At 46.3% G+C, this 115,378-nt stretch overlaps 8 protein-coding genes and 1 pseudogene across 11 annotated transcripts; 6 read left to right on the forward strand and 3 right to left on the reverse strand.

Annotated features, from left to right (window-relative positions):
- The first annotated feature begins 1,999 nt into the window (after positions 1–1,999).
- OTUD7B (OTU deubiquitinase 7B) lies at positions 2,000–57,680 on the forward strand. Of its 3 annotated transcripts, XM_045861663.1 has the most exons (13): positions 2,000–2,303; positions 31,231–31,350; positions 32,118–32,267; positions 36,211–36,399; positions 38,579–38,806; positions 40,908–41,009; positions 41,740–41,867; positions 46,380–46,492; positions 48,076–48,203; positions 48,507–48,656; positions 49,255–49,369; positions 50,346–50,430; positions 51,337–57,680. In XM_045861663.1, the coding sequence occupies exons 3-13, from the start codon at positions 32,183–32,185 to the stop codon at positions 52,543–52,545; spliced, it is 2,532 nt and encodes an 843-aa protein (XP_045717619.1). In that variant the 5' UTR covers positions 2,000–2,303; positions 31,231–31,350; positions 32,118–32,182; the 3' UTR covers positions 52,546–57,680. The 3 variants fall into 3 exon arrangements, with proteins under 3 accessions (XP_045717619.1, XP_045717618.1, XP_045717620.1); XM_045861662.1 differs by lacking the exon at positions 31,231–31,350; XM_045861664.1 differs by lacking the exons at positions 2,000–2,303; positions 31,231–31,350 and having other exon boundaries at positions 32,135–32,267; positions 38,713–38,806.
- LOC123804617 lies at positions 21,324–21,798 on the reverse strand (annotated as a pseudogene).
- A 1,030-nt stretch (positions 57,681–58,710) lies between the features above and the next one.
- On the forward strand, positions 58,711–66,634 carry MTMR11 (myotubularin related protein 11). The gene is made up of 17 exons (XM_045816771.1): positions 58,711–58,949; positions 59,294–59,384; positions 59,804–59,925; positions 60,580–60,640; positions 60,789–60,931; positions 61,389–61,467; positions 61,590–61,725; positions 61,972–62,059; positions 62,218–62,306; positions 62,390–62,514; positions 62,964–63,030; positions 63,254–63,324; positions 63,864–64,030; positions 64,317–64,490; positions 64,768–64,950; positions 65,371–65,664; positions 65,986–66,634. The coding sequence occupies exons 1-17, from the start codon at positions 58,884–58,886 to the stop codon at positions 66,121–66,123; spliced, it is 2,094 nt and encodes a 697-aa protein (XP_045672727.1). The 5' UTR covers positions 58,711–58,883; the 3' UTR covers positions 66,124–66,634.
- Positions 66,635–67,432: 798 nt separating this feature from the next.
- On the forward strand, positions 67,433–71,641 carry SF3B4 (splicing factor 3b subunit 4). The gene is made up of 6 exons (XM_045816748.1): positions 67,433–67,530; positions 67,977–68,105; positions 68,416–68,958; positions 69,277–69,483; positions 70,878–71,051; positions 71,230–71,641. Exons 1-6 carry the CDS (start codon positions 67,497–67,499, stop codon positions 71,415–71,417), a joined length of 1,275 nt encoding a protein of 424 aa, XP_045672704.1. The 5' UTR covers positions 67,433–67,496; the 3' UTR covers positions 71,418–71,641.
- Positions 71,642–81,150: 9,509 nt separating this feature from the next.
- On the forward strand, positions 81,151–96,401 carry SV2A (synaptic vesicle glycoprotein 2A). Of its 2 annotated transcripts, none has more exons than XM_045817312.1 (13): positions 81,151–81,166; positions 86,103–87,056; positions 88,311–88,491; positions 89,277–89,428; positions 89,537–89,670; positions 90,305–90,394; positions 90,644–90,754; positions 90,939–91,027; positions 91,662–91,826; positions 92,036–92,169; positions 92,981–93,187; positions 93,812–93,971; positions 94,587–96,401. In XM_045817312.1, exons 2-13 carry the CDS (start codon positions 86,435–86,437, stop codon positions 94,768–94,770), a joined length of 2,229 nt encoding a protein of 742 aa, XP_045673268.1. In that variant the 5' UTR covers positions 81,151–81,166; positions 86,103–86,434; the 3' UTR covers positions 94,771–96,401. The 2 variants fall into 2 exon arrangements, with proteins under 2 accessions (XP_045673268.1, XP_045673267.1); XM_045817311.1 differs by lacking the exon at positions 81,151–81,166 and adding an exon at positions 82,382–82,491.
- A 2,420-nt stretch (positions 96,402–98,821) lies between these two features.
- BOLA1 (bolA family member 1) lies at positions 98,822–99,947 on the reverse strand. Its single transcript, XM_045816906.1, has 2 exons — positions 99,854–99,947; positions 98,822–99,556 (listed from the first exon to the last, which is right to left on the reverse strand). The coding sequence occupies exon 2, from the start codon at positions 99,551–99,553 to the stop codon at positions 99,140–99,142; it is 414 nt and encodes a 137-aa protein (XP_045672862.1). The 5' UTR covers positions 99,554–99,556; positions 99,854–99,947; the 3' UTR covers positions 98,822–99,139.
- Positions 99,948–104,993: 5,046 nt separating this feature from the next.
- LOC123804506 (histone H2A type 2-B) lies at positions 104,994–105,524 on the forward strand. Its single transcript, XM_045816852.1, has one exon. It carries the CDS (start codon positions 104,994–104,996, stop codon positions 105,384–105,386), a length of 393 nt encoding a protein of 130 aa, XP_045672808.1. The 3' UTR covers positions 105,387–105,524.
- Positions 105,509–105,976, reverse strand: LOC123804507 (histone H2A type 2-C). Its single transcript, XM_045816853.1, has one exon. It carries the CDS (start codon positions 105,937–105,939, stop codon positions 105,550–105,552), a length of 390 nt encoding a protein of 129 aa, XP_045672809.1. The 5' UTR covers positions 105,940–105,976; the 3' UTR covers positions 105,509–105,549.
- Positions 105,977–106,254: 278 nt separating this feature from the next.
- Positions 106,255–106,793, forward strand: LOC123804731 (histone H2B type 2-E). The gene has a single exon (XM_045817157.1). It carries the CDS (start codon positions 106,270–106,272, stop codon positions 106,648–106,650), a length of 381 nt encoding a protein of 126 aa, XP_045673113.1. The 5' UTR covers positions 106,255–106,269; the 3' UTR covers positions 106,651–106,793.
- The last annotated feature ends 8,585 nt before the right edge of the window (positions 106,794–115,378 follow it).

Genomic DNA, 115,378 nt, shown 5'->3' on the forward strand with positions numbered 1-115,378 from the left:
ATAGTAACAACCTGAATGGCTGCATATCACTAGAGAAGAGGTCCCCAGTTTCTAGGCAGAAAAACTGACAGAGGAATAGGAAGGGAGTCTCTTAATGGATTAGGGACTGGCTGAGCTGGGACCAAAACCCAGGTGGCCTGGCTCCCAGCCTGGCTGACCACACTGCTACCCACACAGCCCGGGCTGACCCCAAACAAGCAGTCCATTGAGCAATTGCACAAACAACAATGAGTGATGGATGGTCAGAGCAGAAATAGGCACAAAGCAACTGCAACCCCATCACTTCCTGGCCCCTAAATTTCCAGGCAAGCCTGTAAAGTGTGGTCACTTAAATGAGTTTCACCAGCAAGTTGGCCCAGCTTTCAAATTTGGAAACTTTTTGTGGTCACTGCCAAAAGTAAAAGTCTGCCTTGTATCTAAGGGTAGAGAATGCCTTTGAACTCCATACGTGGTCCTGCAGTAATAAGCCTGCAGTAGTTAAGACTAGAAAGACATAGTTAACAGATGGGCATACACTGGGCCTGGGAGGGTCTTGGTGAAACAAGACAGCTTTAGCTTTTTGAGGCTCCTCATCTGTGGATCTGTCCTCCTAACGCAGACTTATTTAGCAAGGGGAGATGTGATTAATGGATTTCAGTTAGAATCAACTTAAGTGACCAAGTCTCATCATGCTCTCCTCCTCCAATTAGCCACTGAACTGTAACTAAAATTTGTAGTCCCTGCATGCTTGCAGCTCAGGCTTTGGTATGGCGCTAGGCCCAGGTCTAAATCTTCAACTCAAAACCCAGGGTATCCCCAAGAGGTATAGCTATCTAAGGAGTTTCCTATTTCAGGTGTCAATTGTCTAGTCTTGAGCTGGATAATTCTACATGTCTATTCTCAAAATGTTTACAAACTGATGACTTCAGAAAGTATGGGGGGTATATAAGTTGACTGTAATATTTGTTTTTAAATAGAACTAACAGGAACAATTTGGAAATAAACATTTTGAATGTGCAGACGAAGGGCCACAATGTCAGTAATCTGAATGAAGGATTTTCTTGGTCAGATGATAGCAGGAACTGGCCCCATTTTATGTTTGTCCTAACAGGTATTTATTAAATGGCACTTCTTACTTGAAACAATTCACATTCCCCAAATATTTATTCATTCAAAAAATATGGAAGGTCTGCTCTGTAAAATGCAAGCTTATGTTCTCATAGCCATAGCTCATTGTAACTCACATAGTACCTACGAGTTCTGCCTTATGTAATAGAGTTTTATGTATTTTACTTAAGTGTAAGATCCCTGATGCCTGAAACTATGTCTTGTTCGTTTTTGTGTCCTCAGTATTAATGAGCAGAATGCCTTGCACAAATGAGGGACTCAATATTGCTTGAATTGAATTATGTTGTAAAGCTGTTACAAGACATTATCAAAAACAGTTCTTACACACAGTCTAAGGCAGCTGTGTCAATAAGGCATCATCATTATGCAAATTAATAAGTACTGGGTGTTAACAGGGAAAGGTATGTTTACTTCATGAGTGAAGAAAAGAGAGCGCATAACTGGCTGAAGACTGTTCTGTACGAAGCATTGTTAGTTTTCCTCTGGTCAGTCTAGAATGATCTTGAGTCTTCTTATTCTAGACTCTAGAATTTCAGTCTTCTCATTCCAGAGTATTTCATGCCTCTCACCTTTCTAGAACTACCACCCCGCTTCTTTCGGTTTCTTCCCAAAGTGCTCTAGCCAACTGATTCTACCACAAAGTCTCAGAAGTTCACCCTGACCCCCTCCAGCTCTGGTTCAAGAACTCTCCACGCCAGGGGCTTTAGCAACACGGGCCAGGAAAACAGCAGGTCATGCGCGGGGCAAGCGCCAAACCCGCCGCAGCTAGGGAGAGCGGCGCTAAGGGCGGGGCTGCTACGGGGAGGGGCGGGGCTGCTACGGGGAGGGGCGGGGCGGGAGGAGGCCCGGGGGCGGCTTGGGTGTCACCACCAACCGGCTCCGGCCGGAAACGTGCGCTTGTTTCCGGCCGGACGGCCGAAAACCACCGATCCTGAACCAGCCACCGGAGTCAGAGCTGCGACCGGGTGTGGAGTAGGCAAAAAGCCACTGGGGGAGGCCAGTCCGGATCAGTCCCGTCTGGCTCCAGCTCCTGATCCTGTGCGGAGCAACAGCCGCGGTCGCAGGCTCCGCCACCGCCTCCGCCGTCGTCGGGGGAGGGGCCGGCCGGACCCCGGGGTCACAGCAGAGGAATGAGGAGAGGCGGCCGGGCCCCGCGCTCCGCCCCGGCCTAGGGCCTTGCCCCGGGAGCCGCGAGGGTAAAGGAGCCCCCCGTCCTGTCACCCTCCCCCGTCTGCTCCCGCCCCTCCAGTCTCCCAAACTCTGACCCTCTGATCTCCACTGTCCTCCTCCTATTTTCTGATTATATTTCACCCGGAGCCATCGTTTCTCGGCACCCTCTCCTTGCCCTGACTGTTCCTCGCTTCGTCCCAACCTTTCCCCTGTTACTTCTCTTTCACCTGCGTCCCGCGTTGCCTACCCCACTTCCCCCATTCCTGGCCTCCGAAGTGTGCTGGGCAGTTTGGACAGTCCCCCCCTCCCCATCACCTTGTCAGTTAGACTTTCGGGGAGGGATGGTGGAGTTTTAAGGTGTTTAGGAGTTCAGGCTACTACCCCACAGTAGGATAAAGTTCATTGTAAAGCCCCAGTATAAAAACCAAATGAAAAGACAACAAGCTTGTTCTGCCTAGCGATAGCCACACTGAGGTGTGCCCAGTAATGGAGGAAGGGAGCGGAAAAAGTGTGTTGAGAGTGTGTGCGGGAGAGAAGGAGTTTCTAGGGCGGGTTTATGAACTTAAGAGAAAAGCAAAGTTGCCATGAGCCGATGGAAACTTTAGAAGCTGATGATGAGTAAGCCGGGGGCTGCGTGATCTAACTCCTCTTCTCATAATTACTAGGTTAACGGTGTGGCTCCGGTCGGGATGGAATGGGATTTGTTTACTGGGTTGGCGTATTTTTAGCTCGTCGGCTCGCAAGGACCGGCGAGCGCTGTGCGTCTCTCCCTCCCTCCCTCTTTCTGTCTTTTCCACTTTCTCTCTCTCTCTCCTTCCCTCCTCCCCCTCCCTCTCTGTCTAGGTCGACAGTCGAACGTAGGTGGCTTCTCTGGGTACAAGACATACATGTTAAGTTGAAAGAAGCTGACTGGTGAAATTTTATGTAAGAGATTCTCTCCAGAGTCTTAAGGAGTTTTCATGAATGCAAAAGCAAGAATTAGCGGGACTTTGACTCTTATTTATTATGTGTTTATAAGTACGTATTTTAAATGCTTTTTAGAAAATCAGAAGCTGGTAATTTTTCATGCTGTATATTTGGGAGATCTTTGAGGAGGCTGGATCCCTTTGTCTTTCAGAACCTATTTCTAAAGTAGGAGAGGACAGAGTGGACCGCAGAAGTGGTGGTAAGGCTAGTCCAAAGCTGTAGTCAATCCTAAATCCTTTAAAAACAGTTTTCTATATTATATAACTTTAACATTTCCTTCCTAGTAAGCGAGATTGCATTCTCGATGGGGTGGGGAAGACTGCGGGGACGTAAGCCAGGTGGCTAGGGAGAATCAGACTTGTAATTAAACGTTTGCTTTGCATAATTTACAAATGAATACATTATAGGCAAACAATTATACTCTTTGTCCTCCGTTGTTTTTTGAGCAGTTCTTTTAAACTTTAGTAACCATCCTGCCGCACTTGTCTATATTTTGAAGGCCGAATCAAACTGTAAAATAAATGAAGTTGATGTTGCTCGTCTGGAGTCTGAATACCAGTCTGCTACAATTTTCTGTTATAATTTCCACTAGCTACCCCGGGTGCCTCAGAGCACCTCCCTGAGTAAGTGGCCAGTTACTATGTAGTTAGGGATTGCAAATGAATACAAATATTAGCTCATGCTAGGAATAATTGAGACAGTAAATAGGCTGAAAAGATATTCCAAAAACTGAAATAGGTTATTTAAGAAAAACCTTTTTTCCCATTTTGGGTCATCAGCACCTTTTTGCTGATAATTATCCATTAACATGAATAATTTAGAATTGAACAGATATCCACTTTGGACATTTCGTGTTCAAGCAGGAAGGAAAGATGGAAGGTAGATCTCAAAATATTACTCATTTTTTTGGTGGTGTTGCGTGATTTGACTTACCACTTTCATTTAATGCCACAGGCTCCCTTGCTGGGGCGTGGGGGCGGACAGTAAGCCTTTGCCGAAGGAAGGGCTGTCTGCTGACTTGTATAAGGCAGGCTGACCAGTAATGGATATTAATTGTTAGTTGGACTTGGTAGAGTTGTGTCACCTGTGACTTGGAAATTTTCCTGAACCTTTATTTCTTTAATCTTTTGGGACACCTACTGAAAAAATTTAATTTGGAGGGTAAAATCTAATTTTTAAAAACCACACACACCCTTCCAGAGTCTGCTGACAGTCAGTCATTCTTTCAGGTTGTGAGTTGGTTAGTGTCAATATCAGTGACACCTGGTAAATTCTATTTATAGCTGTACTGAACAACTTCCCCTACTTGAACTACATATATTATTCCATGGGGAGGGGGGTGAGGATTGAAGGGGTTGAATATACCGGTACCTAGGATTAAATATAGAGCAAACCAAAAAGCCCGCCACCATTCCCACTTCACTGAAGGCTTTGTGTGAGAATTCAGTTTGTGTCACCTAGCCAGTTATGATGGAACAACTCTATTTAGATATTGTTACTCTGGCTGATTGGAATCTTCTCAACAGCCCCTGATGAATTTAGACAGTTAGAATCTGTGTAACTGGAATGTACTGTAGATGTAGGGCAGTTTTATCATGAATGTCTGAACTCAGATGAGTTTTTAATATGATAGAAGAAAGGAGTTGCTGCTTTTTTTTTTTTTTAAGTAAGAAGTCCTTGCTGAATAATGATTAAATACTCCTGTGGTTAAAACAGACTCCAAGCCCCAGTGACAGGCTTTGGGAAGATCCAAGGGTATAAAGATAGGTGTTTTTGTCCTTGGGATGGGGTGGGGTTGGGGAAGGTGGCATATAGTAAATGGGAAGGCAGACTGTTATAAGCTTTACCATATAGGAAACATAGAAACAAAACCAAATTTAATGTGCTACAAGTGTAGTATGTAAAGTTTAGTAAACTCCAAGTAACAATGAGGTGAATTAGGGAATATTTGTGAATTGTAAAATTTGAAGTGGATTTGGGAGGCAATGTATTATAGAGTCATAAAGAGGCATGGGCTATCAATGGAGTTAGATGGAACTTCGTTCAGGTTTTGTTTAGGGTTTATACTATGAGACCTTGGGCAGTTTACTTCTTCATCCTTATCTATAAAATGTGTGCGAGCATTCAAGGAAATGTTAGGAATAAAAGAAAAGATCTTCCAGGCAGAAAGGATAGAATTTGCAGTGTGCACTACTGGCATGAATGACTGAGTTGTGTTTGTCGGGGGAATGAGTGAGAGTGATTGGAAGAATGTGGGCTGGTCAGGTCATGGGTAGAGCAAGCAAGAGGGTGGAGGGGACTCAGTAGCCTGACTCTGTTGTGTGTTGGGGGAAGAAGGGTCAATAGAGTCATTGTAGGCCCTTGAACAAAGGATGGATTTAATGAGAAGTATTGAGCCTTCTGGTCCAGGAACTCAGGGACAAGGAGTCAGGCAGGCACCGGTACATTGTGACTCTTCTTCTTTTCTGACTCTTCTTTTCTGGACCATCCTGGCTTAAAGGGATCAGCCAGAAGACAGAAGATTCCTGTATAAGTTTTTGTATTCACACACCTCACTCACTATGCTGAGCTCTGCTTGTGCCCGTCTCACATTGTACCGACCTGTGGGAAAGTCTCAAGACTATGTTTGGATTCTCCTCAAGAGCTTATGGTGTGGGCTGTATCATGTTTTAAGTCCATCTAACTTTCTCTGCTATTGTAGGGAGAACTAGTATAGATGATTCAGAACTTAATAAAGAAGTTTCTTGGCTTGAATGCATTATCATTATTTTTGAAGCCTCACCCAAGGGCATGCTTACTGATTTGAGAGGGGGGGAGAGAAACATTGATATGAGAAACAGCAGTCAGTTGCCTCTTGCACACGCCCCAGCTGGGGAGCAAACCTGCAGCCCAGGCATGTGCCCTGACCAGGAGTCAGACTTGCGTGTGTGACCTTCTGGTTTATAGGATGACGCTCTGACCAACTGAGCCACACTGGGCAGGGTGAAGTGCATTATTTTTAAAATCAGCTTTGTTTTCGTGTTTTGGGGATCATACTGATGTTGAAATGAATTTGCTTTTCTAAGCCTGTATTACCTGATGGTGAAGACAGTGTACTGATGGCTAAGAACAGTTGATCTTGGATTAAAAATTTTGCTTCAGAAATCCATAAAATGATTAATCCGTTTGTGGACAATAAAGACTAGACCATGCATGTTAATGAAGAACAATTTGTTTTCAAAGTCTGTGTGGGTCCAGTGTGGCCTCTCGGGCTGTCTGCCTTTTGCCCAAGCGCGATTGGTAGGTGATACATCTGTTGCAGACAGAATGAGTCTCCATTCACAGTATTTGGAGGAATATTATTGTGATCTGTTGCATTGTTGAAGGTTTTTTGTTTTTTTGTTTTTTTTAATTGAAGATTAAGGTGGCTTTTTGAAAAGATTTGGGCTTTGTAGAACCTCTTCCAGATGTCAGCTCCACTGAAAATCTGTCAGATTTTTTCTTTTGAAGAAAATATGGCTAATTAAAAAGGAAAGAAAGAAAGGCAGGCCAGCCCTGACTGGTGTGGCTCGGTTGGTGGGTGTCGTTCCACAGGGCAAGGGGTCGATTCCATCAGGGCATGTGCCTGGGTTTCAGGTTTGGTTGGGGACGTGGAAGGGAGGCAGTCAATAGATGTTTCTCTCTCACACTGATGTTACTCTCCCTTTCTTTTTCCCTCCCTTCCCTTCTCTCTAAAAAAATAAGCAAAATCATTAAAAAAAGGAATGAGGAGAAATAGCCCCATTTAAGAATAAACAAACAAAAAATCACATAGCTGTCCTATCCGTGGACTGGCTTTTCTCCATCCTGCTTGTCCCCGCCTGGCCCCCCAACCCTGTCATCGTCATCACCAAGCTATGTGCTTGTGATGTCATGAGCACAGGACTATTATTTACCTCCTGAGTCAGGAGGTTGAGTATCTCTGAGCTGGAAATCAGAGGTGGAAGTTCAGGAATCTTAATTTATACAGTGCAGTTCAGAATTCTTTTCAACTATTTCCTCAAAGAAATAGTTTTGGATAGGAGAAATTACTAAACTGTTATTTTTAGTGACCTGCTCTGAGTTTAATTCTATGCTAGGTGCTGTGGAGGATTGGGTAAAATGGTAATTTTGTGCCCTTGAAGAGTTTACAGGCCAGTTGGGAGTATGGAGAATAGGAAGGAAGGAATACCTATTGAGCCTTTATTATGCCACACAAATAACATTTTTAAATGTGGAAGTGTAATATTGATTGCATAGTACCAACCTCATTTTATAGGTATTTTGGGAGACAAGTACTCAGGTAGTTGTGAACGATGTCACAGAGGAATTATAACTGATTCCAGATCTTAAAAAATAAATTCAGTTGTATCAGGTACAAGGGATGAAGACAATAATACTAAAAAAAATTATTTCATCGTGGAGCTGAGAGGGATCAAGCAAAAGCCTGGAATAGGAATGGACTTGGGATGTTCTTGGGGCAGTGATGTGGTTGAGTAGCAGCGGATCCTAATGAAACAGGTGGGTAGATTGGTTTGGGGCTATGTTTAGAAGGGGTCTTAAAAGCTATGCTTATAAGTTTAGACTTAAAGTGATAGAAAGCTGTGGCCCACTGAGACTTTCTGTCTCACCATATTACTATGATGATAGTGGGGAGCAAGGGTGACTTGGTGGGAAGTGAAGTTGGCATCCGGGGTGCATGAGGCGATGCACAAGGCTTGTGTGGGGAGTGGAATAAGGAGAGGAAAGTGCAAAAGAGATCGTGAGGAAAGTTGAAATCATGAGAACGGGACCTGGAAGATGAGAGGGATCGATCAAGTATGACTGTGATATTTGAAGCCTGGGTTTCTGAAACACTGACTGAAATAAAGAAGTTAGGAAGGTTTCGTCATTTTGTAGGGGAATTGGGCGAGTTCAGTTGGAGATGTGTTGGATTTAAGGTGGCAATGACTGTCCAAGTGAAAGCTGTCCACGCCTTAGAGATATGCCAGAAGCTGACGTGGAGGTGGGGTTGCTACGTGGCAGGTGTGGCTTTGCAGTGCTTCAGCACTAGGCGTGGTGGCTGTGGCCAAGAATGAATAAGCTTTCTGAAGACTGGAGTTTAGGGAAAGGACAGAAGGCCACGGCCCGTGGTACTGATAGACACCAACTGTTCTCTCCTCAGGCCTTCCTTCTCCTTTCCTGTTTTCTGTTTCTCCCTGTTCCATCAACTGCCCCTTGAATGAGTGTCCTCTTGTAAGCACTGTCTTGGGCACTGAGGAAGCAGATGAGTCAGACAAACTCTCTACCTACAGGGAGCCTATGGGTCTAGTGGAAGCAGACAGATACATAAATGTCTAGATGGAATGAAGGCTTAAAGCTGCTGCACTGAAAGTGTATAGGGGGAACGTGGGGGCCTAAAGGTCACTCCTGCTTTGGGCGTGCAGAAGTTGAAAGGTGCCTCCCAGAGGAGATGACATTTGAGCCGAGTCTTGCAAGATGAGTTAGGGATATACCCTACAGATGGCAGGGAGAAGTGCATTACAGGCTGAGACAACAGCATGAACAAAAAAGCTTTAAGGAACCAAACAGCCAGACTTCTTCAGGTAACTTTTAAATAATTCTTACGGCTGGAGGGCAGGGTTGGAGGGCGGAGATGAGGCTGGGGAGGTAAGGACGGCGATCACCGACAGCTTTATGTTGTGTTTAAGTAAATGATGAACCGCATTGGGTGACAAAATAAATTTCAGGTACGGGAAAGATTATTTTGTTAGTGGCATCTAGGGTGGATTGGAGAGGAACAAAATGAAGGCTTTCAAAATAACTTTATTATGCTTAACAGTAACACGTTTGTGTTCCTGTTTACAGAATCATGGAATCAGAGAACTAGAGGCCTGTTCTGCTTTCTTAGTCCCCCTTGTTCGTTTTCGAATGGAATGCCTGAAATTTACTCAGGATCACAGACGTAGTTTAGTAATAGCTTGCTCTGGAATTCAGTCTTCACTGCCTGTGATGTGGTGGGTGACTAATAAATGTTAGGTCACCTCTCCCCCTCACAAGTCCCATTCTAGTGTTTGTTACACTCTGCGCAGCATTGTGCCAGAAGACAGGGAGTTCGGGCATTCCATTCCATTGGCCTTGTTACCAGTCCGGAGTGAACAGGGACTGAGGAAGAGCTGCCCTGAGGGTATCTGGGAAGTAGGGACTTCTGACCTCAGGCAGTGGGGGTGGGGGGGTGGTCATGCAGTAGTGTAAGGAGGATGTCAGGGTTAGGGGAATGTCAAGGTTCTTACCAGGTACTTGTTTTATTGAGTGTGCAGATGTATTTATATTTCTCCTGCTAAATTCCTTAAATGGTTTTCTTTTAAATTTAGTGTTAGGTTGTGCCAATGAAACTTTGGTACAAGATATAAATTGGGCAGTGACCAAAAAATACATTTACCTAAAAAACAGGATATATTATATTTGATTTTAAATCTTTCCTATATTTTTAATTTCATTGGATTTTTGTGAGGGAGGTTGTTGGGTTTAAAGTGCTAAACAAGTTTGTGTTTGTGTTTTCGTCATTTTTGCTGGAGAAGAGCCTAAGAACAGGATAGAGGACACTCCTGAGGTCCTTAGATTCCCCTGGGGAAAGTTGGGATGCAAGTGGGTATGGAAAGATGGGTACCTTCCGTTGATGAGTTTTTCTCAAAACTAACTGAGTTGTGCTTTCTTCACTCATTCCTCTGGGCACTGTCAACATCTTCAGGGAAGGGCCTTGATTTGGAAACTGTCCACTTTAGCAGAGCTGCCAAATTCTTAATTCTTTCTCAAGTGGGCAAGGGTACATTTTGTTTTTGTTTGTGAGTGTTTGGGGGAGGGGAGGAGAGATAGGCACAGAATAGCAGCTCACAGTGAGTCTTTGTCTGAATTCCTATGCAACTGGAAGTTTCCTTGGCCTCATTTTTAGGAGATGCCTCGGTTACACCAGCATTTATGTTATGTGGGAAGCGGGTCCTCACCCCCTCCTCAGATACCTGATTTAGGATGGCAGTAACAACTTCCTCCTTGTCCTCATTTGTCAGCCCCACCCCACGCGGCTCTAGGCGCCTCTCGCGCACTCTGACCTAGTCAAGTGCTCCCTTAAAGAAAGTTGAAGGGGACCGGCCTGCTCCTGACCAGGATTTTTGTTAGCAACTCCTCTTTTTCAGTCACCTGGCCCTTTCTTAATTTAAAAATTTTGGATAATGAGATATTTTAAGCACTATTTAGAAAAGCTCAGGGAAAAATCCCTAACACAATTTTGAGCCAACAACCCAAATTTAATGGACAGTAACATTTTGTCATAGTTATTTTAAATGTCTTGCTCACTTTAAATATAGTTAAAGCCTTATTCCACATCCTTTCCCCCCTCCTCTTTCTTGGGAAATGGCTACTGGCCTGGTTTGGTACGTATCATTCCATTTCATGTTATATATCCTTCTTTCTTTTCTATTTTTTTTTAACATACTATACACAGATAGCTTTGTTTTGCAATCTTACTTAAAGAGAATCATACGTATGTGTCCTTTTGCATCTTTTTCTCTCTCCATTGTTTTTCAGAAATCTTTAAGCCCATTTACTTCATGGCCCTCCCCACATGCCCTGCTAAAAACTCCTCCCAGCAGAGTCCCAGCTTACATTCTATCTTCTGTGAAAACTTACCTCAGTTTTTCTTTTTTTCTCTAACAGGTTGTGATCTTCTCTACTTCTGATTTCTCTTGTCATTTTATTGGTACTTGTCTGCTGATAGTTGTGTATGTGGTTGTATTTTAATTTACTTACACCCTTTGTATGCCTCTTCTGTAAGCCTTGGAAAGCAGATAGACGTTTTCTTTTGTCCTTGTACCTCTCTTGGACTTTGCCACAATAACTTGTACATAGTAGGTATTTAGCAACGAAATGGCTAATTAATGACTAAAAAAATAAAGACTAAATTCTTTGCTATTGTGAACTGTTAGTTTAATTATGAGCTTTATAGTGCCCCCCCCCATGAAAAATAAAGCTTAAAAAGAAATTTTCAGCCTGAACATTTTATAAAACTGCACGTAAATGGTGAGAGCAGTCAAGACTAACTTCCCGGAGGAGGTGAGAGCAAACGTTCCCTGAGAGATGGGGCGGAATCGATTGCTGACCTCATCCCAGTGCGGGAACTCCTGGGAATCGCTCCTGGGGGCCGTCAGGCAGTGTGCTTCCATGGCCAGACTCGTTTGCCAGCTCTCAAATTCTGCTGTTGTCATCAAGGTCCTGACACTTTCACTGGAGATGGGCTATTGGTGCTGAGAAAAAGCAGGCTGTCTGTTCACTGAATGAACACTGCCGAGAACCAGGAGTCCTTCAGCCCCCAAAGAAGAATGTCTGTGTGTGTGTGTGTGTGTATATATATATATATATATATATATATATATACATATTTGTGTATATATATACACTATATACATATTTTTAATGTACATATATTATACTTTTTTAATTAGCAAGACTAGGTTGTAACTCAGAAAACTATTTTCATGCTATTAATTCTGGAGTGTATAGTCCCAAAATAACATCATTTTGGTTTTACAGCAGCTCTTCATTCCACCCAAGAACAAATTAAATATTAAGTTGAACTGTATGAAATTGCAACTTTGTAGGTAAAAGCAGTCAAACGTTGGCAATTTTGTCAATATGTCAGGCCTTGATTTCCTCTTGGGGTTCTGAAGAACATCATGAACCTTTTTAAATGGATCATCCCAAGCCCATTTGTAATTCTAAAATGCATTTCTGAACTTTAATTTGCAACTGACTTTCTTTTATAGTTATGTATAGCTCAAAGTTTTGATAAAAACATTTCAGTATCTTTGGGAAGGTTTTGGGGTGATATGTGAGGGTTGTTGGCCAGGATAGGCTCTGGGAAATAAGCCCAAGATGCAAGCTTGCCATCAATAGCAACATAGAATTGATTGAATTGGCTTTAATAAGCTTACAGTTGCTTTGAGTAAATGGCTCTCCAACACCCCTTGCTGCTGCCCCGTGCCTCCTGTCTAGTCTTCTAAGGGAGATACGGTGGCAAAAGCCTCACAAGAGATAACTGCCGGTGGCCCTTGATTTTATTTGAGACTTAACAGGGAAGAGGGCCAGAGCCCCAGCTCCTGGCACCAGCTCTTACCTTGTAGTTCCCCAGGGGGTGGGGGTGGGGGTGGGGGGGGTGCAGAAGTCAGGGGAAGGAGCAAAGAGACTGAGTGGATAGCAGGAGTTAGCAAATACCATAGAACAGGATCAAAGAACAGGAAAGGAAAGAGGGATAGGTATGAACATTTAAAGAGGTTCTGTTTCCTCTCATTCTTTAAAACCTGGTTTAGAATTCTTTATGAACTTTGTACCTTGACTCTATCAAAGTTGTGTTAAGGCCGCATACTACTTGGAAAACGTAATAGATAGAATTCAGCTGTGAAAGTACAGCTTTGTGTTCTAAAATAGTTCTTTGAAAAGTCAGGATTGTTTAAAATGAGTTGGTCTTACTGGTGCCTTTTGAATCATTGATAACTGACATGAAAAGAAAGAGGAAAATTCCTTCGAGGTTTTTGTATCAGTAAGTTTTGTTATTTATGGGAAGATAATCCCGTATGAGGAATCGAGACAAGACAGTAGGAAAATACAATGCTGTTAACAGAAGTATTTTAGACAGCAGATTCTCATCTGTTTTAAAAATTTATCTGCTCTTCTGAGTTCCATTGTGAGCATTTGCTTTGGTCTTTGAGCTGGGAGCTCACCTTTCTGAGTGTTAAGACTATTCATTTTCTGAAATTTTCTGTCAGTACTAAGGACAAGGTTAAGGTTACATGATGTGAAGGATACCTGGGTCTCTGTTGTTTACTGACCAGAGACGGAGACTTCCATACCTCTCAGAATTCTGAAAATAAAATTTGAGATTTAGACTTAAGATACGCTGCATCCTGGTGGCTTTGAACACATAAAATAAATTCCTTGCTACTTGGCACAAGGCAACCTCTCATTTTAACATTAAATGACTTCTCTCTCACATTATCTCGGTAATATTTGGTGTAATATACAGGTTAATTACAGAAATTTAAGATTTTAAAAAATCACTTATGTAAACTTCCCTTGATGTTTGCTGCCTAGTCAAGACCATGAATTCCTTTTTACTGAGTACCTGCAGTGCACTGGAGTATAGACGAGATGCTGTAAGGAGATACTAAGGCGGTGTTACCAGTAAATGAACAGAATAGGAGAATTGGCGCCTTGGGAATTTATATTCTGGGTTAAATGGAACATAGTTACATATACATAAATATGAATATAGAAAACAAGAGATGTGAGAAATAAATACAAGCTGTTAGTAGTATATACACTACCATACAGCATTTTTAGAACTGAAAGGAAATTTACATGTTGTCATAATGGAAATTTACATATTGTCATAATTTTCTAGGTGAGGAAAATGAGGCCCATGATCTTTATTTATTTATTTATTTATTTATCCTCACCTGAGGACATGCTTACTGATTTCAGAGAGAGGAGAGGTGGCGGGGAGAGAGAGAGAAACAAATAAACATCAATGTGAGAAACATTGATCAGTTGCCTCTCACCTGGGACTAGGGACCAAGCCCTCAGCCTGGGTATGTACCCTGACCAGGAATGAACCTTCAACCTTTCAGTTTACAGGGTGATGCTCCAGCCAGTTGAGACACACCATCCAGGGCAGAGGCCCAGAAAACTTTAATGATTTTCCAAGGTAGTAATTATAATCAACATTTTATTGGATATCTGGCTTCTGAAAAGTTAGGCCTCAGATACAGAAAGAATTAAAGTTATAAAGAACTTAATAATTAGCTATGAAGACTTGAATATTTGCATAAAAAAATAAATAGGAGCCCTGGCCAGGTGGTGGTGGTTTAGAGCATTGTCCTATCTACCAAAAGTTTGCAGGTTCAACTCCCGGTCAGGGGACATACCTGGGTTGGGGTTTGATACCTAGTCTGGGCATGTACTGGAGACAACCAATTGATGTTTCTCTTGCTTCAGTGTTTTTCTCTCTCCCCCTTCTCTCTCTCTCTAAAAATCAATAAACATGACTTCTGGTGAGGATTAAAAAGGAAAAGAAATAGGAATACAAAGTCTTGGGTACTAAGTGTTAAATGAGGAGTACAGTTATATTGAATTACGTGGAAGTTTAGAGGGAGTAGGTGGGGGACAGTTTTACTTTAAGGGCAGCCTAGGCCTCAGAGAAGAGAGAAGACTGAGCAAGCATAGAGGGGAAGCATTCAAGGCAGGAGAGCAGCAAGCTGAGCCCACCGCGGTCTGGGGGCAGACTGAGTGGACAGCTGGTTGCGTAGTGTTTCACCTAGGAGAGCAATGAGGCGAGTGAACAGTCAAGTTGGAGGGGGCCTGAACTCTCAGGCAGAGAAGCTTGATTTATCCTTGCAGTGCAAAACCCACGAGCAGGGAATTTTATGTGTAAATTATACTTTAGGAAAATCAACTCAGCCATGTAGTATACAGTGGAGGAAGAGAGACCGGTTAGGGGCCACTGTAGTGGCCCTGGGGAGAGAGTTTCTCCCTGGGTGAGGGTGATGGAGAAACAGGAGGATTTGCGTGATCTGAAGAAAAACAAATAGAATTTGGTAGCTTTTTGTGGGAAAGGGATAGATAAGAACAGTACGTATGTTTTTAATCTGGGTTATAGCAATAGGGGGGCTGAGTTCAGTTGGTTTCTGAAACCTTTGACAAGCACTGAGTCTAGCCCCACATTTCCAGTTCATACTGAATACAGAGAGTTTAAACAACTGGTGTAAGTAGTAGAGCTTGGTGTAGAGCCCATTCCTCTGACTGTCGTTCTGTGTTCTTTCTACTGTGTCAAACTGCTCTGGAGGTGGGTTTCGTGGTTAAAAAGACAGCAGATGCCTGGGAAGTGAAATGGGAAGTTGAAGACCACATTATGATGAGGTTTAACCACAAACTGTTTCAGTTCTGCATAGGTTTTCCTCATATTTAGACACTAAATATGTGAAACTTCTGTCAGGCTCATAATGCAACAGTGACTCAGGTTTCTTAGAGCTATCTTCTCCTGAGATTCAGTTCTTCATAGTCAAGGAAAAAGATCCTTCAGGTTTTGGAGCATCTTCTCTGAACTGCGATTTAGAAGTTCGGGTAGTCCTTCCCCTTCTGTGTGGATGGGTTGCTGTAGTTACAAACTGTCCGTGAAGTAGCCTCAAAGGCCCCATCAGTCTATTTGGAGCAAAGGGAGGAGAAGCATTTGGGACCCAAATCTTGCCCATTTATTCACCCTGTCAGCAGTTAAGACCGATTTACTTACACAGGTCTTACTACATAAAAAGGCCAGTAAATACTGTGGATCAATACGGTATTTTTGCTAATGGGAAGTTTTTGGAGAATTGAATAGCCTTCTAAAAAGTTATTCATATTTGTTTTTTTTAATATATGGATGGGTATGTTTAAGAGGCAGCCCCTCCCTTCCCCTCCTCTCCCTTTTCATCCAGGCTTTTAGTCTGTCTGGTAACAGATATCTGAACTCAGAATAGCATTTTCTGGGTCAACTAATTTTATTATGGAGGTACTTGAAGGGTCTGGCACTGTTATTTAATTTCATCTGCCAAAATTAAATATTCCTGGGTTTTATGACTAGGTCCCTAGTAGTGCAGGTCATCCAACGCTTGGCTTCTCTGACTCTTGTCCCATCTTAGTCCTTGATGTGACTCATCTGCCTCACTTCTGACCTGGCTGGGGATTTCAGGGGAGAAAACTTTACTATTTAATAGTGAGACCCTGCCCTGAGTTATACTAAATGCTTTATATATTATCTCATGTAACACTTACAATAATTCTATAAGGTAGGTATTTGTAAACCCTTTTATAGGTTAATTCATCCAAAATATTTATTATTGTGTTAATGAAATACTTATTAATTCATCCAAACTAGTTAAGGACTGTTTAAGGTGCTGAGGATACCACAGTGAATATGAGATGAGGTTCCTGCTAAGGCACGGAGAAGTTGAACAGCCTGCCCAGGTTCACACAGCAAGAGGTGACAGAGCTACCGCTTAGACAGCTGGGTTCCCAAGGGGAACCTTAGACATCTGATGGGTTCCCAAGGGGACGTCTGCAACCAGGATCACGTTATGCTGCCATTTCCGAGTATCACAGGTTCTCTGTGACTATATAAATACATCGAGTGATGAAAATAGGTGGGACCCCCAGTATTTCTTTGTTAAAAAGCTTCTTGATGAAACCGAGGAAGAAATCTGCCTTGGTGCTGAGGAGCACACCTGCCTTGTCATGCTGTTCCTCTCTTCCCTCCCGTTCCCACCCCTCTTCACCCACTCATACCTGGGTATACACTGGACAGTGTGACCTGCTTTGGCACTTGAATGTGTTTGTGCTTTGAGGACTGGGAGAGTTTTGTTTTTTTTCTTGGCTTCCTGAATGTTCCTTGCCCACTTGCAAGTTCTTTCTTGTAGTACAATTGTGAGTAATGTATTGTTAACATTGTAATGTGGTCATGCCAGTTGGAAAATGCCCCCCCCCCGCGACTTCTCTCTGATGAACCTTGGGTCAAATTTGCCTTCTGCAATTCACTCAAATAGAGAAAGCTTTCTGTAGTCAGAGGATTGGGAAATGGCCTCAAGGTTGGGAAGACTGTGTCTTCTGCCCGGCTGAAACTCAGTTTTGTTAGCATTCTAGGCTTATTCTTTAACTAGTGTCATCCAAGGAGAGTACTTGTTTTAGATTAATGCCATTATCACAGTGTGCTATCTGGGGTGAATGGTGTTTATTCCGGAGTAAGGAGCTTAAAAATAGACACAAGGATTTTGTGAGTGTGTGAGCCTTATTTATTACCTAGTAGAAAGCATTGAAAAAATGCTTCATTTCGTGAGATGTAAGGAGCTGAGTTCTAGCAGGAACTGAGTTCTCAGGATTAATTAGGTGGGATCAGGGTTGCAAATGTTGGAACTATTTAGTGTTGGGGATCCAGTCAGTTTACTTTTGGCAATTTCGGAGTATCTGGGCATGGCTCATGAGGTTAAGGAGAGGATTTATGTGGCTGTGTCTAAACTGGTGCTTGGTACTTTTTATTGGTGCACAATGTTAGTTAAATCTTAAAAAGCTACTTGAATGCTAAGTGTTGTCAGTTTGTCTTTCTTGGGCAGCTTCCTCATTGTTAAGTATTCCTTCTTCAAAAGAATATTTATTGAGCCTTAAACTGTGGATAAAGCATTTGGGAAAGGGGTTGGGGTAACAAAGTTTTATAGCATCAGATTCTTGCTGAGACTTTGGTCTTAACAGTTACAAATTGAATCATTTAGGCCTAAGCACTTAAAGCCACATTTAAGGGGAAATTTTTTATTTTGCATTGCTACAGTCAGTCCTCTGCTTTTTATAGAAATAACTGGACCTTTGGTAGGATTGACAGTGTTTGCATTTTGGTTCCAGTTAAACTGAGTTTAATTTTTGGTATTTGAGATAGTTGCCTATGATGTTTCTTATCCCTTTTCCTTTTTTTTTTTTTTTTTTGGGGTGAATGGCGTAATGTATTTAAAAGTATTCGTGAATTGCAAAGCTTGCATTAGCTACCACCACCACTATCAGTAATAATATTAAAACTATTAATGGGATAGGACTCATAAGGATTGGTTTCCTGGATTAATTTCAAGAAGAGCAACTTGGAGGAAAATGGGATGTTTGCCAAATGACTTGCGCACTAATTGATGTCTTTTGTACTTTCTGTGGAAGGGAGGAGGACAAGCAGAGACCTTCACCCTGAAAACTGGGCCTGGTGCCATGTCACTGGAAGGGCTGCCTGTACTGCTTCGACGCACTGTATGGTGACAAAGTGTAACAGGATTTGTCAGATGTTTAACCTTAGAGGCTTATAGTGCATTCTCCTGGTAGTCTCTGTCTGTATAGGAAACAACTTATCCTAGTTTGTTGGTGAATTCAACCACATTCCTATAATATGAATCTTGCAATAAATAACAAAAAGAAAGTATCAGTCCAGGCCAGTGTCTGCCTGGCCTCCCTAGGCAGTAAGATTAAGGAGACAATGTCTTTGACCCCAGTATTTGGGGTCATCATCAAAATCATTGGGGTCATCATGAAAATCATTTTTGATGATGGTGTTATCATCAAAGGCCTCAACAGTCAACTTCTGGTAATGGGCATTCTTGGAGAAGAACATAGGATTTTAATAATTCAAAAGAGCAAATTGTTCAGTAAATTTTGAAAGGGCTTTTTACTTTTTAAAATTTCCTTTTTTTCCCCTCTGTCTCTGGTACCTGGCACTCAGTAGGTCTTTGTTGAATTAAGGAAGTGAGCTGATACCTATCTTGGGGTTTTCTCTGGCACCAACCCATTGGATGAACTTACAGAAAGCCGGGATGATAACTTATTGGTTGATAACTTATTGATTGGTAACCCTTCACTTAGCAGACTGCCTGGTGCACAGTAGGTCCTTAATGAGGGCTTATTGGATGATTGGGTCAGGAAGTTAAGGTTTTCCGGAGGATAAAATGGCAGTGACCTGGGTGCCACTGTGCTGATGGTGGCCCTTCCGAAAAGGAAGAAGAAACGTAGCTCCCCTACCAGTAAACGTGAATAAGCGTGAATGTGCGGAAAGTGACTGCTTTGGCGCTTCCAGGCATTTTACCCTTTTGGGTCAGGAGAATTTGTTAAAAGTTTGTGTTTCATTTCTTTCTTAGTTTTCATGTTATGTTTTATCTTGTTCAAATTTAGTTATTGCTGTGTTTTCTTAATAAGCATATGACAAGAATATTCGTTTCAAACTATCAGTGGAAAAGAAAAAATCTATCTCTATATCAAACATAATTTTATATTACCCTCTTGCTGCAGCGCTTCAAGTTACAGTGCTAGAGCAGTATGTTAAAATCCATTTTGTATCTTTACAGCTGATGAGCAAACCAAAAATGATTTGATTTTTAGTATGCCTTCATGATTTGCTTTATAGATGATTTTCCTTTCTTCATATGGTTTGGTTAAGTGAGTAAATTTCCTAAATAGTCATCTTTTTCTTAGAAGTAAGAGATTTAGCTGGGCAGCAGGAGGAAGGGAAGTTTTCACAGATAGACCCGCAAAGTGGGTCACGCAGAGAATTGAGAGTTACCGGAGTGTGTGGAGCCGAGTCCAGATTGCCAGAATGGGAGTCAGCAGACTGTGCCCTCTACACAGTTGTATCGCTGGTGAGCTCTGTGGCTGCGGGCAGGTCGCTTAGTCCTACCCACCTGGTTCTGTGTTGTCATCTGTAACTTGAGGGTGTGAGGTTGAAATGATCTCTTTTGTCCTAATTCCAAAATCTATAATTCGGAAGTGCTAACCAAGGAAAACAGAGTGACCTCACAGCCAGGCTTATTCCACATAAAACCCAAATGTGAAGTGTAAACTATGTAAATAATGGAAGTGAATGGTCTGTATTCCCAGGCAGAATGGAGGAGGTGCCAGATCTGCTATGTACTTGTAACTAATTTTATGTGCATAAATATAGGAGGCTTGGTTGCCTTGAAAAGAAACGTTATTACCACAAAAGGCAAACCTATACAAATAAATGAAAGGGACCCAAATGATACTCAGGACAGAGTACTAACTGGGTTAGAGTTTCTGCTTCTTAATGCCAGCCTGGAGGGAGAAATATACGTGTGTCGGGGTGGGGTTGGTAGGGTGTGGGGAGGATGGTGGTGGCTGGTAGACAGTGTGGATGAACATGGATGGTATTTTTAAAAGCAAAATATTAAAGAATTCTTTAGCCTGTAGAGTTTGCATGACTAGACTGATTTGATTTTGCTTCACATCCCTGGAGAACTGATAGGAACCCTGTGTTCAGATTTAGAGGACTTGGGGCCAGGCTCCTTGTTTTCTGGTATTATTTAAGCTTTGTAAGCTTCTCTCTGTGTATAGGTTTTCTATCAGAAAAAAAGAGGATTAAAAATCTCAGAGTACTTAATTTTGAAAATTTTTATTAAATGAAGACACTTTCTCAAGTGCTTTAAAAACAAAAATTTACAGCAGAAAAACTGTTTACAGCAGAAACTATTCTCTTGGTGGACAGCTGTACAAATATATTTGTTCATGTAGACCTTGATTATACTTTTCTATGCAGTGAATGATGACATCTGAAACCAGGAAATAACTCACTTCCCTGTTTTAGGTATAGACTAGCTCTCAATTATCTACACATATAGACTAGTGTAAATAATATAGAACCACAGATATTTGTTAAACATCTACTATGTGCCAAGCAGTTTGTTAGGCCTGTTCAAAACTCTTTGAAGTGTGAAAAAAGGTACCGACCTCAAGGACCTTAATTCATTCTATCTAGAATGTATCTTCTCCAGCCTGGTAAGCTTTTCCATATTCTAAAGACCCAGTTTGAGAAACGTCCCTAACCCATCCAACTACACTGGTTGCTCCTTATACCTGTTTCTCCCCCATTGGACACTAATAACATGTTTTCAGAATTCTCTCTCCAGACCGGAGTGCCTTGAATGTAGAAGTGTGGCTTTTGTCTTTGCTTGTATCCTCAGGCCCTAGGGCAGCGTCTGGTGCATGGTGGATGCAGTTTGGTACATTTCGAATGAAGGACTGGTAGTCAGATTGGAGAGATAAGATGTATGAGAAAGGCCAACTTAATATCACAAGGCACTTGATGATACCAGCAAGTACCAGTGAGTGTTTTACATATTGGCCGTAGGAGTTCCAATGAGGTTTAGATATGGCCAGGAAAGATGTAACTTGCAGATGGAGAATAAAAATAATAATAGTGATAATAAGTATCTTTTTTTGAACTGAATTATATAATTTTATAAAAGGCAAGTTTTAAAAAATTGAGGCTTTAAAACATTATTAGTTTTGTGCTGAAGGAAGTTAATTTACTGGAAGAGATTTACAAAGTGAATTTATTTCCTATGGATAAGTAATTACAAATAGTACAGTAATTGGATTTTTTTCTTTTTCCTTATTTCCCAGTCAGTGAAAGGGAAACTTTATTGAGGTCCCAAGGCCATTGGGTTCAGGCAGGAGGCTGCCCTGTGGGTTGAGGAGGTGGTGGAGAGGCCTCATTTAACCTTGTCCTTGGGGCGCAGGTTGTTGGTGTGGCCTTACTTCCTGCTGCATTTGACAGCACAGGGATGCAGGCAGGCGTGACACTTAGGACAAATCATCGTGTCACAGTTATACTCCTGGGCAAGCTGGCGGAGGGAGGGCTTGATGATGCCACTCTGCAGACGAAGCACCAAGTGCAGGGTGGACTCTTTCTGAATATTGCAGTCTGAGAGTGCATCCATCCTTCAGCTGTTTGCCCGCAAAAATCTGATGCTGCTGGTCAGGCAGGATGCCTTCCCTGCCTTGGACTTCAGCTTCACTGGCCTCGACCTCGAGGGGGGTGGTCTGGCCTGTCAGAGTCTCACAGACACCCGTGTCTCTGCCTCCACAGCCTCCTTGAAGAGAAAGAGTGAGTTGGGGTGCTTTTCTTTCTGCCACTTCCTCCCCTTGAGTGGAAGTCCTATAACTGATGGTGAAATACGCTGTCATTAGGAATCGAAAAGAGGAGAGAAGGTTGATATCTACTGACTGTTTGAGGGTTGATTCTAGAGAAACAGTGTGTTTCGCTATTGGATTAGCCTCTGTTGATTTGTAGTATTTATTTTTTTTTCTTGTGTCAAAAGTTCAGTAATCAGAATCCTGAAGGGCTCCAGTAGAACTTTTGTTTTTATAGACTATTCTTTTAAAGGTTGCATTTATTGAGAACCAAACTTTGGCCTATTCCTGGCCCTATCTGAATGGAAAAACAAAGAATTCATTGTGTATGACAAACAGACATACTGGTCTGGATCTAAAAAAATAAACATTAACATGATTGCTGTTTTTATTTAAGTCACTGTTGTTGTGCCAATATTCTAATAACAGACTTTCTCTGCGAGACTCTGCCCTTATTTTTCCAAAGGTCAGCTTCCATTGTATAAGCCTTCCAAATTATTAAATTTCCCAAATAACTTACAATCTAAGGAGCCTTTTATCAGTAGCACTGAAAAAACAGATGCTAGTTCATAAGGAGTTCTCTGGGAACGTCTCCATGATCTTTATATTGGCATTTGGCTGTTAAAGGGACTTGTCGTTTAGAGATTTGTTTTGCTATCTGTAGACCTGATTTAAAAAAACAAACAAAAGCTAGAAACCCTTGGAAAAAGACGTTAAATCCTGTTCTGACACATACACGTAACAGTGATAGAAATGAAGCCGTGGGGCCAGCTCTTGAGTCCCCAGCACATTGTTTGGGGAGTGGTAAATTACATGATTGGGTTGGATTTTTTTCTCTTAAGTTTGATTTAGGGGGAGAAAGTGGAAGACACGCCCTGAGTATACACTGTAGTGGAGGTAGGAAACGTCTCAGTGTCGTCATGGTGAGTAGGAGGAGATGTGAACATTTCTTTGGGACAGTCCAAAAAATAGACACCACGTATGGGATTAAGAGAATATTATAAAATCTTTGAATCTGGAATGAGTAGAGTAGTGAGGGGTAAAGGTGGGGAAGAAGGACTGGGAGATTAAGACATTAGGATTTCAGTAAAAAGATGTTGAAGTTGCTGTTCCTGGAGATTTGGGAATTAATGAGCTATTTAGCTGTGTCTGTACATCCAGGAGAGGACAGACATTTTTCTCTTGCTGTTATTTTGGGGGCCTTCTGGCAGAAGGTACAACTAGGAGAGCCCCTTTGCAACATTTTTCATGAAGGCTCAAATTGTCGAGAGACACCAGAATGTGAATGATGGAGACTGGGTGCTGTGTGTTTGTGCTGAGACTGTGCCTTGGAAACAGTTGTAGGACTAGAGGGTTTGTTTGAGGGAACAAACAGTTGAGGAATAGAGGGAGCTTTTGGGGGAAAGATGGAGGGGGCTGCGTTGGGTACCGGTGGACTGAAGCAGCGTGTGTGGGAAAGAGTGAGGTAGAAAGAAGGCAACTGACACTTTTTGAGGACTTACTGTGTGCCGTGCACTGTCACAGAGGCTTTATGTATTTAAGTCATTTAAATCCTAACAGGAAGCCTGAAATGCGGATATTTTCCCCATTTTATACATGAAGATATGGAAGCACAAAGCAGCTATGTTACTTATCCATGATTGCTCAGCCTTTGGTAGTGGACTGGAGATTTGAACCTAGATTATTCTAAACCCAGAGCCAAACCTCCTCTTCGGCGTGAGCTGAGAGGGGCTGAAGCAGTGAGAGTGGGTTTCCACATGGGTGGACTGCCCTGCTTTCTCAGGCCACCTCCCTGGACTATGTGTGGTGTGGTGCAAGAGTCTGTTCTCGGGAGTTGGGCTGGGTTCGTGAAAGTCCTCGTCCTACCGCTTTTCACCTCTGTGACCTTGGGTAGGTTGCCTAGCCTTGGTGAGCCCTCGTGTCTTCATCTGTAATGTGGGGCTAACAGGACAAACAAACCTCTTAGAGTTGCTTGGAAGTTTAAATAAAATAATGCCTAAAGCTTTAACACATACTACTTTTCATTTCTTTCATTTAGACTCGTGTTATTATCCCTGTATTGTAACATTTAGTGATACATAGGTCTCTTTAAGTATGGAATTTAGTCGGATTTTCTTTATTCTAAAAAGATTGTATTTTGTTTCTTTCACTTGGAAGAACCCATATTAACGAAAAACAATCTGCCAAGACAGTCTTTTGTCTCTCCCTCCCACCTAATCAAGAATTGTGTGAAATTTCTAAGAGTTTTTGTCCCTCGTCTTTCTCCCTGTCTGGATTCCTCTGGACTGACATCATAGACATGGAGGAGTCTCTGACCTTTGAAAATTCTTCACAGTCTTGAATGATGTGGTTTTCCAGTGAGTTTCAGGAGGAGTTGGAGAGGACTCAGACACAGCTTAAGGCATCAGTGGAACCAGGAGAGTGGGCATAGTGGGAGAATGCGGACGCCTTGGGGGATGTTGTACATAAGAGGTTGTGAGGTCAGTAGTTTCTCAGGCTCTGTTAACATAGCTCTGGTATTTACAGTTGGTATTCAATTTGGGGTCACTTTTCTCTGTTACTTCATAGTTGGGTACTGGAGCATGCAGACTTATTTTAATATTAGTCTGAGTTAAACAATATTTAGGAAGAGAAATCGATTGCAAATAAGGTCATGTAACAATCTTAAGCAAATGTCTGTGAGATGAGCCACTGTTTTAGACTCACTTGCTTACAATGTTGATTATCCAGTTATCAGCAGATACCGTGGGTGTGTCTGTGTGTAGTGGGGTACTAGTACAACTCCAGTTCAGCTCATCTGAACGGAAACTGAGTACCTGGTATGTACTTGGATGCTAGGGATACAGGATGAACAAAGACAAGATTCCCGCCCTCACATTGCTCATGCTATAGTGGGAAGACGAACCTGTAAATAAACACAAATACTGTGCAGTGTGGTAAATAATATGATGGAGGCAGAGTACAAGGTGTAGCACCAATGAGGAGGTGGGCAGTTTAACTTGGGAGGCCAGAGAAGGTTCTGCAAATGAGGTAGTACTCAAGTTAGTTTTAAAGAAGAGGTAAGAATTCATGTGCAAGACCAGGATGCCATTCCAGGCAGAGGGAACAGCATGTGCTAAGGAACTGAAATTTGAAGCACATCGTGTACTTGGGAACTAGAGTACAAGAAGGGGAATGATGAGAAGTAAACAAGGTGGAGAGTTAGGTAGAGCCATCTGATCGTGAAGGACCTTATTTATCGTGTATAGGAATTGGGATCTTAAACTGGAGTCAGTGGGGATCCATTGAAGAATTTGGAGCAGTGGGATATTTGCATTTTAGATGGATCAGTCTGCACAAGCTACCACTGTGAATAACAACTGGACAGAGGGAGAAATAGCTAATGGAAACTATTTCTTGGGAGTCAGATTATGAAAACCTGAGAGAACATAAAAGATGTAGCAAGTGGAAGGTGCCAGATGGATTTGAGAAATTTTAAAGGTAAAATGGTAAAACTTGCTACAAGACTGTTTGTGAGCGAACGTAAGACAAGAGAGCAGGTCAGGTGCCTCCCAGCCTTGTGATTTGGGTGAGTGGTGATGGTACCATTTGCTAGAAGAGGCAGTGCCGGAGAGAAGTGGTGTGAAAGGGTGGGGGACAGAGATGAGAGGGAGCTCCTGTTTTTATACGCTGATGGTGAAGTGCGTGTGGGATTCCCACGTGAGCTGTAGAGAGTTTGGGGCTTTACTCCAAATACAGTTAGAGTCCTCAGCGTGCAGGTGCTCGGGGGCATGTGTGAAGCTTCTCACGGGGGTGATGTGAAGTGAGAAGATGGAAGGCCTGAGGTTAGAACTGTGGGTGCACTCACTGCCTTTGGTGACAGCGCACAGGAAGAGGAGCCACAAACGTGGCCAAGATGCAGAGCCAGAGAGGCAGGAAGAGTGGTCAGTAGGTATCAAATGGTACAGAGAGATCACTTCAGATAAGCAGTGCAGAGGACCGTGACGACCTTATCTAGGTCAGTACCATTCTCTCTAAAATAATTTTTAAAATTTATTTTTCTGTTACAGTTGACATACAATATTGTATTAGTTTTAGGGGCACAACATAGTGATGAGACACATATATACCTTATGAATTAGTCACCCCGATAAGTGTAGTACCCATCTGGCATCATATAGTTATACAATATCATCAACTATTCATGCTGTACTTCACATCCTTGTGACTGTTTTTTATGACTCACATTTTGTACTTAATTCTTCCACATTTTTCACCCATCTTCTAACCCCCTGCCTATCTGGTGACCATCATCAACTTGCTCTCTGTATCTTTGTTTGTATATTTTGGTTTTTAGATTCATATATAAGTGAATTTATATGGTATTTATCTTTCTCTGACTTAGTTCACTTAGCTTGATATCCTGTAGGCCCACCCATCCATGTTGTGACACATGGCAAGATTTCATTCTTTTTTGTGGCCCAGTAGTATTCCATTATGTATATGTACTACATTTTCTTTATCCATTCATCTATTGATGGGCAGATAGGTTGCTTCCATATCCTGTCTATTGTAAATAATGCTGCAGTGACATAGGGTGCATATATCTTTTTGAATTAGTGTTTTGGATTTCTTTGGATAAATATTCAAGAGTGGAATTGCTGGGTCATATGGTAGTCCTATTTTTAATTTTTTGAGGAATCTTCATTCTCTTTCACTAGAAGGCTATTTTGGTAGGTTGAGGACTGAATACACGGTGAGAAAATAGCATCAGTGAATATTTTGGTGAGTTCTGCAGGGAAGAGGAGCCAGCCAGCAGGTAGGGGCAGGGGAAGAAACCCGAAGGAACTTTCTTGCTTTGTTTTGTAATTTTTTTCTGTGAAGTTGGAGGCAGGGTCATCCGACAGGAGTAAGAGAAATGACAAGTAAGAGGCTCGAGGACAACGGTGAAGGTAGGGGGTAGTACTACAGGTTTGGTTGAGGCACCAAAGTCAACAGAGAGCAGTGCCTCACTGGCGGGAATGAGACTCGGTACCATCTGTCTGTAGTTGTGTTTCTCTGCAAGGTTATGTGATCTTGTTCTGCTCAATAGCCCCATTCAGTAGCAGAGAAGTTGAATGTGGGATCTGTCTTTATTGGGCAGATGAAACAGTAGGATAAGGACTAGGTTCTTACAGGAAAATATGTGATCAATCATTGGATTCACATTCAGTTAGGCAAGAAAGGACACAGTGGAATCTATTCATTTTTCTCCGTCTTCACTGCTATTATACCCAGGCCAGCTTACCATCATCTCTTTTGTAATAATATTCCAGTCACTTCTCCCTAAATCCTCTTGCGCTCCCTCCGTACTATTTTTCTCACTGCAAGTTTGATGATTTTGTAATAATTCAAGTCTAATTACGTCCTGTTTCTGCTAATAATCCTTCAGTGGCTTCTTAATACTTTTAGGATAAAATCTTTTAAAAAATGTTTTAGTTTATTGATTTTTAGAGAGAGGGGGCAGGAGAGAGAGAGAGGGAAAGAGACAAAGAATTGTTGGTTTGTTGTTCTATTTGTTTATGCACTCCCTGGTTCCGTGTGCCTGGGGATCAGGTCTCCACCTTCAACAGGGCCTGCTGGGCCCTTTCTCCCTCCTCACCTTGCACCATTCTTACCTCTCCGTTCCTTCCTGCCTCAGGTGTGCACGTTTCTTCTGCTCAGGGCATTCTTTCTTTTTCAATTTGTTTCTCCAGTTTCTATTCATGTTTAAATTCTTGATGTAGTATCACTTCCTTGAGAAAGCTTTTCTTGCCTCCCTATAGGAGATATCACCTCTCCTCACCATTTCTTTAGTAAATTACAATTGTGAAATTTTCTGGTTCTCTTTTTCCATACTGGAAGCTTTGTGAGGATGGAGGTTGTTCATCATCCACTGTTGTGTTCCTAATCCTGACCATAAATGCCTAGCACCTAGTGGGCGCTCCATAAATTCTTTGTCGAATTAACGAATAAAATGGCTAAGGACTTGGATGGCCTGAGATGAGGAAGCCTTGAGGTGAGAGAGCAGGTTCAGTAGTGGAGAGGAAAGGCTGGAAGGGGACGAGGTTGTAGCCAGAGTAAGATATTGAGAGTTGAAGATTTAGAGGTGGAGCGGTTTCAGGAGATGGCAGGATCCAGGACCGAGTTGTTGGAGTAGAGATGGAAGTCTTTGCATTTGATGAGATTATGAAGCTCTAAGGCAGAAACGTTGGATGGATTGTTTAGGTGGGTGTTGAAATTGCTGAGAAAAATGGTAGGATTTGAAATGAGGGGAATACAAGGTGGGTGCCTAGGTCTATAATAAATATGAGAGAGAGGCACAGCCCTTTCCTGTTGGTGAATGAATTAAATGGGTAAGAAAGTCAGTGTGGTTCTGGGAATCACACTGATTCTCTAGTAAAGCCCTCGTCCCTTGGGAGGCAGTGTGGTGGAGCATGTGTGCAGACTTCCAGCAACCCGCCTGACTCTTCAAGCTTTTTTTCTCTGTCTGAACACTGGGAATGATAGGCCTGCTGCAGGAGGTTTGTCATTAATGAATAGGACAGTGTTTTTGAACGTGCTTAATATTAACTTGTTTTTTATCCTCGATTGTTGGCATCAGTTCAGGAGAGCATGTAAGTAAACGTAGGAATGAGAGGCAAAGATAGCAGCAGTGAATTTGGAACAAGGTACCCGATTTCATTTATCCCACATGTTGAATGTCTACTATAGAGTCAGCATAAACAATTATGAATGAATACAGGTAAAAGCAAGTGCTGATCTGTAAGGAAGGATTTTTAAAAATAAAGGCTACACTGGCTGGCCCATGACATTGCAGTGTTGATCGACAATACAATTTTCTGTAAAGAAATGCTTAATTTAATCGTTTCCATGACAATTTCATCATCCCGGGAGTAGATTTTATTGTTCTGGAGAACAGAACAAGGGCCATTATGTGAAAATTATAGGTGGGGGAGGGCTGGTGGTTTCGTTTAGAAAAGCATTTTCTAACAATTAGAGCTGTCTAACAATAAAATGGACATCCTGGCAGGGGAATGAGCTCTCCATCAAAGCTTGTATTCATGTGGAGACTGGATGATTGATCTGCCAGACCTAATAGAAGGCTTCTTGCGTGGAGGAGACATTGGATTGAATAATTGCTGAAGCTGGAGTGTCTTCCAGTTGGAAGATTGGAGGACTTTGACTCCAACTGAGATTTGTCTGAATACCATTCAGTCAACAGCTATTTGAGTGCTGCTTCTGTTTCATTGGAAAGTTTGAAAGCCAGCATTTTGTTTTCTTCCTTTCCTTCCTGTGTGCTGAGGCAGAGCCACAGACTGTGAATCTTAGTCATTGCCGTGGATATTCCCGTTTGGAATTTGAGACGCTGCAGCCAGGTGTTGGTGGTGATGTAACAAAAGCAGCTGTCCTCACCTGATGAGTGGGGTTAGGGTGGAGTCCATGGCATGCACCTGGAGACATCAACTATAAAATGTGTTGCCAAGAAGTACGGTGTTGTGCTTTTTCTTTTTTTTTAAGGGAGAGGAGAAGGGAGTCGGGGAGAGAGAGAGAGAAACATCAGTGTGAGAGAGGGACATCGATTGCTTGCCTTTCCTACGTGCCCTGACCAGATACCAAACCCGCAACCCAGGCGTGTGCCCTGACCTGGTTCAAATCCTAGACCTTTTGGTTTGTGGGATGATGCCCAACCAACTGAGCCATGTTGGCCAGGGCAGTGCTTTGAATTTTTGAGCAAGTCATGCTAGATAATGTTGGACCTCTAAAATATTTTTTAAAAATATTTTTGGAGCCCTGGCTGGTGTGGCTCAGTGGATTGAGTGCCAGCCTGCAAACCAGGGGGTCACCGGTTTGATTCCCAGTCAGGGCACATGCCTGGGTTGTGGGCCAGGTCCCTGGTTTGGGGTGTGTGAGAGGCAACCACACACTGATGTTTCTCTGCATTTCTTTCTGCCTTTCTTCCTCTCTCTAAAAGTAAGTAAATAAAATCTTTAAAGAAAATATTTTTGGAAAGAATGGCCTCCTGTGTTGGCACATGAGATCTATGATGCCTAGACTTGATGGTATTCATTGGCTTCTCTCACTCAGAAGCCTGTGTCTGTCTGGGAAATTACCTACATGCCTGTGGCTTAATCAACTCTTTTCTCTCCCACTGAGCTCTTTTTTGCTGATTGCTATTTGTGTGCTTAGTGTATATTTCCCTCATTCTCTCAGAAGGTTATTAAAGAGGCTTTACTAAGTTCCTTCGCATGTTTTTTTTTTTAGAAGATTGAAATCATTTTTAAGCATGCGCTTGGTTTGGGATTATTCATGCATCTGAGTTATTTGGGCCACTCCTTTGTCCTGTGATCTAAAACAGTGACTGAAGTGGGCCCAGAGAAGGAATTCTTGTCTGTATTGGGGGAGGGAGAAGACACTCACTCATCTATGAATTGTGAAGGAATTTGTTTCTCAAGTATTGAATGTAAGGAACTGATTTATAACATGTTGAAGTTTAGGTATCTTAGGGAAAAAGTAGTTTGTGAATTGGTAGCCTTTTGTGACAGTTGTGATATTGAAATGGAACTAAATTAGATATTGATAATGTGTAGACCAAAAGAGAATATAAGGACCACAGTTTATGAGGCTGTATTGAACCTAAGAAGTTCATTTTTTAAATCTGGAAAGGATCTTAGAAGTCATAGAATTCAAGTCTGGGGTATACAAGAGGCAGCTGAAACCCTGTGAGTAATTCGACAAGAGTCACCGGCTAATACATGGAGGTGTTGGTACAAATCATAGGACATGAGGATGGTGGAAGCAGTGACAGTACAGCTGATGTCTTTTTAGAAAGGAGATATTCTAAAACTCGGAGAGATGGCTGGGACCAGGGGAGGCCCTTAGAAATAGAGGAGTGATGTGAAGTATGAAGTATCCTGGAACTTTTGATCTGCTAAATTAAGCCTCAGATTGATTGGTTCGGTGGTGACTGATGTGGAGGCTCATTCATTCTTCAGGTGTTGATTGACTGCCTACAATATTGTAGATGCTTTGCTAGCATCTACAAACGTAACTAAAACATGTCCCGGCACTCAAGATCTCTTGTACTACTGCAACACAGTACAAGAGAGAATACTTTTTATTTTGCCATCTCTCTCTCTCCTATAAAAAATCAGTGTTACCAAGTTAGTGACCTCTACTGGGTTTATAACCCACAAATGATTGCCTTTATATTTAAGGCATGCGGAAAATCAGGATCTGATGACATCACTAAACAAGCTGGGTCCTGGGGTTGGAGAGACTGTCACCTGAGTCACCTGTTACCTTTGAGAATGCTACTTTTGCCTTCCCCAAAAGGCAGGGGATTGGTGGATATGGTGGGGCAGGTGTGTGTGCTCCTGGTGACTTGATGAACAAATCCTCTTCCCCAGAGAACTGCAAACAACCTGCCTGACATGGCAGAATTTGGCTAGCGGTTGTTCCTCACTCCATTATTGATTGCTTCCTCAGCTGGGACTGCTAACTTCAGAGGAATGTGGATTCTTCAGAGGAATGTGGATTGGTGCCAGGCTGTCAGTCAGGGACAGAGATTCTGCCAAAGTCAAGTCTGAAAGAAGAGATCTTTTTCAGGTGAACTTATTTGGCAGTCTTGTGGAGTTAGTGGACAAAGATTGACTTTTGTTATGGCCCTTTGGGATCTCTACTCTGCTTTGCAAACAGTTTATAGTTTTTCTTTTGAGCTGTTCTAGTGATCATATTGCTCCTCCCATTTCCTCACTAGCATCAGAAGAGTGGTAACTCAATTATTTAGTGTATAGTATTCATTCATTCTTTTATTCATTCACTCAGCAAATATTTCCTGAGGGCCTGTGTGCCAAGCACTGTGCCAAGTGCCAAGTGATACATGCTGGGGACACATTAGGGAACAGGACGCACAAGCTCTTTACTTTCAAGAAAACTTACATATTAGAGGAGGAGACTGTATAGTAACTGATCACAATGATTTTGGGTCATAGTAAAGTACCAGGAAGGAAATGAACAAGGTGCTCTGTTAGAGAAGAATGTGGGTGGGGACTTCTTCAGGGTGGCAGTCTGGATTAGTTTGGGTGAGCAAATTGATGGGTAGAAATGTAATACTCTAGAAAGGTGGAGGAAGAGCATTGTTTGGAGTGGTATTGTGGTTTTGTGGTTAATGTATTAGTCAAAAAATATTAATGAGGAATTAGGAAACTCATTGTTACTCTTCATAATAAATTCAACTGAAATAAATGAGCTGGGATGGTCAATTTCTGCATTTGGTTAGGAAGCTGCGGCAATTGGGCCGTGATCATTCCATTCCAGTGCCGAAACCATTTGAGAGAAACCATTTGAGTCTTACGTGTTTATTTCTTCCTCAGGTGGAGGCCTGAATTTTGATCGATGTCCTCCTTACATCCACTGCCTGGAGGTACTTAATGATCTCATGACCCTGGACATGGATGCTGTCCTGTCGGACTTTGTTCGTTCCACAGGAGCTGAGCCAGGGCTGGCCCGAGACCTCCTAGAAGGTAAGAGGTCACTGGGGGAGAATGAGAAGAAAGTAAAATGTGGTATTTATTAAGATGATTTGGGAAATTTAAGGTGATCAGAAAGACATTTTGTGTATGGTAGGCCTTACATTTAAATTACTTCTAACAATCTACTCTGTGTGTGACTCACCATAAATTTAAAATGCAAAATCATCCTTTTGCCTTGAATTTTTTTTTAGGGTAGCTTTCTGCACTGCCAATTTAATACTCAGGTAATAACAAGTGAAATTTTACATTAGTTCACTGAAAGCATAACTCTAGATCTTTAAGACATCTTTAAACAGTCAAACTTTGGTTTTTGAATGTCTTGGTTCTCAACCAAGTTGTTCATGGAAAAAATGTTTTGGTTTTCTAACAAAACCTCAGGTCTCACTTCTCTACCCCAGAATCCTTTCATGCTGATGTCTATGTTAGTCACGTGTCTCAGGCGACAGACAAAGGAGACTTGGTTTTCAAACAGATTGCTTCTTGAATAGTTTTCCAGAACGAATTAAGCTCAAGAACCAAGGTTCCACTTTAAATGGTTTTTGGATTTTCATATTTGGGATCATTCAGGTTTTGTTTTTTTCCTTTCCTACTTTATATGGGTAATTCTGTTTAGAGTGAGTTAGTTTTGCTCCATTTGTTTACTTATATCTGTATATACATGTCATTGTGAATGTTTTAGGTCTTAAGGACCTTAAGGCTTGGAATTATGCAGTGTGGAATTCTTTGTTTGGCATCATTACTAACAGAGGCTTTTTGATGATGAAAATATATAATGATGCGAATAGATAAGCCTGTAGGGGAAGGGGCAAGTTCATAGTATAAATGGGTAATTTTTTAGATTGTGAGAAAGGTGTCACCATTTGACATTTGCTTAGCTGCTTATGAGTGGAGCCTTGGTTTGGGAACAGAAGATCGGGGTTTAAATTTCCAGTATTATAATTTTAAACCTGAGGTTCAGAGAGTTAAGTAGGATTTGAACCTAGGTAGTCTGGTTTCAGAGTCTGGCTCTTAACAATTCTATTACAAATTAATGCTTGTGTGTTCTCTTTCTCTCTTTCTGTCTCTCTCTCGCACACACCCCCCATACCCAAGTGCACACACACTCATGCTATGAAAGAAATGCTATGGAAGTTCAAGAGAGAAACCAAAATTAGCTAGAGTGCAGAAAGGCCTTCCTGAGGAAGTGGCATTTGAACTGAACCCTGAAGGATGTGTAGGAGTAGGAAGACAAAGGAATGTGGAAGAGAATGCTTGCTTATTAAAAGAATTAGCTTATACAGGGACCCCAAAGAGAAGGAGAGTTTGGCACATGAAGAAAACCAAGAGTGAATGAGGTAGGAAGACTGGTGTAAGAAGGTAGGAAGCTGGTCAGATAGGCAGGAAACAGAATGTGGTGGGCGCCTTTGTAGGCCATGGCAAGGAGCTAGAGTTTCTTTCTTCTGTGGGAAGCTGGTGAAGGATTTCAACCAGGGGAGTGACATGATTGGATTTGAGTTTTTAACAGTGTACTAGTTGAAAGGTATGGAATGGATTGGAAGGTGGCCAGAGGAGAAGTGGTACAATCAGTTAAGAATATTGCAGTAGTTTAGGTGAGAGAGGATGGTAACTTGAACTACAACGGTAGCAGTAGAGTGAGGGGTGGATGGGTTTAAGATACAATTTAGAAGTGGAATCAAAGGGCCTGATTGTCATTTTCTCTCTGTCTCTTTCTGTCTCTTTTTCCTTTAAAAGTTAACCCTGGTTATAATATAAAGAACGAATTGGAGGAAAAAAAGAATAAATAAGATAGGAGATAGATTAGGAGAGACTAGAGAGCCCCTCCCAAAAGACCAAAGACCAGGTGAAGATTATCAGGACTTGAGCAAGGAGAGATTTGAGAGCTGTGTGAAGGACAGACAGACAGCCCTGAAGACTGACTGGACAGTGAGGGAAGAGGAAGAGTGGCATCTGAGGACGAGTGTGGAGCTGGAGAGGACTGATGTTTCTGGGTTGGAGGGACCGATGCCATTGCTGACTGAGAGAATGGGGGAGGAGGAAAACAAGTGAGTTTTGGGAGGGAAGATGATGGACTTTCAGCTTTGGACGTGTTGATTGTTTAGGAGGCCCTGATTTTAAGGAGTTCAGCAGACAGCTGGAGATCAGATCTAGTGCTCAAGACAGATGTCATTCATTCATTCATTCATTCAGGACAGAAGTTCTCTGTTTTTCAAAAAATATTTATTGAGTAGCTACTATGTGCCAGGTTCTAGATACTTGAACAAAACAAACAAAAACCTCTGCCCTTTTAGTGGGAAAGATAGTCAATAGACAACAAACATGATAACCAAGTAAACTGTTTTATAAGGTATTATGGAAAATAGGGGAATGATGAGGCTGTGATTTTAATTGGGTGGTCAGGGTAGGCCTTACTAAGAATGTGATGTTAGAGCAAGTACCTGAAGGGGCTGAGGAGTCACCTGTGTGGATATATTGGGGAAGGAGCAGCGGGAAGAGTTAGCGGAAAGGCCGTAGGTGGGCACAGTCTTTAGCATGTTCTAGGAAGAGCAAAGAGGCCGGTATGACTGAAGCAGACTGAGCAGAGGGAGTTGGGACAAATGATGAGTGTAATGGTTCAGAAGTAAATTCAGCAGACATGGATGATTAATACAGTTAACTGGAGAACTATAATAATAAGAAACATAACAGCAACATGATTATGCACATGGATAATGCTTTCTGTGTACCAAACATTGTTCCAAGTGCTTTCAGTTCACTTAATCTTGGTAACAACCTAATATCGCCTCCACTTTCATAGCCAGGGAAATTGAAGTATAGCAAAAAAGACTAGAAAAGTAAACCAGGGCCCTGGCTTGCATGGCTCAGTGGGTTGAGTGCTGGCCTGCAAACCAAAGGGTCACAGGTTCGATTCCCAGACAGGGCACATGCCTGGGTTGCGGGCCAGGCTTCCCTGTGTGGGGCATGTGAGAGACAACAACACATTGATGTTTCTCTCCCTCTCTTTCTCCCTTCCTCTCTGTCTAAAAATAAATGAATAAATTCTTAAAAAAATAGAAAAAGAAGAGTAAACCAGGTCATAGGAAGCCGTGAATGTCACATACAAGAGCCTAGGCTTTGTTCCATAGACAGTGGTAAGACAGTAAAGACTTTGATTAGGACATCAAAATGATCAGAACTGTGCTTTAGAAAGAGTAGTCTCATGGAATTCCTTAGAGTGGATTGGAGGTGGGACACTAGGCAATAGGAATTATGTTAAGGTGGTAGCAGATGGAATAGAACAGGAGAAAGAGTGAACAATTGTGCAGCATGTTATTTATTGAATAATTTAACTGGAGAAAGCAACAGGAAAAACCATATGGCAGATCTATCTTTTAGGGTCTTCAGGAGAGCAGTGATTCTTCAGTTTGGAGAGGTTAATTCCCTTTGACAATCTAATGACAGCTAGTTGCTCTTTCTTCAGAAAGATGCACGTAACTATAACTTTATGTACAATTTCAGGTGGCTTAGGACATCCTAAAGGACATCTGGGTAAATAACCCTCTGGATCTCAGGATTAGGGGACCTCGTCTTGACTCCTGCTGGGCCTGGTACAGGGTAGCTGTGACTTTAGGCAAGTCACCCTACTTCAGTAAGCTTCATATCCTTTACATGTAAAATGAGGTTTCTAGGTCTCTCAAGGGCCCTTCCAGTACAGAGAGACAAAATTTCTATGCTCACGGAGCTTACTTAGGATATTGACAATAAGTAAAGAAATTGTGATGTTTCAGATAGAAGTGTTAGGAAGTTAAAGCTGAGTAAGGAAAGGAGAGGGATCGAAGTGTGTGTGAGTACATGCCTGCTGATTCTGATGGGATAGGCAGACTGATCATTGAGTGTCTTCCCTCAGTTTCCCTGTGCTCTGAGTGCTCAATTCACTGTTTGCTGTGTCTCCTGACAGGAAAGAATTGGGATGTGAGCGCTGCCCTCAGTGATTTTGAACAGCTACGTCAGGTCCATGCCGGGAGCCTGCCCCAACCCTTTAGTGAAGGCAGCGGTACCTCCAGGACCCCAGAAAAGGGGTTTTCTGATAGAGAGTCTGCTCGCCCTCCCCGACCTCCCCTGCAGCGGCAGGATGACATCGTTCAAGGTACTGGAGTGACTGAGGGGTGTTTCTGTGTACAGAGTAGAAAGGAAGGGCAGGGCTGTTAAATGGAGCCAGAGTTTAGTGACCCTTTGGAGATGTTCCTTTTCTTCCCCTTGTCCCCAGTCAGATGGTCAGAGGTGGCCAGGCTGTCCAGGTCCTGGAGCCCCTCACTGTCACTCTGCATTTGGAGTGTTATCCAGTGTAAACGCCTTCTTCAGATGCTGTGAAAAAATGGAGAAAGGGGGATACAATCTAACTGTTGAGATAAGGGACACCTAAAAATAGAATTCAAAGGGTCACCACCATCTACTTCTTTGGAGACCATTCTGCTAATATTGTCACTACCAAAATTTAGAAATGCGTATATCCCCCTGACTCAGCGGTTTCATTTATAGGAATTTATCTTGTGTTTACGTGCGCATATATCTCCATATCCTTTAAATAAATACATACATATATAAATAGACACATGTAAAGCTTGAAAGTTAAAGCTTGAAAACTACTTTTTTTGAAAGGTTTTATTTATTTATTTTTAGAGAGAGGGGAAGGGAAGGAGAAAGAGAGAGAGAAACATCAATATACAAGAGATACATCAATTGGTTGCCTCTTGTACGCCCCTGGATGGGGACCTGGCCTGCAACTCAGGCATGTGCCCTGACTGGGAATCGAACCGGCAACCTTTTGGTTCATAGGCTGGCACTCAATCCACTGAGCCACACCAGACAGGACTGAAAACAACTTGTAATGTCCATTAATAGAGGAGTGGTTAAATAAATTGTAAAAATCTATATTGTGGAATATTCTACAGCTGTTAGAAAGAATTAGGTGGCACTCCATGTGATGTTTTGGAAAAATCTCTAGAATTTATTGAGAAGAGTAAGATGCAATATATAGTTTGCTCCTGTTTAAGTTTTAAAAATGATTTTGAAAGTTATATACGCTTCTATGTGTACAAAAACTTCTAGAAGACTATGAAAGTTTGCCTCTGGTGAAGGGATCAGGAATTTTGAATGAGAGGGAAATTTCTTTGTAACGTTTGTACCTTTTGATAGTATTTGATTTTCACAATGGGCATGTGGTACTTTTCAAATACCTAAAAAAAGAGTTTTAAAAAATAACATCACTAGCCCTGAACCTTGTGGGTCAGTGTGGCATCATCCCACAGAGTGAAAGGTCCCCAGTTCAATTCCCAATCAGGACACATGCCTGGGTTACAGGGTCAGTCCCTGGATGTACAAAAGGCATTCAGTTGGTATTTCTCTCTCACATCTATGTTTCTCTTCCTCCCCTGTTCTCTAAAAATAAATAAATAAAATCATAAGAAAGAAAATAACATCACTATAAAATAACTTCTATAATAATTTTGTTTTTAAAAATAACTTTTAAACAAATCTCGACTTTGTGCATCACCTCTGGTAAACACTGGTTTAAGAACTGCTACCCAATACATTTTTTAGCTCTTTTGATAATATTTATATAACCCAAACCATACCATGCAAATGAATTGTAATACTACACTGAGCAAATTATCCCAGTGGGGTATCTGCTGGGGGATTGTAAGTGCCTTGTAATCAAAATAAATAACTTGAGGCACTGTCTACATTACTGTCTTCCTCTGTAGCGTGTTAAATAAGAATTGACTATACCTACACATTTCTGGTAAATAGGAATATCAAGAAAAGTAGTAGTTAATAAGGTAAATAAATGTTATTGATGGTAGGTAAGGAAGTTCCTGAGTGTGTAAGATTTTTCATTAAATTTCTATAATGGAAATCCTTTTCTATATTCTCCAAGACCCTGAAAATGATTGGAGGTACTGTTTGAGTCAGTCTACCCAAATGCAGCCCCATTTCCCGTATTCCCTCTTCCTCTCACCAAACAGTGACCAGGTTGCCAGATGAAGGGATGCAAGTGTTATGTTGGGAAATGAAAGTGGAAAAAGACAGAGTAGAGTCATGGGGAGAGGAAGTCTGGAAAATTCCCAAAATGGTAGAAAGGAATGTATATTTGGTGTTAGCGTGAGTACACAAAAATACCGCTTTCTGTATTTCTCCAGTTGTATTTGGCTTGAGAAAGAGGGTTGTGGTATTTGGTAGCCAGGGAGACTCATGGTTTTTCCCTGAGTGGAAAGTTCTCTGAGTGAGCTGTGTATATTCTAAGGTGCCTCCATTTCTCATTGCAGAAAAACGCCTGTCTAGGGGCATCTCCCACGCCAGCTCCAGCATTGTTTCCCTGGCCCGGTCCCATGTCTCCTCCAATGGTGGGGGTGGGGGGAGCAGTGAGCACCCCCTGGAAATGCCCATCTGTGCCTTCCAGCTTCCAGATCTCACTGTGTACAATGAAGACTTCCGCAGCTTCATAGAGAGAGACCTCATTGAACAGTCCATGCTGGTCGCCTTGGAACAGGCAGGTCAGTGAGTGCTTCCCTTTGCATGTTCTCCCTTCTGCTCTCTACCTGTAGGCAGCCATGGGTGGGGAGGGGCTTGGCCAGTAGCTTCCAGTTTACGTGTGGGATCTGATTCCAGTCCCAGTCAGCAGTCAGGTAAACATGTATGGAGCTGGGTGCTTCTTCAGGTTAAAGAAAGGACACACAGTAGATACTGCCCTCTGGAAATTTCCTGTTTGGTGGAATGGAAACCAGATATACACATGAAAGGCCTAGGAATCAATGCCCTAAAAATCTATACATGAAAAAAATACAAATGCATTATAATTGGTTCTGGAGCAGCCTTGTGAACAGAGAGGACCAGTGCTGTAGACAATGCCCAGTGGTGATTAATCTGAGAGTCATGTTTGTTTATATAAACTTTTCCCAAAAGATTTGTTTACCTGTACGGTTGCGTTTGTTTTAAACTCTTGTTAAATTGGTTAATGCGATGGGGCGAGGTGACTGGGGGTTCTGGAAGTTAGTCAGGTATTAAAACTGCCACAGAGGGACTGCGGGGTGAGGGTTGGGCCACCGAAAGGACGCCTTTCCTTTTTCATTTCCTACCCTTCCACACTCACCATGTACGTTAACTTACATATATTTTTAAAGTTAGCAAGTTATTTGGCGAGATTATAGGCCAGTTTTTTTCTGTAGACTCTTTAGTAATTCAGGAAAACTTTTAAGCATCATTCATAAAATATTTTCCTCATGTAAGTAATGGGTTGGCAGTTGTGGGATGACTCTGCAGAACTGAGACGCATCTTCTTGAGTGTTTTGTGTACTTGGTCTTACTGTTCCTGTCTCGAAGTCATAGTATATGAGGTCTGTCTGGAAAAAGTCCAGCCATTATTAATATCACAGGGACAGTTTGTGCAACATTGTGATAACCCAGCAGCCAAGGAGAGTGGACTGGCATGCGCATGTGTGGACAATGACGACCTCACTGGACTGTTCAGTGCGGGTGGTAGACACCCTCGAATGAGCACATGTACTGTGGGGGTGTCACATTCAGAATGGGCGAGTAGAGCAACAAATCTGCATCAGATTTTGTGTTAAGCTTGAACAGTGCTTTGTAGAAACTATTTAGATGATTCAGAAGGCTGCAGCCATGGGCAACGGGTGATTGGCCACTTCACCATGACAGTGGGCCCACTATGTGTCACGTCTGTGCAGAGTTTTTTGGCTAAACATCAAATCACCTGAGTAACTCAGTCCCCCTATAGCCCAGATTTGGTGCCCTGTGACCTATGGCTTTTCCCAAAACTAAAATCACCTTTGCAAGGGAAGAGATTTCAGACTGTTGAAGAGATTCAGGAAAATAAGATGGGGCAGCTGATGGCGATTGGGAGAACTGTGTGAGGTCCCAAGGTGCCTACTTTGAAGGGGACTGAGGTGTCATTGTCCTGTGTACAATGTGTATTGTATGTTCTTCAGTAAATGTCTCTATTTCTCATATTGCATGGCTGGATACCTTCTGGACAGACCTACGTGCTGATGTGCTGACTGTCATATGCAAATGATACTTGTATGACACTTCGAACACATGCTTGAGGTTCTTTTTCTTTTACTGATGAAGGATTTGTGCTGAGCACGGTTGCTCCAATATTTACCTAATCTCCTGACCAGAGTGAAGGAATCAGACCAAGTAGCCAATACCGAATTCAACCTATGACCTTGGCCTCATCATCTAACCCAGGGTCACTCAGTCTTATTGCTGTTGACATTGAGGACCAGATAATTTTTCCTTTTGTGAGCTGTCTTGTGCATTGTAGTGTGTTTAGCAGGCTCCCGGGCCTTTACCTATTGGATACCAGTAGGATCCCCCTACCATTTGTGACAACCAGACATATTTCCAGACATTGTTAAATGCCCCCTCGTCCCCACTTAAGAACCACTGTTCTAACCAGTTGTGTTCACCGGATTATGATCGATTAGATTTAAGTGAAGAAGATATAAAGAGTAATAGCATGATGATTTTGTCCTGGAAGGCTTCCTAGAGGAGGCAAATTTGGAGTCTGTTTTAAGAATAGCGAGGTGAGAAGGGCTTTATGGGTAATCTGCTCTTGTCTTCCTGTTTCTGTAGGGCGCTTGAACTGGTGGGTGAGCGTGGACCCCACTTGTCAGAGGCTGCTTCCTTTAGCAACTACTGGAGATGGAAACTGCCTTCTGCACGCAGCCTCTCTTGGTGAGTCTTGAAAGTGGCCCTTCGTCCCTTGTGGAAAGGAATCAGAGATCAGTGTCACGTGCAGGACTTGGGGGGTGCGCGCATGTGCTGGTGCGGGGGAGCTGGGAGACAGCCCTGCCCTGGTTTTCTCAGTCTTACTCAGAAATCATGTATAGAGCACAGGCTTATCATGGGTCCCGCTCTGAGGGGTGACCCTCAGAAGTAATGAGCAGCAGAAAACAAGCAATACATAGCTCTGTGTGTGTATATAATTCTACTTAATGTTTATTCTTTGGGTGTATAGAAAAAGATATGTCTTCATCTGTCCTTTGTGAGACTTGTTAACTTTAAATTATAAAGGTTGTTTATAACTCAATATATTATTTGCCTAGCTTTTAAAGAGTCCCCATTTTCCAACTGTCCATCAAGCTGTGATGCTGAGTGTCATGTGCCAGACCTGTCTTGTCTGCTGCTGCCCATTTAGTGTGTTACACTTGCATCAGGGGTGAGGGCTTCCTGTCAGTGTTGGTAGGAAGGAGGTGGTGTGTCCTCCATTTTCAAGTCCTCCAAGTTTCTGAACCTCCAGAGTAGGAACATCTCTTTCTCGATTAAGTACCTTTCCCCTGAGTCACAGAAGGGTTTCTTTGAACTTGGGCTTCAGCCTGATTTCCTTCATGCCAGGGTCTGTGTATCATAATTAACAGGTGGAGTTGAGTCGTGGTAAGATGTCTGTTACGTTTTCTTGCCACAGGGATGTGGGGTTTCCACGATCGGGACTTGATGCTGCGGAAAGCTTTGTATGCACTGATGGAAAAGGGAGCCGAGAAGGAAGCGTTAAAACGACGCTGGAGGTGGCAGCAAACGCAGCAGAACAAGGAGGTGAGGGAACTTGTGGGGGAGCACCTTGTTTCCCAAAGTTATCCTGGGGTGATGCCCAGTGCCTGCCTGTCAGGAGTGTCTGCTGTTGCTTAGGGGCTTGGGTCTTCCTGTAATCCTGGAGAATTGTAGAAAACGCAGATAATACCGTAGGGTAAACGTTTTCTGATATAGTGACGAGTATTGGTATGGGGAAGCCGAGACCTGTGCTTTTCTCCTGGTAGGGGCTCAGTAAGTCTTTAGTGGCAGCCTTTTGCAAAATGTGATATGATGAGTTCATAGGATTTTTGTATCATTTTGATTTTATTGCTCAGAATAAGACCAGTTTTTAAGGACTTGTGTTTTAAACCCATATAGAAATATAAATGCTTAAAAATACTTTCGGCTCTACATACCATTTATTTTTCAAAGAGTTTGTTTTAAAAATTTTAAAGTGTGCCTGTTACATTGAATTTGAATGGTACTTCTCAGTAGTTTAGCCAGGGTTGAAGCTGCTTTTCGTACATGAACGTAAAAACAGACTGTTTGTACTTTCCATCCTCGTAGCAGGGGTTGGTCAAACTATGGCCTGTGAGCCAAGTCCCACCAACTGTTTTTGTTAAAAAAAAAAAAAAATTGCTGGAATACAGCCCCACCCATTTATTTACATGTGTATGTTTATGGAAGCGTTTCCCTGCTATAGCAGCAGGATAGAGTAGTTGGGTATGACTCACAAAGGCTAAAAATTTACTATCTGGCTCTTCATAGAAAAAGCTTACCCACCCCTTCCCTTTAATACTGACATTAATATTTATGTAAACACAGTGGGTCCCCCTACTTCCTTTTCCCCTGGTTCCATCTTCTGTGTTTATCTCCTGCTCTTCGGGTATATCTGTTTTTTGCTACATACGTATCTAGCTGGGTGTTTCTGGAATTAATGAGGATATTTCTTCAGAGACTTAAAATTCTCCTTTCCATCTTCTTTCTTTTCCTTATTGTTGTATCATAACTGAAAATATATAGAACTGAGAAATTTTTTGGTTTTAGTCAGAATTTTATGTCCTAAAGACTTTAGATATGTAAGTAGAATGGGTTCTGTTTCTTTTTCAAAAACAAAGAACCCATTGTTAAACTTGGATGATACTAAAATGAGAATTCTATCTTTGATCAGCAGTGTGCCCTAGAACAAGTTTCCTGAGGAAAATAAATGCACAGGGCAAGGCCAAGTAAATGGCAAGTCCTTTTGCCTGACCTGGAGCCAGCCCAGAGTTTGTCTTCCTCACACCGTGCCAGAACCTGAACCTTCACCTTGTATTTGACCACTTGGACAAGTAGAGGCCAAACCAGAGCATGCTGGTTATTAAGTAGAAGTGATAGCAACAGTCGGAGAATAGGGCGTCCATTTCCAGCTTTTAAGCTTGTATAGTTATTATTATCATTTAATTATTTATTTTTAGAGAGAGAGTAAGGGAGGGAGAAAGAGAGGGAGAGAAACAGTAATGTGTGTTTGCCTGTGGCGCGCCCCCTCCTAGGGGCCTGGCCTAACCCAGGCATGTGCCGTGACTGAGAATCGAACCAGTGACCCTTTGGTCCACAGGCCAGCCCTCACTCCACTGAGCCACACCAGCCTGGGCCATAGTTATTGTTTTAAAGGTGAGGTTAGGTTATAATAGTATTTAGCGAGGAGACCCTGTGAAAAATACAGGCAGAGAGAATAGTGGTTATCAGAGGAGCAGTCTTTTTACTCCTTTTGCTGGGCACATTGAGAGTTCTATACTAGAAATATAGCCCAGAATAAAATAATTTTTTTAGTGTCTTTAGCACCTTTTGGCATCTCTGGGCCACACTGGAAGAAAAGTTGTCTTGGGCCATACATTAAATTCGCAAACATTAACGAAAACTGATGAGCCAGAAAAAGGTTTTAAGTAAGTTGACGATTTTGTGTTGGGCGCACTCATAGCCATCCTGGGCCGCAAGTGGGCCGCAGGCCCCCGGGTCGAACCCCCCCAGGTCATTGTTTCAGCTCAGACCAATCAGACCTTGGGAGTGAGGATGGGGGGAGGGTGGTGATGGGCTGGGGAGCTTCTGTTAGCCAGGACCAGGCACCACACAAACTAAAACGGTTTTGACTTCCCAGACCTCCTTTTTTGTGTGGAAATTGGTGGTAAAACCCAGTAAGAACATTTTCAGGCTAGAAGGGCACGCCACCTAGTGGCTGTGTGTGTATAAGAACAGCAAGCAGTGACCATACATCAGAGTGACCAGAGCACCCCATGTATAACGTGTACATAGTTCTTATTTTCAATTGAAAAAAATATGATGTCATTTTACAAACTAAAATAGCTTTGTCTGTTTTGAAATTAAAGTAGAATGTGCTCACAGTAGCTCATTAATTCCTGTTAAGTTTGTTCCTGACCCCCTCATATTTCCATTGCGATTCATTTTACTTTGTCAGGGTGTGTTTAGGCAGTACAGACTCATTTTAATACTAATGTGAGCCAAATTTGATAGGTTAGAGACCAGTCTCCCAAATCACTTGTATACATCCTAAAGCCAATATAATATTCTTAAATTGTTTGTACTACTTCTGCTTCTTTGGTGAAAATTATAGTTTCACTCAGCACATGTATTTATTGATTATAGATTACATAGTAGGCACTAGATATTTTGCATAAAGCTTGGTCGAGGCCCTTAAAAGTAGCAGTAGGAGACGGGCATGTAAATGCCTAGGCGCAGCAGAGCAGTGGGTGATGACTTCCGTGATAGGAGTCCGGGTAGCAGGTGAGGAGGGAGGGCGCAAAGGAAGTAGCGGTGGGTCTACCGGGAGTGTTTAGGAGCGGCTTCCTGGGGGAGTGGTACTTGAGATCTCACCGGACAGCTGAGGAAGTAGTCACCGGGAGGATAGGGAGCAGCTGCTCCAGGCAGGAGGAACAACCGAGACCAGGGGTGCCCGACTCATTTTCACCGGGGGCCACATCAGCCTCGCGGTTGCCTTCAAAGGGCCGAATGTAATTTCAGCTCCTTAACAGTTAAAGAGTAGTTACATTTATACAGTCCTAAAATTATTTTGGCCCTTTGAAGGCAACCGCGAGGCTGATGTGGCCCCTGGTGAAAATGAGTTTGACACCTCTGACTTAGACGAAAGCTCAGAAGTATAAAACAACATGGTGCATTGAAGACACCACAGCTAATTAAATGAGGTGTTGGATTGGAGAGGTGGGCAGGGGCCAGGAGGTGGACTTTGTATGCTATGCTTAAGGAGTATGCTGTATCTAATAGGTAATGATAGTTCTTAAAGGAGTTTGTAGCAGGGAGCAAACATCATCAGGTTTTCACTTACAAATAAATCTTTGTGGAGGCATTGTGGAAAAGGGATCAGAAGAATACAGGACTGGAAGTAGTAAAACCAGTTTTAAGGGTCCATTGCAGTCGTTCATGCTTAATGATTGGTGACTAAAGGGATCATCTGGGTGTGTGTAGGTGACAGGAGAGGAGTCTTCGACAACTCCCTGGCTTCTAGCTTTGGTGTTGGAGTGCTATTTAGTGCTATTCACTAAGGTAGGAACACAGAAGAGTGGCTTTGGAAGAGATAGAGGTTCAGTTTTGACTGTATAGAATTCGAGGTAGTTGTGGGTAGGTGGTGATCTTCAGTAGGCAGCCGAGTGTGAATACAGGAATTATATTCACTGTTTGCAGAGCCTTGAGCTAAGCACTGAGAGGAGTGTAGGAAAGGAGATATAGAGACCCTTGGGGGAAAAACAAGGTGTAAATTAGAACCATGCAAAATTTTCCAAAGATTCAGAGAAGAACAGTGGGGGTCAATTGATGAGGGATCTTAGGAAAGAATTATTAAACGGGTTGGAACAAAAGGGAGGACTCAATTGGCAGAACAGGGTAGAGGGATTGCTAGGCAAGAACTAGGCAAGAACATAGCCGTAGTGGCGATCTTCACGGTTGCCTGCAGCTGGAGAGGGAGAGGTTAGAGTCCTGACCAAGTAGGTGGCAGTAGATGAGCTAGATGGTGGTGGTAGGGGAGGAGATGGCCCAGAGGAACCAAGGCTAAACTCATTGACACAACAGCAGTGTTTCTGAGGTAGCAGCGTTCGTGGAGGTAGGAGAAAGTAATATTGTGGGAGCTAAAGGAGAAGGGAGTTTAAAGAGGAGATCAAATGCCACACGAAGGCTAAGAAAGATGAGAACCAGAGTCGGCTGGCAATTACAAGGTCACTGTCCTTTGCCCAGAATTGGTTGGGTGAGGTAGTATGTGGGGGGTGAAAGGCAGAGGCTTGGTAGGCAGGAACAAGCTAGATTGCAATGGGTTGGGAAGAATGGAAGAAAAAAACATGAGAGAGATCATAGACTATTCTTTCATGGATCTTGGTTTTCAAAGGGAGAAGAGATTTGACTTTGTAGTACAAATTGTAGGCCGAGTGCTAAAAGAACAGGGAGTGGGGTGATGTGAGTCAGTTGGAATGGCTGTTGCCCCTTGAATCTGGCCTCTAATTGCTTGATATCCAATGCCTGTCTTTCACACAGTCAGGGCTGGTATACACAGAGGAGGAATGGCAGAAGGAGTGGAATGAGCTGATCAAGCTTGCCTCAAGTGAGCCCCGCATGCATCTAGGTACCAATGGAGCCAACTGTGGTGGGTACGTATGGCTAAGTGGGGAGCAGGAAATAATCTGACCGGAGTCCTCAGAGTCTAAAGCGCCGTGTGCTAAGAGGATGTTAGGAGGAAGGAGAGGAGACGTGGCACGGGCACAGAAATGTCTAATAGCGTGGTGTGGTCGAGGGGCTTTAGGTAGGTCAGCACTGCCAGAACGTAGAGTGCGTGGTGCAGAGTGGATGAGGCTGGGCAGCCCAGGGTGCGTGTGCCGCGCCAAGGAGGTGGAGCTGTGTCCCACCTGGACTTTGGGAAACTGCAGGACAAATCACCCAATTTCCTCAGTAGATAAATCGCAAGGAAAATAATAGGGGAGAGGGAATGTAAGTTTAAAGACAGTTAAGAGACTTATCAACCAATTGGAATGTATGGACATGTGTAAGACAGTTAAGGGAATGTGAACAATGCCTACATGTTTGACCATTGCTAACTTTTTAAAGTGTGCTCTTAATAGCATGGTGGGTATTTTTAAAAGGAGTCCTCTATTTTTTAGAGAGAGATAGAAACTGAAATGTTTATGGATGAAATGCCATGTCTAGGATTTGCTTTAGGATAATTGGGTGTGTGGGGGTGGCAGCTGTTAGAGAAATAGATGGAGGTGTAGGTGAAAGAGACTGACCATGTGTTTGTAATTGTTGTGGCTGGTGATGGATACATGAGAGTTTAGTATAATGTTCTTTCTAGTTTTGAATATATTTAAAACTTTTGTGCATAAAATTAAACTCCAGATTTCAATACTTTCACCCTTGAGTTGGACTGGGTAGGACCCAGAACTCCGCGTTTATAGCAAGCACCAGATGTTGAATAACGTCACTTTAAGGGGGCGGAAAGCCGCTGAGTTATGAGTACTCGAGTGACAGGAGCAAATCCGTGTATGTGAACACACTGACAGCAGAGTGGATGATGAAGTGGAGGGGAGACTGGGGCGGCTGCAGTGATCCAAGAAAGAGAGAGCCCGGGCAGGACCAGAGTGGTGGGGTTGCAGATAAGCCAGAGCAGACAGACACAAGAGACACTTAGGAGAAGGAATTGGCCAAACCAGGTGATTAATTGGAGTTGAGAGATAAAGAAAGTATTTCACAGATTTCTGGTTAGGCTACTAGGTAGGTAGGAGGCTGTTCTCCAAGTAAGGGAACATAGGAGGAGGAATTTTTGTTTTTGTTTTTATTGGACCGGGTCTGATGTGTGGGTGGTTGTGGTAGGTGAAGTCAGCAGGATGAGGCAACTCAGTTGTGTATTTAGCTACTTTATAAAGAGAATTGGGGAAGGTTGTTGAACAAGATGAGTATTAAGAGAGGAATTGCCTTCACATTCCTACCACTGCTTTAACCATAGAGCCTTCCCTGTCTGCAGAGCCTTGAACTTCCCCGTCTGTGAAATGGAAGTGGAAACAGCTGTGGGAGCTTAAAGTAATCGGCTCTGCTGTGGCGGCCTTGGGGGTGGAAGACCAGGAAAGGACACCCTTCTCTTTCCTGTGTGCAGAGTTGGTCTTCAGGGGTCTCTTGTTTTGTTTTCTTCCCTTTCCCGCCCACTGCACCCCTTCCACACTCTCCCCTCCTGCAACTCTAGAGTGGAGAGTTCAGAGGAGCCTGTGTATGAGAGTCTAGAAGAATTCCACGTCTTCGTCCTCGCTCATGTGCTCAGGAGGCCCATAGTCGTTGTGGCAGACACCATGCTGCGGGACTCCGGGGGAGAAGGTGAGTCAGTCAGCAGCGCTCGCTGCGCCCTGAGCACCCAGTGTCCGCAGAGCCTTGGGCTCAGCTCTGGGAGGAGTGCCGGAAAGGGGGCACGTGGACCCTTGGGGAGAAAACAGGTATAAATTGGAACAAGGTTAAATTGTCAAAAGATGCAAGTTGGGGTTAATTGATGAGGCTTTTTAGGAAACAGTTATTAAGCAGGGGTTGCAATGAAAGGGGCGACTCAGTCGGCCGAGTGGGGTAGAGGGATCGCCTGCTAGGCAAGAACATGGCCTTAGTGATAATCTTCATGGTTTCCTGCAGCATTTGCTCCTATTCCCTTCGGGGGAATCTATCTGCCCTTGGAGGTCCCAGCCAGCCAGTGTCACCGCTCCCCTCTGGTGCTCGCCTATGATCAGGCCCACTTCTCTGCGCTCGTGTCCATGGAGCAGAAGGAGAATGGCAAGGAACAAGGTGCTGAGCGCGGTGTCTGTGTCTCGGGTGTTTTGGGGTCTGTTTCATTTTCACCTGGAAAGTCTGAAATGAGAGAGAACAGAGGAGGAAAGAGTTTCAGTGATGTGCAAGCCCAAGCTGGTGCTTGTTGATACTATTCCACAGTACTAAGTTATAAGATAGGCAAGTGTTTTAAAAATTCAAAACAAAACAAAACCCAAAACAGGTACAGGGCAAAACACTGTAGCCTGTATTCCCTGCTCCCTGTTCTGAAGAGATTACATATTAAGGTCATAGAACCTTCCAAATGATGCTTTGCTGTGTTTGTCTTACTGACTTTCAATTCCCTGAATCCACTTTAACTGGCAAGAATATCACGAGTGTTCGTTAACTGACTGGTGGGGGTCGTGGAGGTGAATGGCCTAAATTGTGTGCTGCGGAGTAAAGGAAAACCTGCCTAGTCTTTAGTGCCGGGGTGGTTCACATGTCAGACCTGAGAAGTGGCTGGTTACCGTGAGGGGCCCGTCGTGTGAGTCTGCCTTTTTAGTGGAGTCAGTGTGCGTTCACTTGCCTTTCTCTCCCTGAAGAGACTCCTTGACGACCTGTTTTCCCCCCGCAGCTGTGATCCCGCTTACAGATTCAGAGCATAAACTGCTGCCCTTGCACTTTGCTGTGGACCCTGGAAAGAGCTGGGAGTGGGGCAAAGATGACAGCGACAATGTCCGATTGGCCAGGTGAGGCAGGCCTACCCGTCTCACCTGCTGTGTAGCCGTGACCTCTCGCACAGACAGTGTCTCCTGGGCGCCTTTCTGCAGCTCGGGAGCAAGCCGGTCACGCCCTCACCCCGTGTCTTTGGGACGATGGACAGACAGGCGGGAGACAGGGCGGGCAGCAGGCCTCGTGCAGTGTGGAGCTGCTGCTCCTCCTGTGAAAGACGGGAATTCTGGGCTCTCGGCGTGTTCTTTCCTTACGATATAAAGAGTGTTCTTATACTGATAGCGCCCAGAATCCTCAAAGCAGTGATCAGAAAATCAAGATAATTCACAGTTCTTCTCCCCCAGGCTAAGTGAGAGGGGTTTTAAATAGTTGACCAAAATAATTTGCTCTGGATTTTTGCCTTTCTGGAATTTAAACAGCAAGAAATATTCTCCCTCACCCCTTGCCCTGCCTCCCAGAAGTTGGTTCAGGCTTCCTCCTGCTTCCCAGCACAGCTTCCTGGGGAGCGTGTGTGAGTGGAAACACTCCTCCTCCCCCAGCGCTCCCTTCTTTGGGTCCCTGAAACAGACCCAGCCGAGACGGTTTGATCGAAAAACCCAGAATTTATGGCTTTTAAAGTAAGTTCTCACCTAACTTTCAAAAGCTCCTTCTAAATAATATTTATAACAGTGATAACAATGGCTACTATGTAGTAAGAATTTCCTGTTTATTAGACACTACGCTGTGCCCTTTCTAAATGCTATTTTAATCTTCATAACAACCCTACAGGATGTATTATTATCTGTGCCCATTACTGACCCCATCTGAGTTTCAGAGAGGTTGAGGCGACTTGCTCAAGGTCCTCAAGCCTAGGAACTGGTGGCGCTGTAGTTCAGACCTGACCCTGAGTCCCAAGCCACGTGGCCTTCACCCACTCTCCCTCCCAGGTGACAGCACTGCTTCGCTTTTAAAGGTCTCAGTACATTTCTGATTCCTTTTTTCTCCTTTTCACAGTGTGATCCTGTCCCTAGAGGTCAAATTGCACCTGTTGCACAGCTACATGAATGTGAAGTGGATCCCAGTGTCCTCGGATGCACAGGTGAGAACTTAGGTCCTCGTCGTCAGGGATGGCGAGAGCAAGGAGATCTGGTGGCTCTTCCCTGCGGAATGTCTTCTGAGCGGTGGCTTACGCTTCAAGATTAGCAATAACTGGACAGTGTCAGAGAAGTTCCCCAAGTCCCTTTTTCCTGCCTTCTACCTGTTAGTGCGCCCCATTGTCCACGTTTGCTCTCCAGCCAAGCTCTGCTTTCTAGTACGAAAACACATTCTTCAAGAAAAGTGTTCTGGACTTTTTGGTGAACTTGATGTTGTTGTTACTTTGTCCCGAGCTGTCTGTACATAGACCTCTGCATTGGCACCAGAGGAGACAGAACAGCTTCAAGAGCTCCTGATCCAGCAGGATCATTTGAGGACATCAGTAGTTCGCACAGAATGGGGGGACACGGGCAAGGGCAAGCTGCTGGGATGTCTAACATCCTGTGCGGGATGTCTAACAGCTCAGGGGCGCCAGAGTGCTGAGAGTGGGTTGGTTGAGATTAGTCGAGACTTAATCTTGAGTTTGATTTTGGGATGAATTCGGCATGGAGAAGTTCACAATGAAAGACACCCCCTGTTGCAGAAGGAGGTCAGTGCAGGGGGCAAGACGGACGCTGGATGTCAGATACAGCTTTCCCTTGTCCGAGGGACGGCGACTGGAGCTGCAAAAGGACAGTGCCCTGTGGGGTGACCCTTCCCCATCGGGACAGCAGCCCTTCCCTGACACTACTCAGTCACTCCAAGGATGCAGTTCCCAGGGGTGGCGTTACTGCCCTCTTCCACACGGCCCGTTCCGATAGCAGTGGTTACAGGGAGCCCCATGAGCCAGATGGTGACCTAGGGGTCCCTGGGGACCTCCCCCAGCTCAGACCAATGGGGTAACAGACCACCCTGTTTTTGTCTCTTTCAGGCTCCCCTGGCCCAGCCTGAGTCCCCTACAGCCTCAGCTGGAGATGAGCCCCGGTCCACTCCCGAGTCCGGGGAGTCAGACAAAGAGTCGGTCGGCAGCAGTTCTGCCAGCAACGAGGGCAGCAAGCGGAAGGAGAAGTCAAAACGGGATCGGGAGAAAGACAAGAAGAGGGCCGATTCGGTGGCTAATAAATTGGGCAGCTTTGGCAAAACCCTGGGCAGTAAGCTCAAGAAGAACATGGGAGGCCTGATGCACAGCAAGGGCTCCAAGCCTGGGGGGATGGGGACGGGGTCAGGGCTGAGCAGCGGCACTGAGACGCTGGAGAAGAAGAAGAAAAATTCCCTGAAGAGCTGGAAGGGTGGCAAAGAGGAGGCCGCGGGGGATGGGCCTGTGTCTGAGAAGCCCACCTCTGAGTCCGTGGGTAACGGAGGAAGCAAGTATAGCCAGGAGGTGATGCAGAGCCTGAGCATCATGAGGATTGCGATGCAAGGGGAGGGGAAGTTCATTTTTGTTGGAACCCTGAAGATGGGTCACCGTCACCAGTATCAGGAGGAGATGATCCAGCGCTACCTGTCTGATGCTGAGGAGAGATTCCTGGCGGAGCAGAAACAGAAGGAGGCAGAGAGGAAGATCCTGAATGGAGGGGTGGGGAGTGGGCCTCCTCCAGCCAAAAAACCAGAGACAGATGGTGGGGAGGAGCTGCTGACTGCCCCCCAAACAGAGTCCAAGGCGATGGCATTCTCTACTGGCTACCCTGGGGGCTATACAATCCCTCGGCCTTCTGGGGGCGGAGTTCACTGCCAGGAACCCCGGAGGCAGTTGGCAGGGGGTCCGTGTGGAGGGGGCCTTCCACCATATGCCACCTTCCCTAGACAGTGCCCTCCTGGGCGACCCTACCCCCATCAGGACAGCAGCCTTTCTCTGGAGCCAGGCAGTCACTCCAAGGATGGAGTCCACAGGGGTGTATTGTTACCACCCCACTTCCGTGTTGCTGATTCCTATAGCAACGGCTTCCGAGAGCCCCCTGAGCCAGATGGATGGGCTGGAGGGCCCAGGGGGCTTCCCCCAACCCAGACCAAATGCAAACAACCGAACTGCAGCTTCTATGGACACCCCGAGACAAACAACTTCTGCTCCTGCTGTTACAGGGAAGAACTGAGGAGGCGGGAACGGGAACCGGGTGGGGAGCTCCTGGTGCACAGGTTCTGAGGGGGGGGGGCGAGTGGAGGGCAAGGGGGCTAAACAAAGAAAGTTAAGCTCAACTAATTGGCTCATCAAGACCCAGCCCCCGTGTTGCTGGGGCAACTGCAGTGATGTTTGTGGGAGCCTGGCTGGAAACCTGCGTGTGTGTGCCCTGGAGGGCTGCCAGGCCGGCACCCCCAGGGCTGGACGAGTCCCTTGCACACCTTAATAGGACTGAGGAGGTACAAGGGGGAAGGATGGTGATTCTGTCTCTTAACCCCTTGGGTCCAGCCCAGGACTAGAGGGAAAGCAGTAGGGGCAGGTGTGGGGTGGGGAGGTAGCAGACGTCTGGGGAAGGAACAGGCAAAGGTGGTTCTCAGTCAATAAAGGAAAAAAACAGACCAAAGTTCTTTCAGGTTGGAAAAGAGCACATGGTGGTGGAGTTGGGGTGTGGAGAGAAGCTGGGAAATTGACACATTTGCTGTTGATTTGAATTAAGATAGAGATTAGTTTGGATATTCTCCTGAATAATCTGGAGAGACAAGGCAGTAATGTGTGCCTATGGGTGCCTGTTAGAGGGGAGGGAGCTTCAATCGGTTTATTGTGATGGGAAAGGGAAGAACTTAGAAGGGGAATCCTTTTCCTCTTAGGTTTTATTTCCTTCTAAATACCGTCTGTCGTCTGTTCCAGTTCAAGAGATTGCCGATTGCCCCCGATCATCTCCTCATCCTTTTTGAGGGCTGCGCTCAGCTAAGGTGGTTGTGATTTTTTTAAAAAAGACTTTCATTTTATTTAAAAAAGGAAAAGGAAAAAGTGCCCTCTGGGGAAGGGAGGAGAGTGATGAGAAGAGCAGCTGTGTGTGTGTGGAATTTTCTCCAGGTGAATCGGGGTGGAGGTGACCTTTTTTAACTACTTAGCAATAACCACATCTTGGCGCGGGAGCGCGCCTGGGGAGGGGTGGGAGGAGGACAGACCTTTGGCCAGACTGTTTCAGACAAAACCAAAAACCTAAATCGAGCACTACCATCCTCTGCTGCTGCATTTCTGTAGAAAGCAACTTATTTTTTTGACTTTTTTAAAGGAAAAGAAACAAAGACCCCAGCAAGCAAAAACGTTTTTAAAGATAATTTTTCCCCCTATTTAAGTGATTGTTTCTCCTTCCTCTCTACTTTTAGAGAATGAACTTAACATCCCGGCTTCTTTTGTTAAGCCATAGCTGACCTTAATCTGTGGTTAGTTTATTAAAATAATAAAAAAATACTTTGTAAGAAGAGATATTTTTGATAATAGGACTGATGTTGAAACATGGGGTAGGGGCTGGGGTGATTTATAAAAGGTAGGTAGAGAAATCTATTTTAGTGAACTATAACCACAGATCACAGATGACTCCCGATGAGCAGATCTGTCTTCAGAGTTCCCCCTTCCCCTGACCCAGCTGTTCCCCCAGGGGGTGGGAGTGGGCCTGTGGACACAGTGGGGGAACGCTCCTTTGCATTTTGCACAAAGCACAAGCCTGGACAGCCTACGCTCTGGCCAGCACCATTTTTTAAGAGCTTTAAACCAGAGGACCTATCCTGGGCCAATTTTCCTTTCTTTCTCCCCCCCGGGAAAAATAAATCAACTATGCAATTTGTATGCACTCCTGGGTACATACACGGAAGGGGAGTAAGTGTACTTAAGTGTCCAGGTGTTAACTGGGGCTATTTTTCTGTACTTGGAGGTATGTACTTACAACCCAGCCCATGGAATGTAACCCCTACGTGTGATCTAAGGCAGACACGGGCTGCGGGGGTGTGCTGGGGGACTCGTGTTCGCCATATGTCGTTTCTGCCCAATCAGGAGAGTTGTCGCCCTGTTCCCCCATTGGTAACAAAGCCACCAAGACTCCTTTTCCTTGGAACTGCTCACATTTTAGAAAGGTTCCTTCCTCCTCAACAAACTTGGAAGTCACTTATTTTCCAAATCTCATAGTCTGTTGATTTAATCATTTCCCATGGCTGTGAATTCTTAAGCTTTTATTTGAAAGTAGACGGGTTTTAAGGAAGCAATGAGGTCAAAGGAGTTAGGCCCCAAAGGAGGGCGTGTGTGTATTCTGGGCAGGGCTGGGACTAGTATGAGACCAGCACTCCTCCCAGGGACGAAGCTTAAGAGGTACGCCAAAAACTCGGTAATCAAAATAATGTTTTAATGCAATTTTTAAAAAATGCAAAAAATCCACAATGAACAAAATATTAAAATCTTAAAAGACAGGACTCCACAGGACTGGGATTAGGGTGAGGGAAGGAAGGCGGAGATGAGCAAGCATGGGGTTGAATCCTGTCTCTACTTCAGATTGTGATCCTTTGCTCACTGTGGTGTTTTTTTTTTTTTTTTTTAAGTTTTGATTTTCAAAAAATACTGCATTAAAGTAGTATCTTGGTTACTGGGTTTGGGGCACCATTTAAATTTTGTGCCCCAAACGAGTGCCTTTCTCACCTCGCCCTGTTTCTGGGGTTAGAACAACCCCTCCTCGTGAGGCCACCACCTTGTGGGCTTCCCTGCCCTAATATGCACCCACGGGTGCGCTAACTCTCAGCCTGAGCGTGCACAGCTCACCTGGCGTTCTCACGGGCGTCCGTGCTGTCATGGGCTCTGGCCCGGGCCGGTGGGCGCGGAGCCAGGCCGGGGCTTCCCCAGAGAGTAGAGCAGGAAAGTGCTGGTTCTCCACTGGACTGCTGTGTTTGGGTTTGCTTTGTTACTAGTTCTAGGTTATATTTTTGTTTTAAAAAACTGAGGACAAATGAACAAAAATGGAAACCTTGTGTCATGTTTGATTTTTATTTTGATTTATAAATTAACAATCCCAATTTCTTCTGATCTCTTTCAAATAAAGATGGAAATTCTGGGCGTTGGCCTAGGTATGAGTATGGTAAACTAGGGCTCTATTTAGGCCCTATAGCTTTTTAAGAGATATTTTTCTTAATTTGGTAAGGTAACTATTGAGGCATTAGAAACCTCTCCATTCTAAGGACAAGGGACGCTGATTCAATGGATGTTTTTCTATAGGGATGAGTAAGGTTTGTTTTGCTTCGTTCTTTGAGGAGGGTTGTGTGGGAGGGGGGAGCAGGTGAAGGAATATTGCCTGGGAAATGACGTAGGGTTGGTTTGTGGTATTTTGGGAAGGTGAGGGGGTGGAAGAGGCAAGCCCATGCAATTACTGTGTTGGGAGAGGGGAAACGTGAGGTACATGCTGTGCACGCAAAATGAGCAAAAATACCTTAGTTAAGGAGAGGTCCGTGGGTGAAGGGGGGAGGCAGACCCCACAAGTCTGGGGGTGGGGGTAATTGTCTCTCAGGCTTAAAGAAGTGCACTTAGTTCCTTTAGTCCAGGGTGCTGGGGTGCCGAGTGAGGTATTTTACTGGAGAGGGGGGGTTTTCCCTTGCTGATTTGAGACTGCTACCCCTCCACCCTAATTCACCCCAATCCTGATGGAACAAGTATACTACAAGCCTCCAAAAACCCTTAATCTATGCTGGTTTTATTGAAGGTTACAAGATTTAATCAGAAGTTTTTCCCTCATACATACTGGATTCTGTCATTAAAATAAAAAGATTATATATATATATATATATATATATATATATATATATATATATATATATATTTTTTTAAAGATTCGATCTCTTTGTGGAGTGGGCATGTTGTTAAGCAGTGCTGTAGGGCCAGGAGGGGAGTACCTCCCCTCTTCTGTTGGCTCGGTTTCTTAGGCAAAACCAGAGCTCCCAGGCAAAACAGAAATTAGCAGTGACTTCGTGTTGTGTATTTGGGAGGTGATGCCGAGCCAGAAAGAATGAGGCTGGTTCCGAGTGACTTCTGAGAACCCAGCTTTTACCATTGCTACTCCTTTCTGAACAGCCACGTGCCCAGCGTTTTCTTCTTCCTCAATAAAGGAGCTTGAAACGATTGTCCCTGAGTTACTCAGACACCTGTGGACTCGGTGTCTTCCCTCTCCACGAGTCAGTGCCCCAGACACAACCACGGGTGAGAAGACAGAAGCCCCTTCCCGACCTGGCGTCATCTTCGCCCAGTTTTCTAGCGTCTTTTTCACGCCAGGCCCTTCAGCTGTAGATTCAGGGAGTCACACAGGCAGTCTGCCTCCCTCTCTGGAGCTCCCCAGTCTGCAAGTCACAGGTTGTTTTGCCCCATGTACTTAAGTTGATGAACAAAATATTTATTATGAAGTCTCCCGTGTAGACGCTTTCCAGGGCACCTCCCTTCACTGGCCTCACGGGTAAGGGCCAGTAGGAACGGAAGCTGGCTGACGGTAGCAGAACTGACAGGAGTGGGGGTGGGGAGGACTTTGGCCTTTTTCTGGGCTTATAAGGATCTGTGACTCATCTTCTGAGTCACTCAGCTCCACCTCCTCCAGCTGCCCCTCCCTGCAGCCTTCACTCCTGGCACAAAGCTGCAACCAGATCAGGGTTCTGAAAATGGAAAAATCTGATGCAGCCCCATTGCCTCTCCACCCTTCCTTCCATCCGCTGAGCCTCTGCTGGGGGTGTGTGGGGTGGTGAGGGGTGGTCCTGCTGTTACCCCTCGGCTGCTGACCCCACTGCATTCCTGGTTGGGTACTAATCCAAGTCAGGTGTTTGGGGTTCTTGTTTTGGTTTTTTGCCTTTGACTTCCCCCCAATCCCCTGATGTTTTTCTCTATTCCTCTGCTGTTCCTTACCTCAAAGTATTAATAGGATGAGGCTCTTGAATGAAGGGTGGGGGGAGGAGGAAAGTGGACAATGACATTTTAAAACTGTGGTACACACCTCTTATATTGCAGCAGACCTTGGGAAGTATGTTCTTCAGAGATAAGAGGCCCACGGAATGCAGGTGGGGCTGGCGGTGCTTAGTAGCTTTTGGGCCTCGAGAATCAGGAGAATCGGGCTCAGGGACCGTCCACCTTTGTAGCAGGTGCACGCCTCTTTGTTCCGGATTGACTCCCTGCCTCACACACGTATTTTCACTATTTCCACAGTTGCAGCCAAGACAGGGAACTTTTAAAGCTGAGACCGGAAGGGTGTGTGTGCTGGGGGTTGGAGAGAATAAAGTGACACTTTGGAAAACTGGGGCCCCACCTAAGGATTGCTGTCTCTGTACAGACTCAAAATCAATAAAACAGCAGCTCGTTAACTCTTGCTTTGTATTTTATTTCACTTTTCACATCTGAATAGAGACTTGGCCTTGCATTCCTCCCCCAGCCCGCTTCACCCGCTTCACCTGCAGTTCCTTTCCCTCCTAGTGTCCCCCCCCCCCCCCCCCCCGCCTTTGCTTCTTGGGTTGCAAGGGGGAGGGAGAAGGAGCGGGCTTGTTGAACTGAACAGAGGTCTCTAGCCCTCAGCTTTCAAAGTTCTGAATGTGAATTATTAATTTGGAGATCTGGTGTCTGGGCTGGAGGGAGGAGTTGTATACCTGGAGTGGGCTCCAATTTCTGGTTGTGTGTGTGTGTGTGTGTGTGTGTGTGTGTGTGTGATGAAGTGGTGACATCTTTTCCTTGGGCCTCCCACCCCACCCCAGATCTTGCACACAAACATACCCGTACTTGTGTCTGCGTTCTGGAGGGACTTCAGTTTCTTGCTTTTCCACTGCACCCTGCACACGAAGCATGTTTCATGGTGTCTGGAGAAGGGTGTACAAAGACACCAACTGGACCCCCTCCCCAGCTCTTGGGGCTCCCCAGGCAAAACTCTGAGGTCCAATTTCCATTTACTGCCCAACCCCTTCTCTTAGGTCTGTCCAGGGTGGCCGTTAAGGAGGCCTTAACTACTTTTGTGTTCCTCCCACTTCCTCCACCCCCGCCCCCTTTGAGATATTAAAAAACCAAGCTTCCCAGGAAAGCCACCACTCGGAGAGTCTAGAGAAGAGGCCCGAATTGTTCCAGTTTAATACTCGCTATTACTGCTCCCCTCAAACAGTCTCCAATGCTCATGAACAGGAAGTGAATAAGAGCTGGGAACAGGGTAAAGAATTGAATCTGGGTTATCCCCCCCCCCCAGGGCTCCCGGTTTTATTCCTCACCTTTCCCAAGCTCCTCCACTTCCCCTCCACTTTCCCAAAATGGTGTGTGTACTCCTTTAAGAGGCTGGGCGTGTCTCCCTCCCTCTCCAGAGTCGACTGAAGTTTCCGAGGAGCCTCCTCTAGCTGGGCTGGACACACCTTTCAAAGACCCCAAATCGTGCTCCGTGCACATCAAACGCTCCTTTTCCCTGAGTGTTCCTCTGCCCCATCCCTGACCTCCCTCTTCTCAACTGCAAGAGCCAGCCTCTCCCCCAGGGGCTTGAGCATCCTCGAGGTTTCCCACCCTTAACTGCTCCGTCTCCGGATGGAGCGGGAGAAATGTGGTGGGGGGGCCGGGGCCAGAGTTTCAACATCGCCCCCCAGAAGGAGGAGCCAGAGATGGGGGTAAGGAGAGGAAAGGCGGGTTTGGGGGAAGGGGTTGTCAGCAAGAGGTGTGAATGGCGATGATGAAAAGAAAAGGATCTAGAGCCAGAGGAGGGTGTGTCTCATAGCAACTCCGGCTGATGGAGCTTGGTCTGTCCTTTTCAGTCTCAAGTTCATCGTCTCATTATCCATTAACCAGCCCCTCCCTCCCTTTACTCTCTGCCAACCCTGGCCTCCAGCACCCCACAGCCACTGATCTCAGTTTCCCCTGAGAGTCTGAGTGTGGACCTCCAAAGGTGGCTGCTCAGGTATTCCCAGACCCCAGGGTTGGCGATGCCTGGGGCTTAACCCTGCACCCTTCACAGCCCTCTGCACCAAAGTCTGTCCAGGGGAGTGGGATGCCGGAGCCCGGGAGTCGTCAGCTTGGCAGTTGCCTGGCCTCTGGATGCCTCCCAGGTAATAATGCCCTTCTAGTACTTCCGATCTTCAGAAACGCCTTCAGATTTCATCCTGCTCCAACCTCGTTCCATACCTTCACTAAAGATACCTTCGTATTCCTCTCCTGGCTCAGTGCCTCTTCTGCGTGAGACTTATTCTCTCCACTCTCTCCAGAGCTGGCTGGAAGCTTGGACCTTGATGGTCCCTCTGTTACCCCTTTTGTCATTTATTTATTCGATAAATGTTTGAGTACCTACTATGTGCCAGGCACTGTTCTAGGCTCTAGAGTAAAAGATTACAAGTTCTCTCCTTAAGCTTTCATTCTTAGGAGTTAGAAGAGGCTCTTCCTCTTCCCTCTGAGGCTCTGCTGTCTCAGAGGAGTGGGTGTGCCTCTGTGTGCAACCCCAACAATGGTCCTAACCTGGCTTCTCCTGCAGGGGAGCAGGTCCTAGCCTGGGCCCCAGGGGTGCGGAAGGGGCTGGATCCTGAATTGCCTGGAACCCTGATCTGCACCAACCTGAGGGTCACCTTCCAGCCCCGTGGATGGCAGCGGAGTCCGGTGAGATGGTTAGGCCAGTGGAAAGGAGAGCCAGCAGGAAATGGGCAGGGGAGTCTAGAAGGATTAGACGAGCATTATAGGAAGTGAGATAGTGAGAGTTATCTTTTTTAAAAGATTTTATTTATTTTTTAGAGAGGGAAGGGAGGGAGAAAGAGAGAGAGAGAGAAACATCAATGTGCGGTTGCTGGGGGTCATGGCCTACAACCCAGGCACGTGCCCTGACTGGGAACCGAACCTGCAACACTTTGGTTTGAAGCCTGCGCTCAATCCACTGAGCTACGCCAGCCAGGGTGAAGAGAGTTATTTTTAAAGGCTCTCTTTTTTTTAAGATTTTATTTATTTATTTTTAGAGAGGGAAGGGAGGGAGAGAGAGAGAGAGAGAGAAAGAAAGAGAGAGAGAGAGAAACATCAATGTGCGGTTGCTGGGGGTTCTGGCCTGCAACCCAGGAATGTACCCTGGCTGGGAATCGAACCTGGGACACTTTGGTTCCCAGCCCGCGCTCAATCCACTGAGCTACGCCAGCCAGGGCTTAAAGGCTCTCTTTTGAATGTATCGGAGATAGTCAGTGGGATCTATCTCTAGGAAGGTGAGGGGCTGCTGAGATAGAATGTGAGACCTCAAATGTCTTTTAGCATGTCATGTGCTTCCTCTAGGAGACTCCCCTGAGCAGTGAGTATGATTTTGCCCTGGCCAACATTGGGCGATTAGAGGCTGGTAAGTGGAGTTTTGGTGCCGGAGCTCACTGGGGGGTGGGGTGGGTATTCCCAGAGGGCAGCCAGGGACGCAGTGGGGTGGGCAGGAAGAGTTGCCCCTACGGGGACCCTGATCCCTGGCTACACTACTCTCTTGTTCTTGACTTCAGTGAGCAGCCTGTCTCGAGTTCAACTCCACCGTCCAGGGTCCCTACTTAAATTTATCCCCGAGGAGATCCTGATTCATGGCCGAGACTTCCGGCTGCTCAGAGTTGGTTTTGAGACTGGAGGACTAGAGCCTCAGGCTTTTCAGGTAAGAGGCTGGCAACCCAAGGACCACTCCTTCCCTGAGAACCTTGGGGTCCTTTCTCTGGCACTTCCCAGTACTCCCTTATTTCTCAGAATTCCTCTCAGTCTCCCTGCTTGTTTCCTCAAGGAGTGGCTAGAAGGCTGGGATAAATGACAGTACAATGAGAGTGAAGGGCCTGAATCGTAGCCCACCTCTGCCCATTGTCAGGCATGTGACTGTGGGCAAGTGTCTTCCTTTGAAAAACAGGGAGGGTTGGAGAAGACAACTCTTAATTCCTTCCAGGATTAACACTCTGTGACTCTGTGGTTCTAGATGTATTTTCCTGACCCCAACTCCCTTCGTTAGGGACTGTCTCGGCTGTCCTTCTTTATTGGTGGCAAAGACAATGAAGCAGTATGCCCCATTTCCTTCCTTTCACTTCAGTCTGAGCTAAAAGGACGGGATGTCCTTTCCTCCACAGGTGACCATGGCCATTGTCCAAGCCAGAGCTCAGAGCAGCCAAACCCAACAGTACGCAGGGATAACCCTGAGCGAGGCTGGTGAGTGCGAGCGCTCTGGGGCGAGGAGAGGGTGACGAGTCTGAAGAGCAGAGGCCGGCTGGAGACAACAGAGCTGAGAAGCTGTGCTCTCTCTCGTCCCCTCCGCCTCCCTCCTGCGCTAGGCCAGAGCGCTGGCTCCAGAACACCACCCGTCCCCCTCTTGGAGACGTCAGAAGACTGGGAGACTGAGAGGAAGAAGCAGGGAGCCAGTGGCTGGAGGGTCAGTCTCGTCAATGAGAGATTCGACGTAGCCACCAGGTGACCCCTCAGTCCGGCCTGACCCCTGCAGCCTCCCAGTCTTCCCACAGTTCCCTGACTCTCTGAAGCCATGCTTCCCGCCCGCTCCAGCCTCCTGGGACATCCACAAAACTGTGCCCCTTGCCTCTTGGATCTCTGAGCCTGAGATCACTTGGAATGATCCCCTCCTAAGCGGCATCCTTGTAATCACAGCTTTGCATTATCAGGTCACTGAACCAAGATGTGACATAATTCTCAATTTCACAGCCTCTCCCGTTACTTCTGGGTTCCTATCCGAACTCTGGACAGTGAGGTCAGGAGAGCCTTTGGCCACTTTCATCAGGGTCGTGGACCGGTCAGTGTGAGGGTCAGGGCAATGTTGGGGATTAGAGGGTTATGGGAGGTCAGGGGTCATTGTGGAGGGAGGGGATCCCTGTGAGGTCAGTGTGGGGGCAAGGGTAGGGTGGGGCTAGGAGGTTCTCCCACAGTGATCCTCCTGTCACCCATCTGAAGCGCCTGTCCTGGCATCACCCTGGGGGGAGTGATCTTCTCCGCTGTGGAGGCTTCTACACAGCCAGCGACCCTAACAAGGAGGATATCAGGTAAGGGACATTTGGTGAGAAGCACCAAGGGCTAGGTGTTCAGGGCAGACTCTTCCCCTCACTTTCTGACCCCTCCCTTCCAGAACAGTGGAGTCCATGCTCCAGGCTGGGCATTCTGATGTTGTCCTGGTGGACACTATGGATGAGCTGCCTAGTCTTGCAGATGTCCAACTTGCCCACCTGAGGCTGAGGGCCCTCTGCCTGCCCGGTGAGAATAACCTTTGAACCCTGACCCCCACCCCTAAGTCTGCTGACCCTAACCTGGTTTGCCATTTCCCTGCAATAGATGAGTAACACTTCAGCCCAGTGATTCTTAGTTCTCTACTCAACTCTCCCTTCTCCCACATACTGATTTCCTGTCTTCCGGACCCCAGCGTACTCTTTTAACAGCTTTATCGAGATACAATTTACATACCATAAAATTCATCCTTCACCCATCTTAAGTGTACAATTCAATGAATTTATAGTTTTGTACAAACATCACTGCAATTTAACTCTGGAAACCTCATGGCCATTTAAAGCTACTTTTCATTCCTATCACCAGCCCAAGGCAACCACCATGTAACTTATTCTTAACCCTTCAGGCTATAGTCCCTGAATTCGAATCCCGAGTTCTCTTGATCTCTTCGCCCTTCTGACCCCTCTACTCTCTGTCAGATTCACCTGTAGCTGAAGATAAATGGCTCTCTGCCCTGGAAGGGACACGGTGGTTGGACTATGTCAGGTACTCCCTTTTCCTAGCTGACTTATAATTCAACCGTCCCAAACTTTTGTTAACTTGGACTCCTAAGTGGCCTTCCATGAACTCTTCTCCTCGGTTTCCCAAGACTTATTTAGAAGGAGAAGGGGTAGAATTTTGGAGTCAACCTCTGTTCTATCCCTTGACCCATCACTCCCCTCTTCCAGGCTTAGCATTCTCCCCTCTTCTTCCTCACTCGCCCCTCCAGGTCTTGTCTTCGAAAGGCCAGTGACATCTCAGTCTTAGTGACATCTAGAGTTCGCTCTGTAGTACTTCAAGGTGAGTTTCTTGGGTCAACTCACTCCATTGCCTGACTTTTTCCTTTACCCACCTGACGGGGTTCTGCTCAGGGAGGGAGACCTACAAGGCTTCCTTGTCCCCTTCTAGTGCTGACACCCCTCTCTCCCTGTACTAGGAACTACCCATGAGCTCTGACTTACCCTTCAGTGCTACCTCTGCCTCCCCACCACAGCTTGTGGTCCCTAACCCTTCTGTTAGGGTTACCCTCTGTTCCATGCTTCCATCAGTGGATGGGGGTTGGGGTTGGGATGGGAAGGACGAGATGGAAGCTGGTTTGAGATTTATAATGCTGCCCCCTACGTGTGAGGCTGGGTATTTCTATCCAGGTGGAGTCTATGAAGTGAATCATTCAAGATCTTTGTTTTGTCTTCACTTCTATGTGCTCTTTCAATCCTACCTACCCCAAACTTTCTCCCCTCTGCACCTCTCACTTCTTGCCATGTTTCCTTTTCTCATTCTCTTCTGCCCTAGTTTCTTGCCCCCTCCTTCTTTGTCCCTTCTCCCTCTTCATCACCCAGAGCGCGGTGATCGTGATTTCAATGGCCTCCTCTCTTCACTCGTCCAGCTGCTTTCAGCCCCCGAAGCCCGAACACTGCTTGGCTTCCAATCACTAGTGCAGCGAGAGTGGGTGGCAGCTGGACATCCCTTCCTGACCCGACTTGGGGGAACCGGGGTCAGTGAAAAGGTGAGAATGTTTGGGAGGGTATTGGGTGGGGGCAGTGTTACTAAAGAAGTAAGAGGATCTGGAAATTATATAGTGCAACCCATTGGAGGTGAATCAGGTCCTGAGGTTGAGCTGAGTTTGAAGGGAGACACAGATGAGCGAGGGACCACACTCCCTGCAGTGCTGAGTTCAGAGTTCCATGTCCTGATCTTCTTAGCGGCCCCTGTTCCCCGTGCCCCCTCATCTCGTCACCTCCCCCTTTAGGTTCCCATAGTCCCTTCCAACCTCTTCATTTCCCCCTTCTCAGGCCCCAGTGTTTCTCCTCTTCCTTGACTGTGTGTGGCAGCTCCTCCAGCAGTTTCCTGCCGAGTTTGAATTTTCGGAGTTTTTCCTTCTCGCTCTTCATGACAGTGTCAGGGTTCCTGACACCCTTACGTTCTTGAGAGACACTCCCCGGGAGCGTGGAAAACAAAATGGACAGGTCAGTGACTTTCATTTTTGGCTTGTCTTCCACAGCTCCTCCCCCAAACCCCCATTGAGAAGTACTTTCTGAAATTTAGTCTTGATTTATGAAAAGTGAGGTCTGTGGGTGGGGAAGGGTGGGGGTTGGTGCTCTCTCTCAGGACTGGAGTTTCACCCTACATCTGACTCCTGGAGTAAGGGATGAGTGTTTCATAATTTCTCTGTAGACCTGTGAGGAGGATTATGTACTTTTTGTTTTTGTTTAACCATCCCTTTTCTTGTTTTCTTCTGTCCAGTTCAACTCCTGTACACAAGTCTATACCCCAGGGTACTCCCAGCTCCCCACGGGGAACTCTGTTGACCCACAGCTGTCTGTCTGGGACTGGGATTTACGCTACAGCAACAAACAGATACTACAGTTCCATAATCCTGGCTATGACCCAAAATACTGCCCAGATTCCTGGCTCCCTAGACAGCAGGTGAGGTGTCTAAACTCCCTTGACTTTCTCACAGGCTCATCCTAATAGCTGGGGAGTTGAAAGACACAGTGTCTGAGCCCCAGGGAAAGCTACCCCACCCCTCTTCTGTAGCTGTCACTCATCCCTGACTGTCCCCAGGAAGACCGAAATCCTAGAATAGCAGAGGGCATCCTTTGGGTCCTTCTCATCTTGTCTCATGCACACATTTTACAAGTTGCCCTAAAGTAAACTTTAATCAGCCCTGAGGTCTACTTTGAAGCCCAATGAAGAGGAAAGTCGGAGGGTTCTCAGTGGGAGGCTTGTAGTTCCATCACTAGTGCAGTGACTGTGTGGGTAGCTGGACAGTCCTTCCCAACCCAATTTGGGGAAACTGGGTCATCTGGTTTCTAGGTGACCAGTTGATTTTCCTTTCCCCTTTAGCCAAGCTTCATGGTTCCTAGACCCCCCAGTTCTGTATGGCTCTTCTCTAGAGGGGCCTTGACTCCTCTGAACCAGCTCTGTCCTTGGCGGGACAGTCCCTCCCTGCTGGCAGTCCCTTCTCGTTGGCTCCCTCGACCTGCTATTTCTTCGGAAAGTCTGGCTGATCAGGAGTGGGGGCTCCCCTCACATTGGGGAGCTTGCCCTTTACCCTCGGGGCTGTTGCTGCCTGGATACTTGGGACCCCAGATCAGGCTCTGGAGACGCTGCTACCTAAGGGGAAGGCCTGAGGTCCAGGTGAGAAGGGAAGGCAGAGATTGGGGCGGGAGAAGGGTTTGACTGCTGAACCAGATGTTCCAGGAGAAAACAGATGTTTCCAAAAACTGGAAAAGCAAGGGGCTGGGGGAACTGGGAAGTGAAGTACCATTTATGTTGGTACCCAAGTGGATACGTTTGGGTGCATGGGGGAAACTTTGTGGCTTAGATCAAGTGGAACCTAGGGTAAAGTTAGAGGGAGAATGGGAATTAAAAACACCAGATGTAGTGAACAGATTTTAAAAAAGCAGGAAGCTAGAGCTGCAATAACACTTTCTCTGCTTCTCTTCACTCCCTTCCCAGATGGGCCTCTCAGCTCCCACAATGACTGGCCTCCAGGATGAGCTGGCCCATCTTCAGGAGCTATTAAGGAAATGGACACCAAGAATATCTCCTGAGGATCACTCCAAGAAAAGAGATCCAAATTCCCAATCACGCTGAAATTGCTGGCTTTGTCACAGGCAGGGAGAAAGGCGGTCAGGGGTAAGGGAGGGTTCTGTCTAATCCTTTCCATCTTTCCTCTCTGGTCTTGCTGCCTCAGCTGTCACACCGCAGCCCGTGAACCAAACCCCTGACTTGAGTTCCATCGCAGATGGGTGCTGTTAATCTCCAACTCTTGCTCTGTCCAGTTTGGTTCCCCAAGAGTTTACGTATGTAGTTTCTTGTGATTTGAAAAACTAAGAAACAAAAACAATCCAGAACATGATCACCTTTTTTCAAAGCAATTCCATCCCTTTTGGATATCTAGATGTTAATTGTGAGATCAGTATCAACAGGACGGCCTTACAAACCTCATTTTCACCCCCTTACCGCTTTAATTCCAATTTCTACTTCCTCCCTTATAGCTTCCTATGGGTATGGAGTAGATATGGGAGACATCCCGTCTCTTCCAATTGTATATTTTTGTAGAGACATTTCTATTTACGGGTTTCATTAAAGCACAGTATTTATACGTGTTGCTGGCATTGTTTCTTGTGTCCGAGTACAGGCTCCCAGGTGCGAGGGGTCAGTGTGACCCGACAGGGTGGCTGGCACTCATTACTGGCGAGGAAATGAGGGGATGGGATGATGGGTCAGGTGAAGGGCTGCAAAATTCACATGCGATTTGGAGAAAGGGTTCTCTTTTCCGTGCCTCCCATTTAGGGAAAGATGGGACAAAAGCACACCAAAAAGTGGTTGTTGGGGCCAGGAATGTTCTGGAGCCTGAGGCACCTCTCAGCTTCGGTCGCACTCATCTGTAAGCCTCAGGTTCCCCTCAGCCCCCTGTGCTGTAGCCACGAGGCCGGCTGAGACATCGCTTCAGCTCCGACACCTTGCAATCCCTCCCTTGAAGGAGACAAAACAAAACACTAACTCACGCCCGGGCTGGGGCTGCAGAACGGGGTGGATGGGGTGCCCCCGCGCCCCAAGGCAGCCGAGTCCTTGGGTTGGGAGGTTCCTCACACGCCCTTCTCCGGGGAACAAAATATTTGAAAAATAAAGTTTTGTTCCTTTAGCTTTCAAATTTACACTTTGGGAGCAGTGTGATCCTGTAACGTTTCACACAGCCTTGTGAGATCAGGGCGTTTCCGTTCTGCCTTCTTCGCCCTCAACGCGCCCAGCGACACGCTGGGGAAGGACCTGGACGGAAAGACTCCGTCCAATCAGCCGCAACAAGTTTCAGCGGCTCTTAAAATGGCCGCGGCCGCTTCCGGCTCCGCCTACCGCCGCTTTCCGCCCACCGCCCTTACGTCTGCCTTCGCCCCGGAAGTGGAAGTAGTGACTAAGGTCGGGGGGCGGAGTCGCTGCCTGGAGACGGCGGGAGCGACTTCGCCATGGCGGCCGGGCCGATCTCTGAGCGGAACCAGGGTGATTGCAGGGAACGAGTCAGCAATGGGTCCAGGGGGACTGGGAAACCTGGACTATGGCCACCAGGCTTTTCCCTGGGCGCAGGAGACTGGGTCGCCCTGGAGGGCGTGAGACCACAGGGTGCCTGCTGGGGGCCGGGTGGCCGGGTTCAGGCTAAGGCCTGTAGGTGTGACGCTTTGTATAGGCAATCGCCTGCCTTTCCATTAAAAAAAAAAAAAATTCATGAAGGGACTTTGCAGCAGAACTCCAGGTCAGATTTAAGAGGACTCTAGTACCTGCAAAGAGGAAGATATAAGGGCTTAATCTAACGTCTTTTTTTTTTTTCTTTTTGATCCTGTATTCTGTCTCCACCCCCAATACCCCCCTGGGTTTCATCTTCACGTTCCTGTCATCTCCTTTCCTGTCATACTCATCTCTTACCCTGACCTCCTGCTCTCACCATCCAGATGCCACTGTGTACGTGGGGGGCCTGGACGAGAAGGTTAGCGAACCGCTGTTGTGGGAGCTATTTCTCCAGGCCGGGCCAGTGGTTAACACCCACATGCCAAAGGATAGAGTCACTGGTCAGCACCAAGGTGAGTACGTGGCAAGAGGTGCATTTATGTACTGAGGGGACAGACGACTCCTGGAGAATCACAGCACCATTCATTCACAACTGTTTTGGAATAAGCAACCTAAACATTTCGTTCTCTTAAGTGTATACATTTGATCTTAGCCAAAGGGCTGAGAAGCATTTCTTAAGTCTAGCTCACAGTTTGCTTCTCGAACCATTCTCAGTTGTAGTGAGGTTATTATTTCTTATTCTTTGTGCTTTTGAAGGTGATTGAGTTATACCCCATTTTGAATCACTTTTCATATTTAATCTCCTCTCTTCCACTTCTGCAGGCTATGGCTTTGTGGAATTCTTGAGTGAGGAAGATGCTGACTATGCCATTAAGATCATGAACATGATCAAACTCTATGGGAAGCCCATCCGGGTGAACAAGGCATCAGCTCACAACAAAAATCTGGATGTGGGGGCCAACATCTTCATTGGGAACCTGGACCCAGAGATTGATGAGAAGTTGCTTTATGATACTTTCAGTGCCTTTGGGGTCATCTTACAAACCCCCAAGATCATGCGGGACCCTGACACAGGCAACTCCAAAGGTTATGCCTTTATTAATTTTGCTTCGTTTGATGCTTCGGATGCAGCGATTGAGGCTATGAATGGGCAATATCTCTGTAACCGCCCTATCACTGTGTCCTATGCCTTCAAGAAGGACTCCAAGGGCGAGCGCCATGGCTCAGCTGCTGAACGACTTCTGGCAGCCCAGAATCCTCTGTCCCAGGCTGACCGCCCTCACCAGCTCTTTGCAGATGCACCTCCTCCACCGTCTGCCCCCAATCCTGTGGTATCATCATTGGGGTCTGGGCTTCCTCCACCAGGTAAAGCTTTTGATTCAAAATATGTTTGTTTTGGGTTTGTGGGGGATAGGTCAGGAAGAAGGAAAAAGAACCGACAAGGGAGGACATGGAGTCATTGGGTGATGAGAAGGGATTGACGGGTGATGGTTGCCGTGGGGAGGAAAGTTGCTGAGTCTCTCCAGGAGGTTGAAGTTGTTTGTGTTGGCTTACACTGCTTTGACTTGAGAGAGCTGGGAGGGGGAGAAAAGAGCGAATCCTGCCTTGAGAGGCCATATAGGAATAGGCTCTTTAAAGATATTCTCTTTCTTATCATTAATTCTTCTTCTATTTCTTCTATAGGCATGCCTCCTCCTGGCTCCTTCCCACCCCCAGTGCCGCCTCCTGGAGCCCTTCCACCTGGGATACCCCCAGCCATGCCCCCACCACCTATGCCTCCTGGGGCTGGAGGACATGGGCCCCCTTCAGCAGGAACCCCAGGGGCTGGACATCCTGCACATGGACACTCACATCCTCACCCATTTCCTCCGGGTGGGATGCCCCATCCAGGTGGGTATCTTTTGCTGAGAAAGGGAGAGGAGCTCTATCACCACTTATGCTGCTGATCTTTTCCCGTCGACCATACTACATAGTTTCAGAGCTTTCCTTTCCTTCAGACATTCTTGTATAAAAACAAACACACAATACTTTACTCTGTACTTGAACAACTACCATCTTATCTCCATTTCTTAAGTTTTTCCAAAGGTTGTAGCTACCCTGGCTGGGTTTTGTTCCCCTGCCTATCACTTCTATTCTGTCCTCTGATGTTCATCCCAAAGCAGTGACCCAGTTGCCAAATCTAGGGGACGGTTCTGCTTGATCTGGTTTGACCTTTGTTCTTACTTAATTGAAACTAGCCACGTCTTTTTTATATTTTTAATTCTTACTGAATTTATTGGGGTGACATTGGGCAATAAAATTATATAGGTTTTTGGTTTTTCTGGAGCCTCCCTTTATTTTCCTGTCACCTCAGTCTCAGCCACCTTAACAGGCTCCCTTTGCTCCATTCGTACCTGCATAGTCCCAGTACTTGCTCCCTGGTGCCTCCAAGGTCGTAGCTCCGATGTGTGGTTAGTAATCTCTAGACCCTTGTTGCCGAGCGGGCAGCTCCACTTTCCTACTCCTCCCCTTCAACTCTAGTTCCCTCTAATAGTCTGTGTTTTCAGGTGCTTAACTCGGAGCTCGGGAAGCTGTGTTTGACTATTCCTTACCGCCCCACTCTCGACACGGAGACATTCTAATATTTATGGCATCAGTGCCCTAGTTCAGGTTTTTATATCTTCATTTTTTCACATCTAACTTACTGTAGGAACTTGCTAATTCACACTTTGACTCCACAATTTTCTCTACTTCTAATCCACTTTCACAGGGTAGTTTTTCTAAAACACAGATGTTTGTACACCTTTGCTCAAAATCCCCTTTATCTACGGAGTGAATCCCAAACTGGCGCCAGAGGAGTCTAGGCTTCTCATGATCCGGCCCCTGATTACCACGTAACTGGCTTTCCTGGAACATACTGTGCTGCTCCACATACTTATGATTCTTGTCTTTTTTGCCTTTGATGTTCTGTTCCCACTCTGTCCATCTGAAGAATTCTTATTCATCCTCCAAAAATAGATCTTGGCTCAGACAGAATCTCTGCTACCTTCCCAAATCCTATCAGTAGGTTAAACCACTCCAGTAAATACTTCTGCAGCACTATTGCAGTGCCGAAATCATGGAAGGAGCAAGCAAAGTGAGTGAGGAATTTTTTGGTGGTTGGTTCATACTGTTGGAATGGGGTCAGGCATAAGAGTACTCTTGACCAGCCTTATTTTTCATACTCTTCCTGATGTTATTTCTTTCTCTATTTTGTTTTCTTCCATTTTCTTACCCTTTCTCTGTGTGTCTGTGTGTTCTCACAGGGATGTCTCAGATGCAGCTGGCCCACCATGGCCCTCATGGCCTAGGACACCCTCATGCTGGGCCCCCAGGATCAGGGGGGCAGCCACCGCCCCGACCCCCACCTGGAATGCCTCATCCCGGACCTCCTCCGATGGGCATGCCCCCCCGAGGGCCTCCGTTTGGATCACCCATGGGTGAGTAGGCCCAGCCACCTCTCTCATCTTCCTCTTTTCCTGTGGCTTTGTCACACCCTGTTCCCCCTGCTTTTTCTTCTCTTCTCGCTGTCTGCTTCTCTGTCCTCTCCCTGTATTCTCCCGGCATCAGCTCTCCCCGATTTATTGCTTTGACTAACTTCTCTTTCTCTCCCTACAGGTCACCCAGGTCCTATGCCTCCGCATGGTATGCGTGGACCTCCTCCACTGATGCCCCCTCATGGGTACACTGGCCCTCCACGACCCCCTCCCTATGGCTACCAGAGGGGGCCCCTCCCTCCACCGAGACCCACTCCCCGGCCTCCAGTTCCCCCTCGTGGCCCACTTCGAGGCCCTCTCCCTCAGTAATGTCTCATTCTCTTTCCTCTTGTTATGTCTCCACAATGTCTTTTGTATTCCTTGGACCAATCAGATTTGCTGTAGCTTCCTGGGGTTAAGGCTGACCCCTTAGGCCTTTTTTTTTTAAAGTGTAATTTTTTTCCCACAGGAAGTTTTATTATTTTTTTTCTATGTTGGTCCTAAGTGTTTTTGCAAATGCACAGAGATAATAAAGTCGAACTCATTGTTTATTCTTTGTAGTGTTTTCCTTGGCAAAGTAACTTCTCTCTTTTTCTGTAAGAAATGTCTGTATATTGGGAGAAGAATGGCAATGTAGGCGTGAGGGTGTTTGTTCCACATTTTTATTAAAGACATTCTGTTACATGCTGTTGCAATTGCTGGACCCGCTGTCATAGAGATTGTTTCTTTACATCAAGCTTACGCAGTTAGTTTGTGAGATGGAGACTTAGTATCGATGACACAGGGTTATTGTATTAAGTAAGAACAGAGGTAAGGTTCCTGGAGATATGCAGGTGGGAAAGATGAAGTAACATGCACAAAACTATTCATTGTAGTACTGTTTGTAGTAACTAGATTGGAAGCGACTCATACCCTTCAGTAGGGGACAGGTTGAATACCCTGGTAAATCCACACAATGGAGTGTGGAACCGCAGGAGAGAGCAATGAGGAAGACACTGCACACTGTTGGGAAGAGATCTCCAGGGTGTTTTAAGTGAAGAAAGTAACATGCACAACAGTATGTAGTGTGCCACCTTACCTTTCTGTGTGGTGGTATGTTATATATTTGTATTTAGGAAATGGAAGGATAAATCAAAAACTAGAAACATACAACTAGGGGAGGGAGGAGAGTGGGAGGGCAGCTAGATTTCTCTGAGAACCACATACACGTCTCATAACTGCAGAACAGGTTGGAATTGGCACTGGAAGTACTTGGGAAACCCTCACTGTGTTCTGTTCTTTACCACCAGACATCTTGGGTAAGGGATTTGTATCTTCCTATTTTTCCTCATTCTCAGTCATTCCAAATCTGATTTACCTCATGTTTGAATCTGTGCTCAAAGACTTCAGTAACTACACTAAATCCAAGGGCCTTTTCTATGTGTTCTTTGTTGCATTTCACCTGGTTATATCACCCCCGTCTTGAAGCTTTTTTCTGACTTACGTAACCATGAACTTTCCTAAGCTCGAGGCCAGAAAAGGTGAGCCTGGCTCTCTTGTCTCTTGCATCATCCTTTGTCACATGACATTGCAATGCAGCTGAAGATGCAAAGGTGAGCAAGGCTGTTCTGCTTTCCAGGTGTAGATGGACATAATTTATTATTATGAAACAATATTTTGAGAGCGTGAGGAAGGCTATCTAAGAAAAAATTTCCTGGCGAAAAAGTGCTAGTTGAATGTAATTCAAAGAAAAAGGCGTCATTTCTCAGGGAAAGGTGAGAGGGAAGTTCATTCCAGGTCCATGGGGGATTTCTGAGCAGAAGGAGAGACCAATAAACAGCATGGTGTGGAACACATTAAAGCTGTTCAGTGCTGAAGGCAGGAGGAGGGCAGAGCCAGCTCGGGAGCTGCCACAGATCAGTGCTTCTCAGCCCTTTTTCACATCTTGCGTGGAGCCATTTGAAGCAGCAACTGAGGGCAAAGGAGGTGGCTGCTTCAGGCTGCAGGCAGTTGGCCCAGGAGTTCTAGCTGTTCCAGGCTCTGCCCAGCAGCCCGAAGTGCTGAGGGAATGAACGTGTGAGCACATCACTGAAACACGTTTGTGGGGAAGCTTGTTATCTGTGATGGGAAGCCACAGTAGGGATTTCTGCAAGGCAGTGACTGATCTGTGTTAGAACCGTGGTAGCGGCGTAGGCAGATCTGAGAGATGAAGACTGGGTCCTGCGTGAGGGCTATAGCGGGAGTAGGGATGAAGACAAATAAATGCATTGGGGAGTATTTAAAAGGCAAAATAGTAGAACTTGGTGTCAGTCTGGGTATAGGGAATGCAGGGGAGAGTGGAAGGAATCAAGGGTGAGGATGCAGCAGGATGAATTTGGGGGGCAAGATGGAAATGGTAACATTCAGTTTGGGACAAGATGATAGGTGAGTTGTGAGACGTGCAGGCGGAGTCATTTAATGTCTGGTTATGTATGTCTAAAGCTAGGGGAGGATTAGACATGATATTTCAGACCATGAGTGTGTCAGGGTGCCAGCTTCTTAATCATAATGGGATTAACTGACCTTTTAATTCCCAACCGAGCTCTACTATTAAGTTGCTTTGATGTGGTCCCAAGCTGAGGTCACAGGAGCACTTGGAAATGGCAGAGCTAGCAGCTGGCCCCTGGCCTCAGGCGCAGGGAGCTCTCTCACTGCGGCGGCCCCAGGTGGTGGACGGCTTGGCCTCAGTCTCTGTGTCCTTTCTGCTTCCCTGCCTATCAAATGAATCCCCAGTGAGGACTTCAACAACTGTTATCCTTATGCTGATGATTCTCAAATTTCTGGCTTGTTCTTTCACATAAGCTCCTGTGTGGTATGTTTGGCTGTTAGCTGATTTCATGTTGATGAAGTCACAGCATCAGAGAGTAAATTAGTGCCTACCTCTCTCTTTGGGACCACTATTATCTCAGGCCTTCATTCTCAGATTGCTGAACTTTCATTCACTGAGGGATAATTTTTTAAAAAAAATATATTTTATTGATTATGCTATTACAGTTGTCCCATTACCCCACCTTCATTCCCCTCCACCTTGCACACCCTCTCCCACCCACATTCCCACCATTTAGTTCGTGTCTATGTGTCATAAGTTCTTTAGCTTCTACATTTCCCCTACTACTCCTGCCCTCCCCACTTCTATTTTCTACCTACCTTGTTTCTTTCCACCTATGCTACTTATTCTCCATACCTTTTCCCCTTCTCTCCTCCTCCCACTCCCCTGTTGCTAACCCTCCATGTGATCTCCATTTCTGTGGTTCTGTTCCTGTTCTAGTTGTTTGCTTAGTTTGTTTTTGTTTTTGTTTTTAGGTGTGGTTGTTAATAATTGTGAGTTTGCTGTCATTTTACTCTACATGTTTTTATCTTCTTTTTTTTAGATAAGTCCCTTTAACATTTCTTAAAATAAGGGCTTGGTGATGATGAACTCCTTTAGCTTGGCCCTTTCTGAGAAGCACTTTATCTGCCCTTCCATTCTAAATGAAAGCTTTGCTGGATAGAGCAATCTGGGATGTAGGTCTTTGCCTTTTATGACTTGTAATACTTCTTTCCAACCCCTTCTTGCCTGCAAGGTCTCTTTTGAGAAATCAGATGACAGTCTTATGGGAACTCCTTTGCAGGTAACTGTCTCCTTATCTCTTGCTGCTTCTAGGATTCTCTCCTTCATTTTTACCTTGGCTAATGTAATTACGATGTGCCTTGGTGTGTTCCTTCTTGGGTCCAACTTCTTTGGGACTCCCTGAGCTTCCTGGACTTCCTGGAAATCTATTTCCTTTGCCAGATTGGGGAAGTTCTCCTTTATTCTTTGTTCAAATAACTTTTCCACTTGTTGCTCTTCCTCTTCCCCTTCTGGTACCCCTATAGTTCAGATGTTGGAACACTTAAAGATGTCCTGGAGGTTCCTAAGCCTCTCCTCATTTTTTTTGAATTCTTGTTTCTTCATTCTTTTCTGTTTGGTTGTTTCTTGCTTCCTTCTGGTCCACTCCATTGATTTGAGTCCCAGTTTTCTTCCCATCACTATTGGTTCCCTGTGCATTTTCCTTCATTTCACTTAGCTTAGCCTTCATTTTTTTTCATCTAATTTGTGACCAAATTCAACCAATTCTGTGAGCATCCTGATTACCAGTGCTTTGAACTGTGCATCTGATAGGTTGGCTATCTCTTGGTTGCTTAGTTGTATTTGCTGTGGAGCTTTCATCTGTTCTTCTGTTTGGGCCATTTTGTGTGTGTGTGTGTGTGTGTGTGTGTGTGTGTGTGTGTGTGTCTTGTTTGCCTGTTGCATATGAGGGGCCGAGCCTTAGGTATTCACCAGGGCTGGGCAACCCACATCGCTGGGTTGTGATGCTGTGTGTGGGGGCGGGGTCTGATAGGGAACTATGGAGCTTGCTCCACTCTCCCTTGGATTTTAGTCCCTTCTGCCGCTTCCCCCAAGCAAACTGGGCCTTTCTGGTGCTAATTCCCATGTGGGTGGGCTTATGCACATTCTAGGACCTTGTGGGTCTCTCCAACTACTAGCTCTCCAATGAGGCTGGGAGTCTCTCCCTGCACCTTGATCCCCACAGGTGTTTTCAATCAGTGCCCCAAGGCTCTATTTCCCAGCGCTGTGATCCTAGGTTGCATGCAGTGCCTTGCTTCACAATTGCTACCTTGGTGGGTCTGCTGGTTGCCACCCTGTGCCTGGAGTCTTCCAGCTACCGCCTGCGCGCCCAGGGTCCGCCCGCTGCGGTCTTGCGCTCCCAGGGTGCCTTACGCGCCTGGTCCCATCGCTCTCTGTGCCATGATTCCTCTCCACCTGGCTGCCCAACTCAGCCCCTCCTACTGGTGTGGATGAACGTGTCTATTTTAACTTCTTGGTTGTCCAACTTCCATACCGTTCAGTTTTCTGTCAGTTCTGGTTGTTATCCTGTTTCTAAATTGTTGTCGTCCCTATCTTGGTTGTGCAAGGAGGCACAGTGTGTCTACCTACGCCTCCATCTTGACCGGAAGTCCTCATTGAGTGGTAATTTTTGAGTGCCTCCTCTAGTCATTAAGTTTGGCTCCCCCAAACTCTAGATCTCCACCCTGTAAGTGTTTCAAATTCTGGTGCTCAGCAATTCTTGGAATAGTGAGTATTGCTTGTCCACTTAGGTACTTTATTATTCAGTTTATTGTTCACTAAACCAGGGTTTCTCAACTTTTTTTTATTATTGTCCCTCTGAGGAGATATTTTTTCCTAATTGCCCTCCCCCATGTATAAAATTTTAATATCACAGATCTGCTATGTATCTGCTTATATACTATATGACCTTTTGGAGGGACACAAACCATTATAATATCTAAGATTCCCACCTCCTCCTGAACCAATTTTTGACTCTTTGGGGAAGAATATCAGCCTCATTGAGAATGCATGCTCTAGACCAGGGGTTTGTAGTGTTTTGTGGGCCATAGGCAGTCCTCTGAGAGCAGGACAAAAACTATGAACCCCACCAAAGAAGAATACGCATATGCACAAATAGCCAATATCCTGAAGCAAAATTCCAGAAGGCTCGTAGATCCCAATCTAAGTGTCCCTGCATTAAACTGAATCCCTTAAGAATCCTTAAGGGATCTCATTCTATTACTTTGTATTTCCCGAGAATGTTGAAAGGTGTCTAGCATATACAATAATTATAAAAATAACAATGGCTAATAGTTACTGAACTCTTACTCTGTGCCAAATGCACCAAGGCTGTAAGAAGGCTTAGGACACTCATTCAGTACAAGTACTGTACAAAGTGCTTTATGCGCATTGTCTCAGCTAATTCTCACAACAACCCTTCAAGGTAGGTCCTGCTATTACCTTCATTTATTTTTGTTTTTTAAATCCTCATACAAGGATATATTTATTGATTTTAGAGAGGGAGGGAGAGAGAGGGAAAGAAAAAGAGAGGGGGTGAGAGAGAAGTGAGAAACATTTGGATTGGTTGCCTCCTGTACACACCCCAACTGGGGATTGAACCCCCAGCCTAGGTATGTGTCCTGACCCGGGATGGAACCTGCAACCTTTTGGTGTATGGGCTGACGCTCCAACCATCTGAACCATTGGGCCAGGGCCTATTATTGCCACCATTTTAAGATCAGGAAACTGGTATCAAGTTACTTGACCAAGGTCATGTGCTAAGAAGTGGTGGGTTCAACAATTGAGCCAATAGTTGTCTGGACTCGAGAGCCAGGTGCTTAATCACATTATACTATATTATATTTACTGAGTAAATACTTCTTGAAGGAATGAATGTTTTGCTTTTGCTCTTGGCTTTCTATAGGAGGTAGCCTCTCTCTTTAACTGGATTATAAGCTCCTAGAGGATGGAATTTTGGTGTTGCACTTGTTAGCATCTCTCCTTGGGACTTTATGGTATCTTAGAGGTGCTCTCATTGACCTTGTTTTGTCTCTCTTTACTTTTCGCATCCTCACAATCTCAGGTGCCTGGAGCCGGGTGTGTAGAAGCAGTGATAGAATACAGATGGGTGGCTGCTGTTCAAGAGTTGCCAGTTTGATGGGGAAGTGGGGAAAGAAGCTACACCAGGAAACAGTGTAGGGCGGTGGTTAAAAACCCTGGAAAACTGAGGAGAAGCCAGAGAGACTCGCCTATTTTCTGAATCTACTGCTACAAAACCAGAAAAAGACTCATTTATGGTGACAGGAAGGAGATCAGTGGTTGCCAAGGATGGGGAGATAGACTACAAAGGGGCACATTGGAACATTTAGGGTACTTTTAAAAAGATTATATTTATTTATTTTAGCGGAAGGGAGGGAGAAAGAGGGAGAGAAACATCAATGTGTGGTTGCTTCTCACGTGCCCCCTCCACTGGGGACCCAGCCTACAACCCAGGCATGTACCCTGACTGGGAATCAAACCAGTGACCCTTTGGTTCACAGGCAAGCACTCAGTCCACTTAGCTACACCAGCCAAGACAGAAGTGTTATTTATCTTAATGGAGGGGGTGCTTACATGGCATATTCATTTGTTAAAACTCATAGAACTATACACTTAAAAATGATGCATGGGAAGAGAATAAGGGCTCTGGATCTATATTGCCCAAATCCTGTCACCATTTCTGAGTTGTGTGATTATATCAAGTTACTTAACCAATCAGTGCGTCAATCTCATCATCTGGAAGTCAATCTCATCATCTGGAAATGCTGATCATCTCATAGAGTTAATGGGGAGGTGGGACAAGTTAATGTAAAAAGTGGCCAGAAAAGTGCCCAAGTCAGGTAAATGCTCTAACGATATAATCATGATTACTTACATACCTATTTATTACCTTCTGGGCCATAGTCTTATTAACTCCCTCACACAACATAAGCTGTTTGTGGAGGGGACAGGAAAAGCTGAGTTGGGGGGATAGGAAAACGTCGAGACTGAAATTTGGGGCAAGTCCCGGTAGGCAATAATTAATTTATATTCTTCTAAACAGAAATTCTTTACCTACTAGTTCAACACTGATTCTTAGTGGGAGTAAGAAGAGATTTATCACATGCACTAAGGGTAATATTTAACTTATGTGGAATAATCCTTCATTAAGCGTTTCCTTAATGGATACTGACTACAGAGCAGTAAATACACCAGATAAGGTCCTTGCTGCAGCTGACAATCTAAGTAGGAGAAGACAAAGAATAAAAACATAAAAATAATTTTAGATAGGGATATAGTATACGCAAAAAATAAGGCCAGGCAGTAGGCTGGTGACTGGGAAGCAGGGAGGGATGCAGTTAGGTCTTTTAGGTAGGTTGGTCGGAGGCGGCGACTTTTGAGCAGAGACCCAAAGTGACAAAGGCAAAGATCTGGGAGCGGGCAGTTCCAGCCAGCTGGACCCTCAGTGCCCACCTCCAGCCTCCTCTGATGGGTACGTGCTGGGCAGGTGTGCTGCACTGGAACAAGACCACCGAGGGTGAAGCGCAGTTGAAGCCTGGGAGAGGGGTGAGGACGGGGCTGGGGGGCAGGCAGGGGCCAGATCATTCAGGGCCTTTTAGGCCTTGGTTAGGCATTTGGATTTTTTTTTTTAAGATTCTATTTATTTTTAGAGAGGGGAAGGAATGGAGAAAGAAGGAGAGAAACATCAATGTGTGGTTGCCTCTCATGTGCCCTGCACTGGGGACCCAGCCCACAACTCAGGCATGCGCCCTGACTGGGAATCGAAGCTGTGACCCTTTGGTTCACAGGCTGGCACTCAATCCACTGAGCCACACCAGCCAGGGCAGGCACTTGGATTTAATCCTCAGTATAATGGGAAGGATTGGGGGGATTTGAAGAAAGGAATGTGATAAGATCTCATTAAAACTTTTCTAAAAAATGTGGTATATATACAGAAAAATACATCTTCAGTGGATTTTCACATATGTACTCACCCTTATAGCCACCATCCAGGTCAAGACGTAGCGCGTCAGTGCCCAAAAGGCTCCTTTGTGGCCCTGCACAGTCAGTTCCCGCTTCCCAGAGGCAACCGCTATTTTCTCTATCACTGCAGCTTAATTTGCTTTTTCTTGAACTTTGTATAAATGCAATCAAATAATATGTACTCGTTTTGGTCTGGCTTCTTTGCATTATTTGCTTGTGAGACCTTTTTTATGCCACTGCATATATTAGTTCAGTCTTTTAAAAAATTATTACATAGCATTCCCTTATGTCAACATACCACTATTTGTTTACCCAAGTTTAACCATTTTCTGGTTGATAGTTGAAGTTTTTGAATATTACAAATAAAGCTGCTGTGAAAAGACTTGTGCTTGTCTTTCTGTGGGACAGAGGCACTCATTTCTTGCCGGATCAGATCTGACTTGTTTTTAGAGGGTCAGCTGACTGCCGAGAATAAATTTTAGGGGAGCAAGATTGGAAGCTGGGAAGCCAGTGCAGAGGCTGCGGCAGTAGCGGAGGAGAGATGATGGGGCTTACACAACGGAGGCGGTGATGGAGCTGGCGAGGCCTGGTGGGTTCCGAACATATTCTGAAGACAGGGCTGACAGGCCTGCTGATGCAGAGGTGAGAGAAAGAAAGGAACATCTTGGTGAAGAGACAATCCGTGATGACCTCAGTCAGAAGTTTGTTTATGGACCTGTTAAGTGTGAGAAGCTTAACAGATATCTACTTGGTGGTGCTGGATTGACAGATGGAGGTTTTGAGTCTGGGCTTGGGGGAAGGGTCTGGGCTGGGGACATAAATGTGGGAAGCACCAGCATATAGACAGCATTAAGGTCGTGGGACGGCCTGAGGTGGGCACGGAGAAGAGAGTAGGGGGTAGGGGGGAAGGGCCCTGGACAGAGTCCCCAGGAACTCTAATGTTAATGGACCCAGCAGAGGACACGGAAGGAGTGACTGTTGAGGCTGGTGAGGTGCTTGAGGCTTTGGTAGCTGGGAGAAACAATGAAGGTTTTCCTCAGAACTTAAAAAGAAAGATACAGACTTTCTCTTCAGGAGTATAAGATTTTTATTTTAGCAAGTAATGGATCAGTGGAGAGTCTTCAAAGTCACCTTAAAGAGAAGAAACGGCTCCCTGCCAGTGGAGCTTGGCTAGAGCCCAACTGAAAATATTAACATACTTAAACAGAGGATGTGTCAACCTTGAAGAGGGGTCAGCAGTGAAAGCCTGCTAACGGGAGAGTCCCTGACACCCACGTGGGCACAGCTGTTCCAAGTACCGTTCTGGAAAGGGTGCTTTAGCCCACAGAGTAGTCTGAGGACACTGGCCAGGCTGTTCATAACAGAAATGGGGGTGGAAAGTTGTAGCCAAGAAGAGTTTTCTGAACCCATTGGCACGACTCCTTACTGGCGATGGCCAGATGCCACTAAAGCTACAAATACTCCCGTTCAGTTACGTCACTGTTCTTTCATACATAGACGTTATGGTTCTGATTAGGCTTAAGAGAGAGAATGGGCTGGACATGCAGACCCGAGTTTTCATTCAGAGTGGCAGTTCAAATTCCCATGGTAGATTAATACATATATATTGTGGTTTTATATTTCAGGAAATTGTATGTTTTGTTGGCACAATGAGTATTTCCAAGATACAGCTTTGGAGTCCTTGAAACCCAGGTCCTCATCCCTGTCTGAGGTAAATTCACCACCACAAATGCCACTTGTGAGGTCTGTTGGGATATAGCCTGCCAGTCCTCACCATACCCCAGCACTGTTAGACCTGAAAGGGGTCTGATCCATCTCATACGAGCCTCCCACTTTCCAGAGGAGAACCCTGAGTTTCAGAGAGCCCGAGAACTTGACCAAAAGCCCTTAGTTTGTGAGAAGTGAGAACCCAGGTCAGAGCCCCTGGTCAGTGCTCTGTCCAGAATGTCCTGCAGCCTCACCTGGAATAGACAGACACATGCAGCACGTCTACCCCCAGACCACCACAGAGCCCCTCACCCCTGGAGCAGGATGCTCGCCGAGTCCTGGATCTCTGAGTCCAGGTTACTGGCACAAGGACCACGGAAAGATGAAAGAACGGAAACCAATGCACAGGAGTGTGTGTATGTGTGCACGTGCATGTGCATGTACACATATGTGTGCACGTGTGCATTTGTATGTGTGAAAAGGAAGTGGAGAAGACTTTTGAGGGAGTACCTTTTGGAGTCACTGGAGCAAATGAATAGGAGGGGAGACATCCAGTCGGTCAGGCCTATAGAGCCCAGCTTCCCAGTACTCACCTCTGCTGCCACCAACGGAAGGGAGGGTGGGGCGGTCTGCAAGTAACTCATCTGGACTGTTTCTGGAAAGAGATGGCAGGTATCCAGGAGTCTCTGCCTCTGGCAGCTCAGGATGGAAGCCACACTTTGTTATTCCTGCTTTCCCTAAAACAGCCAGGTTATTGACGTCTGAGCACTCCGCACTTGGGGGGGGAGGGTTGTGGGAAAGGGTTTTGGCTGGGGGCAGTGGAGAAGGGGAAGGGAGGTGCTTTGAAGGCGGCGAGAGCCCCTAAAATATGTGGGTCCTGCCATTCTGGGCCTGGGGCGCTAAGGAGGGGGCTGCCTCAGTCACCACCTGCAGTTCTGTCCTCCCACAGGGTATGGTGAGAACACTGTTTCTTCCCTAGTTTCGTTCATCTTTTACTAGCAAGAGGCTGGGAAGGGCTGCGCTGTGTGTCATCCCCAGCTGTCCCTGGGACAACCGCCCTTCCCCCCCCCGCCAGTCCTTCATCATCTCTCCCTGGTGCCCCAGTCCCTCCCCGTCCCTTCTCCTTCTGCCCCCCACCCCCAACAATGGTCTCTCCCGGCGCTCAGCGGCGTGGTGGGGGGGTTGGAGGCGGGGCCGGAGCGTGTTGGGGGGGGGGCAGGTCTGCATTGCCGCTTCCCGGGGACCCGGAGCAGTCGTCGCTGCCGCCAGCCCCGCGGCCGGGACCCCTGCCCTCAGCCGGGACCCCCTCACCCGAGGGAGCCAGCCCAGGTGAGAGCCCTCCTCCCGGCCTCGCACCTGCACCCTGCCCGGGGCAGGAGCATCCTCGCCTTGCAGCCATTTTATCCTCCGATGCCTTGCTGGCGGGGTGGGTGACCGTCCCCGCTTCAGGGGTGAGGGGGTGGGTAGTGGCCTGAATGGACATTTGTTTCAGTTGCTGTGCTGATTTAAAAAATATATATTTTAATATATATATATATATATATATATATATATATATATATATACGGAGGAGGGGTGTTTTTCTCTACTCCCCTCCTCAGATGTTGACGGGGGCGACGTGGTGGGGGGCTTGGTAGGCAGAATAGGTTTCCCTCAAACTCCAGTCCCCTCCTCACCTTGGCGACTGCCCACCCCCCAACCCAGTGATCAATGACCTTGGCTGGTGCCAGAGAATGGACGCTGCCTCAGTCTGCCCGCCTGGCCTGGGGTGGGGGTGGGGGGGTGGAGGCGGTGGAGGAAGGGCAGGCGAAGGAGGGAGGGAAGGGGAGTGAAGGATGGAGATGCTGGGAGGGTGGAGGTGGCAGACCACGGGGGTGGGGGCGCGGAAGTGGGTCCGGAGGCAATTGCTCCCGCGTGGGGGGAAGGGTTGTCGAGGGATGACGGGCACTGGACCGGCAGCGGGACCGAGGTGACAGGGGGCACTGAGAATCGGTCCAGTCAGTTCTAGGGGCTGGTCCCTTCCAGCCGAGCGGAGGCCGGATGGGGGCGGGGGTCGCTGCAAATGCCAGCGGGGAAGGTCCGTGTGCCTGCGGTGTGTCGAGGTCTCTTCCTTCACCCCTGTCTGTCAGCCCTCTGTATTGCAGCGCGTGCATTCTCAGCTGACACCCCTTTCCCCCCTCCGAACTGTGGATGCTCCATCTTCCCGGGTAGGATGTAGGGAGGGGAGGTGCGGCCTTGGCTCTCCTGCGGTGGGGGCCGAGGCTCAGGTGCCTAGCTGTAGCAAGGAGGGGTTCTCGCGTACCTCCTCCTCATGGTAGTCCCCTCCCCCCTCCCCCGGATGTTTTGGTAAGTGACTGCTTCTTAATGACCTTGTTACTTACCTAGGGTGCACTTGGGAATCCGGGTGGTTCCCGAAGTCAGGTGCCTTAATTGGGTGGGGGGTGGGCCTCTGGAACCCCCTCCTCTCCAGGGGTCAGGGAGTTGTCCTGAACTGCAGCATGTGCTCGGGAGACCTAGTCCCCCACTCCTCTGCCGCGAATCTCTTGGGCACATTTGTCCAGTCAGGTGAAGCCAGCCAACCTTAAAGGGCTGTGTAACCCTGGATCTTGTCTGCCTTGAGCCTCCACCTCTCCAAGTCTTGTCTCTCTCCCACAGGCTTAGCCACCTTGTGCCGCTTCGGGCCTAAAAATAGCATCGCTTTCTCACCAGCTCAAAGAATTTGTCTTCTTCCTCTCCCTCCTGACCTCCTGGGCTTGTTGCCCCCCAGGGAGCTGGCTGTTGAGCCATCTTATCCTGCTGTGGCTCTGGGGCCTTCTCTGCCCTACATGTAGCCTCCGGGGTAAACAGTGTTAACCAACGCTGGGTATGGCTCCTGGTGGTCCATGTGCTGCCTTCAGGGTTTGCGGGGAGATCCGAGCTGAGAAAGGAGGAGGAAAGTGAATTGCCATGCAGTGAGGGGATTCCAGAGTATCCTTTCATGGGGGATGGTTTGGGCCCTGGTCCACAAGAAAGGGTGACATAGGGGTCACTGGTACTGGTCATCATGGTCCACTGCTTACATCTGTGCTGAACGTGTAAGGTGCTGCTTACCCGTGCTTCTCTCTGAACCACATAGTATTACTTACCCCGTTCTCCCAGGGCTACTGTGTGTGTGTGTGTGTGTGTGTGTGTGTGTGTGTGTGTGTGACATTTAATGAAGGCGAAAGGAGTCACGATATTTTAGGGGAATGATCTCTGATGAGAATCTAGTTCTGCTTCCTCTGCTGTTATGAAGGAAGTGGGGGTTCTCCTCCGTCTCCCTCTGGAGGATGTCTTTTCTGGGGGTGAGGCTTGAGGCCCCCTTCATTCTACACCAGCTGCCTACGCAATGCGGTATTTGTGGACTCCTTTTCCCTAGGCTCCCGGAGGAGGAGCAGAAAGGATTGAGGGGGATTAGGAAGGGAGGCCTTGGAAGAGTGAGGTGTGACTATGGACTTGAGACCGCTCACGTTAGAAGTGTCTGTAGGATCAGTCACCTCTGTTCCCACCCGGGTGTGAGGGGGCCCGTGGGTGACATGCCGAAGAAGGCGGCAGCCCCCCAGTCATGACCTTTCTTAGCTCCTGATCCGTCCTCTTCTCTGTGGCCTCAGGTTCTAGGTCTCCCTTTTCCCGAGCCTTCCCTCGTTTGTCTGGCTGCAGACGATGTGGGCCCCGCTGCTGGAAGCAGTGTGAGCACAGACGGCCGGGCCTTGGGACTGTTTTGTTCTGGAAGGGTGCGGGATGATAGCACCCAAGTATGACCTCCTGCTCTTCCCTGGCTGTTTCCTGCTGCGTTCACAGTTTTCAATGTAATAGGAAGAAAACTAATGTTTATAAAACATCTACTGTGAGATTAAACCCCCACATGGACTTGGAGAAATAGAGATAATTATTACCCCTAGTTTTGATGGAAGGACACTGAGGCCCAGGGAAGTTAAGTGACCTGCCCAGGATTGGTTAGTGGGGTCCGCAAGCAGCAAAACTGGATTTCAGCTCAGGGCGCCTCGCTGTGTACCTTGCGCCGAAGCAGCTTCCTGTGGGCTAGTATCCCTTTCTGCTGCTCACCACCCGCCCCCTGCAAGAGAACCCAGAAGTGGCTTTTTCTGGGGTCTCATGAGGGAGTGGAGGGCATCTCACTGTATCATGATCACCACAAAGTAATAACTAATATTTATTCATCACTTTGTTTGTGCCAGGTACTATGGTAAGGAGCTTATATGCATGATGTTACTTAATCCTTGCTTTTCCCTTCTGGAATAAGAGGAAACTGAGGCATGGATGTTCAGAAACTTGCCCGTGGTCCCTTAGCTAGAAAGGGCTGAGGCAGGAAGTCAAACCCAAGTCCGTCCAACTCTGGAAGCTGAGCTTTTACTCGCAGGGCCGTGTTGGGAGAAGACCGCTCCTTGGGAGGTGCGTAGGCGTGGGCACTGAGGGGCGGACCTTGGCAGCTCTGCCTTCAGATGCCGTCAGCGGCTGAAGGCAACAGGCGGATGACTTGGTCCTCCTTCTACACCTTCTCCCCAAGCTCCACCCTCAGGAAGAAACTCAGACCAGACTAGACTAGGGGATTCTGGTGTCTCCTATATCCTGTTTTATTCTTTGCAGCTGGTGGTAAAGGAAGGGGTCTGATCTTGATGTGGGGTGGAGGGAGGGTCGGGAGAAGAGCTCTGTGCAGGTGACTGTGCCTCAGGGGCAAATCCTGTGGATCTAGCCTCCAAGGTCAAAGTAACGGGGTTTGTAGTGAATGCCCTGCAGTTGGCTGGAATAGTCGTCCCTTTTCACTGGGTGCGGGCTTGAAGGAAGGACACCGTCTCTGTGCCGCGTGGGGCAGGTAGGCCTCGGGGTTGGCAGGAGCTCCGTATTGGCTTTCTTAACCTTCTTAGGCCTTGCAACCTCTTTTTTCTCCCTCTTATTGTTTCTAGATCTCCAGACGTGCCTGGAAGAGAAGCAGGCGGCTTTTCCTGAGTTACCCTGGCTCCCCAGCTTAGCCCCCACAAGCTGGCTCCCCCTCCCTTTCCCGTCCCCCTTCTCCCCCTCACCCTTCCCTATGCACCCAACTGAACTGGGTGTAGGCCGAACCTCCGCTCCCTCCTTTCTTCTTCCAGACGCTCATTGGCCAGGTCCTATTTTCCCCTATTCTGTGCTCAAATATACGTGCACACACTTCAGCTAAGTAACTGGGAGAAGGGGCTTTCTGACTGGCCAGTCCTTGAGCAAAAGCTGAATAAGGAGCAGGGAGTGGGGGAGACCGGTCATGGAAGAGGGCTTCAGAGACCGGGCAGCTTTCATCCGCGGGGCCAAAGACATCGCCAAGGAGGTCAAGAAGCACGCAGCCAAGAAGGTGGTGAAGGGCCTGGACAGAGTCCAGGACGAATATTCCCGCAGATCCTACTCCCGCTTTGAGGAGGAGGATGATGACGATGACTTCCCTGCCCCCGCTGATGGCTATTACCGTGGGGAAGGGGCCCAGGACGAGGAGGAAGGCGGCGCATCCAGTGATGCCACCGAGGGCCACGATGAGGATGATGAGATCTACGAGGGGGAATATCAGGGCATCCCCCGGGCAGAGTCCGGGGGAAAAGGCGAGCGCATGGCCGATGGGGCACCCCTGGCTGGAGTGAGGGGAGGCTTGGGCGATGGGGAGGGTCCCCCTGGGGGCCGAGGGGAAGCACAGCGGCAGAAAGAACGGGAAGAACTGGCCCAGCAATATGAAGCCATCCTCCGGGAGTGTGGCCACGGCCGCTTCCAGTGGACACTCTACTTCGTGCTTGGTCTGGCGCTGATGGCTGACGGTGTTGAGGTCTTTGTGGTGGGCTTCGTGCTGCCCAGCGCTGAGAAAGACATGTGCCTGTCTGACTCCAACAAAGGCATGCTGGGTAAGAAGCGTGGGGTAGGGGTGGGGCACTCGAGCCCCGTTCTGCCTCAAACCCCCCAAGCTCCTGAGAACTCCTGTCCTCACTGCTGGGCTCCCTAGGCCCCTGCTCTCAGAACGTGTCCAGAGGGCTCAGGGTTGCTCTGCACTCGCCCCTCACACACACTCTCCTCTTGGGCTTGAGTCACGGTGAGGGGGTTTGTGCAAGAGGGACCTGGGCGAGGACAGCTGGGCTGAGGCTCAGCCCATGGTTGGGTGGCAGTCTGCTTAGTTAGCTGTGCAGGAGGTGGCCATGGTGGGTGGGACCCCAATTAACTTCAGAGCCTCCCCTCTTGCTATCTGGCTCCCTTTCCCTGATGGGGGAGACAAGAAGGCAGTATTACACGGGAAGGGTCAGTTTGGGGTGGTGGAGGTCAAGGAAGAATCCTGGGCCTGCCTGCAGCTGGAGAAGCTCTTGGGCAGCCTTGGGAGTCAGGGGCCAGTGAGTGGTCTCTGTTGGTCCTGCCTGGTGGGCACCCCGAGGGAGGAAGCTCCTGGACTCAGGAAGGATCTCAGTCTTACTCTGCCACCAAGTTGTCATGAGATCTCGGGCAAGTCTCTTTTCCCTAGGGCTTGGCTTAGGCATGGGTAAAATGTAGAGTTTGGAGTAGGTGCTTTTTAAGATCAAGTCCAACTCTGAGTTTATGAAGGAAGTAAGAAACAGGAAAGTTTTAGGACCAGAAATATTGTAACTACAAGGAGTAAAGGATGGATTTTGTGGGGAGGATTTCCTGGGAGGAGTAAAGGGCTGGAGCTCTTGTCCCAGGGACAGTTAGAGACACTCCTGCTACTCCGAGGGCCTCAAGGCAGGGAGGATGGAGGGGGCCCTGGGGGGGTCTGGGAATCTAGGCAGATCCATCCTCATTCCAGGCAAGCCATAGGTGGGGGTAGTGTGTGTGTGTGTGTGTGTGTGTGTAAGGCAAGAGAGAGAAGTGAGAGTGAGCAGGAGAGAGCGAGAGGGAGAAAAAGGAGAATTCTGGGGTTCTCCCGTCTCTGTATTCCTGCCTTTGAACTGCTGGTCTGCAGAGATGGCCGTCTGTCTTTGCCTCCACAATTCACCTTCTCTCACTGCTCTCACCCCTGGGTAGATTTAGCTTCTCGAAGTCCTCTAGGTCCTTGGTCCATTCTGTTGCTGTTTCAGAGCATTCAGTGTTCAGCGAGTGGGAGAATGGGAGTGGGTCTGCTCATGCTCCTCCCGCCTCTGCTTCCCTCCCTCCAGGCCTCATCGTCTACCTGGGCATGATGGTGGGAGCCTTCCTCTGGGGCGGTCTGGCTGACCGGCTGGGCCGGAGACAGTGTCTGCTCATCTCACTCTCAGTCAACAGCGTCTTCGCCTTTTTCTCATCTTTTGTCCAGGGTTATGGCACTTTCCTCTTTTGCCGCCTCCTTTCTGGGGTTGGGTGAGTGTCCACGTCCTAAGCCCCTGGAGGACAGGACTGTGCTGTGGTCACTGTGATAAGTCCAGGGCCCAGCACAGTGCCGGGCCCACCAGATGCACTTCAACTATGTTTGAATTGGATAAAAGAATTCCTTCTCCTCCCACCGTCTTCAGGCCAGCTTCTCCCTGTCCAGGACACACCTGCCTGTCCAGAATGCCCGTCCATGTCTGGTCCACTCCTGAGTCCTCCACCCCACCTTTTAGTTCCATTCTGAGCCCGACCCCACGAAGAAGCCTAGTGGGTCTCATTCTCACCCCTGGGCACCTATGGACCCTTGAGTCATTCCCTTCCCAGAACCTGCATGTTTCCTGCACCTGAAGCCTTGGCCCGCCCCACGCCTGCACTTCCACCTGCATGTCCTCTCCCCTTGCTTCTGAGCCCTTTCCTGGCCTGCTCCCACGTACCTGCCCTCAGACTCTTCTTTGCCCATCTGAGTTTTTTGGGGGGAGGAGCAACTTTCCCTTTTTCTTTAATGATCTTCCCTCCCTTCCAATTCTACTGTCTTCAAGATTCAATGTTTGTCCATCCCTTCCCTTTCCCCGAGACCTGCTGCCTTGTTCCCAGGGCCCCAAGGATGGGTGCTTGGTGGCTGGTGGTGAGGGAGCTTGTAGAGCACTAGGGGTGAGAAGGAGGAGTCTCTTTAGAAGGGTCAGGACAAGGAACGGGCCTGGGGGATCCAGAGCCCTGGGGCAGGAGACCAGGAATGTGGCCGTTTTCCAATGCTGAATTCTTGCAATGCCTTCCAGGATTGGAGGGTCCATCCCCATTGTCTTCTCCTATTTCTCCGAGTTCCTGGCCCAGGAGAAGCGTGGGGAGCATTTGAGCTGGCTCTGCATGTTTTGGATGATCGGTGGAGTGTACGCCGCTGCTATGGCCTGGGCCATCATCCCGCACTACGGTGAGCAGCCCGCAGGGAGTGCACCGCAGACTGTCTCCCCACCTCTGCTCCCTGGGATGGGAACCCCCAGCCAGTGGCCGCTCTGCTGACTTTGACTGTCCCTGCCAGGGTGGAGCTTTCAGATGGGGTCCGCTTACCAGTTTCACAGCTGGAGGGTGTTTGTCCTGGTCTGCGCCTTTCCTTCTGTGTTTGCCATCGGGGCTCTGACCACACAGCCTGAGAGTCCCCGCTTCTTCCTGGAGGTGACTGGGCTGGGGCTGGGCTGGGGCAGGGCAGAAGGGGCCCCCGTGCTCACACACCACTGCGGGTTTGGTTTGATGCCATTGAGCTGTGTTTCTTCCACGTGGGGTCCATACTCTGTTGTACTTTATCTTACTGCCTTTGTATGGAACGTATCTCTGGAAGGGTTCTGTCGGGGAAGAAACCAGGGCACCTGTTCAACCATGGGCAGCTTAAAATTTTACAGGCCCTGACTCGACAGCTCCAGAGAAGTTTCTCCCACCGTCCCTGAAATCCCCTCCAGTTCTATCTTGGTTGGTCCAGCAGGGTTAGGATGCTGCCCCTTCTCTGCCTACACGCTTGCCCAGCATCATCATTTGCCTTGTTTTGTTTTCTTTGTCCGTTGTACCACGGGGTCCCTAGGACCTGTGCTTGCATCTCTCTCTGGGACCTCCCCCTTGGCAACTCTTGCCCAAGTCTGATTATATCTTGCTTGGGGCTCTTTCAGAACGTGTGATGGATGTGCCCATAGGTCAAGGGTTGGGAGTGGGAGCCTTTCTGTGCTCTATGATTCCAGGAGCCAGGTGGGAGGGAGGGTGTATGCGACCCAGGGTCGGGGAGAGGCTAAACTGGATGTGGGGGTTCTGCCGGCTCTAGAATGGGAAGCACGATGAGGCCTGGATGGTGCTGAAGCAAGTTCATGACACCAACATGCGAGCCAAGGGGCATCCCGAGCGCGTCTTCTCAGTAAGCCACAGTCCTGCACCCAAGTCCTCCAGCTCCTGCATCCCAACGCCCCTCCCCCCCACACCCAGCCCCTCTCTGGATACCCCCACCTTCCTAGACATTGCTGATCACACTTTCCATCAAGGACATCCCTTAGGGTACCCTTTCCACCCCTTCCTCCCATTTCGCTACTGCAGGAGAAACTGAGGCAGCTGGAAGGGGTTGGAAAATACAGACTAGGTGACTGCTCACCCTTTCTCTTGACCCCAGGTAACCCACATTAAGACGATTCATCAGGAGGATGAGCTGATTGAGATCCAGTCAGACACAGGGACCTGGTACCAGCGCTGGGGGGTCCGGGCATTGAGCCTGGGGGGGCAGGTAATGGGGGACTGGATGGTGGAGAGAAAGAAGGGAGTGGGAGGGATGGAGAGGAGGAAGGCAAGGCTTGAGCCCGTGTGGGGGTGATGGGTAAACTGAAGGGAGGTGGCAGGGCAGGAATTGGGGACACAGGGGTGCTAGAAGTTAATGTGGCCACTGTCTGACCCTGTTCTCTTCTGTCTAGGTTTGGGGGAATTTCCTCTCCTGTTTTGGTCCAGAATATCGACGCATCACTCTGATGATGATGGGTGTGTGGTTCACCATGTCGTTCAGGTGAGAAGCTGGGCGGGGTGGGTAGTATGTGGTGGACGTGATGGTGTGTGGGTTGGCAGAGAAGTGGGAAAAATGGAAATGCGAGGGGCGGACAATGAGGGAAGGTGCTGTTTGGATCCCCTCTGATCCTCCAGCCTGCTCCGCTACTCCGTTCACTAATCCAGCGAACTTGTATTACAGGCTGAACAGTGTTAAGTTTCTCTCCTGTGCCAGGTGCTGAGCTGGGCTGAAATGGATGTGGTCCCAGTCCTCAGGGAGTTCACATCTTGGGCAGGGGCAGGAACTAGCACAAAGCAGTGTGACGAGGGCCACGTGGAGGGAAGTACAGGGTGTTCTGGGAGCACAGGAGAGGGCTTCCCAGGCCAGAGCTGAGTCCTGAGGATGAATGGGAGTTCGGCTGAAGGGGGTTTGGGAGGTTGTTTAAGGCAGAGGGAAGAGCAAAAGCCTGGAAGATAAAGAGCATGGTGGGAGGGTTAGAAGAACCACGGCGATTGGGGAAGGGAGGAGTGGAGAGAGGTGAGATTGGAGGTGAACAAGGCCCTGATAGGGGCTGCCCCTCGATGTCCCCCTCGTTCTGGACTGCCTCGTTCCAGTCCCCGAGCCCTGTCTGATTCCATCGCCCTTGACTCTTCAGTTACTATGGCCTGACTGTCTGGTTTCCCGACATGATCCGCCACCTCCAGGCGGTGGACTACGCAGCCCGCACCAAAGTGTTCCCTGGAGAGCGCGTAGAGCACGTGACTTTTAACTTCACCCTGGAGAATCAGATCCACCGAGGGGGACAGTACTTCAATGACAAGTATGTGGGGACCTTCACGCGGTACTCTTCCTCTGCCCTTTCAACCCCTTGTGTCTTTTATGAGTCTGGGAGTTTTGAGATAGGTGTTTCGGGGCCATGGACTGTGTTTTCCCTCAATGCCGCAGCTTCCCGCTACTGCACTAAGGGAGTGAGCCTTGGGGGAGGAGGCGAGGATGAGGGGAGTGCCTCTCACCATCCTGGCCTTCCAGGTTCATTGGGCTGCGTCTGAAGTCAGTGATCTTTGAGGATTCCCTGTTTGAGGAGTGTTATTTCGAGGATGTCACATCCAGCAACACGTTTTTCCGCAACTGCACATTCATCAACACCGTGTTCTACAACACTGGTAAGGTGCAGCGGCCGGTGGCTGCCAGGCCAAAGGGTTGGGTGGACCTTGAGCAAGGGTCCAGAGCTCAGGGTTCTCAAGCTGAGCTCTCTGGAGCGCTGGAGGAAAGTGGTGTGGGGCCTACTAGCTACACCAATACTTCCAAAAGTTTAATGTAGACCGAACATGTTCTTGTGACAGTTAGAATGTCTGACAAAAGAATCAAGTTCCTGTGCCTTTGCCCAGAATTAAAACAACTCAGTGTGGTAGTAGTAATGTGCTTTTGAAGAGGGCAAAAATCATTCAAAACGGTGTTCTTGGGGAAAAAAGAAAAGCAATAAGAGAGGTGTTTGGTGGGGAAAAGGTTGGGAATCATTGCATCGGTCCATTTCTTTCATGGTGATTCTCAAACTATACGCCCATGAAATGCTGGCGTTGTAGGCTGGGCTTTCCCTCCTCTACATGGAGTGCTGGCTGAGCTTTCCCACCTTGCAGGAGAAAGTAATGGATAGGACTGGCAGTGGGTTTAAATATTTTTCTCAGTAATTTTCCCTAAACCTATTGTATCACTACTGCTAGTACTCAGTAGGGTGGACAAAAAGAATGAACAGGAAGCAGATTATTGATAAGAAAACTTGGAAACGGTCACCCTGTTGCACTCGGTAGCCTACGGACCTTTTCTGCCATAGAGAGTTCTGTGTCCTATGGTGATGTGATCTGAGGTTTTGCAATGAGTGCCAACCCCACAAAGGCAGAGCCCCGAGCCACAAGGAGTAGTGGCCTCCTGCTCTCCTTTGATGTGACGGCCTGCCTGTCTTGACCTTCACCCCAGACCTGTTTGAGTACAAGTTTGTGAACAGCCGGCTGGTGAACAGCACATTCCTGCACAACAAAGAGGGCTGCCAGTTAGACGTGACAGGGACGGGCGAAGGCGCCTACATGGTGTACTTTGTCAGCTTCTTGGGGACCCTGGCTGTGCTTCCTGGGAATATCGTGTCTGCCCTGCTCATGGACAAGATTGGCAGGCTCCGAATGCTTGGTAAGGAGGAGAGGCCGGGTGGTGGTGTCGGAACCGATTAGGGGAGGGGAGACCGTCCACAGGCTTTTCTCCTCAGTCTGCGGGAGAGCCTAGCCAGAGAAGTTTCTCTCTCTCCTGTCTGCTACGTAAGGCGTGGCTGCAGGGTTGGGCAGGACCTAGGCAGGAAGCTTCTCTGATGGGTAAAGGAGGGAGATGGGACAACAAGTGGTTCAGGGCACAGGCTTTGAGGTTATAGGTTTTGAATTTCAGCTCCACCACCTACCTTGGGCAAGTTCCTTAACATTTATGAGCCCAGGTGTCTCATCTAGAAAATGGGAGTGATGATTAAAACCTGCCTCATAGGGTCGACGCATTAGATCAGTGCAGGTAAAGCACGTAAAGCATCGAGTGGCTCGGCCCATAGCTGGCATTGAAGAAGCGGTTGGTGCTGATATGGATAAGAAGAAAATTGTAAGGGAGGCTGGGATGAGTGTAAAGCCTGCCTTTTGGGTACCTTGGAAAGCCTGCCTTGGAAAAAGAGTGTCATCCTGGGCGGCCCTTAACACCAGCTGACGGGCCGGGGTTGGTGGCGAGTGGGTTCTGTTGTGGCCGGGCTCACACTGCTCTCGCCTTTCGTGGTTCCAGCCGGCTCCAGCGTGATGTCCTGTGTCTCCTGCTTCTTCCTGTCTTTTGGGAACAGTGAGTCAGCCATGATCGCTCTGCTCTGCCTTTTTGGGGGGGTCAGCATTGCATCCTGGAACGCGCTGGACGTGTTGACTGTCGAACTCTACCCCTCGGACAAGAGGTACTGGGAGTGTGGTGGGGGCAGGGCGGCATGTGAGGCCCCTGAGGGGTGTCTAACCTGCGGCCGGAGGCTGCACGCAGCCCAGGATGGCTGTGAATTCGGCTCAACCCAAACTCGTAAATTTACTTAAAACATGAGATTTTTTTTGTGATTACATGTCACAATGTATTTAATGTGTAGCCCAAGAGAACTCTTATTCTTCCAGTGTGGCCCAGAGACGCCAAAAGGTTGGACACCCTGGCCTAGAGGGTAGGGGAGAAGAGGGGTGAGGAAGGGGGCGCCGAGTGGGAAAAGCATCTTTAGGGGTAAAAGGATACACATTCCCATTGAGTTTCTCCTCTAAGAGCTGGTTAGCTTCTATATTCATCCCTTGAACTCTTAGCCATTAACTTAATTCTCAGTCTCCTAACTCCTTGTCTCCTCCCAACTCATCTATACTCCCTGTGTGCATCCCTTGCCTCTCTGACCTCTGTCCTTCCTCTCCCTCTTGGGCACTGCCTGCCATCTCACCTCTACTTCCCGCGCCCCCCTTACCCCCCACAAACCCTCCCACCCCCTTCCTTTGTCTTTCTTCCGGGCCGGCCCGTCGTGCTGCACTGGGGGACCCCTGAACAGGACCACAGCCTTCGGCTTCCTGAATGCCCTGTGTAAGCTGGCAGCGGTGCTGGGGATCAGCATCTTCACGTCCTTTGTGGGAATCACCAAGGCCGCCCCCATCCTCTTTGCCTCTGCTGCCCTTGCCCTCGGTAGCTCTCTGGCCCTGAAGCTGCCCGAGACCCGGGGGCAGGTGCTGCAGTGAAGGGGGTCTCTGGGGCTTCGGGGGTGGCAGGCACACTGTGAGACCAACAACTCCTTCCCTCTCCCTGCCCTTCCATCCTGGCCCCCAGAGCCCTCACTCCCCACGCCCCTGTGTTTGGTGTCTTAGCCTTGTGTGTGCGTGCGTGCATGTGTGTGACTCTGTGGGCAAGGACTCCAGGGAAGGCTCCTTCATCCGGTTTCGGGATGCAGCTCTACTCCCCACCCTTGACTTTGCACAAGAGAAGGCTTGGTCCCACCCTTCTCCCCCAGTGTTAGTAAGGTGGGCCTTTGCTCTTCTTGGCTCCAGGGGCTTCAGAACAGGCTTCCTGCCTTCTTCCCCCTCATTCCCTCTGCCTAAGCCCTGGGGAAATCATGGGCATGTGGTTATGCTGGGGGCTGGAGCTTGCTGTAGACCATGGACCAAAAGAACTTGAACTTGGAGTGGGAAGGGCCTCGAGTGCTCTCTCATGCCTCCTGTTGGATGCTGGGGGAGTAGCAATAAACCTCAGCCCCCTAGCCTCCACTTCCCTCTCAATTTAGGCTATCAGAAGCCTGAATTTTATGAAATGAGCTTTCTGATTCTTATTTATTTATATATTAAGTTCTGAGGCAGCTCATCAGGACTGTGTGTGTGTGACTGCGTGTGAACACTTATGTGTGTGTGTGTGCCATGGGGCGGGGTGTCACTATACTGTCCTAAAATACAAGCCAAGGGTAATTTCAGCGGACACATATACAACCCTGCCTTCCATAGTACCTCCTGTCATCTGCTTCTGTGCCGGGCCTGGGAGGGAGGAGCCCTGGGCCAGGCTGCGATAAGAGGACCACACTCTAGGGAGATCTGAGGGCACCTTCCCCCCTCTCAAGAAGCACAGGCCTCCTCTGGAGTGAGAGGCTCCACCCGCTATAGCACAGAAAGTAACAGCACAGCTGCCCTCCCACCCCCGACCTGCCCCCTCACAGGCAGGGAGCAGGGGAGGGAAAGAAACCAGGTATATGGTCAAACCAGCAGATCCAAAAGCACAAGGCGCTGGGGCAGGGGCAGGAAGCAGGGGCCCTCCCAGCAACCCATCGACAGTGGAGAGGTTGGGTAGTAAGCTAGGGACCCCTAATGCAGGGACCAGAGCCTCAGTTTTTCCATCTCACCTTTTCCACACAATAGCCCTGTAGGTTGAACTGCCCCCTACCCCACCCTACTCCATGTGGCTGCTTTCTTTGGTGCACCCCTCCCCACCACTGTAGCTGTGACGTGTTGTAGTTTTTAGCTGTTTGTAAAATGTTAAGTTAAAAGGAAAACAGTGAAAACAACAAAAAAAGAAAATCCAAATTCACCCTCCTCACGCTGCGTCTGGTGCCCCCACCCTCTACGGCCACCACTCCCCCCGTTTTGTAACACCGAACCAGGTAGTGACTGTGTAACTCTTCGGTGTCTGTGCTCAAAGGACTGCCTTCTCCTCCAGTGCCCAGTGTATGAGTGTGTGCCCTTTCCTCACCCTTCACTTGCTGGACGCAGCCCTCTCTCCTGCACCCCTGGAGGGGCCCATCCATCTCCCTTGCTCTCCTGGGGAACCCTAAACCCAATTCTGTTGATGTGAAAAATGACATGAAAAATATTGATGAAAAATAAAAACAACCAGTCCTTAAATCCAAAATGGCTGTCTGCTTCTTTGCCTCTCCACTTACGCACATCCAACTCTGTTTTTCCTGCTAGAAGGAAAGATGGTGAGACAGAAAAACAACCCTTTTCTCTCCCGCCCAAGAGCCAGAATAACAGGAGGCATTACACTGAGGTATCCTCAACCAGCCTCTCTACTCTGACCTTCCCATTTCTAGACATGGCCGGCCCGCTCAGTCTCCTAGATCTGAAGACTTGGGGTTATCTCCTACACTCAGCAGCAAAAGAGACATACAAATGGCCAACGGGTATATGAAAAAAATGCTCAATGTAACTAGTAATCGGAAATGCAAATCAAAAAACCATGAGGTATTACCTCAAACCTATCAGATGGCTATTAACAAAAAAATCCCCAAAGACAAAAATTGTTGGCAAAGATGTGGAAAAGTTGAAATTCTTGCACATTTTTTGCTGGGAATGCAAAATGGTGCAGCTGCTGTGGAAAAGAATATGGAGGCTTCTAAAAAAAATTAAAACTAAAACTACCGTATAACCCAGCAGTCCCATTTCCGGGTAATTAACCAAAAGAATTGAAGTCAGGGTCTCGGAGCAGTATTTATAACAACTAAGACGTGGAAATAAGCTAAATGTCCACTGAAAGATGAATAAAGAAAATGTGGTATATACATGTAATGGGATACTATTCAGCCTTTAAAAAAAGGTAAATTCTGCAACATGTAACATGGACGAACCACGAGGATAGTATGCCAAGTCAACTCAGTCACAGAAGGAAAAGTACTGCATGATACTACTTATATGTGTTATCTAAAATGACAAATTCATACAATTAAAGAATGGAACGGTGGTTGCCAGAGGCTGGGCACGGAAATGGGAGTTCCTAATCAGCAGCCATAAAGTCTCAGTTAAACGTGACCACTGAGCTCCAGAGACCAGCTGTGTGACCTGCACCTGCCCTCAGTGATGATGTGTGGTGCCCTGGCTAGGAGGGATCTGATTTATTCTTACCACAATAGAACAAAATGCATGAAATTTTAAAATATTTAAAAACCTCAGAAATTAACACAGGAACTTGGAGTAATGTTTCTTGAGAACAGAAACCAATTTTCTCCAAATACTTTTATCTTTCCTTTTTTAAGTCGTCACCCAAGGACGTTTATTTATTTTACAGAGAGAGACACACATCGATCAGTTGCCTCTTGTATGCATCCCGACTGGGCATCAAACCCACAACCCAGGTTATGTGCCGTGACTGGGAATTAAACCCACAACCTTTTTGGTGTGTGGGACGACACTCCAACCAACTGTGTTGCCAGGCCAGGGCTAAATCCTCCTGCTTTCTCCCTCCTCCAAGTTACATCTTACTTATTTATATATATATTTACATTAAATAGTATTTTGTATTAGTTTCAGATGTACAGCACAGTGGCTAAACACATACTTTACAAAGTATTCCTCTGACATTCCCAGTACTCTTGTCTAGAAAGACACAGATTCCACATTCCATTTTTGTGGAATCAGAATCCTGTCTTTATAACAGAGGGGACCCAGAATCTACATTTTAAACAAGCTCCCTTGGCAATTCTTATTTGTGAGGAAATCTAAAAACCACTCTCTGGGGGTTACCCTAGACTCCCCTGTCACTCTTGTTGATCTCTGTTCTAATTAAGCTATTTTCTGATTCTTTATAGTAGATCTCACATCAACTCCTTCTTTTCCATTATCACAGCTCATTTCTAAGTCAAGGTTCCACTTTTAGTTGTAGCTGATCTGCCTTCAATCTCCTATGCCAACCCACTTAAACACATCAATGCCAGATCAATCTACCCACAATGCTCTTTAGGATACTCTTCCTCAAAACTCGTCAATGACTCCCTACTGCCCAACCAGATGCAGTCTAAACTCTTGAGCCATAAATGGTCAAGAAACATGTTAACCAAACTTTTTTCCTTGCTATTTATGTCTACATTGAGATCATCAGAAATTTGCATATCTAGACCTAAACACTCCTTGGAAATGTGACATCACTTGGAAGGCTCCATCTTCTGTATTCATTTCTCCATCTTTATTCATTTCCTAGGTTATCACCTTTTCCCTGCTTTAGTGTTTTCTTTTTTCCATAGATTTTTCTTACAAATTCAAATCCTTTTGGAAACAGACAGGTCTGACATATTCTGTCAGTATAAAACTCACGTCACTATACCTTAGACACTAGTCACTATACCTTGGTGGGGGCTCCTCCCCTTGCCTGCCACACCTTTCCTTTCCAGTTTAATTCTGAGCTTTCCTTTGAAGATCCACTAAGTCATTTCCCCATGAAGCCTCCCCTAACTACCCTAAGCTACAGGTATCTTTCTTCTCTCAAAAATATTTGTAATAGTGATTCAACACACCATTAATAACACAGCAACACACCTCATATGATAATTTCTTTTAATGTATAGCATTATTTCCAACTCATCAGATTTGGTGGTTCCTTAGTTAGAATTTAACATGAAACGACTATGCAGCTTTTCTTGAGTAATCCAAGGCAAAAGCAGTAGTAATTCTACTGTTTCCTTGGGTTAACTTTGATCTCAAATGAGTTGCTATTTCCAGAGAATAACGTTTGTGCTGGTTGAATGGGGGTCCAGCAGTCCTCATCCCTCGTAAATATTGGCCTACACTTAAGGAAAGGTGGCCCCAGGAGTTCCTCTCACCCAATCCATTGGGCTCCTGGTCCTTGCTCTCTTGGGGTTCAGGAGGTTCCTCGAGTTTTCTTGCTCCCACCGAGGCAAGGGGGGCTTGTGTCCAGTTGAGGGTTCTCCTTCCACTGGGCAGGGGTCCGCGCCTGTATGGCCAGCGCATGAACTGGCCCAGCTAACTCCTCGGACAGCGCAGCGTGGACCAGCCGGTGCCGCTGTAGGGGGCTCAGTCCCTCGAAGCGAGAGCTCACCACCGCCACGCGGAAATGCGTCTCACTGCCCGGGGGGACCGCGTGGCCGCTGCTCTCGTTACGCAGCTCCAGCACTTCGGGGTTCAGGGCCTGCTCCAACTTCGTGCGAATGGCGGCTTCGATGGGACCTACAATCCCGGATCCCGAGCTGCCCCGGGACAGACAGACGCGGCCGGACATGGAGAACAGACGCTTGACCAGCTGTCCACTCTGCATCGGCTATCGTAGAGACAAGGATCAGCACAATGAGAGTCAGGGCTCCCGTCCGGTGAGAAGCGCGTCCTCCACCCACCTACCCTCCTGGCCAGACGGGACCCCGCCCCTCTCCTCTGTGTGACGTCAGGGAATTTGGCCGCTGCTCGCAGCGCGAGGATTAGAGAAGGCCCGCGCGCGAGGCACGCTCGTTAGTAAGGGGATTCAAGGAATGGGACCGAGGTTGCAAAAGCAAGCATGTGCAACTCCGAGCTTTTGGTTGGGCCAGGGACCCCTCTGAACCCCAAACTAGGCCCTCTCTACCTTCGGCTCAGCCTTGGCTCAGCAGTCTCAGAATTGGGACACGACTCCGGGCGTTCCAGGCGAAATGCAGTTCTGTCGTCCTGAGTGAGGCACGCTGGGAAATGTAGTCCTCGCTACGCAATAGTAGACTGGGCAGGCGCTATGTGATGCCCCGAGGGTTCACGGGAATTGTAGTCTGATTCTTCCGACTCATGAGGTCTTGGAGACTCGGCAGCAGGGACATGCGACTCCTCTCCACAAAAACCAAAAACCCAAACAACACAACAACAAAAAACAAAACAGAAACAACAAACAAAAACCAAGTAATCCCTGCGCAATTGTGATTGGGATAACTCGATATATTTAATTGCCCATCATGTAGCCCAACTCCTTTATTTTACCTGTAAGAAAATAGAAATCCATTCCATTTATGGAGCGCATATTTGATTGCGTGCAGACCAGGGGAATAAAGGCAGGCTGGGGAATAAAGCAGACACTGTTCTCATGGAGTTGACAGAACACTGGAGAAGATGGACAAGCGAGCGGACAATTGCTAAGTGCTGTGATGGGACTAAGAACAGGATGCCAAGGAGGCGTGTCACTCAGACTTGGAGGCACAGAGAAAACCTCGAATGGCTAGAGCAAACCAAAGGTGTAGAAAGAGAGATCGAGGCAGAGAGAATTCTAGATGTCGTGGCTTCTTTGGGATTTCAATAAAATGAACTAATGAATGACTATAGAGGGCTGGCATCATTATTATACTTGTTGCAAAGATAAATGAAAGCTTTGCAAGCAAGCGGTAAGCTCTTTAGGGCCACCTGTAGTCTTTGTTTCTAATAAAAACATAGCCATAATAATATTTTAGTGAAGGTTTGCCATATCTGGATTAAGACTTTCAGAAGCTTTTAAGTACCTAGAGATTATGGTGGCCACTTCACGTGTAATTAAAACAAAACAAACAATTGTAAACACTAATCTGTAACACGAAGATTGGGATGTCTGACAAAAGACTCATTCTCCCTCCAGCCTGTGATTACTTCGATATTTATTCATTAGAAAAAAATAATTTGTGTTTATTGATCTAAAATTTTCACAAGAGAAATTTATAAATCTTAAGTGTACAGCTTAATGCTACACATGAATATACACATCAAGATACAGAAAATTTCCACCACCTTTGAAGGCTCCAGGAAGTCAATACTACCCCGTCATAGTTTTGTTATTCTTACCTTTCTCACCATAGATTAATTTTGTCTATTCTTGAACTTCATATAAATAGACTCACATAGTATGAATTCATTAGTGCTGCCTTCTTTTGCTCAACATTGTCTGTTAGATTCATCCCTCCATGTGGCAGTAATTTCTTCATTTTCATTGTTGTGTAGTATTGTAGTTATGTGCATATACCACACTCTTGTACATGCTTTTTGTTGAATGCAAATATTCATTTCTGTTTGGGGTACTTTCCAGGAGTGGAGATCATAGGATAAATCCAATGTTATTTTTAAAATTACAAATTCATTTAAAGAGTTTTTAGGATGCCTCTGCTTTGTTGGTGCCAAGTACTGTTCTAAACCCAGAGAGTCAGGCTCTAGAATTTGGGATCTTAAATTAAGGTATTCTGCCTCCTAGTCCAGCGTTGGGCCTTTCGGATTCTAGGCTCTGCTCTAGGTTCTTTGTAGTTACTTTCATTTACTCTAACAACTCTGTTATGGTATGGTATATTATTTTTACTTAATTGACAAGCTTCTATTATATCTTCCATCATTCTGGCTACCACAGTCTACTATTTATAGTTGGCATTTGGGGAGTGGTTGTTGACTAAAGAGAACTATTTTAGAAAAGATGACACTAATTATCTAAGAGTATCGTTTCATTTATTTACACCAAAAACATTTTAACTACCCTATCAAGAGCCAGATAGAGGGAATTAGGGACTCCTGATTCAAAGATGAAGAAGATATGGTCTCTTTCTTGAGGTAGTCACAAAAAGGAAATGAGACCAAGGTCAAAGCTCAGTACAGAGTGATGCTATCATCAGGATGTGAACAAAGAAATCTGAGGCTGTGTGTGTGTGGAGTTGGGAAGGCCTCATGAAGGAAGAGCTGATATCTGGGCTGAAATTGGAAGGATGAGGAGGATGTTGCTGGTCAGAAGGAGGATGAAGAATTCTAGCCAGAGGCAACTGTATGTGCCACGGCAGGGAGCTGTGGAAAGGCCTTGCTCATCCCCTGAATGGTGAGCAGTTCAATACGGAGGAGGCTGGGTGGTGTTGGGGAGAGGTGGAGAGAGGGGAAGGGAGAGGACTGTGGTTGAATGGTAGGATGTAGCTGGAATGCAAAATACATGTTTGATTAGCTAGATTGTTTGGGAAGAAACTCAGTTGCCTTTGGTTAAAACTCCCAGAGGTGTTAAGGAAATAAAATCCAGCCTGGTTGTTAGTGATGGTGTACTACTTCTATAAACGGCCTGCTCTGTTTTATTTTTTAATAGCTCTTGTAAGGATGTTGGGAAAGGACCTCTGGGGAGAAATAGATAGTAATTGAGTGTGGGATAATTTGAAGGACATTGGCCTATCTACACTTCTCTAATAAGGTTTTATAGTTGGATGGAATCTGAAGTATTGTCTAAATGATCTCTGTCTCTCACAGAGGGAGAAAGCAACGCCATGTAGGTTAAGTGACTCCATGAAGCCCATCGTCCAGTCAGTGAAGCCGTGTGAATGAAATGGTAAAGAGCGGTCTTTGACTCAGACAGACCTGCCTTCTAATCCTGTCTTAGTAAGTGGCTGTGTGACTTGTGGCAAGTCCTTTAACTCTTTATTTGTGAAACAAGCAATTTTATCTACTTCCTAGGTAGCCCTCAACATAGGACTTTTCACCTTATAAGAGTTCAGTATAATCTCTTTTCCTTTTACTCTCCCCATCAGCACAGGGTCACTGGAATAGAAGTGAAAAAACGCATCAGGGCTCAGAGAGAGGGACGTGAGCCGGTCTCTCAAGCAGGGCCTTTTTGGGTGCCAGAGTTGTGGTGGGCTCTCCACTATCTGGATTCAGACTCTGTATTTCTGAAAATTTGAAACTATCAAAACTTCTAGAGTTGACTGACTTCTTGGGGAGAGACTCACATTAACAGAATACACAAGAAATTTATGAACAGTCCAGAATGCAAATTTGTTAACTTCCAGCAATAGATGCATCTTTTCATAATTGGCTCTCCTCAGCTTCATATTTTTATCTTGTAATAGAATAATCAGAGAGTCGTTAATTGAACACCAAATCTGAGCTTAGAGAGTTGGAGAGTGTTCAGAAATAGTTCACCCAGGCTGTGAGAAAAAGGCTGATGCTTTCACAACTAGGGACCCTCCTGTAACAGCCCAAACTTTTGTGTCTAGCTGACATAGATAGTCATTGTTGGAAAAACACAACACATTTTTACTGTAATTGCTATTTTTAGACTGTAAGTGGACTCTATCTTTCTATTAACACATGTACCTTCTGAAATGATGGTTGGGTGAGAATGATCTTCAGTTATATTCTACTACTGATGAAACACTCCCATCACCTTTGACTGTATTTGAGTGTTTCACAAATCTATACCAGCACTCTCACGAGAGGTAATCTTTACAGATAGCTGATATTAACTAATTTAACTCCCAGAGTTCAGAATTCCTCCATTTTCTAGACACAGCTCATTACTGAGTTCTTTGTACTAGTCTGTATTCTGTTTACCCGTAGCCTGACAGGTAGCATGCATTCTATAAAAAGATGAAGAGAAAACAGAACCTCAGAAAAGGACTCAAGGAATAGAATTTGTCTATTCTTTTCTCTATAGCATTCCGCCTCATGTCCATACAGGATTCTCAGGAAAGGGTGAAAATGGTGTGTAGCGTGTAGAACTCCCAGGGATGGGAAGCCGAGAAGGAAGAAACAGAACTTTCAGGAAAGATTTCTAATGAAAGGCAGGTGGAAGATTAGGAATCTGCAAACAAATCTTCAGGGTCTGCTGCTGAGCTAAGAGAGGATGATGAAGCATTCAAGAGGAGTGTGGAGGAAAAGGCTGAAGAGTTAAGGAAATAACGGGAGATGCTGTCGAGATGCAGGGAGTAGATTACCACTTAGGGACCTGCAAGATTGTTGGTGCAATTCAGGAAAACAGAACAAAGAAAGCAGGGTAGGTATTGTTTGAATAAATTCGCCTTTGTTTAGGTTGAGTAGTTGAGTTGAAATAACCAGTGAGCAGTTTGGTGAAAGGCTCGGAGTTTCGGCAACGAGTTTGGCTGTTATACCTTGTTGACAGCGTGGAAGTGGATAAGACTCTTGGGGGAGAATGAACAATGCAAGGGGTAGGGAGGGAGGCAGAGCTCAGCTGGATACGCGGATTTAGGGATGGGCAGGGGACAACGAGCAGGACAAGGCGAGACGGAGGACATTTTGAAAGCCGAGGGAGCACGTTTGAAGGAGGTATCAGACGCCTCCTGGAGGCCGAGAGGAGGCAGACCAATTTATTGTCGCCCTTAGTCACTCTGGATTCCGCGGAGCGGAGGCGGGTTGGGGTGGGGCGAGGGCACACTGCAGGCCGTGACTACATTGAAGAGAAAGGAAGTTGCCTTAGCAGTATATATTCTTTAGGGGTTTGGCAGTGATGAGACAGAAACGGCAGGACTTGGAGGATAATTTAGAGCTCAAGGAGATAATCGGCCTCCTAATCCCGTACCCCTGAGTGGGAGTAAATGCATCTGCTGGAGGCCCTCTGCAGTCCTTTTGGGTCCTTCTTGGGATTTCTCTTCCAGCTCTAAACTAGAACAAAACAAAACAAAAAAAATCCAACCTACTACCATAAACTGAAAAAATGCCACTCGGAAAAGAAAAGCAGAACAACGTCTTGTTTAAACCTCCCTTTAAAAATCCTGGCATGCAAATAAACGGCTTTAATGTAGGCCCCAGCAATTGGTAGATAGTTAACGGAATCCGTCATTTCCTGGTATTGCCGGATGCAAACGAAAAGTCTGCCTTCTGCTTTCCCACTGGCTATTGGATAGCCAATCGAACTACCTCCCTTTACCCCCTCCCTGTAGCTCTTATAAATTACATCAAATTGGTTATTCTTGACACATCTTTCTCACGGTCAAACAAGGTGTAACTGCTTTATTTTAGCTGTGATGTCAGCACGCGGAAAGCAGGGAGGCAAAGCTCGCGCCAAGGCCAAGTCGCGCTCGTCTCGCGCTGGCCTCCAGTTCCCGGTGGGCCGAGTGCACCGGCTCCTGCGCAAAGGCAACTACGCCGAGCGGGTGGGGGCTGGCGCGCCCGTCTACATGGCGGCGGTGCTGGAGTATCTGACGGCTGAGATCCTGGAGCTGGCGGGTAACGCCGCTCGAGACAACAAGAAGACGCGTATCATCCCTCGCCATTTGCAATTAGCCGTGAGAAATGACGAAGAACTCAACAAGTTACTTGGAGGTGTTACCATTGCTCAGGGTGGCGTCTTACCCAATATCCAGGCTGTCTTGTTGCCCAAGAAAACGGAGAGTCATAAGCCTGGCAAGAACAAGTAATTGGGCTTGACACCACACCAGTCCCACCCCCAAAGGCTCTTTTAAGAGCCACCAAAGTGTCAAATGAAGGGCTGGTAACAGTTAAGTAGCGCCTTAGCTCTTTTTTTGAAAGGTTGGGTGGCTCTAAAAAGAGCCTTTGGTCTTTGGTTTACTCTGTCAGCATTTATTTACTTTTGGCCTTGTGGCTTTCGGTTTTCTTTGGTAGCAGAACGGCCTGGATATTAGGCAAAACGCCACCCTGGGCGATGGTGACTTTGCCCAGCAGCTTGTTAAGCTCTTCGTCGTTGCGAATAGCCAGCTGGAGGTGCCGAGGGATGATGCGCGTCTTCTTGTTGTCTCGGGCGGCGTTACCCGCCAGCTCCAGGATCTCAGCCGTCAGATACTCCAGCACCGCCGCCATGTAGACGGGCGCGCCAGCCCCCACCCGCTCGGCGTAGTTGCCTTTGCGGAGGAGCCGGTGCACTCGGCCCACCGGGAACTGGAGGCCAGCGCGAGACGAGCGCGACTTGGCCTTGGCGCGAGCTTTGCCTCCTTGCTTACCGCGACCGGACATAGCTACAAAATGGAGTTAAAACCCTTAAGACTCACAAGCTTGCAGCCAAACAGGATTGAAAAAGCAGCAATTAGAAAGCCTTTATAAGCTTTCCTAGGGGTGGGGTCAGGAGCACGTTTTTCATTGGTTCTAAATTGGCTCCAGAAATGACCAATAAGATCAAGAGTCGATGTTGTCACGTAACTATTATTGGAAACGCAAGGTTCCTACATGGACCAATGGAAGCGAAATGCTGCTGGAGCCTTAATTTGCATACAGTGGTTATAAAAGGATCAGGCCCACCTATCGTCTTATTTCTATCCTTAGATAGCCAGCGTGTAGTGTTCTGCAATGCCGGAGCCTGCAAAATCCGCTCCTGCGCCCAAAAAGGGTTCTAAGAAGGCGGTTACCAAAGCCCAGAAGAAGGATGGCAAGAAGCGCAAGCGCAGTCGCAAAGAGAGCTATTCCATCTACGTGTACAAGGTGCTCAAGCAAGTGCACCCAGACACTGGCATCTCATCTAAGGCCATGGGCATCATGAACTCCTTCGTCAACGATATTTTCGAGCGCATCGCCGGCGAAGCGTCGCGCCTGGCGCATTACAACAAGCGCTCCACCATCACCTCCCGGGAAATCCAGACGGCCGTGCGCCTGCTGTTACCAGGAGAACTGGCGAAGCACGCGGTGTCCGAGGGCACCAAGGCGGTCACCAAGTACACCAGCTCCAAATGAGTCCCAATACCGGGACGAGCCGCTCGTACGAGTCGCTGGCTGCTTGACTCTAAAGGCTCTTTTCAGAGCCACCCCTCCTAATCACCACAAAGAGCTGTGCACTAATTTTCCTACTCGCCCAGTAAGTTATTCTAGTTGAAGGTCACGGGATACGGGACACGTAGCTTTTTTTTTTTTTTTTTTAATCTTTGACTACGTTCTTGGCGCATGATTGGCTTTGCTCTTTGAATCCAGGACACGTCTTTAACCCTTTCCTGTGCTTTTGTTTTCCTTTGAGTCGGTAAGAAGTTAGAATCTGCTCTCATTCTCCGTTCCTAGACTGGTGTCTTGGTGCCTCTATTGTGTATGTTTCATCAGTATTTTAGGACATAATGGTTTTAACTCTTCACATAAGGAAGAACCCCAGCACACAACTAAGCCCAGGTTCTGCAAACACTGCGTCACAAACGAAGAATTTTGCGGAGAGTTGGATAGCTGCTTTGGTGCCGCTCGCTAGTTATGCGCTGCGGCGTAGTCTTCTGGGGACACCAGCGATTCTGAGCACTTAGGTTGGGGTCCACGCTACCAGGTTCCACCCTTTCTCTGGACTACAGTGACGTTCAACACCACGGGCCGTTCTGAAATTAACAGATGCTGGTTTCCACTGCTCACTTTGGGGCTTTGAAGTCCCTATTTTTTCTCATTTGTGTGGATGATTTTTGCATTTAATTTCCTTAGAACACTCTGGATTCGGGCTACTTCAAGGTACTGGTCATTTAGGTTCGGGCTCTTAAGTCACCTCTTACATTTCCAAGACATCCACTGAAGAATTTGGTCATCTCTTTCCTTCCTGTCCTGGTCCCTCATGATTTTATCTTCCTCCTAGCAGCCATCAGAAATCGGATCGGTTTATTTTGTTTTTGTAGTTTCTATTTTGTTACAGTTTTGCCAGTCCCTTAACAGAGACTGGTGGTCTGGGTTTCCGTTATGTCGTCACCATTATTAAGTACCTGGCACACAGCGGACACTTAAACACTTACTAGTATTTGTTTTCTTAGCGCACCCTTTAATCACTTCCGTGATGGATGGGTGCGGTTCATTTCCATTAGATGTATGTGAAAACAGGATAAAAATGGAAATGTTTTTGGAGCTCCTTCCCCAAGCCTCCGTGGTCAGTTCGGGGCAACAGCTGTGGGGAGGAGGCCCTTATTAAGATTCTTTTTGCTCCAAAGAGGAGGTGGCAATGGTAGGTCTTCTCTGTTACTGTTTTCAATTTAGTGTCTTGGATTTTCATTGTATTGAGAGCACTGGTCACTGGAAAGACCCTTTCCCTTTTCTGAGCCGCCCTTGCCCCCACCCCAACCAGTACTCTGTTCCACACGGAGATGAGGTTTTAACTTACATTTACCAGTCTCATTTGCTTCTCAGGAGACCATGTAAGACAGACCCTGTCAGACAGGCAAGGTTAATAGCCCTTTTATAAATGAGGTTGAAACTGGTCGTGCAGCTGACATTGTCCACCATTTTATCCTCAGATGTGAGGACAACTGCATTTTAGTTTTATTTTGTTGAATCTTTCCATCCAAGCCTTGATTTTGCTGCTAAAGACACTGATGATCTAATTAGTTACTCAATTCTTCTTTTTAACTAAGGAGTCCTGGAGTCTATTGCAGGGGTTTCACGAATCCAAATGGACACCAGACATTTTCATAGACTTAATAAATATTATGTTTCATGTATGTGTGTTTTCAAATGCATGCCAATGGTGCTGTTATTGATGAAGTCACCAGTTAATTTAACATTCTTTTATCTGGAATATATTTAAAGATACATTTAAAATTATGTTATCTGCAGTATATTTTCTAACTAAATGAAGTTAGCATAAAGAACCACTATTGAGTCTGTGGAAAATCTGGGTGCCTCTGACTCAGAGGATGAATATTTATCAGACATCAGCAAACTTCTAGCAGAGTGGTGCACTGAAGCTTGTCATGAGGACTTTATTAATGCTTAGCAATTGAAAAATACATGACAACAAATAAGAAGCATTATAAACAAAATAGAAGAAAAAAGAGTACTTATAAAATTTTAAATTTTAAAAAATTATTTATTTTTAGAGAGAGGAGAAGGGAGGGAGAGAAACATCAATGTGTGGTTACCTCTCTCCCCTCCCCCCTCCCTTCCCCTCCCCGCCAACCCCCCACCCTGTTTGGCATGCAACCCAGACCTGTGGGAATAGAACCACATGCAACCCTTTGGTTTGCAGGCCAGCACTCAATCCACTGAGCCACACCAGCCAGGGCTGAAATTTTAGTTAACACCCACAGAGCACTTACTATGTGCCAGCTAATGTTCTAGATCCTTTACACATATTGATTCATTTAATCCTCACAAGAGCCTCATGAAGTAGTTACCGTTACTGTCTACCATTTTATAGATGAGGAGACTGGGGCACAGAGACGCTTCTGCTCAGAAACTCCCCAGAGAGTAAACCGCTAGTTAAGTGTTTAAGTGCCTTGAGGAAGTAAGGCAACTGTCTGAAAGCCTGGGTCTCTCTCTGGATTTGGGGGGTGGGGTGGGGGCAGAATATCTATGGTTTAAAATTAAAATCAAAAGAAATGTCACCTGCTTTATTCTCTTCAGGATACACCCTGAATACATATCTATGGTGGTGGTGGCGGCGGCCTTGAGGATGGGATGGGGGCCTCTGGTTCTCCACCCCAGAGGCCACAGCTCAACTCAGTTTAGTTTGTCCTGCAGAGGTAGGTTCCTCAGCTGGAATCCCTTCTCTAACATTAGAGAACCTTAGTTGCTGGTTACAGGCTCCTCCTGGGCATGGTGTACAAGGAAAGAAGTTACAGAGTGAGGGAGAGGGTAGAAGTGACAGAGCTTGGTATTTTGACTGCAGAGGGGAGGGAATCAGTAATGGTGAGATGAACCCTCCTAAGGAACCGCTGAGCTCTTCTTTCTCTTGCTCAAACATTTGTAAACATTTGCTGCTGTGGGGGTTAATAACAATAATTGTTAAAATAATTGCTTATACTTATTGAGTACCTGTTTTAAGTTATTATTAATTATTATTATTTTGTTTTTTATTTTTGGGTTCTGTGCCCTCTTTAGAGCATGTGTGTACCTGGTCTTCTGCCAAGTGGTTTACATGCATTGTCTAATTTAATCTTTACAGCCACCATTTAGGACAGTTCCATTATTATCATCCTTATATTGTTATTATTATGATGATGATGACAGTTTCATTATTATCATCCTTATATTATATATAAAGGAGAATGAGTCTTGGAGAGAAGTTAAATACCTTGTCCAGGATCCTTTGGGGAATAAGTCGTGGAACCGCAATCCAACGCTCTCTTTGAAAGAGCTTGATATTCAAGGCCCTAACAATCTGCTTCTGCCTTTTTAAATTTTTCTGCTCTAATTAAAGTGGTCTACTCATCTTCTAATCCTGTTTGTTCTTTCCCTGGTCTGGATTGCACTGCCTCTTCCTAGCTTGGCCAGAGGTTTCTTTCAAGCCAAGGCTGTATCTTCCAGCTCAAATGACACTTCATAACTCACTCTCTACCATGCTCTCCTCTACTTCAAAACAGCAACTTCTTCCTAAGGTATAATTGGCATCAAGAAACTACACATGTTTTAAGTATAATTTGCTAAGCTTCAACATATATCTTTCTATGAAAACATCACTGCCATCAAAATAATGAGCATATCCGTTGCCTCTGCCCCAGAGCGTCCTAGGGTTCTATCCTAATTCTTCTCACCTTCCCCCTTCACCAACATCCTCCTTTGCTCCCATCCCTGTCCTCTGGCCAACACTGGTTGGCTTTATCTAGTTATAGAGAGTTTGCATTTGCTAGAATTTTATGTAAATGGAATCATACACCATGTATCATTTGTGGCTTCTTTCACTCAGCATAATTATTTTGAGAGTCATTCATGTTGTTGTATGCATCAGTTCATTTGTTTTTATTGCTGACTAGTATTCCATTGTGTGGCTATGCTACAATTGTTAATCCATTCATTTGTTCATGGATAGTTGGGGTGTTTCCAGTCCTTCCTCAACTTTTTAATGCTCTCCAACCGTGTCACGGTGGTTGCAGAGATGAACATGATACACCTCTGCCCTCAACTGGGAAGGAACTCAGATGGGGGATTAAACATATACACAAATATTTATTCTGTTCTACTGCGAGAAAGTGGTAGGGTTTCATGTCTGTTTTCCCAGACTCAGAACTTCTCTAATTCAGTGATTTTCAACTGGTGTGCCACAAGAATTTTGAAAATGTGCAATACCTGATTATTTAGTCAGGAGCACTGACCTCTTTTCCTTTAGATTGTCAAATAAAAAAAAGACAACAGCCAACCGTCTGTTGTGAATGAGTCAAAATTATACCTATTTTTTGGTCAGATCTGCAAAAAATATATTTTTTTTTGTGTGCCACAGAATTTCAGTAGTTTGTGTGTGCCAGAAGATGAAAAAGGTTGAAAAATCACTGCTCTAATCCATTCCACCCTGCTGCCATAGCAATCTAAAGCACAGATCCGACCCATCTGCTCACAAGCCTCCAGCGGCCTGCCTCACTGCCTCAGTTTGGCCTTCACAAGAAAAAAAGGAAAAGAAAAATGTAAAACTTTATCAGTAATGCTTATACTGTAGGGTTTCAAAATGTTGTCTGGGGAGCTCTGCTCCTTTAAGAAGGGGACTGTAGGGGCCACGTGGTGGCTGATGAATCTGGCACAGGAAGCAAGCCTGAGGGGCAGCTCTGCTTAGGTTCTAGAAAATGACCCTTAATGGGGAGATTGTCCCTGTGACTAGGCAGACTAGGTTTAACCATTCATTTAATACATATCTACTAATTTGGTAAATATTTATTACCTATTAAGTTCTATGAGAAAGGCTCTCTGGGACCACTCTTCTTCACTGACTCCTACGCATTGTTAGGTATATCGTTGTGTTATTCTTGTATTCAGTAATTGCCGAGTATCTGGTGGATACCAGGCAATCTCCTGGGCAGTGAGGATACAAGGGTAAACAGAATGGTGTGGCTTCTGCCTTCTTGGACTTTTAGTGGCTAGACTCAAAGATGGATATTATACCAGTGATAATAAAGTGTGACCAAGTGTTAAGATGGGAGAGAGTGTAACTTAACATTGGCGCTGATAATGAAGGCCTTTTTGAGGAAGGGACTTTTAGGATGAGATCTAAAGAGGCTGGGAAGAAAGGATGTTCCAGGCAGTTGGGCAACATGGGCAAAGGCCTGAAGGAGCGTGAAAGACAGCAAGCTCAGGGAGACAGGAGGAACTGCACGAAGTCTAGTATGTGCCCTTTTGAGGGAGGATTCAGAGGCCAGGGTTTTTGGGTCCCTCAGCCAACCCTGACCACCTACAGATCAGAATCTAGGGGGGAATTGTAAAGATAAATTAATCCTGGAAGAACTGCTAAAACAGAGCGCATGCTTGTTAGAACCTGAGGAAAATGCCATCTGTTGGTCTGGGGGGGAGGGGCGGGGGTGGTGGTGGTAGGGCACACGAGGAAGCTTCACAGGCTGAACTCTGCAGACTAAACAATGCACTGACGCAGTAGGGGAATTTATCTGTTAAGAAGAAAGGGTTTTGCTAAGTCATGGGAGTAGTGGGGAATTTCAGATGTTGGGCAGCCCAGAACAAACTTGTGCAGCTAGAGGAATAGTTAATGAACATCTAATTAAGAACCAGGGAAGATTTATAATTTAGGAATTGTAAGGAGGTTTACCTTTATAATTTTGTCTTATTTTTTCTGAATAGCTAATTTTTTGAAAAAGATTTTATTTTTAGATAGGGGAAGGGAGGCAGGGAAACATCAATGTGTGGTTGCCTCTCCAGCACTCCCTACTGGGGTCTTGGCCCACAAGCCAGGCATGTATCCTGATTGGGAATTGAACTGGTGACCCTTTGGTTTGCAGGTTGGCACTCAATCCACTGAGCTACACCAGCCAGGGATTGAGTAGCTAATTATAGAATAAAACTTCTCCATTGTTTGTTCTGGATCAGACACTATGCCTGCCACTTTGTGAGAATTGTATCTTTATATATCTCCAAACACTATCACCAAGCAGAGCCTGTTATCCACATTTTACAGGTGAGATTAAGCATCTTGCCAAAGTTGCGGAGGTAGTAAGAGGCAGAGCCAGGACTCAAACTCAAGCCTGTGGCATTGTACTCAGTCTCTGCTTCTCTGTACTATGACACATGGGCATAAGTTTCATTCTGAAGGCAGTGGGGTGGAGGGCATAGAGATTGTAAAGCCTGTGCAGAAGCGACAAGCTCAGCTCTGGCTTGTGGGGAGGTTTTCTCCACTTGATGGTAGTGGAGTCAGGCGGGGAGTGGGTAAGCAGGCAGAGAAGATTCCAGTGAAGCAACAAAGCCCTCAAGCCTGTGCATTATGAACTTGCTGTCACTTTCCTTCTTAGCTTCCAGAATGGGCTCTTCGCTTGGTGTTTTCTACTTAAGAATATGAACTTGGGAGTCCTAGCACTTTGGTCAGAATCTCTGGCCCTTGCGCTTGTTAGCTGTGGGAGCTTTGGCAAAATACTCCAAGCTCCCTTGTCTGTAAAGTGAGAATGATAAATGCCCGCCTGCCTTACAGGGTTGTCATGGTGATTAAAAGAGAGATGAAATATGAAGTATAGTTAGAAGTGACTGAGTTTAATGAACATGAGTGTTATAGGGTGAAATGCTCACTCTCTCTGACTCCATCTTAACTCTAGCCTGCCTTTCCACCATGGCCTTCAGGCAAACAGCTTCTGCTACATAGAGGAATTCTGCTCGAGACTTGAGCTTCTTGGCAAAGATTTGCAGGAGCCTCAAGACTGGACTCAGATCAGCAGGCATCACTGGACCAGGAACAAAGAGATTTTTAGAAATTTTGCATTCTTCCTTAGATCCCTGTTGGTGCCCAGGTGTCGCATACCTCTTGCTCCACCCTTCGCTTGATATAAAAGAAGCCTGAATTCTGGGCCCTCCTAAGATGAATTTGTGGAAGCTTTAAGGCCCCCATCTTCTTGAGCTCCTGCCTTCTTGGCCAATAAAACTTTCCTTATTCCAAACCCTGACATTTTGAATATTGGCCTTTAGAAGTGGCGGATCCATGAACCTTGAATCGGTAACAAGTTGTCATCAATATTTCTGAATGTGCACACACCCTCCTTTGGGCATGCCCACTTAAATCTCCTTTTTGAGCAAATTTTCTTTCTCCTAGACTCTAAGCATCCCCAATGAGACTTTCAACCAGGGGAGAAATGGGCAGCAGCATCTTGTAGTGGGCTAATCCCCTAAACCCCAAGGTCTCCTTTTCTCTGACTGTCCAGTGAGCTGATGGCAGCCCACCTTGGATCAAAGCTTTCCTGCAATGTTCCTACCGAGCCAGAGAAGCCCCACTTAGGCTCTCTCCTGTTGCTTCTTCTCTCCTAGGCCCTTCCTTTTTTTACGCTCTCTAGCTTTAATAAATGTACTTGCAAAATTAAAAAACACACACACACAACATTTCTGAACGTCAATGCCTAATGTGGCCCTGTGGATACAACCCTTGCCTCCTTTGGACATAGTCTTTTCTGGTGGTACTTAGCTCTTTCTAGCTATCCTGCTTCTTGGTGTTCTCTCGATCTATTAGCCCAATGAATCCTTGCCCAGGGTTCTTGCCTTGGCCTTCTTTTCTTCTCCCTGACCCCTGGGTAGATTTTATCAAATTTCCTGACTTCTTAAGTATGTGCTGAGGGCTTCTCCTGAGTATCTCCAGCTGAGTCCTTTGCTGAATAGATTAATACCCCTTACTCCTGGTGAATGTGGCCTTCTACATGGATAACAGGAATCTCAACTTCAATGTCAGAAGGGCTTTTATGCATATAATTGGTTCCAAAAGCAATTTTTCCCTGAATTCTCCACCTTAGTGCAATCTTTGGCCATCTCCCGGAGCTCCTTGGGTCAAGGAAAAGCTCCCTCTTCTCTTGCATTCTCCAAGTGCCTACATCACCAAATCTTGTCAAATTTACCTTCTACAGTGACCTCAAATCAATTACTTCATCTACTTTCACACCTAGCCACTGTCTCAGCTGAGGCCACCATCAGCTCTGATTAAAGAACCCAGAGTCCAGTTAACAATACCAATCCTATGGCAGACTTTTCTTAGAACCAGGCTGGACATGATAGGACTTTTTAAGTGAATGTGAATTGCTCTTTGCTTGATTTTCTTTTCTTTAAGCCGTTTCTGAAAGTGGGAATTTACTTATGTACCTGAAACAATCACATTTTGACACTGACATAAAAACAAGATTATGTACTACTTAGCCCTACTTTCAAAGGCGTTCCAAAAGTTTCCTATGAGGCCTAGGAAGTTGGGCCTTCACAAGATAGTGGCAAAAATGTCAACTTTGTCCTGTTGCCAAAAAGGTGTCAGAGCTGTCAGTAATAGGCCTATGGCAATTTGAGGATACCTGAAGGAACTGGAGAACTCCTTATAATCTCCCCAGAATATACTCTCAAGTGAGAACCAGGTGTTGTAGCCTACCTAGGCCGCACAAAAGGGTTAAAAAGTTGGAGAGCCAGCGCCTAGGCAATTACTTCACTACTGACTCTTGCTTGGTTTTGGGAACTGTGACAATGGTTGCCTGGGGTGTTTTTCTTCAGGGCCAGAAGGTAAAGATTAGGGAACTGCCAGTAACCACCTGAGACCTGTGGAAGCTGCCTGATTACGTGGTTGAAG

Source organism: Phyllostomus hastatus, unplaced genomic scaffold (genome assembly GCF_019186645.2).
Source record: "Phyllostomus hastatus isolate PE091 unplaced genomic scaffold, TTU_PhHast_1.1 phas_scaffold_216, whole genome shotgun sequence".
Classification (NCBI taxonomy): domain Eukaryota; kingdom Metazoa; phylum Chordata; class Mammalia; order Chiroptera; family Phyllostomidae; genus Phyllostomus; species Phyllostomus hastatus.

What these genes read in the sequence shown, in the direction of transcription:
- MTMR11 (XM_045816771.1), top strand. Translation starts at nt 58,884, where the DNA reads ATGTGGTGGGGGGGCCGGGGCCAGAGTTTCAACATCGCCCCCCAGAAG. An exon ending in TAGAGCCTCAGGCTTTTCAG is followed by an intron (nt 60,932 to 61,388) that starts GTAAGAGGCTGG and finishes TTTCCTCCACAG; the next exon opens with GTGACCATGGCCATTGTCCA. An exon ending in GAACCGGGGTCAGTGAAAAG is followed by an intron (nt 64,031 to 64,316) that starts GTGAGAATGTTT and finishes CCCCCTTCTCAG; the next exon opens with GCCCCAGTGTTTCTCCTCTT.
- LOC123804506 (XM_045816852.1), top strand. Translation starts at nt 104,994, where the DNA reads ATGTCAGCACGCGGAAAGCAGGGAGGCAAAGCTCGCGCCAAGGCCAAG.
- SV2A (XM_045817312.1), top strand. Translation starts at nt 86,435, where the DNA reads ATGGAAGAGGGCTTCAGAGACCGGGCAGCTTTCATCCGCGGGGCCAAA. An exon ending in CATTGAGCCTGGGGGGGCAG is followed by an intron (nt 90,755 to 90,938) that starts GTAATGGGGGAC and finishes TCTTCTGTCTAG; the next exon opens with GTTTGGGGGAATTTCCTCTC. An exon ending in TGGTTCACCATGTCGTTCAG is followed by an intron (nt 91,028 to 91,661) that starts GTGAGAAGCTGG and finishes TTGACTCTTCAG; the next exon opens with TTACTATGGCCTGACTGTCT.
- OTUD7B (XM_045861663.1), top strand. Translation starts at nt 32,183, where the DNA reads ATGACCCTGGACATGGATGCTGTCCTGTCGGACTTTGTTCGTTCCACA. An exon ending in AAACGCAGCAGAACAAGGAG is followed by an intron (nt 41,868 to 46,379) that starts GTGAGGGAACTT and finishes TCTTTCACACAG; the next exon opens with TCAGGGCTGGTATACACAGA. An exon ending in CAGTGTCCTCGGATGCACAG is followed by an intron (nt 50,431 to 51,336) that starts GTGAGAACTTAG and finishes TGTCTCTTTCAG; the next exon opens with GCTCCCCTGGCCCAGCCTGA.
- LOC123804731 (XM_045817157.1), top strand. Translation starts at nt 106,270, where the DNA reads ATGCCGGAGCCTGCAAAATCCGCTCCTGCGCCCAAAAAGGGTTCTAAG.
- BOLA1 (XM_045816906.1), bottom strand. Translation starts at nt 99,553, where the DNA reads ATGCAGAGTGGACAGCTGGTCAAGCGTCTGTTCTCCATGTCCGGCCGC.
- LOC123804507 (XM_045816853.1), bottom strand. Translation starts at nt 105,939, where the DNA reads ATGTCCGGTCGCGGTAAGCAAGGAGGCAAAGCTCGCGCCAAGGCCAAG.
- SF3B4 (XM_045816748.1), top strand. Translation starts at nt 67,497, where the DNA reads ATGGCGGCCGGGCCGATCTCTGAGCGGAACCAGG. An exon ending in AGTCACTGGTCAGCACCAAG is followed by an intron (nt 68,106 to 68,415) that starts GTGAGTACGTGG and finishes CCACTTCTGCAG; the next exon opens with GCTATGGCTTTGTGGAATTC. An exon ending in GTCTGGGCTTCCTCCACCAG is followed by an intron (nt 68,959 to 69,276) that starts GTAAAGCTTTTG and finishes TTTCTTCTATAG; the next exon opens with GCATGCCTCCTCCTGGCTCC.